Below are 144,179 nucleotides of genomic sequence, written 5' to 3'. Positions count from 1 at the left end.
TGTTTGGACAAATGGGGCTTTTATGCTCTAATCGTGCTGTGAAAAATATCTTAAGCGAGAATCTGAATGCACAGGGAGCCCTGAAATGCAGTTAATCGTGTAATCCCTCTAGAAAATGAGGATAAGAAATGATAGAAACTTTCTACAACTGCGTATGTGTTTAAAAAAAAAAACCAAACAGGGTCTCTCAAGACAGAAAAAATGTGTATGAATGAAATATACTAAATTCATCTCTTTTTGCTTGTTTTTCCCCCTTACAAAAATGACTTTTGATGCTGAGTGGCATACAACTACACTGATAGGAGCTCCCCAAGCTTGCAATACTTCCTGCAACAGCTGCCATCTTTGTAAATTTTGCTTATCTGAGAAATTGTAGAGGTAAAAGTGAGAAAGATCAAGACAGGCAGCATGTAAAAACCCTGATTACAAAGGCATAAGCTTCCCTTGGTTTATTTTGATGGAGGGTGGTGGTTTTATTTTACAGGTGATCTTTAAAATGGAATCAGCTAGTAACACAATTTTGGTTTCTGCTTTTCTGCACCTCCTGTTCCCAACTAGCTGCCACTTCTGTCTGGAAACTGAACAGTCTGAGCTTGACCTTTCTATCATGAAGCATATAGCTTTGTCTGCATGGAGTGCTGGGGAAAAAACAGCAGCTATGAAGTTGAATAATCCCACTTAAACATGAGTTAGAGCGGCAACAAAACATCATTTATGCATATTCTTCCAAACTTCATGCTTGCTAATATAAGTAAATAACTAATTGGCAGTTTGCCCATCTCTCTGAAATTTTAGAGTAGATGCTTTAGAAGGAGATCTTATTACCAGGACTTCAGGTTTGCTAAGTATGATACACTGCGCTTATGCCTGTGGTAAGAGGTAGTATTTGTACTTGTATTGTAGCAATGCACTGGGAGGGCAGCTGAACTGAGACGCGGTTGGGCTTTCCACTAACCATATACACAGAGAGAGAATACCTGTCTTGGAGATATACGGTCCAGACTAAGCAGATAAGATGGGCAAGAGATGGCAGGGGAAACAGAAGCACAGAAAGGTGAAATAATTTGCCCTGGACCATGCAGAAGGTCTGTAACAGCGCTGGATGCAGAGCTGGTGTCTCTGACTCAGCAGCCTGTACAACAGTTCCAGCGATGCCAAGCGTTGCCTTAAATCATGAACTGAGCACAGTCCTGAAAATCAAATGTACAAACTGTGTTTTTTGTAGAAGTGTTTGTTGTTATGGTGCATTAATTTATTGAGGTTTGTTCTTCTCAACAGCACTAAGCACTAGCAGCAAAAGGTGTCAATACAATTTCATGCTGGAGTCCTGAAGCCAGGCTATTTCAATGGAGTTTTGCTCTTTCTTGCTAAATGTGACCATTTCTTGCCAAACTGCAAAATTAATGACTTTAGATTGGGTTTCCCAAGCATTAGTGCAAATTATTGCCCCTCCACTGAAGACACTTGTGAAAGGAATAATTTTTGAATTACGTTTGACTTTACATGCCAGAAATAAAAGTAAGAACTTTTATGCCCTATATGCCCTTACGTAAAATACAATACCTGCAATAACAGTAGCTTAGTTCATGACCATAATGTTAACTACATTTCTCCAGCTTTGAATTTTTCGCTTAAAGTAATCCTAAGAACTTGTTTATTATCATTACTTGTAATGCCTCTTGGGCCATAAGTTCCTACAGTAGAGTGTGCTTTTACACAGCTAACAAGATGGTGATTACTCTGAACTGGGTTAACCTTAAAGGAAACTTCTGTAATGGATACAATCATAATGTTAACAGTATCATTACAATAAACTGGGGAAAAAAATATGCCTTTGCATTTAGCAATGTTTCAGATGGTTTCATTCAAAAACAGCTGACATGATCTACCTCAGCATTTTCAAAGGAAGCTATTCAGTCCAGCTGAGACTAAATCTGTATCACTTTTTTCCAGAAAGGGAAGAAGGAAGCTGTGAGGGACTGAAAGGAAGATGCTGCCCTGCAAGCACCCATCTATACACTGCCATGTGCTTCATGAAGGCGTCCTGCTGTGCAGATACTGCTTTGCAGCACCCACAGAGGTCTTGGCTGATTTCTGCTCTCACCGACACCAGCAGAGTCAAGGTCTCCTGCTGTCTCACAGGACACTCCCCGAGCCTTGCTGAACAGGGGGACTGAAGGTCCCAGTCCTACACAGTGATCTGTACAGGGAAAATTACTTCATCTTATAGGAAAATCCCAGTGATGTCCATCAGGTTTAGTACAGGACCAAGACCCCCTGTCTGTTTGACTAACAAGCAGGTTATAGCCCAAAGCCTTGTAAACATGTACTTGCAACAACTTATTTACCCTGGTGGAAACTGCACTGAAGAAATCCTTGTCTGGGGTTAATTCAAACCCATTATTAATCAATTTAAGATGACCTTAAGAAAGTACATGCCCGGTCTTCACTAAATTCTTGTGAATTAATACCTTACATTAAAATACTGCATTTCCATCTGCAGATAAGTACTAATTTTTCATGCACTCCTATTGAAGTAAACAATTTTTCCAACAGGCAGAATAAGGGTCTTAAAGATGTTAAAAGTACCATCTTCCCCATTCAGGGGGATTTTGCAAAAGGAATCCCTTTTCAACATTGTTTTCATGTAAATTTAATTATTTAATGTTAGCTGTTATATACAGCTTCTGTAACAGTTACAAACAGCAAAGTACAGATATGCAGCTATTCACAAGTGCAAAGCAGTAAGCAAAATGTTGAGTCACCTGGAGATATTCTGTTCTAAGATGAAGATTTACTTTTTTAAAAATATTTGGTATTGTGATAGGGTTCTTGCGAGGATGTGTTGTGCTTCACTAAGTATCCCATTTACAAGAAAGTTCTCATTCCAAATCGCACCATGACAAATGAAGGGAATTTTTGTAGATGTGATATCCATAAAACTTCCGCATTCACTGATTTTATTTCTCTATTGTCTTTCTGACACAAACATGAGGTTGCCTTAAGTTACCATTACATCTAAAACTGTTCAGCCTAAATACAACATGCCTAAATAATCCCTTTTGTTTTCCAAGAGTCAAGTAGAGAAATAAAAAACTTCCCCAAAGTTTTATCACCTAACAAAGGGAAGAAAAGTCTAATACAATATTTTCATTCTTTCTTTCATCTGCTCCCCACCTTCTGTTCTTCTACAAAGGGATATCTAACTTTTGTGAACGGGGACCAAGTCCACATTTGCTTGATCTCTGGGTCTGTGCAGTGATGTTCACGCTGGGCAATGAAGTATTTCAAGACACCTGAATTGATTAAATATAGTATTGCGCTGCTGCAGAATTACTTAGGGAAGGCGCAGTTCCCAGAAAGAGCCGTTCACAGCAACACAGAGCAACTGCAACAGAACCAAACCCCCAGGGAGGCTGCAAACTTGCACTTCAGCTTCTGAGCCAAATTCATCCCCCTTGCAGCACAACCTGGCATCCACATCTATGAGGAATTAATTTAGTCTTTTACATTTTCCGTGGCTATAGTATGCATTTATTTTAATTTCTTTGTTGTGGAATGATCTTTAGACTTTATATTTTCCTGGATTTAATTCAGATCTCCAAGCAGGGAGCTCTGCAGAAAAAATGTCCTTCAGAACTTTCTGCACTTAAAAAGAAGGGAATATTGCATGACACAGTCTCATCCCGGCAACATTTTCCCCCTCTTGGAGCATACAATCCTCCATGAAACTACAAGCAGCAGGGGGAAAAGAGTTTTTTAGAAAAATTGAGAAAATACACACAAAACATTTATGTTTATCAAAGAGTATCATAGAGTTTTGTAATAGTATGTAGCAGAGCACTCAGCCAATTTCAACAATGTTTTAAAGCAAGAGAGACGTCTCAAAAATAATTAAATTCCTATGAAAATCAACTGCTTGAGTGTCCACACCCAGGACACAACAGGCGGGATCCAGCAGATTCGTCTCCAGTGCAGCAGCTTTTCCCATGATGGCTTTTCCCTGAGCTACGAGGTATTCTGGAGCACCGGCACTTTCCAGGGCAGCTCTGTGAACTGCTGGAAAACGCAAGGTCACGTCTGTGGCAAGTGCCCAGATCTGGGTTTGTGAATGAAGAGTCCTACATGTCAGCTGAGTTGACACAGGCAGAGTCCAGGCTGGGGAGTCAGGGGAGCATCTCCAGCTCTAGCGCCATTGTCATCAATATCTCTGATGTGGGTGTTTGCAACAGAGTCCTGGTTCTCCCCCGTGAACCTAATCCCAAATCTGCATTTTTCTCTGCTTCTACTGGAAAAAAAACACGATTAAATGTTTTCTTTCAATACTAAATGGCTTTTTTGGATCCCTCAAAGAACTGAAAGCTTCTTTTTGCCTTGTCCCACCCCAAGTATTCACTTGTTCTTGTTTGAGCCAAAAGAGAACTGATTGACAACTCTGTCCATTTTGGCACTGAAGTGGGGCAAGGCCATTTTCTGCCCTCCCTAGCAATTCAGTTTCACTCACTTTACGGTTTAATTTACTTACATGTTTTCTATGCATTGCTGAAGAAGACTAGGTTTCTGATGCTACAAGAACATGATGACCTTGGAATCATCCAGTTTTGAATAAAATATGTTGAAGAATATATTAGAAAATAAAAGCTCACGTAAAAAAGAGGTTTTAGGTTTGAACTCTGTACTGGACAGTGTCCACTGAAATTACATTAAAATGCTGAAAGTCATAACGTTTCAATAAAATGGAAATGAACAATGACACATCAGCATTAACAGGAAGGCAACCCAAATATTCTCAATTATCTTTCCAGCTAAGTCAAGCGTTCTGCTTCGGTAGAAGTTCATAATGTGTAACTAAGAGGAGAAAAGTAATAAGAGGAATATGTTGAACAATCAACCAAACTTTTTTGGTAGGGTGTTGAAAGCTCCTAGTTGTCAGTCTTCCTGGGGAAGGTCAGAGGATGGGGACAAATGCTGTATCCTTGTCTTCACTAGCAACTGTTGGCACGTAGGCTTGTTAGATGCTGCTGAAGCATTGCCAGCCATGGTTTTGCAGCAGCAATGGACTAGCAACTGTTCTGCAGCGTAGGCAAGATGCCAGGAAGAAAGGAAAGTGTGTGTGTACATGTTTGGTTTACACGTTTGTCATTTATATACCTGTTGCCAAGGAAGGAAGGACAGCTAAACACTCAATATTAAACAAGGTTATGAAGAGCAATGCAAAAAAGGAAGTTCACCCTCTCCTCACCTCTACAATAGGGATTAAGAAATGTTCCAGAACTACTTAACATGTGAATGCATATTTACACTGTCAAATTTCCCCCTGGAAAAAGATCCATGTCTTTTAGCCATGGGGCTTTAACTATGGGTGACTTTTGGTGGGAAGCTAAAATCACTTTTAACTATTTTATTTTTAATGGTTTGATTTTAGAGGTGCTGAGTAAAGCTGTAGATAGTTCTTAATGCAGTTTGAAGCCTATTAGAGCCTGAGCTGTAATAATGACCCTACAGGGGTCCCACAGGGATCTCACAGGGAATTATGCCTCTGGTAGAAAAACTTCTGACTGGGGATAGAACAATTTCCTTGCAAAGAGAAACTAAGATGACCAGAAGTCCCCAGTTTGGAAAAGAGATAACTGGGAGGATATAACCAAGGTATTAAAATAATGAACAATATGCAGATGGAAAATAGGAACTCATTATTTCCTCTCCCTCATAATTCAAGATCTATAATTCACCAGTTGAAATTATCCAACTTCAAGTTTAAAACAAAGAAATGGAAGCACTCAATAAGACAATATCTGACTCAGCCTGAAATACACGTTTGCGAAAATCAATTAGACAGTTGAGGCAATGTTTGGCACAGAAGTCCCTAAACTGACAGAAATTGCTTGCATTTTTGCTTATGCTTACTTTCTTTGTAGTAATCTGCCACTGGTAACTGTTAGAGACAGTATATTGAGTGAGGTGGGCCTTTGCTCTCATCCAGTATGGTTGCTCTTACCTTATGATTAAGCAGTACCCAATAAAATAGAAGAACCTGTGATAAAATGCTAAGACTGGTGTTGACTCTGACTTATGGAAACCTATGACAGACACATCAGGCATTAAATGATGGGCTTATGCATTTATTTCTAAATTTATAGAGTATTCTGTCTTATATTTCAAGTAACTGAGCTAATGCTCTGTGCAGCAAACATCTGAAGATGGAGAGCCACCATGAAAACATGAAATCAACACTTGGAGCTTCCAAAAAATAAACTCCTGGGAAATTGTCTAATGGCACAAGCTTCATTCCATACATCCAATGAAGAACTAGTGATCAATATTTCAGGATAGTTTATGAATACTGACAATACCTGCTTGGTATATAGGGATCGTTATTTCCAAAAGGCTAAAGAGAACATGAAGTACGTCAAGACTGCATATGTGATTACTACAGGAAATGAAGTACTAAAACTATGTTTCTACATAATTCATGCACAAAGCCAAGACGACATGCTGTCTTTTGAATGGTGACAGTGATGATATGATTCAAAGCTAAAAAAATGTAGATTAGACATCCATAACAAATAGTAACACATTGAAGTAGCTCAGAAAGTTCTGAGCAGAAAACGTCTCTTAAATTGTATTCATGCCTGGAGCTAAAGGGGAAACACTACATAGGCAGGGCTCAGACTCTAATAACTATACTGCATTTTGTATTGGTCTGCAGGTTATATTGGTTCTTAGATTTTTGATCCATAGAAATCAGTAAATGCAGCATTTAGTCATGCCTGGAGAACTGCACAGGCACGTTTGGTTACCATCCTGCCCAACAACGTACCATTTGAAATTGGAAAGCCGCCAACAAACCAGTCGTGAACTTGCAAAAAATACCATGTGTTCCACCCTTTCAGGGCATAGAATATCCACTCTAAAACTTATTGCATGATAAAAATTTTATTGGGACCCGGATAAAACACTTTCTCTAGCTGAAAGCTGCAGCAGCACACTGTGGCAGAGGGGACAGAAAGAAACCTTTCCTACTACCAGAAGCTCCAGCAGTTTCATGTGTCCAGCCACCTTGCCATGGCTTTCACGTCACCCGGCAAACCAAACCATTTTGCCAAGACAGGAAAAGCTTCTGTCATCTGGGATAGCCCCCTGTGCACACACGGTTTCGTGGAAATGCTGTGTACGTGCCATGCTCTTTTTAAACTGTAGAGGTTACCAGGTTTCTCAAGGCAAACTGCTGACACACAAGCTGCTTTTTTCTGTCTTTTAAGCCTCACCTTATTTGTTTTGCCATACAACAATTGCTATGGATAAATAAATAATGCTGTGACCTAGATAGGTATCCTTTAAGCACCAATGATCTCAATCCCAATGAAATCATGATGATGTACCTGAGTGTTGGTACTATTGAAATGTTGTGCAGGCTTCCCAGAGGCAAATTTATTTATTTATTTTTGCAGGAGAGCAGGCTAAAATGGAAAATCTAAGAGGAAGATAAAGCCATTTGAAAAAAGTAAACAGTGTTTTTAGTAAACAGGAAAGTGCTGTAACTCAGTGGTTTTAAGATGACTGACTTGCAATTTCAATATTCCATTAGCAAGAAATTTTTAGAAGCGTGTTTTTCCTCTTACGTCTGTAGCATTATTTGAATATACCAGAATTGTATGAAAGAATGGTGCACACAAGGAAATAAGAACAGCTAATGCAAAATATTGAGTTAATATTTGATTGCAGGCAAATGAGACTTTTTTTTAAATTATGCCATCCAGTCAAGCACCCTTCTCAGTCTGAGAACCTGGTGTTGTCTTTCATATACCTGTTGCAGGAGCTGACTTTAGCTGTATAGTCTTTGTTTTTAGTTGCCAACATGTTGGCTGCCTAAAGAAAACAAACTAATCTGAGGCCAAATAAAAAAATCAGGGAGGGAAGAATATGTGAAAATGTTTTCTAAGTTGTCTCCTTCACTTCAAGATTACAGACAGCCTGCACTATTTTGATTATGCTCAAGGACTTGAAAAGCATGAAGCAAAGAGTATGGTGTGCTGAGTAAGATGAAGAGCAAAGGCACAGCAATTGCTCGTGTCCTCCGGGTGCAGGATGAAATTCAGTGTTACGTGCATTAATCATCCTTTGCTGCAGGGCCTTCCAAGGGGTACTACGGAGCTTAATACAAAGGAGAGAGACATAACTATTTGTCTACTTGTTTATGTTCTGTTGGCTTATGGAGTGTCTTGCAAAGGATAAAATTCACTGCACTGTCTCACTGTTTTGACTGCAAGCTCACCTTGCTGTTGTCTATGGTAGCACACTGCTATTTAAAATCCTCTCCAGACAGAGGCTGATATGCATTGCTATACCATGCATTGCAAATTCAGTAAAACATTCTTATGGGACTACTAAAAATCGTGCAAATATTGTATTTCTTCAAAGTTTTGGAACCTGCTAAATTACTTGGATGCTATCACAGTAGCTTTTCCCCTATTTGTCCTACTATTGAAAGGAAGAAAAAACATAACACAACAGGAGGTCATGTTCTTACAGAAAGCCCAAAAAACCCCAATCTGTCCACATCCCATTGCTTATCCACTACCTAGTCTGAGGAGAACTGCCGGTAAGACAAACATTTGTTCCAAGCACAGAGTCCCCCCAGACTCAGGTCCATAGGTCATTATTCATGTCATGATTAAGCAGGACTTTCTCAGCAGGAACTTTTATAAATACAGACAGCTTTTGTTAAAGGTATGAGGCAGGTAAGAAACAGGAAAACAATGGCTACTTATAGGTGATAACTGCTGTTAAAATGATCTGTGCCTAATAGATATCACTGCTGTAAAAGCTTCAATACTGAAGCTGTAATTGCTACAGGCGATAGGATACCTTCAGTTTTCCATTCCCATCATCACAGATTTTGGTGGAAACTAAAGCCCTGGCTAATCCTTGTGTCATTGGGGAGCAGTGGGTCCAGGAAGGTTATTTCTTACTCTATGGAACATGCAACAAAGTGAAATCCAGCCTGAACTTTCTCCATCCCTGTGTATGGGACAGAAACAGCACAAGCAAGGGGGAAAACGATCCTGTAGCTTATGAGCGCTCAAATGGAGGAAAAGTCCTGACGTCTGAGTCTTCCCTGCTGAGCAGTCTGCTTCAGCCAGGCTTACCTGGGGTCTGGTGTGCGATTACCTCGCAGCTGCAAGGATGCCGAATGGCCTGCGGGAAGACCTATAACTGAATATTCCATATTCAAAGGATTTTGCTTCCCTTCTCTGTACAATAGGAACAAAACAACAATAAGAAATTGAGAAGTTGTACATCTCTACCACCCTTACCTCTGAAAATTAATCCCCATTTTTAAGTCACTTTTGTCCCAACATTAAACACAGAAAATGACAAATTCTTTACACTTGTAGAATATTTTGGGAAATTATACACGTGAAAACTTTGCTTTCATTTTAACTTGAAGACACAAGTTGTTATATTTTGCCAATTTCTGTACCTTTTACTCACTCTGTCCTTACTTGGTAACTTGTCTCTGTTTAACTTTTATTAATATAGCATGGGCTTGGCTTTTTTTCTGTTCTGTGGCTTAATATACCAGAACAACCAGGAAAAATAAATATGGCTTTACTGTAAACTTCATGTCTTTTCAGCTTTCCTTATTAAGCCTCCATCTAGTTTCTCCATTTTGTTATACCAATAGATTCATACATATTTTAAAATATGGAATTTAAAGCTCTTATAGAAATTGTTTAGCCAAAGTTCGTTTTAGGAGAATATTCAGCAATATTTGGAGATGTTGGAAACAGAACTTAAGTCTATGACGTTAAAAATAAGCAATATTTATTCCAACCTAGAGTTCATTAAAGATGCACAAGTTTTTGCTGAAATATAATTTTATTTTTAGTATAAATCAACAAAACATGCAGTTATTGCTGCCTATACAGGTGTCCAAATGTTGGTTGTCCAGTTAGGGTAGTGAGGCCAATCAAAATTTGAAACCAGATCTTCTAGGCTCCTGTAAGTACCTGAAACCCCATTTGTTATTTGACTGCCTCTGGTTTAAATCCTGAAAATTTTTCTATGATACCAGCCAACAGTATGCGTGTTGGTATCTTTCCTATGGTGGGAGATGTCCCTAACATGACAGATGAGCAGTTTATTCTACAGGTTTTGCAAAGCAACTTTCAGGCAGTAAAGCCTCACTGACCCTACTGATTTGGAATGTATTTGAGCCAATTATGTAAAAGCTGAATGTCTTTGCCAACTCCGTTAGCCATCCAGCTCTTTCTGTAATCAGATTATCCAATTTTATGCAGTTTCTGCACTGGCCATTTTTGGATTTGAGTTCACAGAGTGAAATTCAGGGATTTTCTTCTCTTTCCAGCCATATAAAAATGTTAATATCTTGAGAACATATAACACAAAGAGTAAAAAGATTTATACAAGGATAGTACTAAAATGAATACCACCCCTGAGATGTGCCGCTGTTTATTAATAATAGACTAGTTTCAAGCACTGAATACATTATTGGGTGACATAAAGTGCTTTAGCAGAAGGCTGCTGCTGTGCAAAGCAGTCTACACCTGGCAGCCTGTCGTCAGAGAAGGCACAGAAATGGATTGGGCTGGTTAGATAAGACATCTCTCCACGACTGTCAGGAGACAAACTAATTCAGTGTTTCCAATTTATTTGCAGATTCTGTTAACTTAGTCCATTATTTCTAATGTGGATTATCAATTTGACTGAATTTGTAGATAATGAAGCCTCATTTTTTGAAGTGCCAGGCACCCAAAGCATTATTTGAAATCAATGGGTTATGGGAGTATGCTTAGTACCTCTGATAATTAAGTCCAAAATGAATTGCAGATGTAAAACCAGTAGCAAATAATTTGTTTGAGCATACTTCCAATGAAGCCAATGACTATAGTTTTACTGATGTTATTGGGCATGAATCAAGCTCCCTATCAGAGGTATATCCAGCAATTTTAAAAAACGAACAATTTCCATCTCACTTAAAGATGCCCTGTAATTCATTCTTATACCTTACTATGTAGTGCCTCTATCAAGGAGACTTTTTGAAATTTTCTACCTTAAGACTTGTGCATACCAAGCTGTTCGTGCTTACTTTTGCAAATAGATAACAAAGCTACACATTTTTTAATAAGCAACTGCTGAATATTATTAGCATGCAGCGTTGTTGATGTGAGATCCACTCTGCTTATACTAAAAAATAGGAGGGATACCTTAACAAGGTAAATTGCAAAGTCTTCAAGAACTATTGAAAATTTTGGCCAGGGATAAATGTAAGACATTGGCAGCATCTCATATGAAATCTACCACAAGACATTAGCGTATTTCAGTTGCAGCCTTAGCCCTTATTCACCTCCCTGCACCAGCCCCAGCGGGAAAAGATGATACATGTTTCAAAGGGGTCTAAAGGGGTTTTCTTACGTTCCTCCTAAGCCACACTCTTTAGGAGCAAAGCGTGGAATTTAATCCTTGGGTTTGGAAAGGACATATTTCTAGTAGTGTCCCAAAAGTTCATATTTATGTGAAAAAATATTTTAAGGTCCAGTTGAGTTGTGATAATGAAAATGTCTGAAATTTCTGTTTCATATATTCAGAAATTCAAAATACATCAAGGAATACAAGTTCTTAGCAATTAGTTTTGAGCTGTAAAATAATCACATCAAATCTTTAACTCCTTGTTACAGAGAAGTAGGCTGCCCCTTACGTCCGGGCAGAGTTGGACAGACACTGTGATTGTTCAAGAGGAACTTGGGGACTCGGGTGCAGTAGCAAACAGCCCTGTTTGCAGAGCACCTCTGAAGCTCCTGTTAGACTTGGTTATCCAGCCCTCCTAAAGAAAAACGAGCAGAGGGAAACTACTAGTGAGGGATTGTGCTCCTGCATTTTGTCATGTCCTGAGCAAAAGCTGATTTGTCCTGGTCCTTGAAGCAGTTATTGCAGCACATCGCAGCAGTGTAAGGTGCTTATTTATGGCTTGGGACTGGTCTGAACAAGGAGAAAAACAGTAGCAGTCCTCCTTTGCGGTATTAGCTCCGAGGTGATGATGTGTTAAGTGCTGAGAAAGTGTTACACATTCACAACTTGTCTGCTGGGTAGTTTCCACAGGAAGATCACACACGGCTATTTAGGCACGGTGAGAAGTTGCACTGGTTATCATCTATTTGTATGACCCAGTACATCATTTTTGCAGCCCACCGTGCTGACACATGCCGTGCTGCCCAGGGTAGGCATGCCCAAGGTCTCCTCCTCCCCCCACAGCACCACAGAAACTGCCAACAGCAAGTACTGGGCCCAAAGCCACGATGTGTCCTTTGATCCCTTCTCAGGGCCCTGTGAGCTGCCTCTCCTGCTTTTTGCCATGCACTCCCCCCCCAGAAAAAAACAAACAACCAGATACATGCTGCAGCAGCAAATGCACCCTCTCACCCTCACCTACAGACATCGGTTTCAGGGAAACTCCTCTGGTTAATGCTGAGACCTCATCACACAGCCCAGTGCTCTTATCGGGAAGGTCTCTCTTACTTAGAGGAAACAGAACAGTTGATTGAATAAGCCATCCTCGTTCTCTTTTGCAGGGTTTTTTTTTTTTTCTTTCATTTGCCTTTTTTTTGTTTTACTGTTTTAGGTTATCTTTAGTTTAATTAAAGTTAATTTAAGAACCTAAATGACTTCAGATCTTACAGTCCAATTCTATTTTTACCTCATTTCAGAGAATAACTTTAATTTTAGGAGAGAGAAAAATCTGAAAATGAGGCATGTGTGACTGCTCCTTTTCACAGAGAAAGTAAACACATCATCTTATTATGGATCTATGCATTAAGACAGGCTCATTTTAAAACGTCTCCTTAGACTGTAAGAATATTTTATACAAGGCAATTCAGACATCTTTATGTAATGCAAGAATCTGGCTAATGTTAACATTCATGCAGTGATGACAGAACGTATACTCCTCTGTATTTTGATTTTTTTAGATACCTAGTCTGTAAATATTCAGACTCTTCGGGTTGGAAGAATGTTATTACCTGTATTTAAAGGATTTGATCTTTCACTTGTCTTCAATTTGGGGAAGAGGGAAAAGGAAAGTCATTGCTAACTTCACAGTTTCAAGAGAGATGAATCGGACATTGTCCTAGCACTTTCTCAGGTGGCCACCAAAAAGAAGCACAGGCATAGAGGAGAAGCATGTATCACCTTTCTTCTGTTGGCAGCTGAAAGCTTCATTTCTGAATAGCATGGGGGGAAAAAATCCATGTCTTAAGTAATATTCAGCTGTATCTTTGTTGTATTGATTAGTCATACAAAACACATAGAGCACAAAAGCATTGGTGCACTGGGAAAACTGAATTTCTGTTAAAAGAAAACTCAGGTTATAGTTCACGATGTACAAGAGTTTCATGGGAGAATGAACAGTCCAGGAATCTGAGAAACAACTGGAGTGTAAGGTACATTTTAAAAATATCTATCCTGACATTGCTGGAGTAAGATGATCAGCAGCCCTGTTTCTGGCAAATTCTTTGCAGGGTTTCAATGAGAATAACCATGCAAGTCCATGTCTTTTTATTCTGAAGACAGTTTATCTATTTACTGTAGCTGAAAACTCTGACTTAGAAGCTTCTTGCTCTGTCTCCTGGGTTTTGTTACTGATATCTCAGTGCTTGTTCTCACATAGGGTTGCTTCACCATTTGCTGGCTTAATACCCAGCACTTCAGTAAAAACAAACCTCTGCCCCAGAATTATACCATAGAATAGGCCTCACGATTAAAGAGCTCTAGCTCTAACAATTGTATTTCCCAGCTTTTCTAGTTCGTGATATAAAATCAGATCCTTAAAAGAGCTCGCTGTCTACAGCATCTTTCTTCTCTATTCAAATCCCCTCTCCCCAGACACTTAGGCGTTTCACGTAAAACAGGCCATGAAATAATTAACAATAGTTACAATTTGCTGGATGACTTCATACTACTTCATGTAAAACTGACTAACTCCCTTCTATGGGACTGATTTACCTGAAATTGATACAGGAAGAATATTAAATGTTAAAAAACGCAACACTCTCCAAACAAGATCAAATAACGCAGCTCTACTTTCACTGGCCATCCTTTGTAGACTGTTTACAGAAAAACTTGTTGGTTATATAATCTGTCAATGAGATGTTTGCTTTTTTCCATGAATTTAATTAGGTTTTGATAGATTCATCAGTTTTCATCTAAATTATTTTTGGTGAATTCTAATTGGTTCCTGCTGTGGCTTGGCAGCCACATAACTGATCATACGCCTATTTAATCCACTCATGGGATATTTAACAAATTGTTAGCTATTTCACTGTGCACTGAAGTGTAGCTCTACCAATTCTTTTTTCCTGTCATGTTACTGGGGCTATTATGACAGTCCATTATGTGATTTATTTTGTGAAATAAATGTGAAGTATTGCAAAAATAACAATACATCATAATCTTCACCCAAAATATAATAAGGTCAAGAGACATCTCTAAGCTTGTACATACAAACACTAATACCTTTCTCTCCAACCTGTGGACAGTAGTTTGCCTTTTCTGACGTTAATGTACTAAGTAAGACGTACTGCGGTGAAATAGTTATGTGATAATTCATTCTATCCTTCTAAAATAAGTACTTAATTGGTTAAGAGAAAAAGTAATAGGCCTATTTATCAGATGTTTAGGCTTGTCTACCTGGGGAAATAGCCTGGAATAGTTATTGCATACTAACTCTTCAGGCAGACATTCTTAATCCATAGTGAAAGTGACTCTGTGTGTAGCTTAATCCACGCTGGGAATGAGTACAGACTGGATGTTGCGCTTTAAATTCACCCCCTACATTTATTCTGCAATAACTCCCCCACATAGACAAATTCTTAATGAAAGCAATTTAAGGAGTTCAGCAAAATAGCTGTAAAGCTTAGTTCTTCCTTCATGCAGTAAAATGTTCGTTTTCCTTCCCATGATGCAGCTTGTTGGGTAGGACTAGAGGACATACCTTGGGAACATGGAAAGATATTTCAAATAGGACTACCTGAAGTACAGGTACATGTGCTCCTTTTCTCCCCCCAGCTGCCCATATCATTTAGCTTAGGTGGTGTTGATCCTTCCCTTTTCCAGGTTGTTTGGTTTGGTTTGGTTTCGGTTTTTTACAGGATGTAGAGCAGAGTACAGATGATGCTCTGGAACTTATGGTACTTGCTCCTGTTTTTCCTAGTGGCAGGTGAGCTGCTTGGGTGCTTGGTCTGCAGAACAGTCCTGCAGTACTTCAGCTCTCTACTGGAGATATAGCACTCATGTTCCTTCTCCTGGCACAGAGAGGCTGAACCGGTGAAGGCAATGTTTCTGGTCAGACGTGCCAGTGTGAAATGCTGTTTCTCTCCCTCTCTCTAAATTAAGTATCAGGGTAATGATGCCTATAAAACGCTGTGAAATTTTGAAAGACAGACATGATAGATGTGCAAAATATAATAAAGCACCCTCTCAGTAGAAATACTAAGTTTTCTCAAAACCTGGTAATTTCAGTGTGCCACAGTTCACACGATATCAGGCTTTAAAAATCCGTAACTCAGATATCAGAAAACAAGGCAAAGCAGAGCTAGTCCAGCAAACTACCTAAAGCATTATTAAACTTTGTTATAATTCACATGTTATAGGAGACCTACAGCAGCTTCTGCATATCCACATTTCTTTAACAGGTGGTAGTAGGTGAATACACAACAAGCGCAGTAAAGCACTGTCAAACCAAACCATTAGGGATGACAGACCCTGGTGGATTAAGTCATGATGGCACGGTCAGTGGGATATGAAACTTGGCTAATGACGTCATGCCCTTGTCAGCTTGCATTGGCTAAACATGTTAAGGTTTACCAGCAAGGCCTATGGCTTAGCGAGCACTACTAAAGGGAATTTCAACCTGAAATATGTTGACGAGCAGAATACAAATGCTTGTGCCGCAAAGGCTCTTGGTGAAAGCCTGGCACTGCTGAAGCCAACAGGAGCTTGGCCAGTGACCTCCATGAGGCCAGGATTTTGCCCTTTGGCTTTTGCAGATGTGACATTCAATTAAATCCCTTTGCTTATATTCTGTAGATTGGTTTTCATCGTATGTCATAAGACATTTGTAGATTGTAAACTGTGTAGTGGGGAACTATGTCTCATTAAAGATCTGTACAGATCCCAGGTTAATGGGACCCTGGTCCTTCCAGGGACACACCACACACACTGAAGAACAAAGCAATAAAAGAAAGCTCATCCGCAGTGCAAGAATGATCATGCTGTAGGTCATTAGCTAACATTAATCATCCGAATATGACTGTACGTGGTGCTCTATGCAGATGAGCAGAGCGGCACAGGTAAGTCTGGAGGGAGCCACAACCAGCTTCCCCTTGTCAGAAAACATTACGGTGAGTGGGGGCTCGGCAGAAGGAGATGTCTCCCAGCAAGACAGAGCCGCTCTGACAGTTGGTGCTCCAGGAGCCAGCCAAAGATTTCCAAAGGGGAGGGGTGCTACGAGAGGGGCTGGACAACAAGCCAGGATGAAGGCGGGCTGCATCTCTTTGATAGACAGAGATCAGTGGTGTGTCCGAGGCTTCAGACAAGCAAGTGGCCTTGAAACTCTGTCTGCCTCGCAGAGGTGGTGACTATGTTTTATACCAGTTTGGTTTGCTTTTGAATCAACACTCAATGAATAAGCACTAAAGCTAGTTCCTTCAAACAGGTTTTGTTTGTTGTGGGTTTGTCCTGGTTTTGGCTGGGATAGAGGTAACTTTCTTCCTAGCAGCTGGTACAGTGCTGTGTTTTGGATTTAGTACCAGAATAATGTTGATTGATAACACACTGATGTTTTAGTTGTTGCTAAGCAGTGCTTACACTAGTCAAGGACTTCTCAGCTTCTCATGCCCTGCCAGCAAGAAGCTGGGAGGGGGCACAACCAGGACAGCTGACCCAAACTGGCCAAAGGGGTATTCCATACCATGTGACGTCATGGCTCAGTATATAAACTCGGGGGGCAGCGATCACTGCTCGGGAACTGGCTGGGCATTGGTCGGCAGGTGGTGAGCAATTGCATTGTGCATCATTTGTTTTGTATATTCTTTTATCTTTATTATTATCATTTTCCCTTCTTTTTCTGTCCTATTAAACTGTCTTTATCTCAACCCATGAATTTTAGCTTTTTTTTTTTTTTTTTTCTCTCCCCGATTCTCTCCCCCATCCCACCAGGAGCGGGGGGGGGGGGGGGAGTGAGCAAACGGCAGTGTGGTGTTTAGCTGCCTGCCAGGTTAAACCACAACAGGGGTTTTTTTACTGCTAGACATAGGCATTGCCAGGCTTACCAGTTGAGCAAAGCAGAAATACTCCTCCATAGCCAGAGTTACAAAGGCAAAGGAGCAAACATGCTCACCCCTAAGAGGCAATCAGCAGAAATTCTCAGACCATACAAAAAGATGTTTGAAACGTTGCATGGGCAGTATCTCCCCCCATCATTTCATAGAAGCACAGGTCTCCCGAGCTCTGCTTAGCACATCTAAGGGCAGTAGAAGGGAAAGCGTAAAGGCTGTATATTTAGTCCTTCTTCAGTGCGTTCCATTGTCACACATTTCAAAGCACACTCCTAAACTTCTCTAAATTTATTTTTAGAAATATCTTGACTCAAGAACCTTGAGAAAAAGTTAGAAATCTCATTCTGACACTCAGATCCATGCTTAGTTTCTGACAGTTTTACGTTTTTTTTAATTACAAGCACACATTTGTTTAATTGCAAACGTGGATAAGTATTTAAATCGTACTTCATTATTTACATTAGATGTATTTGCTTTTTTTAAAAAAAAAATGGTTTATTGTTTTCTCCTTCTAATGAAGTAAATAAAACCAGATGGGAGGAGATGGAATTTACTAATTCTAAAAATGTAGAGATCAAAGTCTTAGGTATATCTAGGCAACTAAAACTAAAGAATTATAGTGAAATTTTTAAAAGTGCCCAACAGGCTAGATGCCCTACTTCTGCTAATGTCAAAGATGGTTTTACTGTCAAACTGCCAAAAGAATGGCAGTCTGAAAGATAAGAAATAGAGTATCATTATTAGTGTCAGTGCCAGAAAATGTTAATGCAGGTGATATTATGGCGAATGAAATCAGACACAGGCGAGTAGCTAAGAACAAGCAGGTTCCAGAGAAGGAAAATTATATATTGAACAAAAATTTGTGTCATTAAGAATCCTAGAAGTGCACAAGATCTCTAATAATAGTCATTCAAGAGACACTTCATGGAATATAGTGACCTCAAAAGATAGTTATAATTAGATAGGAGTAATAATCCTCTAGTGAGGAGGCAGATGCTGTCAGCCAGAAAGAAAATCAGGTAAAAAAAAGGAGTGTAACAGGAGTGAAAAGTAACAAGTTTGTGTGTTATTGCCATAGCCTTTTGGGCTAGCCATGGACAGGCCCATGAGACAGCCCTGGGCAAAGGACACTGAAGTTCCTGGGACTGAAATGTGAAGTTCCTTCACTGAAACATGAAGGCTTGTATTTTGCTACTGACTTAACCCTCCTCCCAGTTTCTATGCACATACATATAAACCTCCAAAGCCAGGAGTAACAGGGAAGACAACGCGTTTCAACAAGACCACCAACTTTGGCAAAATTTGAATGATTATGAATAACCAAAAGCAAATAGGAAATTCTGGGAAATTTACTTACATTGTGAACAACAAGAAAGAAGCAGAAATAAAGGTATGAACAAGGAAGGTCTCTGGGAATATGAACATTCCAGGTAAGGTAGAAAGCAACACAGAAGCCTTCTGCCAACATGTACAAAGACGAAGCTATACAACAGTGGAGGATTATTGCCATCAGTGGGCAGAATAGAAGCTTGCCCAACCACAACATGGTCCTAAGACAGGACAAGAACCAAGAAATTATTTTAATTCAGCAACAACCTCTATATCAAAAGTTGAGTAGAGTGGCAAAGTTCCAAACATTGAAATACATGCACAAACAAAGGAGATACTAATGACCACACATAGTCATACTGAACAGGGACCGGGCAAGTACCAAGCCAGAAGTACATAAGGTTCAACAGCAAGTATCAGCCAGAAGCCAATATAGGGGTGAAAAAGGGTCTGTGGAAGAACAACGGAGCAACAAACTGGAGTAAGCATAAAGTGAGCTGCAAATCAGCCAGGCATAAGCAGATGAATGGAAAGGCATCCAAATAGTTTTATTTAGCTAAGGAAAGAGAACACTAAAATACTACTTTTGTGCATTTTAAATTGAAATCCACTTTCCATCCAGAAGCAATTTGGCACAATCACAAGGAAAAAGGTATCTAGTTATTCAGCATATACTAATGTGGCAGAGAAAATGTAAAAATATTGTTACAGAAAAAACCAGGTTATGGTATGTAACTGCTGTAATAGATATGTATGTAGGGCCAAGAGAGTAACAAATCTGGCGTAAAAGTATATTCAGTTGCAAATCTGTATATGTGCATGATTATGAAAATCAATAAGAATTTTCCTTTCTTTGCTGAAGTACAAATACAAAAAAAGATCAAAATGAATGCCTTCAGCAAAATTCCCTTGTTCCTGGGTTTCAGGCCAGTAAAAAAAAGAGTTTGAAGAACAGTTTTCAGAAGGCGTAAAAACCTCATAATTAATCATTTCTTCAAACACATCAGGAGCAGGAAGCTATAGAGTTTGTAGGCCCTTTAATTGATCAAAGTACAAAAGGAGCTCTCAGAGAAGATAAAGCAGAGGAGGAAAATTAAATTATTTTTTGCAGCCTTGAAGGAGTTTAGGGAAATTTCTGGGCTGGAACCCTTCTTCATACATCAGAGGGGATATGTTAGAGGAACTATCTCAGAGTGAGTTCATTAGAAGAATCTATAGAAGAAATTGTCAAAATTAAGGTAACAAATTGTCAGGCCCAGATGATTTAAAAGCTGACCTACTAAAGGAAGCTGCAAGGCATTTAGAGCTGCCATTGCACTGCAGGAATGGAGGATGGCAAATGGGACGACAAATTTTTAACAGTTGCGAGGTGTATCTGGAGAGCTGCAATCTAGGAGCTGTAGCACCTATTAGTTTGACAACTGTATCAGGAGAACTGGTAGGAACTAAATCAGCAGATATTGGGAAAGGGTAGTACCCTGGAGAAGCACCTTTCAAAAAGGAGTCAACGCCTTGCAAACCAGGCAGAGTTCTTTGAAGGCATCCAAGAAGAGACTCAGTTAAGAACATGGGCACAAAAAAGCAAAAGAATGGCTGTCCTGGGTTTGCTAAGCACCCAGAATCCTGTCTCCAAAAATGAATGCCTGGGAAAGAGAAGATGACCAGGACAGATGTACACGATGCTCCGGATGAGTACTCTTAGGGTTTCCAATTGTTTTGACTTCCACGAACTCCTTAGGCAGCCTTTATTTCTATGCATTTAGTAACCTTCAATGGATTTGTCATCTGTGACTTAGCCCAGTCTGTCCCTTGAACCCACAAATACTATCCACATTTTGTGTGGCAATCAATTTTGAAACTTAACTATATATTGCGTAAAGAATCACCTTTCTGTTTTGTTCTAAGTATGCCTCCTCGTAGCGTCCTGCAACGTCCCCTAGTTCATGTACAAGAAGAGACAGTGAACGAGCAATTCCCACCCCATCTTGCACATAATAATTGGGATTTAATCTCCTGGGATTCCCGAAAAGTATTTGACAGCATCCTTCACCAAAAGCTCTTCAAAAACCTGTGCTGCCACAAGATAGGAAAGGAACTCCTTTCAGAGATAAATAAAGAGTTAACATTTAGGAAATGAGGCATAGGATAAACAACCAATTCTCTCAATGCAGGGAAGGCACCGGTAGATTCTTACTGGGGTATGTGATAGGTCTGCCCTGTTCAACACACTTCTAAATTACCTGGAAAAGGAGGTGAATAGTAAGATGGCAATGTTTTCTGTTGAAAAGAATTTATTCAGTGTAACCATAAAAAAAAAAAAACAAAAACCACACACCACACAACTGCAGGATGCAGACTGACTGGATGATTAAGTGGCAGATGAAATTCAAAGTAGATAAATGTAAAGTAGTGTGCATGAGAAAAACAATCCTAACTTACATACACAGCGACAGTCTTTGAATTAACATTGTCATTCAGGAATAATACCTTGGAAATATAATAGGCAGTCTATGAAAGTGTCAGCTCAATGCTCAGGAGTAATAAAAAAAGCAAATTGAATGTTAGGAGTTATTAAGAAAAGAGAAGAAGGGAGAGAACATCATTCCACACTGCATAGAAGTGGGGCACCCACACCTTGAATACTGTCGGCAGTTCTGGTCCACCCATCTCCAAAGCGTACAGCAGGTCTGAAAAAAGGGTTCAGAGGTGGAGTGTCAGTGCAACAAAGGTATCAAATGGCTTTTGCATCAGAAATTATTAATTAGAATAGTTTTTTTCAGTCTGAAAAGGGATGACTAAACAAGGCTATAAGAAAGGTCTATGAAACCATAAGTGTATAGGGAACATAAATACGGACCTTGTGTTCATTGTGTTTTCTAATGCAAGAACCAGGAAATATCAAAGGAAGCTGGAAGATGGCAAACTCAAAACAAACAGAAGAAATAAAACACACAGTCAGCTGTGAAATGTCTTTCCATAGTCTTTCACAGAGTTTCCCTGGTTTCTGAAAGTGACTAGTCAAATCAGGGTTAGAAAAAAATCCATCCAGCTCTATTATATATGAGGACAAAACGTATAGCCCAGCAACCACAGGTCACCAGAAGCTGAGACATTATGTCAGGGAAGAGTTTTATAGCTGCCCTGGCTTTTTACTCCTCCCACTGCATCAACAGTTGGTTGCTATCAGAGAGAAGATAATGGATTGAATGAATATTTTGGCTGTGCAGGCTTAGACTTCTCATGTGCTTAACCAATACACTCCAGCTTCTAAGTTTGACAGCTGATGAAATACTTTTATTTTTTGTTCTAGTAAAGTAAACCTATTTGGTATGGGACACACTGACAGACAATGAGCACAGAGCCCCACCAGACTATGAAAATGATTATATTTTTTCAGTGGCACTTCAAAGTTTTGCATTTGAAAGCTACAATATCAGCCATGAAAGAAATAAGTGAATGCAAGTTACCAACAAATTGACACAGGAGCAGTGTTTCAACAGGAGGTCTAACCATAGCTTGTCATCAAGTCTTCGTGGCAACTGAAGATGGCCAATTGTGTTGATCCTGGCATACCATTTTAGGTGCAAATGAAGTTCATCTCAGTCACAACAGTCCTCAGTTTTAACTACAACAAATACCAAGATGGTATTTTAAGTCTTGGTTTGTCACTTTGCAGTAGCCACAGACTGCCAGTTATAGAGCTCAGAGTTTGAACCTCACCTTACTTCCACTGACTTTAGTAATACTGGGTGGCACTATGTGGTGGCATTGATGCCGGTGAGTCCTGGTCCTTTTCTGGAGCCCTAGCTGGGAGAAACAATCAAGGTGTTTGTGAACGGGCACATAATGGCAGAGGTACAGCAAGCCTGAGGACAAGCCTGAGATTTTGTAGGGGTCTCATAGTAACAGGCATCACTGAGACACATTTGGCCACCAGTCATCGTCACGCTCAGCTGCAGAAAAGAGTTCTCAGCTCTTTGAAAAATGGAGTTTCAAAATTTTGCTGTTAAATAGATCAGGCTACACTAGAACTTGGCAAAAAACTCCATACATGTTGTCCTGGGGGTTGATAAAGACAGGGTAGTATAGAAGGGTTTAAAGAAAAAAAAAAAAAAAAAGAGACCTCAGGAATACCACTACCACTTACTTCCCAATGTCTTCCCACAGAAGAAATTAAAAGTTACAAAATGTCCCTGGCTTTGCTTCCGTTTCTTCCGGCATGGTGTGTGATGGAGCAGGCGCTGCTCTCCATACAAGTGGGCAAGTGGGGACTTGTCCAGTGTCACAAGATCAGGAGCCCTGCACACACAGGAGCCTGGCACACACACGTGTGTACACGCACCCCCATCCCCAGGCAAGGAGGGAACCAGCAGCCAGGCTGCTACCCTATCTGCTCCTACAGGGGCAGAGGGCACCTCCCCACCGCCTGACCTCCCCGCTGGGAAACTCCTCAGGGTGGGCAGAACCTCTGTATCTGTTTACTGGATATCTAGAGCACCTTCTTAACCCTAACTGCACAGGAGAGGTGCACAGCACTTTAAATCACGATCAGCCAGATTCCAGACAGAATTTAAAGCATAGACCTACTCTAAACACTATGTGCCAAGTCATCCTACCTCACTTCTCTGGGGAGGTTCGACAATCCAAGCACCATCCTCATCATAAAGACAGCATTTTTTCCAAGTTTTCAGGGATACAGTGCCCCAGCAGCTTCAATCACCTCTGGCTACCATTATCAGTGTTAAGCACTCTGAAAATCAGAGCCTTAAGGACTTGATTTTGGTTAGTTTTATCTGAGATGCAGCTGAACATGCTCAGCCCATTTATCCCATCAGTGGGGAAAGACAGCCCACCTGGAGTGGTTTGGAAACAAAGAGAAACTTTGCTAGAGCTTATTGCTAGCATTTTAGCAAACTTCCTAAACAGGAACTTACAAATTCAAACAACTAGTGGTTCAGAACTGGCAGCACATAAAGTCTCACAGAAAAGTAAAATAATACAAGAAATCTCCATGTGTCCTTTGCCAGATAATCGAAAAACATCCTGCAAATTGTTCTGACATGTTTTTGAACTTGCATTTTACTCTATGAATTTATGCAAAACTGTGACCCTTTGCTGGGGTCCTATTTGCAAATAGGAAGATTGTCACATTAAACCATTGTAAGGTATAGCCACATTTACATTCCAATTTTAGTCTGCATTTCTCTAGTGAGGCAGACAAAATAAGAGTTTTTTAATTGAAGTGACTCCCCAGAATGCTAATGAACACTTGATTAAGTTTGTACATCTTCATAATTCTGATGTTCTTATTTTGCTGACAAAAAGTCAAGGAGACAGCTGACCTCCTCTAATATCCTCCTGTTCAGTGAAAGGAAGCATATAGGGAATTGTATTCTGTTTTAAAATTACAAAGATTGTTTCACTTGTCTGGAGATTGACAGAAGGTGATAGGACAAAATAGGAGTGAGAAAAGTCATCACGTTTTTGTGTTCACATTTTGCTTACTGGTAGAATATTCTTCTGAGAGCACAGGCTGTGTTGGACTTAGAAAGCAAAAACATGTAGTTTGCTCATTTCTGCAGTGACATAAAGTTGGCCTTCCTTTCTTTACAAGACAGACTTCACAACAAACATGCAGAAAATGTGAAGGTTTTTCAGCACAGCATTTTGTCTTTACCACTTGACAGATTTTGTTTTCAGCAGAAACACAGTCATTAGGCCAAATGCTCCTTCTTGCATTTTATGCAGTAATGTACACTCATGCGGAGCAGGATACAGTACAGCAGGAGAACGGGGGCTTGTGCCCTGGCGTTGCACAGGTGCAAGGGATTACCCACCCTGAACAGCAGATGAGAACTCATCCGACGCGCTTTGCCTTCCACATGGCACAGCCGGTTCGACCCAAGCTGCTCCTCCTGCCAGAGCCCTCATTCCTCTGCCGTGACACTGCGGGATTAACTCCTCGCTCCTCTCTCCAGAACCCAAGGTGTATAACCAAAGATGCAATATTACAAATCAACACAAACATGTATTAAAGACTCCCTAAGAGCGATGAAATGCAAATAACAGGCAAGTAAGTTATTCTCTGTAGGTTGTCAAGACACCAGCTATGTCCACCGTAGATGGCCTCCAGAGCCAAAATGAAGAAAAGTCAGGCACCCAGCAGAGGGAAGCAAGTTGGTGACACCACAGCTGTCTTGAGTGATGGGGGCTTGCAAGCATCATGACAGGAGACCTTCCATACGCTGGCAACCTCCTGCAGCCCCAGTGAGCAGATAGTCTGATCCCCCTTCCAATCTTTAAACAAAACACTACGTTATCAGCCTCTTTAGGGAGAGAATGATCCTTAAACTATGTTTTGGAAATTTCAAAATAGAGCAATGTTATGAAAATGATTTTTCTTTGTTTTAGCATTTCCAAATCAAAGTTTGGGAGTTAAGCAATTTATAAAATGAAATGGCAAACAAAAGCGAAGTGTTTTCTGCCAGTGTTTCTATTATTTCAAACGCTGATTAGAAAGGCCCATGGAAATGGGCATGGAGTAGGAATACCAGTTGTGAGGGCAGCATAAGCACATCTGAATAAACAAGAGCTGACACAGAATCTTCACTCAATTTCCTAACCAAAGCATTACAGATTCAGAAAGCTGAGATCTTTCATGTCCTTCTTGTTGTGGTTTAACCCGGCAGGCAGCTAAACACCACACAGCTGTTTGCTCACTCCCCCCTGCCCCCAGTGGGATGGGGGAGAGCACTGGGGGGGGGGGGGAAAGCTAAAATTCATGGGTTGAGATAAAGACAGTTTAATACGACACAAAAGGAAGGGAAAATAATAATAATAATAATAATATAATAATAATAATAATAATAATAATAATAATAATAATAATAATAATAATAATAATATACAAAAGAAGTGATAGTGATGCACAATGCAATTGCTCACCACCCACCCACCAATGCCCAGCCAGTTTCTGAGCAGCCATCGCTGCCCCCTGGCCAAGTCCCCCGGTTTATATACTGAGCATGACATCACATGGTATGGAATGTCCCTGTGGCCAGTTTGGGTCAGCTGTCCTGGCTGTGCCCCCTCCCAGCTTCTCGCTGGCACGGCATGAGAAGCTGAGAAGTCCTTGACTAGTGTAAGCACTGCTTAGCAACAACTAAAACATCAGTGTGTTATCAATCAACATTATTCTGGTACTAAATCCAAAACACAGCACTGTACCAGCTGCTAGGAAGAAAATTAACTCTATCCCAGCCAAAACCAGGACACTTGTATTTCCCCGTTTCGTCTGGAAGTAGAAGTCATAAAAACACCCAGACAGGTGCTATTTCACTTCCCCACAATTAAAGGACAAGTGAATCTTTGAGGAAAAGCCTGCCTCTCAAACTGCCAGCTACTGATGTGACAGGCAGAGAAGCTCCTCTGAGATTTAAATACATATCCAACAAAATTTTGCTATCTGTCCAAACACAGCATTTAAGTGTCTGCTAATACTGTACATAGGTTTTCTGCTATCAGAGTAGTCTCAGTTACAAAAGGAAAAAAAAATCTTTTCCAGGATTAGCCTTTTCTTCAGGCTTTAGGATATGGCAATGCAGAAAATGTAAAACACTTTGCTTCCTTAATTAACAAGTCACCATTTGCATTAAAACAAGCAGAGTACTTAACAATTTACCAACAGAGAAGTGTGCTGGGAAAAGGTATCACAATAGCAAAGCATTCTCAGCAGAGGACTTGCTGTCGTTGGCAGGCTCAGCTGTCAGCTATGCACAGACCTTAACAGACATTTGCAGCGTACTATAGTTAATTAAATGTTGAGGGGCTCGTTTTGGAGAGCGAAGCCTGTTAATTCTGTGCCTTGAAAATATGCTCATAACAATGACAGGGCTTTTTTTAGTTCTAGCTTCACGTTACCGTGAAGTGCAAGGTTATATCACACTTCAATTGATTAAGTGCGGGTTGCCCCGGTAGACAGATTTGATTATGCTGCAAGTATGAGCTTGGGGAGAGTAATTAGTAGTTTCATCCTCATTCTGCATCTCCAGTTCCACATTTAGATTATGAGCAGAGCCTTTCAGGTGTCTTAATTTATTTTCACAAGATATCACAAATCTACAGCTGTTTGGCAGCAGACACGGAAGAAGATGCATTTGTGAAACATCTTGAGCCCTTAATTATTAAGGCATTTCTTGTTTTGGTGACCTCCATCTTTGTTCAACTTATCTGTAGTCCCAGTCAGCAACAGCTGTGGAAGAAATAGGGCAAAGACAGCTAAACTGTTTAGGCAGCAGCATTAATGCTGACTTTGATTGCTTTCTTCACCTGTTCACTACTTTCTATTTAAAATTGTCAGGTGGCTAGCAAAGCACTCAGGAAAGTTTACATTTGTCCAGTCATGATTTTCAGAATACAGTTTTTTTGTCTTTGACTTCTATTCTTCTTTCTTGCAGGGGTATAGGCACAAAACCAGGTTCAGAATTGTATGCTAACCTGATGTTAATGAGAGATAAGAAAAGACACTAATATCCAGGCTAGCTCTATAAAAAATATTTCTGTGGCTAGTACCCAGTAATATATCACACAGTATATATACGCACAGTATATATATGATTTAAAATGGTGAAAGAAAAAACAGCATTTAAATACTTTTACAAGAGTAACACAATCATAAGTAGCCCCCAAACAAGACCAAAGATTTGGCAGGGAGAATTGCTGACCAAAATGCAATATGCGTAATTAGTAAGTAATTCACTAACTACAGTAAATTTACTTAAATGCTACAGGTGGAGTGGCAAATTGCAATACATTTATTAGGGTACTACAGGAGTGTGTTATTTTCTGTCAGTATTTTCTTCCAACCTATTTGGGGGCTTGAGTGCAGAACTTCGGGTCGTTTCCATATTTCCGGCCAACAACTCCTACCTGACCTACAACAGTGATCTATCTTGACTGAGCTGTAGCCTCAAGAGAAATGTCTTCTGGATTTTGAACATCTACATTCATAGCAAAAACTCTCTCTAATGATTGCTTAAAATCTAGAAGTACATATTTATTTCAGAAATATCTTTTCTGAAGCTGATTTGTCTTTATGGAAAACATCAGTTGGAAATCACAAAACAGGTCTGAATATTACTAAAAGCATTCTTGTTTAAAAAAGTCATGTCAGCAATGTGCCACAGTCCTAATTACTGCAGAGAAATTAGCAAATAACTACATGCAAATAAAAGAAGCTAATCAAAGTTATTAGCACATTTTGCTAGTCAATCATTTCAGTTGCTTTAGTCTATGTTACAGCATTGGTATCGGAGAATCAGCTATAAAAAAATAACAACAGAAGTTTATTATTTGGGTATCCAGCATTTGTATAAACATTGAAAATGTGGTATTGAACCAGCTAACCCACTCAATATCAAACTTGAATGGCTCTGGTAATCCATATTAACCAACGTTATGAGAATGGTTTTATATGGAAGGTGGGGTTGGCAGTGCGATATATCCTATTTTTCAGTTTCTTCTAGAAGTGTGCCCATTCAGTTAAAAGACATTTCTGTGCTGGGTTTTCGCTTCAGGCTGTATTTGTTACTGGGGCTGTCTGTTTTGAGTGTTGCTGCCAAAATGTTTCTATCATTTCAGGGAGCAAGACTTGGAGAAATCTGTTGTTTAACCAGTGTTAAAAATTCTGATTGCAGAAGAGACAAATCTGGCGCTACTGTGTTTTGACACAATGGCTGATTCCTGCTTCTGAGTTGCGCTTTTCCTGCCCTGTGAAAATCTGCTCAGATTTTGCCAGTTTTTAAACTTCTGGGGGGAAAAAATGCAGTTTGTTCTTGTTGGGTGGAGACTTCCATTTTCTCAATGCAGTTTCCAAGAATTTCCTTTTCTCTGGTCTTGCTCAAGCCACTCCGGCATCTGGGAGGGCACTGTCCCCTCGGCATGACGCACAGCCTCCGGGACACCCAGCCAAGGCAGATTTGTCTTTCACGGGTGTTCTGGGTTCGGCTGCTTCTCAGTGCTGGAGCGGAGATGACTCAAAGGCCAGAGGAAGGAGAAAGAGAAGAACGAGGATCCTGGGAAGGCTGAGGCTCGATGCTGGAGGCGAAAAGCATATTGGCTGCCCAAATGGATTGGGGCTGAGCCAGAGGGAAAATAGAGCCTGGGTTTGTGGTGGAAAGCACTGTGGAGGAAGGATGTGACTAATTGGTGAGGGAGGCGTAACTGGGAGCTCAGGAGAGCAGAAGCCAGCTGGAGAGGCAGAGCTTGGGTGATGGGAGATGCAACTCTCTGCTCGGAGAGGCCCCGGGAGCGCAAGGAAGGTGGCAGCAGCAGCAGCAGCGGGGTAAGCTGAGGGCAGACAGGCAGGAGCAGGGCTGGGTAGGCAGGCTGCAGGCAGCGCTGGGACGCCGGTCAGCTTCGGCAGGAGAGACACAGGGCAGCTCTGAGCTGTCTACGTTTCGCAGGTTCACTATTGGAGTCTCGTCCCCAGGGACAATAGGTACTAGTACAATTAAGAGTGGACTTTAATCAATGCCACTGTGCTGGCATGGTGAGCAGAGGTGCCTGGCTATTAATCCTGCTGGCACTGGCTTCTTCGCTCACTGCAAATACCTGCTCGCTTAGTTGCTCGTGAGAGTTTCACTCTTCCCATCTGTAGGACGAGGTTCTTGGTGACTGTGGTTCAAGGGAATGACTGCAGGATTTAAACATACATACTTAGATGATAAAAATGTTAGACTTCAAGACTTTGTTACAATTCTCATATACACACATACTCAGCTATTATTTTAGGACTGTCTCTCTCGTTACATCAATACTAGTAAATTAAACAGTTCAAGGGAGCATTCTCAGGCACTGGAGCTGTCAGAGTTGCCTCCAGCTCAAGGCTGGCCTGTGCCAGCTCCTGCTCTCTCAAACCATCCCTAGACACATTTTGGGAGTTAGCACAGCCTGGGTTCCTTCCAATCAGACAGGTCAGATGTGACACCTTACCCCAAGGCCTGGGGTAATTTAGCGGAGACATGAGTTATTTCATGGCAGCTGCCCTCTGAGCCCAGGAACCATCCTGGGCACATTTGGTTGATGAGTTCAGACACAGCTTTTATATGACACTGCAGTCAACTTCCTATTCCCCATTCCTCATGCTCAGTGGGGATTTTATTATTATGGTTTATTTTTAATGTATGGTAAGTTTTAGAAGAGAAACAATTCCACCGGTTAGTATTTCTCAGATTTGCCCAGCTCTACTTAAGCTCCTAGAAGCTAGTTCAGATTGAGCATCCTCAGAAACTTCTTACAGGTATTAGCATGCAGGAACATACTATGTTAGTGGTGTATCATATAGCTCCAGAATGGTGTCGTCCTCAGAGTAGTAAATGGATTATTTGTTATAATGTCTTCTATTATTTCTAATATTGGCTCAAAGCATTGTAATAATTGTAAATAATTGTGATGTTCTCTTTTGTCTTTGTAGGCTGGACCTCCTACCCATGACTCAGGTCCACACTCAGAAGATCCTCATTCATTCATTTGTTGAGAACTCTGAATTCATTCATTCATTCAGGTACCTCCTCATAAGCTCAGCCCTTGTAATGTTCCTCCACTTTTTTTCAATGGGTCACAACTTCAGGTATTGAAATACTGAAATATTGAATATTACTTCTCACCTGGGAAATGAGAAAGACTTCATTTTATAGTTTACGGATTATAAATGACAGAGGAGTCACTGTTTTCATAGTCTGCAGAATCACCACATATATACACAGCGGGGTGTTTCTAATATTGCAGGTATGGAATGGCAAGATTCTTCCTGATATTAAAGCATTTCCTTCCTGTGACATTTTTTATTTATTTTACCTCATTATTCTATTCATGAAATTTTCAGTTGTTGCTCGATTAAAAAGATTGATTATGTGTGTCAACATTTTTTTTTCACCATTCAGTGATATTTTCTCTTCTCATTCATCAGACTTCTAAGAAAAATCTTTTTCTCTATTTATCTTTGCTTGTTAATTTAAAGAAGTCTGAACATTTGATTTTATGTATATTTCCATCAGAAATCACAAGTTAAAAACATATTGCCAAACAGGAGAAGAAAAATCAGGATATCTTGTGCTTCTTTTAACGTGGGAAAATGATGTAAAATTTGGAAAATCAGAAAAATATGTGCTTAGAAATTACATAACACATGACCATAATTGTATGTTGGGTCCCTATTTTCTCTATTTCTCCTCTTTCCAGACACAGTTAATAATCTATATACAATTAAATACACTTATATAGCAGATTCATTAGGTACAAGAGAAGGCTTCAGGGACACCTTATTGCAGCCTATCAGTACTTAAAGGAGGCTTATAAAAAAGATGGTGGCAAACTTTTTAGCAGGGCCTGTTGTGACAGGACAAGGGGGAATGACTTTAAACTAAAGGGGGGTAGATTCAGACTAGATATAAGGAAGAAATTGTTTACGCTGAGGGTGGTGAAGCACTGGAACAGGTTTCCCAGAGAGGTGGTGGATGCCCCATCCCTGGAAACATTCAAGGTCAGGTTGGATGGGGCTCTGAGCAACCTGATCTAGTTGAAGATGTCCCTGCCCACAGCAGGGGGGTTGGACTAGATGACCTTTAGAGGTCCCTTCCAACCCAAACTATTCTATGATTCTATGATTCTATGATTCTGTGATTTAAATTCTAAATAATTGCCTTGTACAACTAGAAAAATACTACAGTAGGAACAAGTTACAGTAGCTACTCAGCGCATCTTCAAATCCTTGAGAAGGAGAATTATTTATGGCAGTTGCTAGATTAAGGTAATTACTGTAACAAAGGAATGTGTATTTTTATATCAAGCCAAATGGCTGTATAGGCTATTAGGATCATTTTATGATGCTGCTATAGCTGAGACAACATCTCACAACAACTTAGATTTATATGTCTAATAATGGTCTGCTTTGTTTAATAAATATTTTCAGTAATTTTGTGTGGCCTTCCTATTTTCTAATGTAGATTAGTGGCAATGTGTTTGTTTTAGCGGAGAGGCTCTGCTCCATAGCATTGTATGTGCAGACTGTGCAACGTTACCCACTAAGTGTTTACTATATGGGGCACTAAAACTTAGATTTATGCCTCATCTTTAGAGGTGGTAATCAGCTGCAGTTGCTATTACAACATTTCAATTTTTGTATAATACACAGTAAACCTCCGTTGAGAATGGTTTTATACTTTTTTAATGCACTCCATATGCTGAAAGAAATAGTTTGAGATTAAGGGACGTTTATGGTAGACGCTTGCTAAACTTCTTGTTTTCATTCGGAAACCCCAGAGACCCGTAACAGCCCAGTGTTAGCGTCACACCCCAGCTTCTGGGGCTGGCTGCCATCTCTCTTCTCCATCGCATGCAGATCTCAAGGGTTGTGCAGGCCAAAAGGGATGAAGAGTCACCGTCCAGCCTCATCTGGACCACTGCTTGTCACGTCTTTGCCTCTCCCGCCTGCTTTCACATCCACCTGATATGTTTCTTCTCATGCTATTTTCTCTCCTGGCCTCGGTTTTGGACTATTTAATATGAAAAAAAACCTGCAGTGGAGAAACTTCTGCTCTGATACTTCTGCTCTTTCTTTTATACTGGCATCTTTTTTTATATATTACACACAAAAATGTATCTATGCCATCTTTCTTACCCATAGACCTCCAATTTCTGTCTCGATTTTCTGTAACTTAATGTGTTTGGCAGTAAAGGAATATAAAGATTATCTGTGAAATATTGAAAGGTGAGAAGCCAAATGAAGTTGTAGTTATAGATGGAGTCAGTATCTCAGTGATTGACTTCAGAAAATCAAAAGGCAATCAATATGTCTTTACACAGAGGAGGAAAAATGCATTCCTATGCTGGGCAGATACGTAAAGAACTGTGTATCAAACTTTTAAAGCTATGCAGTTTCTCATGCAGGTGACCACAGGCAATTTACAGGGAGGGAAGTAGCAAAGAGGTTTGTGAGGCAGGTTTTGTTCCCAGAAGAAGGGACTTGCCTGTGCTGATGGAGCAGCTTGGCTAAGAGCAACTTCAGCTAGGACAGATCACAAGAAGCAGAGCAATTTAAAGTCCTCCAAACCAGGAGGGAACAGTATCACCTCTAACAGTACAGCATAAATCTAGCTTTTAGTTCCCGATACAATAAACACTTGGTGGCTAACATCGCACAGGCTGCACCACAGTGCTGTGGAGCAGGACCTGTCTGCGACAGCAGACATAGACACTGATCTACAGTAGAAAATATGAAGGCCACACAAAATTACCTAATATTATATATTAAGCAAAATAATGCACTGACGGCCACTGACAATGCTGGAAGTAACATTGTTCAAAGACCAAGAGGAGCCTTGCTGCAGCATCCCAGAAACCTTAGAGCTTGGACACCAAAGATTTAGGAGAATCAGAAACAGAAATTGCAATAGTCAAGTCACATGACAATTTGGACATGATTAAAGATTTCAGCAGAGTAGCAGCTGGCACAGGTCTGGGTAGAGCAACTTGCAGCCCATCAGACAGAGCTGAGAGAAAGCCAGGCAGTGTCAAAGCTGACTCAAGATATCTGCCTGGATAATGAAGTAGAAGGTGGGAAATAAGCATATCGTTGAGAAGGAAACAGCCAAAAAAACCTGTTTAAGGTAGGAGGAAGATCCGTCAGAAAGTTAGTAAGGTTTTGGTGTAGGCTGGAAAGTGGAAGAGCGGAGGGAAGGCTTGGTTGAAGAGAGATACAACTGTGCTGTTCAAGATGACGTTGGAACAGTACGTTTGGAGACCACTTTGAGCAACACTAAATTTGAATTTATAATTTTATATTTATATATATAACTTATTTATATTATATTTATAATTTTTCCCCAGAGACAATGAACCTCAGTGAAAAAGCCTGGATGTAACTCACTTAGGAAAATAGTGTGCAAATAAATAAATGTTCCAGGAAGAAACTACATTACCACTGGATTAACTTATGTGAAATTTGTCAAGTTAAAGGCTTCAGTATTACTGGTTTCACCATATGTTTGTAATTTTTTTCTTTCAGAGCAGCTGGTATTTTCCTAGGCTGTTCAGGTCATGCCCCTATTGTCTAACCATGACTAGCAACATTAAAACATTTCCCAACCAAATAAAGTCTGAAAGCTATTTCTTAACTAGCTGCACATTATTTTGTTTCTTTCTCTTTGTTCTTCAGACGCAGTTCAGAAAAGCGTGGACTCCCTTTATGAAATCAATCCCTCTTCAAACAATTTGGCTTCCTTTTTTTTTTTTTTAAGTTTAATCACTTTGCTAGGAATGCGACTGTGAATTGAAGCATCATTATCAATGTTCTGCAGGGAAAATAAAGTGTGTGAGAAGAAAAGGGATACAGTGGGTGTTGCTGCTGAAACAGTGCTGGGAAGGCCAGGCAGCCTCTCTACAGCTGTGTGGGCTTTTGGCTGCTGCAGTTAATAAACAGGGATCTGACAGGCTGGCATGACTGCTCCTTCCCTCTGGTCAAGAAGCTGCTGTACACTATCATCAGTGACTAGGAAGAAAATGTAAATTTTATCCTGCAGCTGAGAGAAATCGGTGAGCAGTAAAGAATAGGGACAGGTCAGTAATGCAAAGTGAGCGAAGTGGATCAATTTATAAAGCAGGTGGTATCAGGCAACACACATTCTGAATATGACCAAAGCAAAATTATACATCTAGAAATAAAAAAGGTGGCTTGTATTATGCATTAATGTTCTCTGGAAAATGATTGCCCAGCAGGGGACATTGTATATAACCGATTGAACATGAGCTCCTAGTGATATACTGTCATCTGAAGTGTCACTGTGATTTTTGGATTGATAAATACATACATGCATACCTATGAGTCTGTGTAAGCCTTTGATGGGAATATAAACTTTATTCCCTGTCTAGAGACATTTGGAGGGTCTGTGCAGCTCCCCCCATGACCAAATAGAAGTTACTTGGTGGCTACAGTCCAGCAGTTGTGCTGCATCTAAAAGGCTTGAGCATACGTCCTGCATGACAAATTTCATGAGCCCCCAAGTTGGAAATGGCCTTTCTGTGCCCTGTAAATGTGTAGGGGGCTGAAGGTCACCTGAAATTGCAAAGCTGACAAAGCCAGGGGTAATGCCCTACACAGCTACCAGCACAAGTCCAGGAATTGTTCACCTGCACCGGGCTGGCAGAGCAATAACAACTCTGCCTCAAGTCAGGCTTGGTTGTGGAGTAACACAGCTAAACTACATCCAGAACAGTGTGGACCAGCAGATATTGTAGTTCAATGGCTTTGTCTCAAACAGTCCATCCTTTGCTACACAGTTTCTATCAACACACAGTTTTCTCGAGCAGGCGGACCCTGTCTGGCACTTTCTACTCTGATATTCCAGCTATTGTTCCTTTCTAGCTTTGCCTGTTAATTGTGGTGCCACTCAGCTGCCTAATGTGAGCCAAAGACATGCCCTGTGGTAAGCTGCCACACAAACCTGTGGATGCGGCTCTCCCTGTGGCTGTGGAGAGGCAGGGAAAGCAGCCTAGACAGTTTTCTCCGGACCTGGTGGCAGTAGCAGTGTGAGTCCCACATGGATCTCCTGGCCCCAGGGCTCACCCAGCACCCATGTCAGTCTGCACCCCAGCCCATGCCACTGCCTCCTGCATAGAGCAGCAGGGGTCACCGGGACACCACGGAGGAGGTGACTAAAGGAGGGGTGTAAAGCCCCAGTGGCTTCAGTACACCTCCAGTGGGCAGGGCTTACCACAAAAACACTGCCAGTCCTTCTCTGGTGAAACGTCCTAAAAGAGAAATCAGGAGGTCCCCAGCAAACGTCCTCGCTCAGGGTCTCTTCTGTGCACCTCCCTAGTGTGTAAAGGGGCCAGGTGGCAAACTCCCAAATCCTTCTTCCCGCTCTGCATCGATAACTGCCTGCCCAAGTTCACTGCATGCATTTCTACACAGACGCTCCCACGTTCTCTGGTCAGAAAAAGGCAGAGTATACCCCAAAGTTGTGCCAGGTGGAACCACCACTGCCATTGATCTGCCAGGAGACCTGGGATGGCTGCAACTCCAGAACCTCCCTTCCCTGGGGCCTGTTGAGGAATTTCCCATCTCCTCTGAGCAAACCAACCCTGGCAAGAGATAATATCAGGTTTTAAAGAACTGCCACTTTGTCTTACAAGCACAGAAAATTGATGGAGCTTGTCCTCCTCAGTCACTTAGATAGCTTGCTTATTCTTGGGATTTTTGTCTGAACAACACTCCTAAATCCCTCTCTGGATCTAACTGCCGGTGATTTGGGGGTTGCTGTTTCACATTCAGCACTTCCATGTGGACTGGAAGAGGGGCTGGTCTCCACCACCCCTTCAGGGGAGCAGTCAGGGTGTTGATTCCCATGCCCACCCCTCTTCCTCATCCTCCCTGCAAAGCTAGAAAGCTCCTGAGAGCGGCAGAGGTCAGGAGAAACACTCCCGCTTAGAGGAGTATGCTGCGGACCTGCAGCCCCCAGGTACAGGACTGATCAGCTGGGGGCCATGGCGACTGCCTGGCTTCTCTCCCTCCAGTGTTCGGAGCAGTGTCCAAGGAGGGCACAACACGCCAGAGCGGGTGGCAGCCCCAGACCCACCCTGGTGCTGGTCTCCAGCACTCCCTCCATCACTCTCTGCTGGCTGTGAGGGCAGCTGGAGCCCAGCTGTCCTGCTCCAACCTCGAAAACAGGCAGCACAGTAAGCGCCAAGCTTCGTTGCAGACCACACAGGCAGCAATCTGGAAATGACGCATCTTTTTCTGGATCCAGCCCTTCAGCAGAAGAGAGAAAATCCCTCTCCTCGGCCAGGCTCATCCCCAACCTGGAGTTTGGCTTCATTGCACTCAACATGGTAACAAACATCTGGCTGAATTTGTTTTCCCATCTGGGCCATTCCTGTGGTTTCCCTGTCCCAACTGACATTTCCTTCCTCTCCTACTTTACAAGGAATTCTTATAATCCTTTCTACATGATTTTCAGAATCAACAAGAATTAATGAGCACCTGTCTCCATACTCTGCCTGTAACTATCTTTCAGCTTAATAGGCCCGGTGCTTCTGGTACCCAATTTAGGAGAAAATGAAATAGAAACATGACATACCAGAAGCTTGAGGTATCACACAGAAATTACAAATGCTAAATGGGTAAGGAAGTCTGTTACAGAAGGCAAGGCATATTCTCTTTGCTAACACTCTGGGGATTATCTGAACATCTTAACCTTCAGGAAGCACTAAAGACATAATATTCAAAGTTTATTCTCCTCTCTAAAGAAGAGTCCTGCTTTTCTAGACTGTATGTTAAAAAGAGAGGATGAACTATTTTATTTATTTTTTAAGATTGCTCCGAAAACATATTTTGGTAATCCAGCTGAGAATATAGGATGTAATATTTAGGGGTTTTTTTGAATGCTACATAGTCTTAGTATCTGGAAGTTTTATTTAGGGAACTGAAACATCTGTGAACATAAGAGAAAATGTATGCAACATGGCATCAGGGAATGGCCAATGAGTAGAAAGGCTTCAAGAATTCAGCACAGAAAAGAAAGGTGACTGTGGTTTCTAACCTGCAAGATTAGCAATAAGGATTTAGTGATCTGGATGCTCTTGAGACCATTATATGAGAACACGGACAAAATGAAAGATACTTTGATCTACAGTTCCCATTTAGAAAACCCTAAAATTAGCTACAGTATATCTGAGGTGCTGAGTGTATCTCATAGACCACTGAGCAGGTCTGTAATTAACTTTGGTTCTTTGGGTGCAAAAGGACATATGATTGATTACCGTCCAGACAACAGGCCCGGAAAATGCAGCTCTGTCATGGATATATGGGTATGTAATGCTCCCTGCTAATTCTAGCTCAGTTATAGGGAGTAATATTTGGATAAATTGCTCAATTTTGGAAAATACTATTTTTAAGATCAGATTGTGATATTAGAATACACTGGATAAAAATGCTCTGGGGAATGAAAGCTAGCACCAAGCGCTGAGGACACACATGGCAAAGCCCAGGATCACATCCAGGGGTTTCCATTCACACTAGTTCCTTCCTGACCCTACGCAAGGATATTTTGGGGAATCTTCTCAAACCATCTCTGCCTAAGGGCCACAAAGTGATAGATATGGCCCAAAGCCTGACTCTCTGCACAGACTTGTGTCACCAGTGGAAAAGGGGCAGTGGGCCGAGGTGAGGGAGGCATTAGGTGCACCCTGCTGCCACGTCTGCCAAGCACCATTCAAACACCTGGTGCCAGACAGTCCCCAGAGAGGCTCCCAAAGGGAAAAGTGGCTTGGAACAGCCTCAGCAGAGACCTGGAGCAGCCCATTGACAGAATCAATCTGAGGGAACGATTTAACTCCTTGTTATTAGGTTACATTGATATTTTTACTGTATTCATAACAAAAGAACCAGTTCTTTAGCAAAAGAGACAAAACGTTGGAGTCAATTATTTTACACACACAAATAATAAAACTTCACCACAAAAAGTTAAATATTGGCACAGGATCCTTATACAATGCAGAGGTTTTATTCACTTTGCTGATCTTAGTCCCATTAAATTGTACATAGTTGCTGAGAAAGGTTCACAACTCTCAAGCATAGAAATCTTATCTCATTTATATTACCACTAGGTGGCTCAAAATCAAACAGCAAAATACACCACTGCTCAATCTATGATCAGAATAAACACACACGATTTAAAGACCATTACGTGCTGCCTCATAATTGTCGTACTTAAAAATTTTCTACAAATCATCAAGCTCCCCAGGTTGGTGGTAAATACTCCCTCGAGACAGCAGAGCTGTCATAGCCTCAGACATATTATAGTACTTAAAGACAGATGTTGCTTGTGAATGTGTGGGAGAGAAACATCCAAATGAATAATACGTATTTTTCTCCTTCTTAAAATCAATTGCTACTGAGTGAAGTCACCAGGTGACAGAGACCAATAGAAGATGCTCAAAAGCATCTAAAGAGCAGCCTTAGCACCACATTCTATTTTAATTTATTTTAACAAATCATCTGAACAAGTAACTTGTTTTGTTTCATAGTGATTACCTTTATTTATAACTGTTAGCAGCTTATGACGTGAGGTCTAACTTTCTATTACACATTGCTTTAGATTAAGGACAAAGCTTGCAAATCAAACCCATCCTTACTTGAAAGTAACTTACTGATAGGCGAGACTCCTGGGTATAGATATATATCTGCAATCAATCAAACCTGCTGGCTTAACAGCACTTTGCTCTTTCCAGGTCAAGTAAAATAAATAGAAAGGACAGTTTCTGTAGAACTTCAAGAGGCAGATTATGTTATCTGCTACCTTACAGCCAGCCATTATCCTACCACTGACATATGAATTGCCTCCTATTGAGGATGATGGGACTTGTTAAACAGGAGGGTGTCAGAGAGAGTGAGAGAGACATAGAAAGGATTTCTATTTTCTCGTAATTCAAATGCCATAATCTCCCACTTCTTACACAAAGCAAGACGGTGTATGAGCCACAACGAGTATCTCCTCACAGCGGTCCTCGCATTTCCCATGCAAATAAAACACTTTCACAGAAGCTGTAATCTGGCAGTTAACATACACCTGGACAATAAGCATGTTTTCATGTGGTGGCTCACTGATGAAGATTTTGGTATCAACATGTGCTCATCACGGCTATAACTGAGAATTACTGACAGAGAGAAGTCTCCCAGGCTGATACCAGATTCCCACCTACACAGTCTTCCTTGGCGTCTTTAGAAAAATACACCATATGCTTGTTCTGCTTGTCTTTCCTGTTTGACAAGGCATGCTCAGACCTAGGGTGCTGTGGTATCAGAAGCAGAGATGAAGCTGAGGGCCCTAAAATCTGTGTCAGGCTGCAGGACCTCAGCTGGACACTTCCTGGGACGAGGGGAGCTCCCTGGAGCAGACACCATCACACCTTGGGCCTTGGAAGGAGAAAGCTCCTGGTTCTCCTACCAAAATAATGGAAGGAGCTTGCCTTTCCCTCCTACAGAGAAAGACCTTCAGCGATGCTGACATGAAGCAAACACCCAGAATAACACCCCTCCCTCACAACAGACCCCTCCGTTGGAGGCATCAGTCTGTTAAATCAGTTACACCTTCAAAATCTTCACAAGTGCCTTGCAAGTTGCCCTTTGGGGACAACACCCCACTCTTTCTACCTGAGCACGATGCACACCAGCTTCACCCGCCAGGGTCAGAGGCATGGCACGCTCACATACTCTGGGTCCTGGAACCCCAACAAAGTCTTTTTTTGGCATTTTTCCTTAAGAGTGAAATTTAGCACTGGCAAAATGCAACGGAGCTTAACCTCCATGGTACAAACCTTGTAGCAACCTCATAGGAGGCAACTGCAGACCTTGTGCAAACCTGTTACAACAGGTAATAAGCTACACAATGTAGCAACTTGCTACAACAAGTAACAAGTTTCCCTAGATATTTGTTTTTACTAGAGCTTAGATGCCTTTCACAGCTTTCATGCATTTGTGAAACCTTTGCAACAGTCCGTGGTGGGGATGTCACTGGCTGTCCCCAGGTTCACAAAGACAGGCATGGGGCATACTGGGCTGAACACAAAGGGGGCATGCAGGAAAATCATACATCCTCCACACAATGGCTATATTTTTTGGTTTCCAGCATATACATCTAAAACTCTCATCTCTTCAGTAGTATCTTGATAATGAATAACATACACTGTTCTTGATTTGTATGATACTGTTTTCTTGAACTGCCATTGTGTTATATGCATGTGTGCACACACACAGGTTTGCTACACTTCTTGGTTCCCCACCAGCTAACCGGTGTTGGAGCTGCCGTTGCTTGAAGGTCTGTCTCGTTCTGATGCACTGTGCACTGGTGCGCTGCTCTGCACCCTGCTCCTGGTGCAGAGTCCAGCTCAAGGTCCCTTTCCTGATGTTCAAAGCTTTCATGTCTGCTTCTGCCTACAGTGACAAATGATTTGTCCTCTTGAAAAAAAACCCCACATTATATCGTTGATCAATAGGAGCAGATCTGTGACCCGAAAAGGCTGAACCTTCAGAGAAGCCAAAACAAGTCCAAAACAAAGTAAAAATACCCACTAACTGCACCAAATCCAAATGAAATGTAAAACTCACCTTTGCGCCCTGGCTGCCCAAGCTGACTTCCAGACCAGGTCACACTGCTGCTTCCTAACACAGGAGTCTGGTTCTTGTGGCTGAGCAGGAAGGCAGATCTCTGTCTTAAAAAACTTTCTAGCACTATGAAACAGCACTATGGTAGATGTAGACGCTGGCTGTAATCTACAAGTTTTCTTCTGACGTGTGTGCATCTACCCTGTAATATTTCCAAAACTAGGCATTTACTCTGTGGTCAAATTGTGCAGCAGTTAAGGATTTTGTCCTTGCCGTGTGTCCCCAGAGTGGGTGCTGGACGCTTCTGGAGCTCTAGGCCGTAGTTTCTGAAACCATAAACCTCTCTGCCACACAGCTGTGATTCCTCGCAGGACAAAGGGGTTGCTCTTGGAAAGCCCTCCTGCCTGCAGCCCAGCACGGCCACCACCTACAGTGGAGTGGGAACAAAGTGGCAAAGAAAAAGGTGGGGGATTAGTTTAGGCAAAGATAGTTTGAAGGCTTGACTGGAATTAGGAGTTGCAGGGGTGAGTCATAACCCTCAGCATTTTGTGTAAAGACTGGTTGGTTTAGATGTGCTTGTGATAAGCCTCTCTTTGTGCCCTTCTAGTGAGCATTAGGGGTAGATCTGTGGAAAGTAAATATCCTGCCGTAAGCCTGACTCATCTGGGAAAGAAAAGTGCCGTAGTTGGTGGCTCCTCAGCCTGGCATCAAACCGGTTGCAGTTTCCCACGTTCGGCTGACCACCCTGCCTGCGGTGCCGCCAGCCTGCACGCTGCGGGGTGTACAGCCGTGCGTCTGTTCTGCGGGAAAGGGCACCGAGTGCCCTGATGCTCTCCTTGAAGCCCTCCCACTCTGGGGAAGGGGGTTGAATATATATTCATCAGCAAAAAGTGAGAAAAAACTATGGGAAAATATGGTTCATGTCTGACAATCGTATCTTTTTTTCTCTTGTTTCAAAGAGAAAGAGCAAGCAGGCATTTACCATCTTTATTTTCTGAAAAGGGGAATGACTGTTCCTACAGTGCCACCTTCAGTTCTTTCTTGCTTATAGTCTCAATTTTACCTAATCTGTTTCATTTTCTGAACAACTTCTACTATTTCTGTTAGTGAAGGCCCAAATAAAAACATTCTTGTGCATTTCTCTCTGGTAGTAGTTTGTATCGCTAAAACACAACATTCTTCAGATCCAGGAGATAATACTTGAACATTTCTCAACAGTGTTAATTGTCTCTCTTGCATCCAAGCACATTCTGGACTGACGAGGCAATCAGTTGCTTGCTGAGAAGGTAATGGGTAAGTAGGAGTAGGGAGGGATACACTGAGCTGGTGTATTGCTAAGAAGGCGGTTTTTTTCCCAAACCAACCTGGCAGGATCAGTGTATGCAGTATATAAGACATGGATCTGAATGGCTATTGTGATAAGAATGAACATAAGCAATAACAAATACAGGTTCTTCTGTCAGAGGATCAAACAATGGAGTTATCAAACAATTATGACAAACATAGAATTACGTTGGTTACACTGGCAAGGTTATATGCAGTTTGACAGTTCACTCACTGAGCTTATCCTCTGTACTAATAAATGTTACACCTAGATAATTCAGTGCAACTCTAGTAATTGTTTTGTTAACAAATGCATAAATAGAATCTACAAGGAATGCGAAATACATTCTTATTCATTTCTGTAATCAGAGCTATTTTTAATAATGGGATATCTAACCGATAGCTATTTTAAAGTCAAAGAAGTATCACGCAACTTTTCCAGGATAAAAATCTGGTGTCACACTCTTCTCCGCATCACATGCTGCCAAGAGTATCTGCAGTAACTTCTCAGAGGACAGGATTTTTTGAAGTTTGTTAAGTAAAGTACTACAGGCATGTTCACATCACTGCTTGTGCCGCACTCACAGGGTCTTGTCCCCCGGCGTTTAAGGTGACAGTGCATGGTCACTGGTACAACCACTGACTGCATCAAAGGCCATGGCTGACAGTGACCATGTGGCCTTCAAAAGGCCACAGCACAAGAGGAGCAGAAGATCCTGCATTGTAGGCAAACCTCATGGCAGATCCTCACTGGGAGGTTTTGTGCCCAGTGTTGATCATTGCCAGAGTCTGTGTCTTCCCCACAGTGATGAGAGGAGACGCCTCTTCAACACCATGAGCTCTCAGAGGCAGCGTGAATGTCCTCTTGCAGCCCTGTGCTGGCACAGGGGGCTGAGGCCAGGGCTGTGAGATGCCCCCAGCTGAACACCAAGGGTGAAGGTGGAAAGAACCAGTTGCTCACCCACCTGTGGGGAGCGGAGGTGGCAGTGGTTACTTGCTCCACATGAGTTAACTGGGCAAGGGCTGCCCCCAGCCAGGCTCTCACCTGCATTGCTTTGAAGGAAGGACAGTGCGGGGTGCCCTTTCTTGATGATGTGGTGCTGTTCAGGCCCAAATGCTGCTCTGTGGGAGCACAGCTAATTCCAAAAGCTTTGTGAAGGACCACAGCTAGAGAGATTTCTCTTCAGGCTGACCGTCTTTCATATAGTCTTTGCTTCAGCCTGGGGTTGCAGAGGTTTCCAAGGAGGCTGGGAAGGAAGAGGGCTGCATCCCCATGCCTTGGGCAGTCCTAGGGCTAGAAGGGAGAGAGGCCAAGGGGATGCTGGTTTGGGCATGGTCTGTGAGGAACTCTCTTTGGTCTATGTTCTGTGTCTGTTATGGATGTAAATTTATTCAGAGTGCAAAAATGGCTTTTGGCTGTTGCCAGAAAACAAAGGTGGGATTCAGTTTGAGATTGAGGTATCTAAATTTAAGCACCTAATTGCAAACCTTTATTTGTGAGCTGGGCATCTCAGTTCCCACTGCAGTCAGATTCAGCTGCCAAAGCATTGGTGTCTGGTGCCATTAAGATGCCCTGGAGTTTTCTGGCTGGCCTCCAGCTGCTGTACCAGAAGAGCTAAGGTCTCCTGTAGGTCCCGTGTCAAATCTGCAAGCCCCATCCAGATGCCTAAAGTAGCCTTGGGCATCTCAAAGGTACCAATTATCAGTATTAGTAAGACGGTGACTGAATGGAGCCTCTCAGTGTCTTCCTCACCATGAGCGGACTCAGTCTCCAGACCCCACCATCTCTGATGAATATGCCTCCCCTGAGATTTGTGGACTGGATCTTCACCGTCTATAATGGGAGCTTAGAAATCTCATCTACACATACATTAGATGACTAATTTCAGTGTCCCAGGCTGAGTCCTGCCCAAAATGTTTATCACCTGGCAACACACATTCTCTCATGACTCAGTTCCATGAGGAAGCTGTAAAAATCCAGTTGCAGCATGCACACGGGAAGGGTCTCACCTTCCCCATCTCCCAGGGGCTCTGTGCTGCCACATGTGGGTGCTGGGGACCTCTGCTGTGACTAAGGTCCAGGGAGAGACTGAGCCTGAGATCATAGAATCATAGAATCATTAAGGTTGGAAAAGACCTCTGAGATCATTGATTCCAACCATCAACCCAACACCACCATGCCCACTAAACCATGTACCTAAGCGCCTCATCTACGCGTCTTTTAAATACCTCCAGGGATGGTGACTCAACCACTTCCCTGGGCAGCCTGGTCCAATGTTTAACCACTCTTTCAGTAAAGAAATTTTTCCTCACATCCAATCTAAACCTCCCCTGGCGCAACTTGAGGCCATTTCCTCTCGTCCTATCGCTTGTTACTTGGGAGAAGAGACCGACACCCACCTCGCTACAACCTCCTTTCAGGGAGTTGTAGAGAGCGATGAGGTCTCCCCTCAGCCTCCTTTTCTCCAGGCTAAACAACCCCAGTTCCCTCAGCCGCTCCTCATCAGACTTGTTCTCCAGACCCCTCACCAGCCTCGTTGCCCTTCTTGGCAATGAGGACAGCAAGAGGGAAGGCACGGGTTGCTGACTGTCCTGGCCCCAGGGATCCCGGTGAGGGCTCAGGCTCAGCCAGTGGGGCTCTGCTTTCAGCAGCTTCAAACAGGTAACCTTTGGGGAAGCAGTGGGACCAGCTGAGAATCCAGAGGTCCAGGCAAGGCCCAGGTAAGCTAAAGAAAGGTTCTTTCCCTACTTCTGCTACTGGCAATCATGAACAGACGCAAGCAGTGCCACTTAGGTAGAGCTACATGGTAGGTCACATAGAAAGCATTTCTCTTGCTGGTAGTGCTGAAAGCACTGTAGGATAGGAGATCCCAAGGGCACTCAGTGCTACTTTGTGTGGACACATCTGGGGCATTTGGGAAGTATGGTAAGGGCCTGAAATGTGCATGTGAACTCCAGCTTGGGATGCTTTCCTGGGTCAGTCCCCGGGAACAATCTGATAAAGCAGTACACATATGGCCAGTGAGATCACAATTTCAAACCTCGTGCAGGTGGTTTTTTCTAGCTAAGAAATTGTCTTAGCTGTCTCCTGCCTTGAAGCTAGTGTAGCTACGTGCACATACAAAATGAATGTGACACACTACAATTTCTAGTTACTAGCATTTTATGCCTACACTACCAAAGTGGCTGAAAAAGGTTTCTGGCACTGTTAGTTCAGACCTTAATGCAACTGCATCAAAGCCAGCTTCTTCTAATGGACTTAAACACTGAAGTATTTATTTTAATTTAAAACATTTAGAAACTGAACCTAGAAATGGAAGTACTTCCCCCAGATGTGGCATATATTACCAGAAGAGCTGCCAAGGCTCAGTTGTTTCCTCCCAGCAGTGAGAGCCAAGGCACCAGGTGAGACAGCCCCGACACGCACATCCGTAATCCCTGGATTTCAATCCCCGTCAGTTTCTCAAGTGCACTGTTTTATCCCATTGTGCTGAAGGAAATGACTTCACACAGATTCTACTGATGATTGCATGCAGAAGTTATGATTTTTTGCCTGCCAATAAAACAGGACTCTCCCACAGTGTATTGCTACCAATATGTTCCACACTCAGGGTGGGGCTCCTGAAAAGTGCGTCTAACTATCATCAGCTTCCAGAGGAGTGACCTTTCTCTTCGTTTGCCTCTCTATATCATAAAGTAGAACAGATTTTTTGTTTGTTTGTCTCCAAAGTATATCATCAAAATATCTACATATTTGCTACGAAAGCATTCTGTTCCAATACTTTTATCTAAAACATGAGATTAGCAAAGTGTCATTCATAGATGGCATCTGGTGCAAACTATTTTAAGACCATATTTAGAAAAGGGGCTGAAGTGTCTATATCTACTGTTTTAAGGCTCTCTCACTGATAAAAGGTTTCTTTGCATTTCTTCTGTCAAGTACATTCTGAACTCCACAGCACAAAACCCCTGCCTGCTCATTGACATGGTATTTGAGCTTCAGATTAATAACCTCTCAATTATTTTTCTGACAAGAGGCTAGTATACCAACCAGAGCAGATTTGCCCGGGAGGAAACTCATAAAACATGAATTGGAGAGCCAGTCCATAAATAGAAATTGCTCAGATTGTATATCTAGTCCATCACAGTATGAAGATTTCATCCAGGACAAATGAGTGCACCCATTTCCTGCTGGAGACATTTATCCACCTTCAACTCAGCCCACTTGCATCTTGGAACTGTGACTCTTTCTCTCAGTAATACCTTATAGGTTTGCATATTTTCTGTGATTTTAACATCTTCTGAGATTATATATTTCAATACGATCTCATGTTGACAAGGCTAGAAAGGAAAATCTATCTATCTAAACTACTTTGGGAAACCTAGAAATGCCATATTCATGGGTTGAAAAACATATCAGGCGCGTGCAGCGGATCTGACCCTCTGGCTGCAGCATGCATGTGCTGCACAGATGGCTTGAACACGAGCTGTGAACCCCACACATGCCCATTCCCCGGGTCCACACACACACTAACAGCAGGCAGCCCCTGCCCATGCATATGTAGGTGTAGATACAGGTAGGGCTATTGCACCTCGCACGCGCCAGCTGCCTGCTAGGGGATCCTCCACCACTCAAAGCCTTTACAAAAATGTTAGAAGATTTTGGGACAGGCTGTATGTCAGTGAGGAGGTACGGGCTTGCTGCTACCGGGTCAAGTTCTGTGGCCACTGGCACAACCCTACAGCAGTTCAGACCTGCTGTTCAAAAAGGTCCTTTCTGACCTCAAACTCTTCTCAACAGAGTAATTGAGAGAGTTATTATTCTATAGTGCCTGACTGACAACTTAAGTGCTCACAGTTCATTTTCGGATGTACAGTTTCAGTCCCCGTTACAATATTTGCTATCAAAAAGATATCTCTGGCATTAGTTCCAAACAACCAAGCTGATGATCTGAAGCAGAGTGACTGCTTGGGATTTTTTGGGGGGTAGGGGGAGAGTTAGGACATGGTGGGAGAAGAGAAGCCAAATGTTATTTTCTTAATTCCTCAGCAAAAAGCAAAATGAGTAAAGTGAACAACAAGCAAATCCATTCAAGCACAAAACAGCAAGGCATCCTAGGAGAGCAAGAACCAGAGCTTGTTAATAATAAGAGACATTACACACCTCATCATGGAATTCAAAATATTTGACAAGGCAAAGCCTGTTGAGTTCTGTAAATAAAGTATGAATGTTGGTGCTCCAGGGCAAAAAACGAGAACAAGCAGATACCAAAAAATACAAAGGTGAGTTTAAGCTCCTCCATCTAAAGTCTTTTCAAACACTCTAAAGGATCCCAGGTTTCTCAGTGACATCCTGTTCGTTCAGTGTAGCAAAATGCTGAGCAAATGACAAGTACAGGGCAAACCTGATTGCTCAGACTGTGGAAAACTCATCGCAATTACCTTGGTATGTTAAGTGTCACTGTGGAACATAAAGCTATCTGGCTGGTGCTTAAAAAAGTGCAAGAGGAATTCATTAGCATTTTTATGGAGAATAAATACTTTCTTGCTTATAATTTAGTAGCAAGGTGATATTGATAAATAAAGATCTAATGGATGGAAGTGTCTCATCACTGAATCTCGTTTGCACAAGGCTGCTAAGTCAGGCTATGTGGTCCTTATTCCTGTGAGCAAGTCTGCTCACTTTGGTGGGATAGCAAAGGTCTGCGTCCCTTCAGCTTTTATACAAATTCAAAGCCCACAAAACACAGCTACCTTGGTGAGGAGAGACAGCAGAAAACTCAAGAATAGCACACTTATACCCTTGCTACAGCCTGGTGTTGTCATTCCCAAAGACATCACAAACAACTCCTAATCTCTTAAAATGTAACCAAAGCTGGGTTTCAACAGAGATTAGCTGAAAGCTCAGCTCAAGGGCACTTTTTGAAGATGAAGGGCTCAACAAAAGTCCCTTGCTTGCAAAATTCAAACCTGCTGCAACACAATATGAGCAACAATTTTGAAGTACTGAGAAAGGACAAACTAACTGATGAAACTGCCTGTTTCATTATTGGTAGAGAAAATAGGCTATATCTTTACTTGTAATAGAGTTCTTGGTTTTCATTTTTAAAATGTACATGTTTGTCCTGCAGAACATAGCTTAGCATTCTATTTCTATAAACCTCACAGCATCAGACAACAGACCACTAATGGTAAAGCAGCACAGTGTAAGATACTGCACAGATTTACCTTATTACAGCAATTTTACACTACATTCACTTAGCTAAACCATTTGGACTATTAGCAAGCTAATATTTCTCTATTTATCATTCCTTTGCAAGAGGTTACCACTAATATGAAAATTAAGCACGCACACTCAACCCTCCAGATTAAGGAAAATATTCTAGCCAAAATAAAAAAACTCTGGCATTATATTGGGTATACAGCACAGACTTACTGTATTCTGTGCAATAGCAACCAGAGAAATGTTCCCTGCAAAGCCCATTATATTTATATAAAGAGAGATATAGAAAGATGTACACACTGAGCAGCAGAATAAAATGAACATACATTTTTGTGTATGTGTTTTCTCTCACAGGAAGTCTGTGAGAGAAAAGCTTGAACGTTACTGCTAACTTGGATTTGGTAGCCCAGCTCATCCATCTTGACAGAGGTCAAACGGCTCAGGACTGTAACTCTGATGGGAGGAGGAAATGAGTACACGCCGGACAGATTGCTTTGTCCTCCCTCTCTCCCTCTCTAAGGCAAGAGAAACATCAAAAAAGGTTCATCCCATGATGAAGTCAGAAGACCACATACTGAGGAGAGGTTTCCCAAAAAAACCACACTTTCTCAAGTCTCAGCATCAATTGCATGTAAAAGGTTTGACCATGGTTTGAGTGCGTAACTGAGCTGTCAGTTTAGAGGGGGCACTACCTCTGTGTTCCCTCCTATAATAGCACCTACAATCAAACTGGACACAGGATTCTGCATACAGTATTTCTCCAGGGACAGAGCCTCAGACATATCAGCTCCACAAATTTTAACAATGTTAGAAATCAGCCACATATGCAGTATTTGATACAAGAACCCAAAGACATAAATGTAAAAGTCATTCCCTACAGGCAGCCAGGCAACCTCCTCCCGGTTCGGCATTATCCCCCCTCAGGTTTTGCAGACCAGGACTCCCAGTCCTGGGGCCTCATCCACAGCACTCAAGTGCAGATACATTTTTGCACTGGAGCATAATCATATGCTCTCACTCGTTGTGAGTTCCTTTCCTAAAAGTTTGTCTTATTCAGTCTGCCTTTGACTCTTGACAACCATTGAACTGATGCCTTCAGAAATCTATCCACATTAATTCTTATGCCTCTTTTCTGAGTGGTACTAGGGAATTAAATCCCTTACTGACTATGTTTATACTTAGAGGTATGGTTCTTTTCTTGTATGCATTACCTTATAATTATTGACATTGAATTTCATGTGCCATTTCATTAATCAGTCAGCTCTGCAAATCTGCTCAGCTAACTTAAGATCAGACTATTCTGAAAATATTCTGGTTTATCATCTGCATTGCTGTCACCCATTTCTTTATTCACCTCTTCTTATCATATCCTTTATGCCTTAAATGGCATAGTCATAAGCCCAAATCCAGGTGATAACCCACAACTAACCATCTATTTTCTCCAACATACAGTCATGAAACACCTGAACATGAAACAGGCTCTGTCAGAGTCCTCCTCTAAAAGCTGTATGCCCTACATGCTCCTCCACATTGTGCACCGTACCTGCCATTCGCGACGTGCCTTCTTGCAGGCTGTGAAACCACCTTCTCTCCTGGGTGTGGTGTGGTGCAAAACGGGGGGACACAGCGGGGTGAGCTGAGGCCCAGAGCCCTCATCAACATACATCAAAACTACACCCATGAAATTTCCTACCAGCAGCGTGAGGAGACAGTGGCAAAGCTGGCCCAGGCTAGCTGCAATAATGTCTGTGAAGGAGAGGGGAGCACTTCACTCTGGCTGTCCCTGTGTCTCTGTGCTTAGGGATATCTTTGGTATCAGGTCCTTGTCTTGTTGTCTTTGGCCACTGATGAAGACAAGGATCCATGGAAAGCTTCCTTATGAGTGGGAAAGTTGCTCCTTCGATCTCCCACTATCTTTTCAATAGGTTCTATCCATGCCCTTGATATGGATGTCAGACTTCTCAGTTCATAGTTTTTCAGATTATTCCTCAATCTCTTTTTTAAAGACTGGTGTCCCATTTGCAGCCTTCCATTTTTTTGTCATTAAGTGCTTTGAGCAGTAACTCAAACAGGACAGTTGCGGTTCCATACTTTCACACCAGAATACACCTGAAGCTCCTGCATGAATTTGTTCTGGTCCTGGGAACTGGTAAGGTTCGGTTTACTGGTTTATTCCAGTCAGAGTTTCTCATACTCATCTCCTGCAAAGAATGACTCCTGTGAGAGCCTCACTGACCTCTCCTGTAACCAGCACTAGTAGAAACACATCATTTAGCTCTGCTGCAAGGCCCTGTCTTCACAGAGTGCCTTTTCTACACCTTCATCATGTATTGGCCCGGTTGACTTTCTGGTCAGCTTCCTCTTTTGATGTTTTTGAAAAAGGTTTTATAGCAGCTTTCACACCTTTACTAGGTTGCCTCTCTAAATCCTCACTGGCCTACTTTATTGCAATGTGACACTCAACTTGCTACAGTTTATGATCTTTTCTATTTTCCTTATTCAGATAAGACTTCCACTTTTTAAAAGATGCCTTTGATGTCATTTAGTAGTTTCCACTGCCTTGATGTTTGACCATGCCAACATTTTGTTTTCCTTTCAGTCTTTTAAAAAAATCTTCTCTGGTAGGTGGTATACATTTACTCCATGCTTCTAAAATAGTGTTCTGGAGCAGTCTCCACACTGCCAACACACATTTTCCTGGTTTATTTAATCTTCTGGTTTCCTAGGTACTATCTCACTGATTTATTGCAGTTCTACTTTCCAAAAATCCTGTCAGCTGCACATATCATCTCAGATTTCTGTTGTTTAAGAATAGAAAAGTTACACTAGTTTGAAACACCATCTACTCATGGGAATGACCCCAGCAACATGGGCTCTTACGAGAGGATCCTAGTGAAGTCAATGGACTACCATGAGAAAGGGCTTTGAGGAGCAGAACCCTGTAAACTTTTACCCTAATCAAAAAGTAAGATTTTTTTCATATTGCTCTTTTGTGCCCTCATTGTCTGCCTACCTTCCGCTTGATTTTGGGTATTTACACACCAGAAACATCATTTGCATCTAAATGGCATAAATTAGGCATAGCCTTGTTATCCAACTTTATGGAATATTCATTCTTCAAGGAATTGTAATTAAAAAATTGTTATATAAAAGAAAGATATTTGTAATTAAGAATTAAATTTAACCTCCTTCTAAAGAGTAAATCTGCTTTCCACATACTTATGAAAGTTGTGTCTACTACACACAACCTGAATTGCTTCTCTCAAATAGCTATTTAAAGAGCTGCATTAATTATCATCTCCTCAGGATTCAAAAACTTGCTGTGGACTGGAAGAGAAGAAAGGTTTAATCAAGCTACTCTTTCACTCCCATGACTCTTTTCCTAACCTGCATGAGGCACCTGCCACCTGAGCTGTTGCACAAATAGCGGGTAGCAACATCCTACAGAAGAATATGAATGACAGAGGTGTGCAGTTTTGCTTGTTGGGATTCTGACTGTAAGAACCATGCCTGTGAAAGGTAAAATACAATTTTTATCTCCTGAGTCTGGAGGGAGTGAGGGGCTGAGGCTATACCTGAACTCCCATGCCCTGGTTAGGTGTCCCAGGTGACTGTAGTGGGAAGGGGGTGAGGTATAGCTCAGGTCCCCTTTGGCCCATGGGCTCCATTGCCTTCCCATGGAAATCTAGACCTTGCAGAGGGATGGTGCACACTTGGATCTCTGTTCAGTCGGATGCTGGGACATACTGGGGCATATAGGTAGTCCCAGGTGCTGCAAGACACTCTCAGGTACTGTGCTTTTGACCTAACCTGAGCCTAGGATCAAAGGTAGGTGGGGGCTGCTCTACTTCATGTCGCGCTGCTACAGCGCAGCCTGGGAACATCACCCAGCAGCACAGAGCAAAAGGAGCCTAACTCTCTGATCCTCCCCCAGGCATGGGGTACATGTCCCTGCAGGGAGCGCAGAGGCCACACCAGCAGCTCGAGGACACCCAGGGAGCCTTTGTGTTGAAAGTGGTCCTGAGTGAGGAGACACACTGGCTTCGTGGCTCCTCCAGGTCAATAAATCCTGCATATGTGAACCCCTGTACAAACTCTTGGTTTTCTTCTTACTTTGGCATAACTATGAAGTAATTTGTCTGAAATCAGTGAAAGCAGAAACAGATAAGCCAAAAGAACTGAAAAGTGACTTTGCCTTTATAAGCCTTAATTGACCTTTCCTCCATGCAGCTAATGGCTCCCATGGGCTTTGTGGTGTGTTGTTGGTTGTGGGGTTTTTGTGAGCTGTCCTTCATGGTCGTCTCCATCTTCTCCTATGGTTTCAACAGAAGCAGAGTCAAATCCCGTATGCCGGCTCCTGCATTTCTTTGGAAAACAAAATCTGAAATAGCAGCTAACGCCCCACTGACCATGTGCAGTAACCAGCAAATTCCACTTCTTATTTCAAAATTAACTTACCCAAACCAGAGCAACCACCATGAAAGCAAGGATGTAGGTCCAACTGTATACAAGAGGTCTGTTTCTTTTTTCCCAGATGTGTAAAGGTGGCTCACGTTAACCAGGTGCGTGACTCCCATCAGCTGTGACATGATCGATTTTCAGGTGTCCGAGTCAGGTTCCCAAGCCTCCCCATGATCCTGGGCTTCAGTTTGCAATGACACCTGCAATTCAAAAAGGAGGTGGTTTTAGTTGCTCACATAAGGCAGTATCAAAAGCATGCCAAAGCAGATTACACAAAATGTCGCTGCAATCCTGCACCTCTCTCAGGCCCCTCTCAGGTAGGTTTTGTTTGTTTCTTTTGAAATTTATCTCAGACTTCTGCAGAGATAAGAATGGGAGACAACATTACCAGGAGCTGGCAATTTTGTTCAGTTTAAAATCTAAGTAGAGAGGAAAATAAAAGTTTATGATCTAAGTGTCAGCTCAACCTTTACCGCTAAGTCCCTAATGCAGCGCTAAAATGACTCTAACGGGGAAGAAAAAAACACTATTACAGAATTGAAGAGGTTTGATCTCTCCCGATGTACAAGTGACAGAATTTTAATCCTGGGTGTATTTCAAACAAGAATGAAGAGAACAAATTGCCCAACAAAGCTCTTAAAACAAGGCAGTGTAAGAAGTCTAGCAACCACAACTGATGTGTTGTTTTAACACATTTATCCTGAAATTTTCCCCAGCAATTTTATTCCCCCACTAATAGAGGCTCCATTAGGGATGCCCTGAGAAGGTACTTCTTAGTTTTAATCACATTTTCATGGTCATGCTGCGGGTAGACTGTCAGGTGGTTTTAAGATTAAGCTGCTTTTGAACTTCAAATCTGTGACTACAGGAATGACAAACACTACAGATTACAAAACTGTGGCCCTACCTTTTCCAGAAGCAAATCAATTGCACGAAAGGTCACATGTTCAAAGATCTGTAAATATTAAGTCTCAGTAAGCCAAACACACAATTCAAGATTCAATGGAAAAGAATCACCTTGTGCTTAAAACTTAAAGGCATATCCCAATGAGTTATAATATCTCTGTTTAGAAATTACAGCCAAGTTTTGCTTTCTATGGACATCCTGTGCTTCACTAGCTCTGGCAGGAGTTTTGAATACAAAATATTAGTAACAAGTTATATCAGAAAAGCCAACAGAGAAAAAGAAAATTATAAAAGTCAATCTCTATACAATATATTTCTTCACGATCTACAATAGCAAAAGCAGTCCTGTAACACCTTATCCGATTATTTGACCATGATGTTGTATAGAGCTGGTCTATGAAAGTAAATATTTAGTATTCATGTTTCTTTACAGTTTGGTATTTTCTGGAATATTTGCAGCACTTCTGGAGAATGAGGAAATTTATTCTAAATACATATTTGTGATTATATTATTTTGAAACTTTATTCAGTTATCCTACACTCATCTTTCCTTCCTCATCCAGCTTACTCCCCAGTAAATGAATGAGGGAAGAGAAAAATATCCACAGAGTTTTATTCTAAAGACATCTTCACAAAGGAGATCTTACATATGTTTCCTCAACTAGCTGAGTACAGCTTTTCCTGCTGATGAAATATCCCTTAATTGACTTCATTCAAATCACCCCAGGTGGGTGATTAAAAGATTGATTAGGGATTTGTCCCCTGCCTGTCAAGTCTGACTGCAGCTCACTTAGATTAATAGTGTATCTCTCCCTGAGCTTGAAATGATAATGCACTGCTTGATTGACTGAAGTGTCCCTGGGTCAAATCAAATAGGACAAACTGATGCCACAGAACATCTCCCTGGCTGGCATACAATATTAGCTACTTTTCAATGCACAATATATTTATCTTCCTCTGCCCTACAGCTTTCCATGACCACTGAATCAGAGAAAGAAAATCTCTTTAGAGGTAGGGAAATGAGAAGGGAGAAAAGAAAATAATCCACAAAAAGATGAGTTTATTCACACTTGCTTACCCTCCAAGAACCAATTTTCCCCTGGGAAGATTTTTCTCTAAACACCCACTGGGTTTCTGCTCTCCCCATGCAAGTTTGGCATCTTTAACTAGCAGTTTCTGTCAGGACCACATGCAAGGTCATAACCTTTCATGCCCTTGTGTTCATCTAAACCTTTCTGGGAATAAAACATTTGAAGCTAATGTTGTTCCTTTATTGCCTAGAATCCAAAACAGGATATTGCAACAGCAGGGAAGGTGGGAGGTTGGCGGGATTAATCTGAACAGAATATATCGAAGACCTTCTCCCAGGAGGTGATTCCCACCTATCTGATACCTACCTTCTGGGGTGAGGCAACATGATGCCTGTTCCCCAGATGAAAAACTACTAAATGCTGGGAAAAGACCTCTATTAAGTGGAGGCAATCAAAAAGTGGAATAAAAATGCTGCTCAACAGGAGACATCTCTCAAGTGAGATTCTGATTTCAGCTGGTGAAAAAGGTCAGTGTCAGCAAGGATTGCTGCAAAGAGCTGCAGCGGTCTTTATGACTGGTACCACGAGCTTCAGTGTCAAAGATGACTGCATAGAGATTTCCAGATTCCAATGAAACAAAGTCCCCAAAAGTTGAAAGATGGATTGAGCTGAGGGTGTTTGTTTGGAAGAGAAAAGTTATAAACAGCATCACAGCAAATTCGGAGTGAATTGTAACCAAATCAAAGCTGAGGGCACTCAGTTTGCTGGTGGCCAATGGGTGAAGCAGACCTGGACTGAAGCAGAGCATGCACCAAGATAGAGGTGTGGATGAAGTGCCAGTGCAATGGCTGGTGCTCAAGAATAGCTGAAGAATAATGAGCATTAGAGAAACTCCAGTGCTGAATCTCAGACTCCAAATAATGCTCTTTTTTCTCCACAGGCAGCAGGCCTGGCTGACTGATCTGTAGAAAGCCACAGCTCATTTTTTCAGAAATCCCTGTCACAATCTGAGCCATCTTGATCCCCTGGGCAGCTGAACTGACCTCTCTTGTGCTTGGATCATTGCTCATCTGCAGCTCTGTCGAGAGACAAGCTGAGTCCTTTCACATAGGAATTTCTGAAATACAGCCAGCCATCACTGACCTTTCTATTAAAAATAACATTAAACTTGATTCTCAGGCTCACTACTGCTTGAGAAAGAAATGCAAACTGCATATTTCTCAGGGAAGTGGCCACAAATAAAAACATGTATTTTAACATTTGTCATTTGAGGATCCATCTCCTGGAGCGGAAAGGTGTTCAAACCACAGTCCTGATGCCTAAATAGTCAGGCGGTGATTATTGTACAAGTTTTCTAGTATTGTCTCATTACTGAAATATGAAACAAGGCAAAATAAATGACTGTTTTAACAAGTAATGTGACAGCCTACCACAGGACATCTAGCTGGACATCACAAGTTGCTCTCTCACAGCAGTAGGCAATAGAAAGCAGCTGCCATCAGAGGGAGCAGGACAAACAGCATCCAGCACTCCCGGATGAGAAAGACCACTCCAACATTCACCCCATCATATCCCATCCCACCCCATCCCATCCTGCCCTATCCCATCCCACAGAGTAAAGCACACCGGGGGGGCATTCTCAGGGAATACCAATGAGTAGGCAGGCTGCCAAATCAAGGCACTCTAAAGAACGAATAGTCATTAAGAAGAAGAGATTTATTTTCCATCATTCATTTCCTACCGAACACTTTGCTCTGCTTTCTACACCAGCCATTCTCTGCACATAGGTTGGCAGAGCACAGCTCCCCTGCTGGGAGAGGCAATAAAAGACAGGACATTGACTGGGGGTGGGATTTTTATCACTGTAACCAGATCCTGATAATACTTTGGTGTGCATACAACACTATACACAGCAGTGCTTGCAGTATCAGGGGTCACGCTGCAAAAATCTCACCTTCCTGAACCTGCCTGTGTTACAACCTCCATTTTTAATACCATCTGCAATGAGCTAAAGCCACTACAGGAGCCTGGGAAGCCTCAAATATTTCAACAGTTGAGGAAACACAGTGAAGCTGCCTTTTTTGCAAGGAGGGTAACTGAGTAAGTTTGATAAACATTGTATCAAATTGTAGTATTTTTGCTTTTAATGCTAACTTCTTTATTTCAAGCAAGCTGGCATTAAACGTGGTGCAAGTAGTTCATACATGACAACTGCTGATCAGCTGAAAGCCTTAAGAATATTAGTTTTAGAATGGTCCTCCTAAAGCAAATTTTCTTAATGCCCTGTTACTCTTAGGTTCACAAAAGTCCAGGTAAAATGCCTCTCTTTCAATGTGATGCTATGGCATTATCTCTCTGTTCTAACTAAAACATAGTGTCCAGTACGTTCTGCTAGTGCTTTTGTAAAGGCAGATATGAAAAGTAAAATGATTAATGACTAATGATTGACATTTCCCCCTTTCCTCCCAATTAACAAAGTTTCCAATCATTTGTTCAATTTAGCCTAATGGTAGCAAGACCTAAGACCATTAAGCAATACAGATGAAACAGGGAGTCACAATGTGCTGCAGCCTATTAAAGAGCATTTTACATTGTCTTAAAAGCTCATAACTTTAATAGGCCTTGAATGTTCCATTAACAAATTAACTCAAATACTATATTTTTTATTCTGTGGATTTTATATAAAATGCTTAGTGATTTATGCAGCTTAAGAATGCCCAGAAATAAAGTCTCTATGGTATCTGAATGATTCTAGGAGCAGGATTCTTAAGCATGATGATAATGCGATGATAAACAGCTAATAAGGCTGGCAATGTAATAATTTACCTTCTTTTGCAGATGGAATTGTTTCTTTGTGGAAAAAAAAATGTTTCCTTTTATATCTTCCTAACTTTGAGTTCTTTATTTATCGATTTATTTTGATTCTCGTTGTTCTTGTTGCGTGTTTTTGTTTTAAGGGGGAAGCGACTGGCTGAATCTGAGAGACTGACCTCAGTTTTCTTAATACTAATTCATTATGCAGCACTTCTGTGTGTCTGTGGTGGCCTTTTGTTTAAACAGCTAAGTTAGAGAGACCTTTAGTGTTAATATGAATTTGTATGGTCTTGGTAGTGTCTTAAATTATAATATTATTACATTAAAAATGACATTTTATAAAGAATTTCTATTCTATTTCAATTTTATTTCTCTTTTATCCAACATTCCCTCCAGGCTGAGAGAGACCTTCAAGCTAAAGGTTAATGCCGACATTTATGGTTCAAAATTTTTGTTTATATTTGCCCATAACCACATAAAACCAAACAAACCTCATTTCCATATGCATTTGGTAGCAACAACAATTTTCACCAGCACTTTGTACGCAGAAGACAAATGTTTTATTGTTATTACTCAAAGAATGGTGATGATAATGAGTTGAGCAACCTTTTGATCAGAGGCAGACTGCAGAGCTCTCACTGCGTTATGCAAACTTTGAAATTGTAATTGGGTTACCAAAAATGACATTAAGTTGTCATACATATTATTTTCCTCTTACAATATTGCTGATTATTAAAATATTTTCCATGGATGTGATTTTTTATGATGAACTTTTTAAATTCCCTCATATACTCATTGACTTTAAACTCCAAATCATAACTTTGGTAATTAGTGATGCCGCAAATATTGAAATACACTTGGCCATGTTGAAGAGAACAGCCCCAAATTATTCTCCATCAAATTAAGATTCATACAAAATATGCTTTGTGTATTTTCTGTTTCCTCTTCAAAATCCAGTAAACACAACTATTTCTGTATTTTAAATCATATGTTACCTTAACACTTTTACTTTCTGTAATCAGACCTTTATTATGACTCTTGTGTACGCATTAGAATAAGAGGTTTTATTACCAGATTAGTATTTCCTCCTCATTCAATCTGCAAATATGCACAGGCTTCAATTCAGATTCCTCTAAATTGAACAGACATGCCAAAAACTCACTTATCCCATCAGGATTAGCCTCCCTTGATATGTAAGCACAATAAAGAAAATAAAGAAATTATTTTTTTATGGTTAGCTTAGGTCCAACATTTTTTTTGGTGGTAAACATGATTCACTAGATCACTTCTGACAAAATTAAGAAAAAACTTGCTAAGAAGCAAGTTTAATTCACAAAGCAGTCACTATTAAATTTCCATTGCACGGTGTCCAGTTGCTGAACATTGTTGATCTGCTCAGTCCAACACATGGTTTCAGTCAGTTATGGGTTTCCCAGCGGCGAAATCAATCACAGAGTCGGAAGAGACAGCAAAAGGAGAGAAGAGGCTGTATCATTTCCCCTGGTTTTGCTGCTACTCTTCTTTCTTTTCTCGCTCACCTCAGCTATAGTGCTTGGATTTACTGTCCATCTGCTGTGACAAGGGCCAGCTAAGCAGGGGAATATCATCCCCAGCTACTCCTCCCAACTGCTCCGCACTGTCCACCGTCACCCAGGTTGATGTACAATAGGATTCAGATGACTACACTGGACACCGGGCCTGGAGAATCCCATTTCTCTTTCCCGCTGCCCCACCTGGACCCACCGCGGTTGTGCGTCTGCAGCTGCTCCAGGCACTGCACTTGCAGTGCTTGCAGCCCCCCCCTTTTTGCCAGCCCCAGTACAAGGTCCCTCCCCAGAGCCAGGCACCTGGATGGTCACAGGGCAGGTCCCAAAGGGCTCTGACAGCTCATCCATCCCCAGCCTTTGCTTCCAGGTCACCGTTTGCCCCGTGGAGCTCAGGAGCACCACCACCTCGAGCAGCCAGCAGCTACGGTACAGGCAGGAGCTCCCAAGCAGTGAGCACCATCTCCAGCACAGTGGGCAGAGCCGCTCTCCAAGCGGCCTCACCACAGGCACGGGTAGCAATGGAATGGACTACGCTCGGCTGGGACACATCAGAAAAGGCAAGCCTGAACACGGAAAAGAAAATAACAAAGAAGTAACAGGAGAAAAAGCCTTCACAGAAATGAGCACTGCTTGTAACACAAGAGTGTTGTACACAGAAGATTTGTCTGTACACAGGTTTGTCTATACCTTTTCCTACTGTCTGGGTTTCAGCTGACCTTCACCTTCTGTTCAATCTATTATACCACGGCCACCACAGTACTGCTGCCTCTGCAGTACCACTTTGCTTTCAGGAATGTTTCCCTCCCTTCTCTCTCTTCTCTGCCAACTCTTGTATGAGACTTCCTTTACACTGAACATTTTCTCCATCATTAATTCTCCACATAATTCCACGTTAAGCTTTGGTTGCATGAGAGAGACACCTTTACACAGGTTATTTGTATAACAGTATAGAAAGCACGCTCAGTCTGCCCCTCACAAAGTTGGATCTCATCCCACTGCTGTAGTCTACGCTGGCAATCTTGAGCTATTCTCTTTTGATAGGGATACATTGGCATTTTCCATTGGAAACCACATTAAGACTATTAGGCCACTACTACACTAGTAAATATAAGAGGTCAAGGCTCATCCTCTCGCCTTGAGACTGAGGGATGGCTTGCATCTCTGCAGGTAAACTTTCTCACACTTCCAGAAAAGGAAAGTGGTTGTCCTGGTTTCAGTTGGGATAGAGTTAATTTTCTTCCTAGTAGCTGTGCTTTGGATTTAGAATGAGAATAATGTTGATAACACACTGATGTTTTAGTTATTGCTAAGTGGTGCTTACACTAGTCAAGGACTTCACAGCTTCCCATGCTCTACGGACTGAGAAGGCTGGAGGTGCACAAGAAGCTGGGAGGGGGCACAGCCAGGACAGCTGACCCAAACTGGCCACAGGGACATTCCATACCATGTGACGTCATGCTCAGTACATAACCTGGGGAAAGCTGGCTGGGGGGGCCGCTGCTCGGGGACTGGCTGGGCATCGGTTGGCGGGTGGTGAGCAATTGCATTGTGCATCACTTGCTTTGTATATTATTATTATTATTATTATTATTATTATTATTATTATTATATTATATTTCAATTATTAAACTGTTTTTATCTCAACCCACGAGTTTTTCTCACTTTTACTCTTCCGATTCTCTCCCCCATCCCACCAGGAGGGGGGAGGGGAGTGAGTGAGCGGCTGTGTGGTGCTCAGTTGCCAACTGAGGTTAAACCACAACAGTCGTCCTACCTTTTGGGAGTAGTCCCCAGCAGAAGCTGAGCTCTGGACTGGATCCAAGATTTTGGGGGGAAAGTGCAGGTGGGCACAGGTCAAAACTGTGCCAGAAACTGAACTAACAATCTGGTTATTAGCCTGGGCTTAGATCCTGGCATTAATTAGATTACTAGTGTAGCTGTAGCCTTAAAGACCTACAGAATCTACAATGCATTAAGGGCAGCAAGAGTGCACAGGGCAGTGTGCATGGGGCTGAGAGGAACCCGTGAGGAAAGTGGAACAGTTAAATAGGTTATACAGGCACAACAGTGGGCTGCTATCTAGAAGCAATAAATAGATGGACAGAAAATTAGACAGTTAGATGACAATGCTGCTCTGCCGTTAGGCTGGGTTAGCAGAAGATAGGCATGGCTGTGCTGTGCCAGTTCAGTTCTGCTGAATGCAAAATGCCATGATCTTTGTCTTAGAAAGATCTCCAATATCCAAAGAAAAAAAACCACAACAAACCTGGAATCAAATTTGTCATCTGCGTGGATTCCCACATGTGCTTGATGCCAGTGTCTTGCTTCTGTTCCACAAATGGTCCCAACTGTACACTTGCAAACTGCATGCAGCTGGAGTCAGCTCCTTCTCCCGCAGATGCATATGCACCCCGCTCCCCGGCCACCCTTTAACTGCCTCTGCTCGGTCACTTGCTCTGGATTTCTCTAAGTGACGAACGGTTTCCTGCTTTATATAACAGCCATGTTACTCTCTATCCCTAAGGAATTTTTATTTTCATTGCTTCTTGCTATTTAATTTTCTAATAACTATCCATCCAGTTCTGAAATATCTCTTCCTTCGGTGAAATACGGGAACTTCGTCTGCATATGCAGGAAGAATCAGCCAAGGAAGGGCAGCTTAAAATATCTACAGCCGTTGTCTGAACTTTTCGAAGCCACACAATAATGACTTTGAAAGCCAAAACTGTGCAGTGGGTACATGGTACAAAGTATTGATTGCACTGGGAGAGTCGGCAGGGTCAGGCTCAAGTTTAAAAGAAGACAGCTTGGAAAATATGAAGCTGACATTACATTAAGGAATAATTACAGCTGCTGAGTGTCATTTCTCCATTCAGAGAGTTGAAGATTTTAAAAATGCCTTTCACAAGGCAAAAATATGACAAACTAAATGAGTCTGCCTTCTATCACTGGCTGATTTGCCCTGTGTGCTTCTCCCATGTTTGAGAGTGAAACATCCCACTACTTAGAGACTACAAGTCACTGGGACAAGAGTCATCCAAAGAGTAAACAAGACTCCCACTATAATGGATTATTTCCATAGTGATATGCAGAGCCACCTAGTAAGAAGCATATCACGAGTACTTAGGTTTATTAATTACCTTACCTCCCTAGCAGTCTCAAATCATTTTGGAAACCTCATCTAGCCTGTTCAGGATGACCACCATGCTTCTTATTTTTTACATAAAGGAGTGGCAGCATTTAACACGTAATTTCATTAAGTATTCTTTACCTTTTTTCTTCTAAAGAAAGAAAAATATTCCTTTAAAAAAATGCAAGTTTTTTCTCAAAATATTTCCTTAAAAAATATTTTTTTCTTAAAAAGTTCTAAATGGGAGCATAAGAGAAGCTTTCAACAGAGAAGCTAAAGGCCCCAACCCCAACTTTTTAAGCAAGGACAGCACAAAGGAGACTGAAGCCCCAAGACACCTTATGGATGCACAATTCGAGTTCACGTTGCAAACTTACAAGCTTTGTGGGAAACCCACCAGCCCCTTGCTGAACCTCGGAGGCAATGGCTAGCTGGGTAAAATATGTTTCACTGATGAATCCTTTATACTCCACAGGGTATGAAAAGTTCAGGTGAATCACTTCTTACTAGTCATGCAGGATACATTTTGATTCATGACAAAGCAGCAGACATGAAGAATTTTTAAGATGAAACTTTAGAAAAATGTCAGATCTGGCAAAAGGAAAGATCATATAAAGCTTGTATTTCATTTTGTTTATGTGTTGCTGGTTAAACCTTTCTTGTCTTTCCATTTGCATTAACTTCAGGTTTGGATTTTCAGTGCTCTGTAATGTCCATCTACTGTATCACTCAATGTAAAATATTCCACTTTACTAGCACCAGTTACATTACCCTTTTTACATCCAACAACACAGTTATTCCTCCCCATCACTGTCACTTAATTTTACCTTCTACGACTGCAACAGTGTTTAACAAGTTATTGCTGCTTCTGGTAACTAGTCCTAAGAAAATGATTGCTGACAAAATGTAGAACAGAAAACTCAAGTAGGATAACTTTAGCCATTTATTGCCGCTACTAATTATCCTAGCCTTCTTATCGTAATTACTTATTGGCCTACTTACCCAGTTATCCTAACCTCATAGCCTTGACTTCCACTACGCTCAGGATTCAGTGCTAGTAAAGCTTAAGTCTTTGTTACTGACACTAAATACAACCTAAAAATGAAACAAGGAGCGAGCAGTAATTCGAACAATACCATTCCTTTGATAGCCGTTTCCTTGGCAGTAGTTGTTACCACCATGAAAGTCCAAGGGCATGAGAAAGGGAGAGTTTATGGGAAGAGGAAAATCTTCTATAGACCAGCTGATACAGAGGGGAAAAAAGCTTGCAGGCATGTGAGCCTTTCTTCCAACAGGGCAGTGATATTCAAAGCTAAATACAAGCTGAAGAAATTCCTCTGAGTTTAGTTAGGTATGCTAATCAACTGAGAGAAAAGGTAACTGGAGTCTCCAGGACAGTGTTAGCAAGGCAAGGTGGTGAGATGTTGATCTCCTACAGGGAAGTGGGAGCGACAGGTCATTTATTGCCTGTGGAATTTGAAGGAAAGCCTTTTTCTGTATTTACATTGACAGCTGTAGTTCATCTTCTGAAGGTTCAGCTTCACCTTTTCAACAGGTTTTCTTGCTCAGGCCTGAGAGGTCAGAGGCAGCGGTGGCAGACGGTGTGAAATGCTGGTAACAGGCAGCTGGGAGCTTCTGCCCCTGCCAGCGCTGCCTGTTCTGAGCATGGGAGTTGCTCAGCTTCACCCATGCAGTTTCCCCGAGGACATGTGGTGCATGGGGTGAGATACAAGACATTTGAAGGGTGCTGTGCATGGCCAAAGGAAGCTGTAGGTTCAAGGGAAATCAAGGGAGACTGTCTGTTACCTGGGGCATGCTTGCAAGAGAAGGGGTTACCAAGTAGACCAGCCCAACAGATAATCCCCTTTAGCTGTGAATAGTCAGGTGTGGGCAAAATTTGAGGGGAAAATATCACATATTCTTAGCCCGGTCTTAGTCTTCCCTTCCGCTGCCTGCTCACTCTGAATCAGTACAGCTTCCCCTATATTCTTATTCTGCAAAATGCAGACATAGGATCTGGACTGTCACAGCCATGGAGGTGTAGTACTCTTCTTTTTGCTGAGGCACAGTCTGGATTCATTCACTGCAGATATTTCTTTTTTTCCAATGGCAAGTTAAGTGAAACAGGAATGTGAGAAGCTGAAGGGGCAATTCTTGGAAAGACTGGAAAAATTCCTGGAAAGGAATTTTTTCTGATATAGTCTGACATATATTATAACCCTTAAATTATTTTCTGAACTGGTTCCAAGCTACCAAAAGTGTACAGTTGTTAGGGCTATAGTTTTGTATTGAAACTATAGCTCTGAAAAATGCAATAATTTCAGAGGAGCATTGTTCTGAGATTAAAACTTTTTTACATTGTAGAACTGAATATTGAAAATGTTGAGCTCAGATACCACTCACTTGGGTCCAAGGGCCCAGCTGTATATTGCAAACCAGTTGGGTTTCTTCAAAGCGATTGCTGTTGCAATAACCATTTTGCATGCACTGCCACAATGACTCCCATTATCCATACACATTTATCCATCATGAGAGGAATGGAGTTGCTTGGTCTTAACTATATAAATAAGAAGCTTAAAAACATTACAAGTTTTACATTACAATGTAATTTTTACATTACAAACATTACAAGAAGCTCACTTTCATATAGTTTTAACAAATTCATGACCTTTAAGAACAACATCATACAAATGGCATTAACAGCACACTGTTCAGTAAAAGTCTATTGCATTCTTTAATTAAAGTACAATTGAAAATAACTTCAAAAAATGTTTTCCATGTAGATTCCAATTTTTGTTGAAATAAACATTATACTTGAAAACAGTTCACCACACCAGCAGGTTTTTTTCGGTGTGTTGTAAAGCTAAACTTTGATTCTTCCCCCTCTCTAGCAGCAACAGTAGGTGCTCTCAGTATGTTTATAATAGGTGTTCTGGGCGTGTTTAGGAATTCTGGCACCACATCAGCCAAAACCACATCTACTCATAAGGTTAGAAAGTGCACACCCACATACCTATATCTTTGCAAATCAAGCAATGTAACACCTTAGATTTTTAGTGCTTTTAATCTTAGTCATTAAGAGAGGTTTCTAATCCTCTAATAATGCTCCCTTCAAACTGTAATGAAATCTGTTAATCTCTTTAAGAAGCTACTGAATTCCTCCATCATAAGCATCTGTTTGTAGTGACATATGTAACAAATTAAGATGGTGTCTCTTTTCAAGATTGGTGAACTTTTCTGGCATACTAACTGAAAGCAATGAAAAAGGAAGGTAATGAAGTTCAGCCAAAAGCACACTTAGCTCACACTGGCTTTTACAATTGAGCTAGACTTCTGCTTGACTAAAACCTGTGAGGAACTGCAAAGAGTAATGAGACATGAGACACATCACGAACAACATAACTATTATTCTCATTCCCATTATTTAGGTGTCTGATTCATTTATTTACAGGTTCAGCACTGTAAGGAACAAGAGTTCTGAACATTCGAGAAGTAAGCACGAATTATTATTACAGCGATACACAGCCATATGCGTGACACTTATTTACAGGGGACCAATTTTTTTGCAGGGTTGAAATAGCACAGCTTCGCAGTATTTCAATATATATCTGTACTGGTAGAACTGAAAGCCAAAGGTACGCAGTACAACTCACTTTTCCCTTTCTGTTTTTAAAGTCATTTCTGTTGAAGATTATTTATGCACCTACTGCTTGAGAGAAGAACATATGATGGCAATGCTATTTTCCTACAAAATTGTTTATCCAGTTATGTAAGATTAAAAAGACTCAATCTCATCTGTCATTGGAATATAACATACTGAAGTTTTTAATAACCTCATGTTTTTTAAAGGCATTGGAGGGATGCTACAATAAACAACACATGAGTTTAGGGACAAAAAGCTTTGTGAACGTGTTTCTATCCCTAATCATGGTTGGGATAGAGATAAAATCTTTCATATAGCAAATTAAAACAAATTAGTGATATGAAATAGCCTGAGAGGAGGGAACTTACTTTGCAAATTATTCTTAATCAAAGAGCTGGCACGGTGTTCTGCCTTGGCCAAAGTACAAACAGCATTACTGGTCCTACCAGGGCTGTACATACGAAGAAACGGATGGCGAGTCTCTGTCTTTTTGAAAGCTGTGAACTTCACTGAAACCAATGTGTTTTTAATGATAACTATATGAAATTTATATTTTTTTAATGGAAATTGTGTCAGAGACATCATTCTGTTCAAATGCAAGACTAGTATTACAATGTTATGCTCATTAAGGGATTTTGTTACATATTTGAACGTAAAATACTTCTTTTGGCTTTTATAAAGACTTTTTAGCAGAACAGTTAATAACTGGATCCATTGTGTGAGTTTTCTGTTTAGTCTGCAAATACTTACAGATGCATGAGTAAATGCTGTATTTCTCTCCTACTAAAACGTTGAGAATACATGTTATATTTTAGTATATAAATAGGCATATGCACATGTACCTACTCAAAAACAAATGCAAAGCAAGTTTGCCAGAAAAGGGTTACAGCCTAAAGGAAAAGAGCAAAAGAAGCTTAACAGAATGGAAAACTAGAAATGTCAATGTTTCAATCGTATCTATCATGAATTAGCAATTTACAAGCACAGAAGAATAAGGAAAAATAAAGTGCATGTATCAAATCTACCATGACTCATAGCAGCTCTATTGTACTTTCTGCTGTTTATAAAGCCTGTTGGTTGTAGCTCATGGCACGCTAATGCTGTGAGAAAGTTGTTCCTTGCATCTCTGATATGGAGAAAGTGAGCAAGAGCAGCTTCACGACTTGTCACAGCCACGGGCCACCGATGAAGCTGTGGGTAAAGATGTGCTATTGCAGGGATTTTAACTTACAGTTCCCAGTCAGGGTGACAGTTTTATAGGGCACCATGTAGAATACAAAATGACCCAAACGCAGAAGAATTTGCAGTCTAACACAGCTTCTAAAAACCATAAAATAATATGGACCTCACCAAACACCATGTTTTCAAAGGGTGGAGAGGTAGCAGGTATCATAGCCTGTCAGACCTCCGTGTTTCCAGGGAGCAATAGCTAAGACACTAGCAAGCTAACCAACCGCTCTGCTTATTTGGGTGCCTCATTTGCCTACTTTCAGACCAAGCTGCGGGCTCTGGTCCATCGGGATAGCTGGTGGCCCTCTCGGTGGGCTGGTTTGTCTGCAGTGTCTACAGCACTGATCCCTCTGGCAATGCAAGCGAAGCAGAGTGCCCTGGTAAAACAGCCTGTGTTACAGCTCTTGGCAGTTACCAGCGACTATACAATGAACTGAAGTTATTTAGAACTGAAGCGTTTTAGAAAAAGCAGGTCTTAAATACACAGTCTTCAGGCCTTCCTGTTGCTGCCTAAGCCTCCTCATCCCTGGACCAGGAGAGAGCTGACCTTTGCCAGGGCCTGTGCAGAACTGGCCCTGGCACCAGCAGCTCCTCCATTCTGCGCGGCTCCCCACCCTCCACAACAGTGTTCCTGCCAACAGCTCCGGGATTTGCAGTGCTGTGAAGGCTCGTGGTTGCATTCAAACTTGTAATTTGTTTAACTCACTCATTGAAACAAGCTGAAGACTGCCTTGTTCCAAATGGCCACCTGATCTCATCATTAATGAGGGATCTAGTTCTTACCAGGGTATTACCAGTAAAAACAAGGCTTGCTGTTAATACGAGCAGTGTTGCTATGCCCTCTTCAAAAATAGCTGCCACTCTGTGGGTCAGAGAGGTTAGACCCAACATTACTAGGACAGATGCTGTGAAAAGTGGTCATCACCACTGTGAGTGATGCATGCTGCAAGGGAGAGGGAAGAGGCACTGGGACCAGAGCACGGCGATAGGTTGGCAGAAGGAAAGGGGGAAGGGGCTGAGAGGGTAAGAGCAAAGTTGAAGGTAATGCAGGAGACAGTGATGGGGATACAAGCTGGTGGGACAGTGACAGCCCTGCCTGGGATGACAGAGGATGAAAGCCATATTTTCAAGTAGCCAGAGCAAAGAAACTTTTTTTTGCATGTGCATCAGGGGCTGTGTTTTGACCTTTAAAAATTGCACAATTTAGAAACAGGCAACTTCCTCCTAAACCTTCAGAAAAAACAGAACAAAGTTTAAATGTTTCACAGAAATATGACTGTAGAACATCTTGTTATTCTAAGCCACCCTTCTGAGCTCTGCAGCTCTAGCACGGCACTTTGTAAGTGGGGTTCAAGGAGGGGTGGGAGGCAACAATTCAGACCTCTGAGTCCCAAGGATTGGCAAAGCAGCTAAGTCATATTAGCTAGGGGTTGGAAATGAGCTGTGGTCATGTAATTCCCTCTCCTCTCCACAAGAATTGCTGAAAAGTGGTTTCTGTTATTTATAACTGTTATACCATTTTCTTGCTTGTAGTCACCACGGCTTCCTATTAAATGGCAATTTCGTTATATATGGAAGTTTTATACGTCTAACATAGTATCTTCAACTCTCTCCTCGGTCTACATACTCCTCATACAATTGTTACAGCTTGGTATTGTAAGATTGTTGCACACAGCTCTGCACAAAATAAGAATACCTTGAAATCTAGTCCATAGAGTTAAACCCCTGAAGACTGACCTGTGCTCCTGAGTGTTGACACCGAACCTCGCCAGAGTGCCCAGGACCCTGCGCGTGCACCGGGAGAGACAGCAAAACAATCCTGTGGCTCAGGATCCTACTAACCTCCTTCAGAGACCTGCTTTTTCCTTCTACCTAATGAGCACCGTGGTGCCATTGCGACGTTGCTGCCCCTGCTGAGCTCGACAGGGTGTCTCTGCACAGCACTGTGTTTTGCAGCGCAGACATACCCCAAAAGACTAGCAGAGTAATTTTCTTTCTTCATCTCACTGGGCAGCATAGAAGGAAGAAAAGCCAGGAAATGGCATTTTAAATACTGTACAGGTGATGATGCTGACCTTCTGTACAGCCATGGCTATTACATTCTCCCCTTCAAAGATTTTCTTTCAAGAATCTGTGTAAACAGACTCTGCATTTAATTCCCCATCTGCAATAACTAGAGGCAAAGGTTGTTCTTTCAGGAAGGTGACAAGGTTCAGGGTTTTGCTGGGACCAGCTGGCCCATCAGCACAACAGCAAAGAGCCCGAATAAGCTCCATTCTCAATTCTTCTTTTCCCCCTAAGAAATTAAATCTGGAAATTTACAATAAAGTACATAAGAACAAGAAATGTCAGATTTTATAACATCCTATTCACGTAATATTTCCCGTTCAGAATTCCCTTACTTAACACAGCTGTAAGCACTTACTTAAAAAGGCTATAAAGGCAGAATTAATACTTCTTTACAAACTTACTTTTCACAGCTGTGTGCTTGAATTACACCATAAAGTTTGTGAAATTCAAAACAACACATAAATCAAATCTTATCAGATGTAAAATTTCTAAAATATATTTTGGACTTCACTCCCAAGAGCCAAGAACTCTATTCATATTTAATCTCTGGGTGAGAAAAGGTAATGTTTTGTTAAAAATGTGAAAAGCATTTTTTATGCCAAGGAAATGAAGGCAAAGTCATAACGGAGATGCAAAACTCACAGGTGAGGCCATTGAAAAGCAAGGCTTCCTCCCATGCTACACTTTAATTTCAGAGACAGACACATCGCTTTCATTTTTGTTGGCACTGTCCTGGTCCTCTCTTCAGAGCATTTAGCAAATGCATAAGCATGCACTCAATATAAGGAATATTTAGCAAGAATAAGGCGCTCTAAAGCAGGCTTTCAGTCTGAAATGATTCTTTCTAAGTGATAGTCTTTTTAGTAGTGAGAGAATAGAAATCCATTCCTAATCTTTTAGGTGTGGTGTGTATACAAACATTTTTGTTTATTTATTTTATTGCATTTTTCCTTCCTCATCCACAACACTACAGATATCTGCATGGAAAAGGGATCTATACATAAGATCTGGCTTTGTATCACAGCTTCACTTAAAAAAAAGAAGACTGGAAGTTAAAATGTCCATGTCAAGAACTAATTGGGGGTGGGGGTGTTCATGGTTTTATGCAGTTATTTAGCATTCCCTACCATAAGATGCTACTCTCCTCTCATTTCTAGCTTTGATAGTATTCACTATGACTGGAAACAATACCCAACATTTCCTCCCTATCCTATGGGAATAAACACTTGAAGTTTATGAGGGGATTAAATGCATAATGGTGGTAGTAAATAGACTGAAACAAATATCCGAGCAGCAGATAAATCTGGATCCAGGGTTGAATTTGCTAGAAAACCTGATTTCATCCCACTGAAGATCTCCACGTGACCAAATGTCTGCAGCATTTTCAGAGCTGTAAAATGCCTCCATGGCTAGCTATAAACTCCTAGTGATATATTTATAGTTCATAGGAAAAAAAAAAAAAGTAAGCATAACTGGCTTGGCACAGATTTGAAGATTTTTATCTGAGAGATTTTAAGTGACTAGTGAGAGAGAACTGATTCTGTGTTCCAGTGGCGTATAATTTCTTTTTCCTCAAACTTCATACTAGACAGGAGTGACATAAGACACCGTTAGGAGAACCAATGAGATATGCTGGAGCACAAGTTTCCCTACACAGCAACAGTACCTGTTTCTTGTCTACCTCCTCTATCAATATCAAGTGACCAAAAGAGATTTGATATAGCTGCTGGCTGGCTAGACCTCAATCCAGAGAGCACTGGATAAAGCTCAAAGGCTTGAGGAAGCACCAAAAGTCTTAGCAGAGATTAACTCAATCCCTTGACTGAAGTAGAGCAGCTACTATTACCTACTTGGTCTCACAGGCTAGAAGCCTAGTTGGCAGAATGATTCCCTGTAGATGTTAAGGCTGAGGCCACTGCCAAGGTTCACATTGTATAACCTGTCTCTGGGATGATGGATGCCATGGTTCCTTTCAAATACAGCCTACCCGGAGCAGTTTCTCTTTTGTCACCTGAAGATGGGTCTAGTGCAACACACCATGTATGCTTCCAGGTAACAACAAAAAAAGTCAGATTTCCTCTGGTATTTACTCTATTGCTATTTACTTACCAAGTAATATCACAGAAATTAGTAGTTTCAAAGGGGAAGTCAAGGAGTGCTGCTGACCCACCGAGCTCGCTGACCCCGCTCCTTCTCCGAGCTGTCCCGTCCCAGCCGCTGAGCCAGCAGATGCCGGGCTGGGACACTGGCTCTTGGGGGGGACGTGCCTGACTGCTCCCAGGGATGGACAGCTTGGCCAGAGAAAACCTGGGTCAAACCAGCCTAAAGAAATCTGAGGTCAGCTGCACAGATAAATGCTGTAATCGCCTGGTGATTCTTACATGCAATCAAAGTGTATTTCAGGTACCTATTGCAACTTCAGGTGTGAGAATACAACTAATACCCAATGTGGTATACAACCTGCATCAGTTAAGTGGTGTTCTAGTCTAGTCATGCATCTCTGCCAAGTTTCTCAATTGAAATTACGGAGGCTTTTGTGATAGGTATATAAACCTAAGCGTTACTAAGCTTTTGGACTCCGGTTAATGCAGAACGTGTTGGCGGTGTTAGCCAGAGAAAGCTGATGTATGGGCAAACAAGCGCTAGTCAGTTCAGGAATCATATTGCCCCCTCACTTCCACACACCAAGCCCACCAAGGTTAAAGAAAAATGTTATCCTGTGTGTTAATTATCACTTAACTGATAATTTGAAGGACTCCTGGAAGCAAATACAGCAGGAAATTTGTTGTGACAATGCCATACAGGATAGAATGGTTAGAGAATTATTGCAGTCCTATCCAGTCATTTTAAGCAACATTTTGTTGTAAAAGATGACGTTCTTTTGGGGTTTTGTTGAAACAATTTCAGTGTGACAATAAAGTGTTTTGAAGAACATATGTACTAGGGTACCCCTTTGCAATAACATATTTGGTGAAGCTTTCCACGATAACTATTTCTGATTAAAAGATTCTTTAATTTACCTAACAGAGCCCAGATTTGTCCTATTTGTCCATTTTGCAACATGTTTGTCTCTGGCCAGAGCTATATAAAACTCTTCTACAAGGAGAGGAAACTGACCACACAAATGCTATCAAATTTATAATCAAATAACTGAATTTTTTACTGTTTGCTATCATTTCCAACAATTTCAGATGTTACAGGGCATCTTCAGGGCAACTGCTGTAAAATACTAGCTGAAAAATGGAAATCTACTAGGAATCACATTCACACAAATGTTTTACATGAATTATTGTGAGTATATACAAAAGGACAGCTACCTAACTGAGAAAACATCCATAAATATTTACTTTCTGATAAGTCAGATAAGCTGCATGCCAAAAAAAAATGAAATGGACATGAAGTTTTCAGATATCAGCAAAGCACGTGCTGTTAGTAACACTGCTTCTCATCTAAGTCCCAGTGGGATTACAGCTTTGCTGTGCTAAATGCTCTACAGTATAAAAGATAGTCATTTAGCCAAGGAAACTTCTTAATCACCACTTTTATGGGTATAAATCTAAAGTAAAAGATCTTATTCTACATGTATTCAACTTACCAGTTCAAGAAGGATGCAGGCCACATGCACAAACATTCCTTACCTAAAGCTAAAGATTTTTTTTCACCAGATACTAGACATGGTGGGAAATAAATGAAAAAGGCAATTACTTCCTAGCTCCTAATAGCAGACAGTTATTTTCTTTTTTAATCTACCAGTATTAGTCTCTTGTGTCTCCATTCTCAGATTAGCAAAAACGTAACATGTTGTGAGATAACACTGATTATTTATTTATTATTAAGAAATAATAAACACAAGGGCACTAAAGTTTCTAGAATCAGCAGTCACAATGCTGATCTATAAGCTGACATAACCATCTTTCAGAGCAGAACAAGTCCTTTCACAACTGCTTCATTTTGGGCACCACCCTTCCCTACAATTATACATAAGCAGCAAAACAGCTGTCAACTCCTGAACTCATGCAAATGTCTTATTTAATTACATTTTGGTTTACAGCATAATCAGTTTCCAAGGTTAAACTTGAACGAGCAAATAATTGACAATCAACAAAAACTAAAATGAAAAGGAATTTAAAGATTGCAGGTAGGGTTTGCAGGAGTAATAGGAATTGTGTCAGTAATTAACGAGACAATAATTTTGTCATCGCTCCTACCTTAAGCCACAAAACGCAAGGTCAGGCCCTGTGAGTAACCTAATCCAGTGGACCTAAAGTTTGGTAGGAAATCAAACAAGTCATATAAACACATTAGTTAATTGCTTAATTGCTTAGTCAAAGCTTGATCTTTAAGTCATATGGAAGACAGGCAATTTAGATATAAAATGTACTGTATTATTTATTTACAAAAGGAGTACATTTTGACCACAAGCTCTCTCTAAAAAAATATCAAAAGAAGCTCAGTTGGAGTTCCAAAGATCATGTTATTTCTAAAAGCAGCCATCTAAACTTGAGTACAGCATCAGCGATGGGAAGAAGTATTGCTCTTAGCCATATTAGGTTAAATGGACAGAGCTTACTAAGTTCCAAATCCCACCCAGAGATCTGAAACCATGGGGGTTTTTTGCCAGAAATGTTGATTAGTTGAATAGCTGAAAAATGAAGTTTTACGCTCAGCAAAAAATAGAAGTTATATGCAGGAAAAACACTGGATCCTTGTACCTGTGAAAATAATATGGTCTGGATAATGGAATTATGGATTAATTAAAAAAAAAAGGTATTTCAAGCGTTATTGGAGTCTCAAAAAGCTGCTAACGTGCTTTATGTGATTTTTAAAATTATGTTGGTCCTTGCAAACCATTTTGGTATTCAACCACACTTTAATTCATTGATATTTAGCAACAAAAGTTCACAGGCAAGAAAAATGCCACATCTTTGCCTGTGAAATTCTGTTTGGTTTTTTCTGAGATAGAGTGTTGCATCCCTTCTTTCATTTGCAGCCCCTCAGAAGCTTGGCAGGATAAGAACTTTGTAGCTAAACACCAATGAGCAGCAACAGTGAGCCTGATGCACACTGTTACTAGACCAGCAGCACAGGCCCACTGCCCATCACAGTGAGCCGGGATCTCCCTGTGCTTGGGATGTGGGTGAACATGGGAGACGATAGGATGGAAGACAACCTGGGCTCCTTCACAACCACCTCCGGGCTCCAGCTTTCCCCCCAGCTACCCTCCCCTCCTACAGTAGTCTTCTTCGCTGCAGACGCCACTCTTTACACAGCTTAACTGTGCTACGGTGCTGAAGGTTCAAACACTAGTAACCATGCCTTATAAGAATGACACACCAGTTTATTTTCTACAACTTCCATTAAAAACTGTAGGAAATAAAATAAGCATTAAAAGCATAATGGTTTAAAAATACACACTAAAAATGCTAAGATCACGCAGGAAAGATTTGTTCTATCTACTACAATTGCACACTCCCATTTTCTCCAGAGAAGCCTGATCTTATTCAGTAATTAGGACAAATGTATGAAGAGACAGAATAATAACCACTCGTGCAACAGAAACCTGGAACTTGTCAGGGTTTTAATTCTATAAATTTGCAGTCTGAATACCATAAATGGGTTTCCTTGTATAAAAACAATTTTAAATACTAAGTCCAGAAAAAAATGACTGATGTCCAATATATTACTGCATTGCTATGGCTTTCTACTCATTAATACTATAAACTTGCTTTTAAAAAAGACAGATTATAAATTAAAACTGAACAAGAAATATGAAAGCCACTTTTTTCCAATTAAAATGCACGTGTACGTGTTATAAATCAGCCTGTATATTACTAAAAATTTCAAAGTTTAAATTCATCTGTTTCTTTAAAATAAAGTCCTGATGGCTACAGAATTGCATTTGGCAGAACTGATGTTCTTTCAAATGGCTACTCACAACCTTTCTGCGTGCTGCATACTTTCATATAACCATGCCATTCTGAAATGGGACAATCTTTCCAACACCAAAACTGAGGTTTTTTTCATTTTGCACCATTTTGCACCAACATCCTAGGAGCACTTATCAATGCATATCAATAAACTGTTAAATATGTTTGAAAGAGTATAAGCAAAAAATAAGCAAAAAACAGTTAATGCCAGGTACTTGTCCCTGTTGTGAGACACTTGTCATTTTCTGCTTGGATTCAGAAGCCTTGTATGTGCACACTTACACACCACGAAACCAAAATTAGAATTTTAGCCTCAAAAATCTTGTCAACTAATTCCGACATAATAAAAGCAAAAGCAGACAAAAGAAACATTTGGATGCACGTGGTTTTGTACATGTACAAGGAGTACTGAAATACACTTTTATCTACAAGTGACATTAATGTAACAGATTTATCTTGCACACATGTAAAGTACCAGCCAAGTACAACAGGACAGATAGCTGACATTAGGCAAGTTTTATGCATCCTATGTAAGTTACTAAGCACAAAGAATCATCCACTGAACTTTCTGAAAAGAAAACCATTGACTGAGATGAAGGATACCACCACTTACACAAATATTCCCTTTCCCACTTGCCCACCACCCTTATTTTGGGATGCATCCATTGTACATACAAACCAATTCAGTTTGTGCTAGTTTTGGCTGTGATAGAGTTAATTTTCTTCACAGTAGCTCGTATGGGGCTGTGTTTTGGATTTGTGCTGGAAACAGGGTTGATAACACAGGGATGTTTTCGTTACTGCTGAGCAGTGCTTGCACAGAGTCAAGGCCTTTCCTGCTTCTCACCCCACCCCACCAGTGAGTAGGCTGGGGGTGCACAAGAAGTTGGGAGGGGACACAGCTGGGACAGCTGACCCCAACTGGCCAAAGGGATATTCCACACCATATGACGTCATGCTCAGCATATAAAGCTGGGGGAAGAAGAAGGAAGGGGGGGACGTTTGGAGTGATGGCGTTTGATTTCCCAAGTAACTGTTACGCGTGATGGAGCCCTGCTTTCCTGGAGATGGCTGAACACCTGCCTGCCCATGGGAAGCAGTGAATGAATTTCTTGTTTTGCTTTGCTTGCGTGTGTGGCTTTTGCTTTACTTATTAAACTGTCTTCATCTCAACCCACGAGTTTTCTCACTTTTACTCTTCTGATTCTCTCCCCATCCCACCAGGGGGGAGTGAGCGAGCGGCTGGGTGGTGCTTAGTTGTCAGCTGGGGTTAAACCACAACACAGCTCTTGCAAACCTTGCTTTATGTAAGAGGCTGTTCAATACACATGAAAATTCTAACATATCCATTGCACGTTTAGTGACAGAATGACATAGTCTTGGCAACCTAAGAAACTCCTGAAATGAAGTATCTGACACATCAGCTAATTCACAATTCTATCATAAAATACAAGCGAAGATGGCATCGCAAAGTTTTATGTCAATGAGGAGTCTGCAGGAGCAGACTCTAGTTCCCATTTGCTCAGTTTAGAATTAAAACATTTTCTACCTGACTTAAAGGACCACAAAACCGAATACTGAAAATCAAGCTCTCCTTCTCTTGTTGTCAATAATAAAGAGCTGTTGTCCAACGTCCCCAGACAGGTCTAAGGATTAGCTGGGTTATGCAAGTGATTAGCCAAGGTTAAAATAATCAGGTACTGAAATTATGAGCAAGGACAACATTTGTCCTTCCCTCGTCACTGGAATTGTTGAACAGGGGACAGTAAGGGAAAACTTGCATCTACTTGTGCTTTTGCTGGGGGCAAGCGACAATGTTACAAGCACTTTTGTAAAGCTTTGTCCTTATTAGGATCACTGCCTCAATAAAACTACTCCATAAAACTGCCTCTACTACTACCCAGGCAAGGCACCACTAGTTTGCATCTAAACTCAGTGTCTCAGCTGAACTTTAAACACCAGAGCTATAAAAAAAAAGTTTTCACTTTCCATGTGCCTGAAATGTCTGACATGCCATTTTTGTAATTTCCTTTTAGAACAGACACAGTATGTAATGCAAGCTGCAAAAAGTGCCTTGTTACATGCTTCAGCAATACAGCCTCAATGTCTTTGCAAACTAGTTCAACAAGTAACCTAGTTTTTTCAAATCCCTTAAAGTTATCTGCATGCCCCTGTGACTCATGCAGTAGCATCAAAATTGCCAAGGAACCCTGTGGGAACTTATCCCAGGGTTCTGCGCTCTTCATTTTTAACACTACTTTTTTGTTGATATTTTGATATAAATTAAATAGTGAACACAGAGTGAACACTATGCAATATCGATCCTTCTTTGCTTAGCTTACTCTGAGTGTTTCTAAGGTTTGTGCCACAAACACAGAATTTGTAATCACAATTCATGAGATAGCTGAAAATGGTAAAAGACCTAAAAGAAATGTTTTTTAAAAAAGTTTGAGATATTGACAACTTTGAATGAATTTATTATATCCAACCCAAAACCTAAGCAGTCTCGATACAAAGTTTTTAATCAGTCAAGCACATCACTGATACTTAGTGATGCTGTATTAGTATTTTTGTGCTTACAGCCACCTGAGTAGCCATTTTCCTCATTAACTATCTCTGCTCCTCATGAACACATCCATGGCTGCATCTTTGCCTTGCTCCCACCTCAGAACTCAGCTTTCCAGAGATTCAGTGAAGTTAAGCAATAGTGGACTAGCAAGACTGGTTTTTTCCACCATTATTTGACCTTTAAAGAAAAAGCATGATTGTATGTGAAGAAAATGGGGAAAAATATAGTCTGCATTTACCAGTATTTTGGAAATAACTTAATAATTTATTTAAATCTACTCTTTGAGTGACATAAAACAGTACCAAATATACAGTCAATCCTGCAGCTCTTTAACACAAGTGTGCTCAATTAAGACTTCTGCATTTCAGCTATTTAGTTCATTCTTAATCCTAATTTTAACCCAGTACCCTTCTGTCATTTAAGAATGGCCTTCTAGTATTTTTAGAGATCGGGGGTAGATTTGTAAATGCATGCACACACACAGAGAGTACTATTTAACAACTTGCAAGGCATTTCCATCTTGTAAGGGGAGCAAAATGCTGTATTTCCTTATGACATTATCTCTATTCAAGTAACAAGAAGGTTGCCGAGGTATCACTGGTGACAGGGCAAATCTGAAACAACTTCGGGACTGGCTGCAGACTGGATATTCCCAATCACTGAAGTCCAAGCCCAAGTGTGCACGGCCCAGCAGGGAGCTGGTTCATCACAACTGCTGGTACTACTAGCCCAGGTACTATGCTTGGGAACCCCTCTTCTAAGGCGTATTTATATACAAAAATGTTTCTCATTGGCAAAGATATATGCTAAGATCTCTTACAGTTACAAAAGAATTATAGATATCGAATCATCTTTAAATGCTTGCATTTCTTTCACATATTCACAGACACCAGAATTATCAGTGGTTCACATTTATAAAGTACCATGCCCCTTCTTCCCACCTCTTAATTGGGGAAACTAAGGCAGAGATGCTAAATAAAGTGTCTTGGGAACCCCCCACTTGCAGTTCTTCACCACACCAGGAATGCAAAGGGTGGAAAAAAAAGAGCACAAGTAAAATTATATTCTTTATTCATTCCATTTTAGCTGTGAATATTCCTATTATACAAATACAGTATAAATTCCAAAATCACAATATATTACAAAATAAAAAAGTACAAACTGCATTACTTAATAAATATATCTAACAAGTTAATCAGAAAGTAGAAGAGACAGAATTCAAATTGGAAACACTTAAATGTTTGACCCAGCAAACCATACAAACCTCAAATTTAAATACTTTTTTTCTTTTAAACCATAAAGTAGAATACCATTCCTGATTTCTTGATTAGAAAGTAACATCCAGTGAATAAAATGTTGTGATCAGATAATGATTTGTTGGTGCAACACCAGTGCCAAAAAAGAAGCAAGGCTTATACAAAAGACACCATAACCCCAGAAACAAGAACACAAACACCGAGGTGCAGCCAAGGCAATTATTGCCAAAGCAGGAGACTATTACCTAGTCACAACATTCTATTGCAAGTTAATGTTCTGTTATTACAGATAAATAATATAAATGGAGCAGAGGGCAAGCCAACCAGGCAACAAGAGGCCAGTTCACTCAAAACAGTAATTAAATACAGAAGAGTCAATTGCTCCCTGTACTGTTCACGTGTAGCTGCATTCCAACTGGCTCAAAGGACCTGTTCCGTGCTCCAGGCAGAGAAAGCAACTGTTCCGAAAAGCAGTCTGTTCATACTTTGCTGCACTTTTACAAAAAACATTGTTTTAGTTTTGCAAGAAAATACCCACAATGCTTTCATCAATTACGGGGGGTCAGTTTGACATCAACTTCATTTGGTAAAAATATAAGGTTTATGGGTAAAAAACACAGCAAAAAAATAGCTGTTACATCATAAGCCTTATTTACAAAAACTGTTTACAAACATTTTTGGCTGTACAGCTGAAAGCCAGATACTAATGTAAGATGTAGAAGATGGAGGTAACAGTTTAAAAATATTGTGCAAAAAATACATTCTTATAGAAAATAGACAGACAGTGGGGAGGGGAGACACAAACATACACGGAGAATCTGCTTGCAAATAATCCGAGGCTAAGTTTTTACAACAGAATATTACAAACACGTTTGTATTTATCCCCCACAATCTACAGTCCTTCTCAGTCTGGGGTGCTGCTGCTTCATTAAGGATTAAGGCATCACCATCACAGCCAGCACACCTTCTGTCTGTCTCAGTCCCTGCAGCAAAGCTCCCAGCCTGGGGCCCAGGTGGTCTCAAGAGCAGGCATTCTGCTCAATGTACATCTTGGACAAGGACACTGCCATGGACTTGGCCAGCTCCTCATCCCGTCTGCGCTGTACCTGAGTCTGTCTGCACCACGCCTCGTACTCTGGGTTGGGGCACACGCGGTCCAGCACAGCATCGTAGTGCCCATTGCTAAGCCAGCTCAGCCAGATACTGGGCCGTGTCGGGTCCTCGGGCCCCAGGTAGTGAACCATGGTGGAAACGGTGGGGCTCTCGGGCCGGCCGCCCGTGGTGAGGTGGATGTTCACGTTCAGCATCTGCCCCATGGCCAGCAGCTCCGGGTAGCCGGCCCAGGCCCCGTCCTGGGCGGCGCCGATGAGGAACTCTCCCACGTCGCCCTCGATGATAGGGTTGAAGTGGTCCAGGTGGTCGGCGATGTAGTGCACGGTCTGCTCGCGCAGCTCGCTGTGCAGCCGCTGGTCCCCGTACACCGCCTTGCAGACGGCGCGGTAGAGGCAGTTCCCGTCGGGGATGATGTGGAAGCGGAACCGGCCCTTCTGCCGCAGGTACTTGTCCTGCTTCTCCACCTCGGCCAGGTACAGCGCCAGCTTCTCGCTGCGCTCCGGCCTGCCGCCTGGCCCCCTGCGCACATCGGGACCCCCTCCGTCCTCCTCCTCCTCTGCGAGCGAGGGGCCGGCGGCGGGCTGCGCCTGGCTGCCGCTCCGCTCCGCGGGGCGACAGCCGGGGACCAGCCCGGGCTGGGCGCCGGCGGCCGCCGCCTGCAGCGCCTGGCAGTGCTCGCTGAGGCGCAGGCTGCGGTTGCTGGGCTCCTCGGCGGGCGGCGGCAGGGCGGCGGCCTCGCCGTCCCCGCCGCCCTGCCGCATGCTCTCCAGGATGCCCTCCAGCCAGGCGCGGCTGCGCGGCGAGGCCGGTACCAGCTCGCCGGGGGCCTCGGCTCGCTGCACGATGCGGATGGGCACGATCCGCTCCAGCGGCCTGCGGCGGCTGACGGTGACCTGCGCGCAGGAGCTGTACGGCGGGCCGCCCGCCGGCCGGCTGCCGGGGCCCGCCGCGGGGCCGCTCGGCATCACCTCCAGGCAGGAGGAGAAGGCGGGCATGGCGGCGGCGGCGATGCTGCTGCTGCTGCTCCCCCCCCCGGGAACGAAGCCGTCCTTGGCGGGGCTCTCGGCGGACGGGCTCGGGCCCGCGGCGTCGGCGGCGCTGGCTGCCTCCGCGGAGGGGGATCCCGGCGACAAGGAGACCTTGAAGACACCGGCGGCGCTCGGCGGTGCCGCGGCGGCCGTCCCGCCCGCCGGGTAGTGGGTGATCACGGAGCTGTAGAGCTGCATCCTCGGCTCCCCGCGGGCGGCGCTTTATAGGCGGAGCCGGGGCGGGGAGCGGCGGCGGGGGCCGCGCTGGGGCTGCCGGAGAGGATGAGCCGCCCGGGTAAAAATAAACAAGGGCATCACCGCCGCGCCGCGCCGCGCCGCCCCGCCCCTGCGCGCCCCGCTGCCGGCTGGGCCCCGCGGCGGCGGCAATCCCGACTGCGCCACCAGCGCCGCGCGGCCCCGCGCTCAGGCCCTTCTGGAAGCTGCTGGAGGCCGGGCCCGGGGGCGGGGCCGCGCCCGTGTTTACCTCAGGGCCAAGGCACGTTGGAATGCGCGGGGGGGCGGGGCCGAGGTGCGTGACCTCACCCAGCGCCGGCCCGCCCCCTGGCGGAAGGGGACGCGGCGCGGGGCGGGGACGCAGCAGGGGCGGGACAGGGCCGTTCGCCCGCAGCGGCGCCGGGCCTGAGGGGAGGTCCCCTCCCCTGTCCGCCGGGGAGGGGCGAGCGGTGTGTGGTGGACCTGGCCTTGTCTGGCCTGGCCTGGCCTGGCCTGCCTGGCCGGGGCTGGGCTGGGCGCTCGCGTGTGGGGCCGGCTTCCCTGGTCTGCTTCAGCCCCGCCGCCTGGGAGCCGGTGCCGGGGAAGCCGCGCTCCGAAACCCGGCCTCTGGCGGGGTCGTGCGCGCCGGCCGCTGCCGGAGGGAGGCGCGGGAAGGCTGATGGAAGCAGGTGCCTCGGTGTGAGGAGTGTTTGGGGAGAAACGCCTGCTCTCCCGCCTGCCACGCCGGGCGGCGTGCGAACTGTGAAATCGTTCGGTAACGGGAAGCGTTGAGGAAACTTCAACGAGGGGAACACTGCATTGGGTGTTCTCGGGGGCCGACCTGGAAAATGCCGCAGAAGGTAGCGAAAGCAATTTCTCATGAAACAATTTGTCAGCCAAGCAGCTTGATTTTTAGGCTTGATCATCAAGTATAAATTATTGGAGATGTTCTACCTACAGTTGACTGATAACAGTTGTTGTATCCGTGTTATTGTTGAAAAGGAACGATGCTTCTGCCTACGTATAATCAGTGTCATGATTCATAATTTGCAGCCGGGGTAGGAATAATATTCATTCATTAGTTTTCTGACAGCCACTGGCACAAGCTGCTGTTTGTCCACCTGTATTCCTACTTCGGAAAATGTAGTGCATGCATACATGAAAAGTGTGATATAAATCATCACTTAATAACAGGAGAGACCAGATTTAAAATACAGGTCTCGAAGATCATTGATGATTGGTTTATTAGTGCCTGTAGTTCTTAAAGTTAAGCCATGTCTTTTAGCCTTAGCTGTGATATAAATAAAGTCATATCTAACCCTTTGTCCATGAACGATGACGTTACCTGTACACACTGGATTTGATTATGTTCTGACAGGCATGCTGACCAAGAAACACCAGTTTACACTATGATCGAATTTAACACATTTATTTATTCCTACCGAAATGGAAAAAAAAGGTACTGATATATGTAATTTCAAAGTTACCTTTAAAAAAATTCCTGGATTCCATCCCATAGTCTCAAATATCTTCGGAAAAGTCTTAGTAATCCAAGCAGACTGCAGAACTTTAAAAAAACAACCAAACAAAAAAACCCTCTATTTGGATATTCTGAAAAATTTCTTTTCCGTGTTCCATTTACGCTAATTAAAAACACATAACTAAGAGATCGTGTGCAACAGACTGCAACATCAAAAATAATTGTTTCTTTGGAGCCTTGGTTGTCTTTTGGATCCATGTCCAGGGAGCTACTTCCTGTCTTCAATCTCTGAAGCTGATTACAGAGCCACCAGCAACACAATATGGAATTTCATTCTCTTTATACAGAAAATGTGTTCTGATCTCCTTGGCTAACTTGCATGTTGAAGCAAAAATGCTGAAATCCTTGATGCTAAAAACTGTGGATATTTAAGGGAACAGTTTTCACATCCACCTTATTTTTTTGTTTTGGATAAAATACGGCAGCTAATTCCATGCATTATTGAGAACCTCTTAATAAAATTTACAGAGTCTATATTTCCAAAATTATTGCCTCCAAAGTTGAAATGCAAGAGGTGTATCAGATATGAATCGAAGCCCAAATGTCCTGACTTACCTGCTAGAGCCAGAAAGTTGGTATCTTTAGAACAAATGGTGATGGGCATTAGCCAGGAGCATTTCTGGCAGCCTGTTACAGGGAGTAATTACAGCTGCTCTGAAATTACAGAGTGACTCTTGTATTTCAGAATGTTCAGAACTTTTTTTTAAATATAGCTTGTGAGATCAGTCAGCCGGTCTTTATTTCTGAACTAATCATTGCTTAGAGAGGAATATATATTGATCAAATGGTGGTAAATTGAAGTCTTTCCTCCTTGAAATGAAGGCTTGGAGCAAAGGAAAGATTCCTGTTTAGTTTTACTTCTTAATCAAAACTTCACAAGGTGTATTTCCAAGTTAAAATGTGTTCTAGTATATTCATAGGTGATTTAATGTAAAATCACTGGAAGGTGCCCCCTCCTAGGGCATTTTAAATGTGCCAGTTGTTCATTGTTATTGTAATAAAGATGTACATTACTTCATGCTCACCAGCCCTTCTGCCTACTTTTTTTAGTTTAAAAAAGGTATCTGTGGTTTTGCTTAGTGAATTGCTCAGTCCACCAGTAAATGCCAGAGCTGACTACAGGATGGTGGATTTAAAGTCTTAAATAGTCTGGTAACGGAGAGAGGGAGAGGCAGCTCTTTCTGTTACAGGATAGTAAATGGATCCAGCAGAATAAAAGCACTTCTGTCATAAGTGAGTGCTGCATTTTGTATACTCAGTACTGCCATTTTCTTTCTTCTAGGATATTACAGAAACTCCCGCTAATGACTGCTCTGCCTCTCCAAAACCATAGGTTATTTGGAACAGTGGTACATTAACAGATGGGCAGCTGTTTAATTCTGATTGTTAGTTACAATGAGGTACGACGCTTGTGGTGCTTCATTTGAGGAAAGAAACAGATTTATTATGTATGCCCAAATTACCATCGTGTCTGTATTCTGATGCTCTACCATAGCATATTCTGGACAAAACACTTGTTTATCTCTGAACAAAAATCCAAGGAGTATGCTGAAATACATGCTAAATATGCCAGCAGTTTTTGGTAATGGTAACAGATAGATTGTTCTTTTATTCTCTTTTCATTTATAAACAGATACAATGTCTTTCCTATATTTTCAGTTAAAATGCACATAGGAAGCTTGCTAATAAGGTTAAAATACAACCAAAACCTGTTACTAGGTAACTGAGAGACACAACAAACATTTATACCACTGTCTTAGTGTTAATAGTATACTACTTTTAACATATTTATTACCTCCCATGTGAAATAAATGGAAAGAGAAGCTCACCTTGGTGTGTTTTACCCGTGGTGCTATTAAATACTGACAATGTAATGTAACCAACATTTTCCGTAACTAAGCACACAGAGTTAGTCACACGTACTTGGCCCGGGGGGAATCCACTCTTTCTGGATGATGAATGACAAAAATCCCATTGAACCGCTGCAGCACAAGCATTTCATGGCTAGTTTTCAGCTTTCATACTAGCAGTTACCAGAAGTCAGCATTATCTAAAAGGTCATTTTCCTAGATGCCTGACATCTGGTTTTAACAATAACGTCCTAAACCGTGATTTGCTCCAGAGAGGAATGACAAAGTGCTGTGAATATAGTTCTTGTGAAAAAGAAATTTCAAGGAAGAATTTGAATGTCTTAAATGCAAGGGTGTCTATAAAAGCCAGGGGCACGTGGTTGTGCCTTTAGTGCCTTTCGCTACCAGAAGATGGATTTTTGCTGTTTTTCTGAGCTGCATATAGAGCTGCTGTTGATTCCAGGCAAAAACTAAATTTTGCTTTAGTGTGGCCTGGATAAAACACAACCCGCAGATTGATTGCTTCCAGAATATTCCTGCATTTGCCACTTCTGTCACTTTTGCCTGCCTGTTGTGGCCTCACAGGCACTAGAGGGGTTTGGAAGGCAAGGAGAACACAGTATGGAGGTGCCTTTCACCATCTTCCACAGATAAACGATCCTGGGCTTCTGGTTCACTCATTATAGGGTAATGTACAGTCCTTTGCTAATACAGAATAGATCTTGAAACAATCTCTGGAGTAATAAAGCGTAAACATCTCCTGTGGTTAAAGTTTCTCCTGACGTGACTGTTATCACTGGTTACGCTGCACATTCCAGGAATTGTTTAGATTGTTTAGAAGGCAAACCACGATCACAAAAACAGCTGTGGAACAACAGTGGTATTCACTGACGTAAAACTAGATGCCTGAGAGTGGAGCTACTTTTAACTTTAATGTGTAGTAGATACATGATTGACACAGAAGGAGCAAATTAATTACATCACCAGGAACATTTGTTAGTGAAGAAGGGAAGAGAAGTTAGCTTAAATGATATATTGAATGACACCGAACAAGCATTTCCACTGCCTTTTTTTTTAATGCTAACATAACAGCCCTTCAGCCAAAGATATTTCTGGCTGAAGTACTTCATGAATTAATAGCTCTTTGTACATAATTGGAAAATGAAATGTTTAATTTTCATTAATAATTTGAAGTGGTATATCAAGGACAATATTTAAAAATTAATAGAAAATAGAAATATCTATCAAGGATCTTCCAATACAGAGAAGAAATACATATAAGCTGGAACTAGAAGGAACTTCCTGAATCATCTGTTTATCCTCTGTTGCTTGCAGGTGATCAGATCATATCATATCATTCCATTCCTTTCATAAAATTACCAAGTTACAGGTAACTTATTCAGGGCATAGTTAATGAACCTGTAAAGATGTCACGAGCTAACAGCACTGTCAAAAGAACCAGTTCTGCTCTTTCCCTCTCCCAGTCTCTTTTTTCTTCTGATGCCAGCTGCTTTGTGATGGCTTAAGTGTTGGTATTAACTAGACTACCTACTTCGTTCAACCCTAAATGTACCACTAACATAAAAAGGAGAGAAAGCGTATCCACACTTATTTCTGAGGTGTGAATACGCTGCATAAAACAAGGGCTGTGTCTCGGAGAGCTTTGCCTCATGATTTGTTGTTCAGCTTCCGCTATACTGTCATGTTAAAATCTTATTAAAATCTTATTCACTGTATGGGTGCACTAGTCATTAGAGATGTAACCCATGCTATGACACCATGTGGCAAGAGTTTGTGGGAAAGAGGCTGTTGGTGATAAATATAGACATTTGCTCATATCTCAAGGTCTCGGGTGGTATCCCACTTGATAAGTGAGCCTCTGAATGTGAGCAATGACGCAGGTCAAGTCTCTCATTTCTGCTCAGAAGGGTAGATGGCATTTGTGGTGGTCATTGTGCATAGAGCCTTAAGATGCTACCAGAAAAAAAGGGATCTACAATGCTGTTTCCTCTGAGAAAAACTAGTGGTAGTAACGTGATGTAAACAAGCTTTATAACGTGTATGACATTTAGAAAGGGTTATCTTCTCTATTTTAATAAACCTTACAGGATATAAAAGTGTTTGCAATGTCTGTATTTTGTTATCAGTTATAGAAAATGAAATAGTTACCTTCTCTCCCTTTCATGTTGGTTAATGGCAAATTTAGGGTTGAGGAAAGCAGATACTTTGGCAAATACCAAGAGCAGAACAGAGTTCTGACAAGGACAGACTGTGAAGGAGGTAGGGGAAGTGGGCAGTACAGAAATACCAGAAGCAGGAAATCGCCACTCACAATTACAGGAAATATTATTAATAGATTAATCTTGATAAAAACTGTAAGAACTATGGTAGAAAAGAAGGTGCAAACTGCCTACTCCTGAAGTGAAAAAATACCCCGGTGAGGTAGCAAGTAGCCAGCACTTCCATGTGTGGCCTCGCAACGGAAAGGCTTTGGAAACTGAGACTGATTCAATGGGAAGCGTCATCCCCTCTATCCTCCACAACTTTGCAATGCACACCTTTCCCCACCTTTCTCCCATCAGTAAGCAGCAAAAGGAGGAATCATCACTTCACACAGAGAGGTGAGTGTAGCAGAAAACCACATTTCATCATTCATGTTTTGAGAGTCACGGAATAGCACGTAATTACATTAACCAGCTTTGTTGTTCCACTGCCGAGTCCTTCCTGTGGGAAAGGGCTGTGGTTACGTGCTACATAACCAGCTCAGCAACTCATGTCCTAGCCCTGATGAAATGTGGGGAGAGAACTTACCTCATCACAATTAAAAACCTGCTTTGTTTCCATCTGTGTTGCACAGAGCTAACTGTTACAGCAAGGTCAGATCACAGCTATTTAACTCCACTGCCTAACAAGAAAAAATAGTGCAGGTAGAGCCATTAGAAAGGAGGGATGACATCAATTCATCCTGACTGATGTCCTACTCATATGTGTAAATAATTAAACCTTTCCTAACCTAGTTTTTCCATACCTAAGTGTACAATATGGAATTATTTTTCTGATTTGACATTTTCAAAGTTCTAATTTGAGAGTTTCTGTTCAAGCGTAATTGAAACATTAAAATTTTTATAAAGAAGCACTAGTTATAAGCTAGATTATCCATACATGAAAACGTAAGCATTCTTCAAATTGTGATTCATATACAAGGACAATTTTATGAAAATTAAACGTTAATCAATTAGTAATTCAGGGTGAGAATGTACCCAAAATAAATAAGTATTTCCTGTAGAAAGACCTTGTGAGACTTCATCTGGAATACCATATGCATTTCTGGTCAATGTTGCTTAAGGATGTTGAATTTTGACTGGAATGTGAGCAAAGGGGAATTAAAACGATCAGGGCACTGGTGACTGTCTAACAAGAGGAGACTAACTGTTCTTGGCTTGCTTTATCTAATGAAGGTTGAGAAGGGATCTCTATAAATACATCACAGATGAAATACTAGGGAGTGAGAAGAGCTCGTTAAGTTAAAGCACAACGTTGGCCAAAGAGAAATGGATACAAACTGGCAATGAATAAATTTAGTCTTGACTCACAGCCTTGGCGTTCAGATATGACATAATTGCAAATAATTTTATGAAAGGATCCTGGTAACAAATACTAGTAGCAGCATGGTGAAATCAGGATGGCCTATGAATGTGAGGACCATTATGGTTTAATGATAACAGTAGGGCAATAGCTTGGTAAAGACTTTGATCTTAATGTGCATCCCACTACTTTGTTCCATTTATCTCTGTTTCCTGGGGGTTTATGATCTGTCATTCTCTCCCCCTGCAAACACAGCTCTTTTCTGAAAATGCTGCTACACTTGTTTCTTCCAAATTGTCCAAGGAATTGGTGTAATTAGTTTAAACAACGAGCAACTCTCTCTTATGAATTTTGCTGCTGCTTTGTCAGACTTGCAGAAGGATCTATATGCCTGAAGATCCGTTCACTTTTTCCAACAAAGCCAGTGAGAATAAAATAGATATATTGTATTTCTCTCAGGTCAATACACACGCCTCAGATAATGAGGAAAAATAGGAAATGTGTATGTTTTTAATTGTCGTACTTGTATTGTGACCCACTCTAACTTAGAAAATTATTTGTTTCTCTGAAATACAGAACTAAGAGACTTCGGGTTGTAAGAAAAAATATCAAGAACTGTTAGCACATGAGCCTGGTTACCTTGGAGACTCGGTCAGAAATTAATGAGCCGACATTAACTCTTGATGACTTCAGTCAAAAGAGACTGAACGTGTAAAACGCTCACAGTTAGAATCTGAAGCAAACACCTGAGGCAGCTGGAAGGGGAGAGGAGCTTTGTTGTGCATTGCCAGTTCCATCCTGTCACTGAATCTGAACATTTCCAGGCCAAAGAGACAAACAGACACATCACAAACAGCCACAGAAGCTTTGTTGTTCAATTCTAACATAAGGGACCCTAAACAGTGTGGTTTAGCTAAGCAATAAAAGGGTATCTTGTTTTAAAAAGATGTTATGTGCAACTGTAAACAATCAGTTCCGCAGAGGTCAAGTTCATCTAAACCGAGTGGGAAGCCATGGTGAGACAGAGCGGTGCTGACGCAGAAGCCCAGCCTCCCGCTTGGGCTGCCACAGTGTTCCTCTCCACAGAAAGCAGAAGCCCCGGCCAGCGAAACAGCAACGCTCCCGGAGAGACGGGACACAAATCAGAGGCAAGTAGGACCTACTTTTCAAAGATTACAACTGCACTCATTTTGCAAAGTTAAAACCAGTATTTTATTATGCCATAAATACTATTCTTTAAGATTTGGCACCAGTACCATTCCAAATCCATTTTCAGCAGCTCCTAACTGGGTTAAAATACTGTAAAATCCATTTCAGGGAATTTGGTGAACGAAGACTATAAACAAGTATCTTTTGATTAGTATCTTAAAAGAATCAATAGCTGGCCTTGCCCAGGCTAGACAACAAAGACATTTCTAAATAAACAAGATTATTATGACTGCAGGAGGTAATTAGGGTGAGCTACTTAACATAAAGATAGTCCTTAGAATCACAGGACCAGACTGTAGTCAAAAATAAGAAAACAACCAACACAGGATGAAACGTATCATAAGCAAAGTGTTGAATTTTCACTGTTTTTCAGTGTTCATAAATAAGTGTGAATCTTCTGGTCAGTGCCCTGAATCCTCTAATAGACACAACTTGCTCCTCTCGTACGTATCCACGCAATATATGGGATCAAGAAGACCAGTTTTCTTAACCGTTAATCTGATTCCTACATGTTATAAAAACTTTGATGTATTTTTCTGGCAGTTTTTGCCACATCATGCTGCAGCCTATGTTAATAAACTTTTTCTCTGTTTACAATGGCAAATTACACTTTTTCCCAAACCAAAATGCACTCTTCTATATGTTACTGTTGTTGGAGGGTGACCTAAAAGTAAGACAGGTTTTACAAATGCTCTTTGTAAACAAAGTAACAATTTCTGCTTTTCACTCAATAACCCTTACCATTTTTCTGAACTGAAAGAAAACGTCTGAGAAGAATACCTGAGTTACAAGGATCAGTTTAAACTATTACTCAGCACATGTGACTTAATAATGAAATCTCCCTTTTTATATTCATTTAAGTAACATTTGTGAATGTATTGATGACTTATCTCCTGTAGTATTCTCTAACTTCTTAAATTTCTTACCAATTATGTTTCACTAATATAAAGAGATCGCTGTTTTATCGCTTCTTCAGCTTGGGCTCACGGAAGAGAACAAATCTAGCATTTAGTTTTACCTTGGCAGTTTGTATCGCTTTCCGTATTTCTTCTGTGGATGAAATGAAATAGGGCCCAGAGCCTGCAGAAAAGGTGCAATTAATAAAATTATTTTCATTCTTGAAAATAAAGGCACATTTTTTCTATAAGCCATATGAATCCCTGACACTTCTGTGGATTCACAGAAGTTGGAATGGTTTTATCCATGCTAATCACTCCAAATATTGCTAATGGTAATTCATTCTTTAGGATAAAGGAAACCAACTCTGTAACCACTTCTGGCCCATAAAAATTACATCTCTCATTGAACAGACATAGGTGCTAATCCTAGCAAAATTCAACTCCATTAGAAGAAATCATCCTGTTTAAAAATCCTTACCGTTTCTATTAGATAAGTCATTATTTTGCTTCTGTGTTTATAAAGGTGTGTGGTATTGCTGTGATGTTTGATCTTAAATGCTTGCCATCTCACTAGGTGTAACTTGAGTTCAAGCAAAGTTGAAGTGATTTTTCGTGTAAATGCTAGTAATTATTGACGTCAAAGAGCACTAGAGATCAAATAGCGTATTCAAACACAGCTTAATAATCTTATAGTTTTTCCAGCTAGCCCATACTCGCTGATGGACTTCTATCAAGGGAGACTCGTGAGAAAATTATGCATAGCTTTTGGTCATCACACTACTGTCTCCTAACCATTTAAATGTCAAAGCCTAAGTTCGGTATTACAACGAAAGCAAACAGGCCACTCATAATGGCCTGACATCACCTTCTTCTAGCCTGCAGTCATAAGCTGCCTGAGATTTCTTTCACCTACCTCCATCACCTAAGCCGCTATTCCGTAATTCCTCCACAGTTTCTTCTCATTCCTATGTAGCTTAAGAAGCCCATCTGAACTTCTCACCTCTATTTTCAAACGGACTGGACGAGGGAGGGTGAAGTTCAGGATGGTCAATGTGTGGTGGGAATCGTCTTATTTGGGTGCCACATTACATGCAATATTCCCTGAAACATGCCATGATGTGGGGAAAATGTTTCTTGACCCGACAGTAATTTACCTGGAGTGCATGAACTCTCCTCGGATACTTACTCTCCAGTGAGGTTCTAACCATTTGTATTTTCAACCTAACAGCGCTTTTAGAATCATAGAATCACTGAGGTTGGAAAAGACCTCTGTTCAGCTTCAACACAAAGTCCCGAGTTAGCCAGATGCTCGCAGCAGCGAGTAGGTCGGCTGAAGGCGGGGAAAGGAGGTTACTGAAGTAGATTAATGCCTGTTGAACGAGAAGCACATGCGAAGGGAGGGAGGTTATCTGTGGCGCAACAGTTGACCGGTAGCGAATAGGAGAAAGGCATGAAAAGCGTTCTGCCTCTCGGGAGATGGGACGCTGGAGTTGGACGCATCTGCTCCCCTAGGGGAGGTTTGCGAGGGTGAACCAGCCATCGGGGTTTGCTCCCGAGGCGGGCGGGTAGCCCGCTCAGAAACTGCCGACGGCAGCAGCGCCGACGGGCGCCGCGGAGGGGCGGAGGCTGGTGGCGGGGCTGGCCGTGCGGCCGTCCCGCGGGGGCGCGCTGGCAGGCAGGGGCCGGTGGGACGGGACGGCTGCCTCTGCGGGAGAAGCCGAGGGAAGGCGCGGCCGGGGAACCGGCGGAGCCCCCGCCGCACCGGACCCCAGCTCCGCCGCCCGCCACCGCACCCGGCGTCGCGCGTCACTTCCTGCCGCCCGCGGGCGGAAGCGTCGCCGTCCTCGCTGCTCCAACCGGCGCCGCCTGCAGGCCTTGCGGGCGGGGCCCGGTTGCCGTGGTTCCGCGGACGGCGTCCCGCAGCGGCCGCGGCGGAGGGCGGGCCCGGCCGGCCGCGAGCGCCCCGCCGGCGGCGGCTGCTGGCCCCGGCCCTGGGCCCTCCGCCTGGCCCCGCAGACGCTGGAGCTGCTGGCGCTGCCGTGCTGCCCGGAGGAGCCGGAGCCCGAGCGCCGGTGAGGGGCGGTGGCGGGGCGCTGAGGCGCGGCGGGCGGTGGGGCCCGGGGCCTGGCCTGGCGTCCCGCTGCGCCGCATGCAGCCCTCGGCGACGGCGGGTTGCTGTCTGAGCCCTGGCTTGTATGGGTACCGTTGCTTTCTGTGGAGATCCCGCCTGTTTTTACAACTGCAGGGGCCGAGGGCGGTTCCCGATCGGCCTCGAGTGACACCAGACGTTGTTAACGGGACTCCGTTTCACGGTGCTTTCGACCATGAAACCGGACGCATCCTAAATCTTGCTCTTGGTAATGCTCCTGGAACGATTATATGCTGAGCTTTCACCTAAATACCTGTCTTACCTATTTAACAACGTTCCCTGTATTTTGCTGCTGTTCCAGGCACTGACAAGGATAAGACTGTATCTTGTACAGACTTCTCTCTTCTGTTTTGGAAGAATCTACTTGCACTTTTGATTGAAAGTAATCTATTTGTGCACTAAATTAAAGTTAACATAGCCCATAGTAATTTACACTTTTTGGCTGTGCAGGGCAGTATCTTACAGGGCAGCCTTACAGCTGGGATCACAACTGCTTCAGTGAGGAGTTTCACATAGAATCATAGAATCACAGAATAGTTTGGGTTGGAAGGGACCTCTAAAGGTCATCTAGTCCAACCCCCCTGCCGTGGGCAGGGACATCTTCCACTAGATCAGGTTGCTCAGAGCCCCGTCCAGCCTGACCTGGAATGTTTCCAGGGATGGGGCATCCACCACCTCTCTGGGCAACCTGTGCCAGTGCTTCACCACCCTCAGTGTAAAAAATGTCTTCCTTAGATCTAGTCTAAATCTACCCCCCTTTAGTTTAAAGCCATTCCCCCTTGTCCTCTCGCAACAGGCCCTGCTAAAAAGTCTGCCGCCATCTTTTTTATACGCCCCCTTTAAGTACTGATAGGCTGCAAGAAGGTCTCCCCGAAGCCTTCTCTTCTCTAGGGTGAACAACCCCAACTCTTTCAGCCTGTCCTCATAGGGGAGGTGTTCCACCCCCCTGATAATTTTTGTGGCCCTCCTCTGGACGTGCTCCAACAGGTCCGTGTCTCTCCTGTGCTGAGGGCTCCAGAGCTGGACGCAGTACTCCAGGTGGGGTCTCACCAGAGCAAAGTAGAGGGGCAGAATCACCTCCCTCGACCTGCTGGCCACGCTTCTTTGGATGCAGCCCAGGATATGGTTGGCCTTCTGGGCTGCGAGTACTTGGAATATATCTGAATGTTCACAAAATAAAGAGGTCTTTGGAACACCTCCAGTTGAATGCTATTAAAATTTTAAACCTATTTGCCCAGTTGGGATGACCTGTTAGTTAGGTAGACCTGGGCAAGAATTTTATGACACCATCCATTTCTAACAGAAAGGAATTTTGACAGAGTCAAAATACTATGTTTTTAACAATCCAATGTTCTATTTTTTTATTAAAAATGTAACAATGTTAAGTGTCTTTTAGACTATGTTAATAGTATCAAAATAATACATTTTATCAGTGAGACAGAAAATCCAGCTCCTAACCAAATCTACAGTGTGGGATTTCTGGACTGATATATTTCTCTACAGGACACTGAAAATAATCTATTTACTGACAGAATACATTCTTTTCTTTAGCATTTTCTTTTGTGTTCTTTAGCATAATGTTTAGTGTTGTTTAACTCTTTTGTTATTTATTTGAATAAAAAAAACTTGTGTTCATGAAGCAAACATAGAAACAAACTGTTAATGTTTTTATTACACTCTTTTAAATTCCCCTCTATCTTAAAAAAGTCAGACAAGTGAAATGATAAAAAATATAGGCACTTTGACTCTGAATTTCCATTATTAACAGAAGATCGATTAACTTGATTAATGCAAATACTGTAATATTGCAAGTGTTCTTTTCAATTCTGTCTGGTTTTGCAGGCCTTGCATTTCAGACGACTTAAAAATAGCATATTACAGCACAGATCATGCTATGCAAACAGATATCAAAGAAATACCAGAATTAAAGGAGCTAGCTATTGCTACACAGGCTTTAATCAAGGTAAATTAGGAAAGTATCATAACAGAGTCTTCCTCATGCTATAGAACGTGTACTTTTGTCACTGTCATCTCTGTTTTGTGTAATTCTTAAGGAATCTGTTTTGGCTTTTCTTCTGTCTTCATATACCTATTTCAGCTAAATTATATAAATCTGTTTTCAAAATAGAATAATATACAAGTATTGATAGTTGACTTAGAGACTGGATTACTTGGCTATCTGAATCAGAGAAAATTGCATAGGGATTAACATTGTTTGATGTACAAAAAAAGATAAGTGAAAATTCTGAAGGTTTAAATCTATCTAATAGTGGCTAAGAGCCTGGAAATAAATGTGGGCCTGTCAGTTCCATTGATACTCGCCTGGTATCAGTTATGAGTATGGCTAAGGAGACCTCACACATCTGATAAAGGAGATTAAATAAAATAGTTCAGTGCTTCTGCAAATCACATACAAAAGCAAATTAGAAAGAAGATCCAAATCGTATTATCTACTCTTGCACAATTATATGTATATCTTAAGCAGTGTCTCACTGAAATTTAATGCTTAGACTTGGGCGGGAGGGTGCAGTCCATAAGGAGGCATGGTGCAGCCTGCTTAACATAAATGCCTTAGCAATTTGTGATGGAAGACGGGTGCCTCCAGAGACCTGTAGAGGGAGATCTGTTCCATCAAAATGAGGTGTTTCTATCTGTCCCTTTACTGTGTAAGAAATTACAAAGGAAGATGCTTCAGGATATAAAACAATTATGTGCACAAAAAGGTTAATTTCCTAGAAAAAAAAACAACAAACTTTTCTTTTTAGTTCTCAGATGGTATATATAGAGATAAGAACTAAAATTATATGCTTTTGGTACTCTTTTTAGAAGCAGTATCTCATTCTACCTCACAACCCTGAAAGATTTCAGAGTATTTTGCTCATCTGAGCCAGTGGCAAGCAGAATGCATTTCCTTTAACACTTCCTCTGTCACTTCTTGCTAAAATGCAGATATTTTTATTCTTTTCACCATAAAATACTTTGCAGACCATTGAATTAGGATTTATAAACAAGTTTTGACCACTTTCTGGGCTTACATTTTGAGATCTATATTGATACATATGTGTGTGTCTCCTTTGCAGAATCTGACTAGTTACCATCTGGCAGATACTTGTGTGTTCCTAAATTAGTTATTTTTTGAGAAAGCTAAATATCTTTCCCGCATAAATATTCTCTGCCTGTCAAATATTGAATCCAAATATCTTTAAAATATGCAGTCCTGAAGGTGTGGGGGTGAGTTTTTAGTTTAACAGAGAACACTTTGTACATCTGGATACAAACTATATTTATATTGAGGGTCAGTTCTCATTATGCTTTCCTTGCCCGGGACTACTGAAATATATGCTTAATATTGTATATTCAGATCTTCCAATTTATGAGTTATAGTTTTCTTAATGTCAGTTTTAAATTTTTATCATTCACAGGAGTGATACAGTGGAGTGGTGCTTACAACAAAAATTACAAAGATGTCATTGATACTTCTGACATGGCAATATATGTTCATTTTGGCACATTTTTATAATTTATGTTTTGTTCTGCAGAAAACAGTTTTCTTCATATAATTACTTTTTAATTTCATTAGAGAACATTATGGTGCAATATTTCTTATTTTCATTAGAGAAAGCCCCCCAAGACTTTATTTAACAGTCAAATTTGTTATTTGGGGTGAGAATCAGCTCACAGATTAAGAAGCCTACATTTAGGTGTCTCATGGGGGTATCTTTGTCTGAGCAGGGCATCTAAACATCCCATATAGTCAGTGCAGATCTGTCTTTGTAGCCAGTGGAGATGCCTACTTGGTAGTAGATATGCTACTTGGCCTCCGTCTCTGGTTTCAGAAAGGGACAGGTTTCCTTTAGCCCTGTGTCATGTCTGCCAGCCCTGCATAAGATGTCTTTCATACCTCATTTCTTCTGACACTAAACCATGTGTACACGAGCAAGTCAAGGTCCATTGACTTCATTGCCTGTAACAGAAACTTACTCACCTAGTTCTTATGTAGACACCTAAATTTAGGTGTTTTACTCTGCAGATGGAAACTCCTGCTGACAGCCTAAGATGTCCAAAGCATGGATGTGAAGCTGTGAGCTCTGACAGGTGTAGAGACCCATGCCTAAGTGACCGTTGTAGACCAAAGAGGATACCATAGGGCATAGAAATGCATTAGATGCTTGTGTTTAGGTGGATGAATCTAGCCATCATCATCTTGAACAGAGTAATGGAATAATCGTACTTTTCTTTTGATTAGCTCACTTAGGATATAAAAATAAATACTACTAAGAATTTGATTTTTACCTTGTTCACTCCCTCCAGCAAGATTTGTTCATCTACAAAAGCATCATTCAAGCACAATATGACGAAAAAATTGAAGAACAGGCTTCAAATCTTTGTCAATACATAAATGATTGACTGACAGACATTGAGTTTTTACACGAGGCTGGTGAGGGGTCTGGAGAACAAGTCTGATGAGGAGCGGCTGAGGGAACTGGGGTTGTTTAGCCTGGAGAAAAGGAGGCTGAGGGGAGACCTCATCGCTCTCTACAACTACCTGAAAGGAGGTTGTAGTGAGGTGGGTGTTGGTCTCTTCTCCCAAGTAACTAGTGATAGGACGAGAGGAAATGGCCTCAAGTTGCACCAGGGGAGGTTTAGATTGGACGTGAGGAAAAATTTCTTTACTGAAGAGTGGTTAAACATTGGAACAGGCTGCCCAGGGAAGTGGTTGAGTCCCCATCCCTGGAGGTATTTAAAAGACGAGTAGATGAGGCACTTAGGGACATGGTTTAGTGGGCATGGTGGTGTTGGGTCGACGGTTGGACTCGATGATCTTAGAGGTCTTTTCCAACCTCAATGATTCTATGATTCTATGATTCTATGATTCTATAAATGGGTAAAGAGAAAAATTCTTGTTCACTGACATGTTAATCTTCACGAGATGCCCGTTCTTATTCCTATACCCTCTTTGTGCAGATTGGTACAATATTTTACTTAATGAAAAGTAATCCACAGAAGTATTGAAAATAAGGAAATAAAGAAAAGTGCTAATATAGATTTAAAAGTGACTGTCTAAGGTGTCTTTTGCAAATTTGCAATTAACAGAACGTGAATTACATTGTACTTGGCATATTAACAATCATATCTAGGAAAACTTCTTAAATTGTAGTGTGGTTATTTCTAGTAAAATACTTTATAGCAATATTTTAATAGGCAAGAAATATAACACACTTCCTGTGTGTATAAATTATTTACAGTTCTTTGCCCATGTGTTTCTTTGAAAATACATAGTCAATGATCTTTAGGTAGTAAATCACAGCCCACGCCAGCATTAACACTCCTAGGCAATCATGTTGCAACTAGTGAGCACTCACTACAAAGGAGAAATATGCATAAAGCCTCAGTTTCAAGCTTCTGATATGAAAGTTAAAAAAACAAATATTAAAAGAATTGATACAGCAAAAGAAAGTGATAGAAAAGGAACATGAGCTACTATTCTTTTTATATTCAAAAGCTTGGATAGCATTTAATTTTCTTAAATGAAAAAGAAGAATATATAAAAGTGGTTTGGTTTGGTTTTGTAATTGCTTGTGTCCTTTTATTGCACATCAAAGTTCTCAGTAATTTGTTACAAATTGAATTGCAGAAAGAGGTCCAAATTCAACAAAGCGACCAACAAGTTATGTGATGCACTGGCTGTTCTCAGAGCAAATATTGAGGTGGGTTTTAATCATTAATGTGGTAGTAGACTGCTGGCCTGAGTATTAATATGTCATAAACTAATTACAGATAATAGCTTTGCACTTCAAAACCTGGAGAAGGGTGTATTTGAATGTTTCATGAAGACTAAGCATTTAAACTATATTGAATAGAAACAAAATAATTAATGCAAAAATATAATTGTTTTCACAAGTATTGTTTTTCCCCCCTTATGCAAGTTAGCACACTCGAGTATAGTTTTAGATGAGTAACATCATAGTTACTGCAACATGAATGAGGTATGTTAGTAGATACCAGTGGAAGAAAGCAAAAATTGCAGAGTTTTTAATTTCTTGACTAGTGAAAAATGATTGATCACAAAATACTCAAGCAGTGTAGGATTAGACCCAAATATGCAGTGCTTACTTTTCCATGTTATTGAGGGTAGTCAAATCAAATGAAGGGATGAGCGTGCTTTAATTCACAGCAAATGAAGGGAACTTGCTTTAATTGACAGTCTGTGATTGGGTCTGTGAGGAGGCAGAAACATAGTAATCATATAAAATGTTGTTTGGTTCAATAAAAAATGAAAATGTCTTGATGAATTTGGTAAATGAACTCTTAGGTGACCGAACCGAGAATGGTGACCAACTGTGGGCACCCCAGGTGGCTTTCTACTGCCCTCTAGGGACTGTGCCACAAACTTTCTTATTAACAGATTTCAGGATGTAATTGGAACAGTAAAAATAATCCAAATTAGGAAGTATGGAACTTAAATTTCATCTTTATTCCCCCACATGCAAATGGAGCATGCAGGTTTGTACTTCTTGGCAAAACAAAGTCCGTATTTAGAAAACAAGAAAGAAAGAAAGAAAGAAGAAAAATAAACCACTTAACGTGGATAGTTGTGAAAGGTAGTGGGTAAAAATATTTAGCTATAATTATTCTACTGTTGCTTATACATAGCGCAGTCAAGTGGAGATATATAGTGGGAAGTGTGTACAGTATGTTAGCATCTACTGTATAATACAGTATATAGAAGATCATAAAGAATCCTGGAAGGAGAAAAGAATGTGTTTTTACAGAATGAATGATCTCCTAAACATGTGAAGGGGCAGGAGAACAGGTGCACTTGTGAATGCATTCAAACCAGCATTAATCATGTGGATGTTTCAGAGAATAGGATAGAGAAATGTGAAGCAAAGGAGAAAAGTTCACAGAAAACATATGAGGAACTGTGAGACTGAGGAATTTTAAAAAGATGTGAGAGGAAATCAGAATGCTGAAAACACTGAGCAAGTGACAGAAGATGATATGCATTTCAAGAATGTTGCATAGCTTAAAGTGAGTGATTAGAAGGCAAAAGCTAGGCTTTAGCAGTGAAGGAAAGGGGAGCTTCTGTAAAGAAAGAAACTACAAGATTTATTAAGACCTCACAGAAAAGAAAGATGTTAATTTTTTTACTTTTGTTCTTCTTCATTCCTGAATAATGATATGTAGCACCATCACTTGAAGAAAGAAATTCTGCTCCAAAACCAAGTGTAAAATAGGGGTTTTTTTGTAAGAATTGTGGAATCTTCCTAGCAGTGACTTTAATGTTTTAAGCAGGGTTGGTTTAAAAGAGCGCTGTAGGCTATATAGACTATTTGAAGAAAAACTATATTCCCTTTTAAAATTAGGTAGTGAAACACTCCTTTTGGGAGATAGTCACTTCTGAGAAAAAATAAGAGTGGCATTTGTCTCCTGTAACACTTCATCAATAATGTAGACATATTTATGATGCAGCTGTGCTGACCTTGCTTTCTTGATAGTCAAGGCAGAGAAATAGGTATTTTTAGGACACAGTTCATTGATCAGTTTTAGATACCTACTGAAGGGTGAATTGAGTTGTCCTCTGGACTCGTCTGAACTAAATCTCCACAGACTATTAAAAAAGCAAAGTATGACTAGCTAAAATGTGAGTGTCTACATACGATCAAGTAACTGCAGCATAGACCATGTAGAATAATGCAAACTTCATTTTGTGTGTGAAAAGTTTTCTTTCCCAAATCCAGCTCGTGTAATCACTCCATGGTAAAAAATGCATATGAATTCCATGGAGTGTGTAGTAGCAGTGTTCTCACCAGGGGATTGCAGGGTCAGGTTCCCTTTGCTTTGCTTTCTCTTTGGAAGATCTTGCATTACTCTTGGATTCTGCTGGTCCAGCTTCAGCAGCCAGGTAGAGATTCGCCCCATCCCAGGCACGTGTATAGCTTTGTAGGTAGGGTGCTCTGAGAAAGGAGACCTGAGTTTGACTCCACTGTGGCTGAGGAAATAATTGAACCCTACTTCTTTCACTTCCTCAGTGAGTGCTGCAAATGTTAATGTATTACACAAGAGAGTAATTTCTGCTAATATTAATATTTTAAAGAAGCTGACCAACATTTAATCACCTAACCTTGGAAAATAACTTAAACTAGGTATCTAGGTATTCCTGAAGGAAGATTTCAAACACACTTTTGAGCTTAGTGTTTCCTAATGGCCAGCTGTTGGCAGTACACCACCTTGGGGAGACATTTCTGTATAATGGGAGGCTGCACATGTTGTTTTTCTTTGAAAGTCTTTTTTTTATTTTTTGACTACATAAGAAGTAAATCATCCATTATAGGTGCTCTTTTTTTATCCTTTAATGCAATTTAAACACTTTGCTTTTGCAATCAAGAAGATTCAAAAATAAATGCCAGTAATGCAAAGTTAACATTTTAATAGTTTATTTTGTTATTCTGTACTTATGCTGCATTTTCTCCTTGTTTTATTTCTTACATGTTTTAAATACATTCTTTGAAAGTTTTAAAATATAGAGGATATGCAAATTTTTTCTAAATTTCTTTATTCTTTGCTGTGCGTTTGAATTCTCTAGTATTATAGATTATGTATTAGATATAACACTTTTTGTTCAAGTATTTGAAATGTCAGATACAGTAAAATTTTATTTTCGATACTAGAACAGAACTCGAATGTAAAATATGCATTATGATGTGTTCAAATTGCAAAAAATATTCTATAGCTTTCAAAAAGGGTTATGTAGTTCATGCAAGTCTCACTGAAGAATCTTTTCTTGTAATAGAAGTATCACAACATAAATGGAGAAGACACGGAATGTTCACCAGGAAAACTTTTGAAGCTTTCATGTAACAAGCTACATGAGAAAGAGTCCATAACTGAAGATCTGGAGAGAAAATTGCAGGAATACCAAGAAAAAGGAAGGGCTAAAATGGTATGTTTTTGTAAAAGATCGTAAACTCAACCAAATGTGGAAATCTTTAAACATACTCAACAAAGTGTATTTCTAGTGCCATTATTTTTATAGGAAACATAAGGTTGGGAAGGTACTAGAACGCTATTTGGGATTACCCTGTGCTATTGTAAGTATTTTGACTAAAATAATTTATAGTACTCTATTAATGTCACACAAATTTATATCAGTGATAGTCTGACCAAGAGTTGGTAGTTGTACTACCTTTTTTGATCTATTTTTAAAATAAAATTAAATTAAAATATTTTATGAAATATTTTTGTAAAAACAACAAAAAAATCCAAAAAAATCAACTCAAAAAGTTTTATAAAACTTCTATAAAATATTGCTCTCAGTGCTATTCTTACCCCATGCATGAACATCTCAGTTACAGAAAAGTCCGCCTCTGTTCTACTGCTACTTACAGAAGCACTTACATTACATCTTCTCATGTTTCTCTTTGTTCCTACTGTCTCTAAATAACTTCTAAAATAAGTATTTTCTTTTTTTTCTTAGGAATTGTGTTGTTAATCATTTAAATCAGCATTTCGAGTATGCAGTGAAGATATATCTTCATTTAAAATATAAAAATAAAATACAAAATCCCTCATGTTTGATTTTTCTTAACTCCTGCAATAAAAGTTCATGGAGTATGACAGCTACATGAGTATAACCATTAATAGACATGAGAAGCCCTTTTCAATTATGAATCTTTTTCCTCACCCAAATGCAGACATAAATAGCTAGTTATAATGGCTAAGAACTGTCCTACTTAGTCTGTAGTCTTCAAATGGGAAACATAATTCAGTCTCATATGTCCATACATCATCTTTGTATCCCTTCTGTAACATAAACATGTCCTTCTACTCAAATTAACTATACCCATCTGCAGTTCACTGAAACGTGAGAGATCTATACCACTTTTTCAAAACTTCACATATGCGTTAGGCTGATAAAAAGCAGTCTCAGGCTCTAAAGGTTCTAGCTAAGCCTACCACTGGATTGCTTTTTCATCTCTGCTCTCTATGCATCATTGAGATGCATAATACTAATGACATCTGAAAATGCCATCTAACTGTGCTGGCAGCCACCTAAGGTAGACAGTATGGCCTGTAAAGGAGAAATACGGGGTCCACAATGTACCCTCTGATGAAACCAGGTACCTCTCCCCAGTTGGAATTCATAGCTATGCAACCTGTTCTAGAACTGGATCATTAAGCCAGGTCAGTCATTCCTGTGTACAGAAGGCAGTGATAGTAATTCCTTCTTGCAACAAACTGTTAGCTACAACAGTCAACAGTGGTATGGCTTATTTCTCTTTTGCTTCATTTGGGTAAGTCCCGGAGAGGCTGTTTTACGTTATGAAAATATGTTTATTTAAATGTTCTCTGTAACGAGGGCTGCAATCCAGGCTCCCATGTGAATATACTAAGAGGCTGTCATTGCATTCTTTATTGCACAAATTTCTTCTCCAAAAGAGGAGGAGGCTGGATGTGAACAGGGGTTGTCTTTATCACAGTAGGCTGTGGAATTCTAGGGGTACAGGATCACCTCCTCACTATCTTTTAAAAGTTCTAATTTGGTGGGAGTACTTTTAGAACACCTAGCTGGATCAGAAAGCAGCTTGTAAAGAAATGTTTGTAACTTCCACTGGAAATTAGATGTTAAACTTTTCATTGCTATTAGGGTTCAAAATAGCTTGGCGGCAGTACTTAAACTGTCTTGCAGCTTTTAGTGGTACAAGTTCAGGTAGTTGTAGATTTTAGTGCCTGTAATGCAGAATTCTTTAGCGCATCATCAGGGATTTTGATGCAGTTTTTGGATTCTGCCTCTTAACCAAATGGCATGTGTATCCCCACTGTAATGGCTGTGAAACCCACTGTAAAGACACCCAAGCTGTCGGCTGGTGGTGATTCTGGAGCCAGATAGAGTATACTGATATATATGCATGCATTGTATCTAAAACATTGAGTTCTGCTTTAAAAAAAAAATCATACTCGTAGCTTCTTACTAATAATGTACACTGAGAAGGTAAATAGTATTCCAACTTTTTATGTTACAAACAAATGATGTTAGTTTGAAATGGCAGAGGATGTGGAGAGAAGCAAAATGTTAATTGACTATATACTAATTATAGGATTTAAGCAAGGGGGAGGGGAAATGGGCATAGTCATACTCCCATCAAGAAATGTGTTGTAAGGGACATTATTGAAATCTGGTAGAACCATATCAGTAACGTTGAAATCTTTGACTAAAACAGCTTTATAGAAAAGATGAAGTAGTTAGAAAAATTTGAAAAATGAGAGGAGTGGTATTCAACATCAAAGAACAATTTGTTTTTTAAATTGTTGGTAACTGTACATTAAGACTCTTTTAATCCTGAACTTGTGCTAGCATAACTTTCTGGTGAGGTTCTATTACAAACAGCAAACTGGAGAAAAGGATAAGTAACTCTTGAAGCACTCCTCCATATCATGTGAAAATGCAGGTGGTATGTCAGAAACATTTTCTTCCTGAAATATATTCACAAAATGAGAATTTTCTATCAAAACTTTTGAAATTAGCATAACCAAACACTGCTTTTGACCTCCTAATTTATTGATGATAGTAGTTTTCTAAGGAAGGAAAGGGAAGGGAAGGGAAGGGAAGGGAAGGGAAGGGAAGGGAAGGGAAGGGAAGGGAAGGGAAGGGAAGGGAAGGGAAGGGAAGGGAAGGGAAAGGGAAGGGAAAGGGAAGGGAAGGGAAGGGAAGGGAAGGGAAGGGAAGGGAAGGGAAGGGAAGGGAAGGGAAGGGAAGGGAAGGGAAGGGAAGGGAAGGGAAGGGAAGGGAAGGGAAGGGAAGGGAAGGGAAGGGAAGGGAAGGGAAGGGAAGGGAAGGGAAGGGAAGGGGAAGGGGAAGGGAAGGGAAGGGAAGGGAAGGGAAGGAATATTTTCAGCTGGAGGGGACCTACAATGATCATCTAGTCCAACTGCCTGACCACTTCAGAGCTGACCAGAAGTTAAAGCATGTTATTAAGGGCATTGTCCAAGTGCCTCTTAAACACTGGCAGGCATGGGGCATCGACCACCTCTCTAGGAAGCCTGTTCCAGTGTTTGACCACCCTCTCGGTAAAGAAATGCTTCCCAATGTCCAGTCTAAACCTCCCCAGGTGCAGCTTTGAACCATTCCCAAGTGTCCTATCACTGGATCCCAGGGAGAAGAGATCAGCACCTCCCTCTCCACATCCCCTCCTCAGGAAGCTGTAGAGAGCAATGAGGTCGCCCCTCAGCCTCCTTTTCTCCAAACTAGACAAGCCCAAGGTCCGTAGCCGCTCCTCATAGGACATTCCTTCCAGCCCTTTCACCAGCTTTGTTGCCCTCCTCTGGTCGCATTCCAGTACCTTCGCATCCTTCTTCAATTGTGGGGCCCAGAACTGCGCACAGTACTCAAGGTGAGGCCAAGGTGAATGATAAGTTAATAACTTATGCCGTAAGTATATGAATGAACACATTTGTGTTCAGTGGTTTTGTATGCACATACGTGCAATATTTCAAAAGCTTGATTTACATTGGTGAGGGAAACTGACTGAGGCTGAAAATCTGAACACAATAATATGAACAAAAAAGCTGAAATCTCTAAGAAAAGTAGTATTATGTGACCAAAAAGCCATAGTCTCATAATCAAGGAAGAGGACAGCATTTATTAAAGTGCTATTTTAGTGCCATGGCAAGATGACATTAGCAAATGATAGAAATTAAAGCAACATATAACAAATGTGGGAAAAGGGAAAAAAATACGACAATTAATATAATTGGAAGCTTTTGAAGGGTATAAAATGGACAATGTATCAAGGAAAGAACTATAAATGGCACCATTAAAGACAAAATAATCTTAACCTATTGGGAGCAAAGGAAGTGGCTGCAATTGTATGAGCTTACTGTTAGGTAAAAATTGTAGAATCATTAATAATGTGAAAATCCTGGGGGCAATTTAAAAAAGGATGTCCTGTATATAGGATGAGGCAGAACAAGGTGCTTGTATCCCAGGTTAACAATTACTTTCTGATTTATTAACCTCCAGAAAGGATTTTAAATGTTTACAAAGAGTACATATTTCTAGATGAGGAAACACAGATAGCTTAGATCCAGGGGTCCCCCAGAGACTGCTGCCCTGTTTATGTTAGATATGTTAACATAATGGCAAACTTAATATGAGTTTTCCTAATCAGCACTAAAGGCTTTCTACAAAATAGGTATTTTCCAACAAAGCTGATTTCATTATTTCAGTAGAATACAAGTCTGGTTGAGTGGTACCTGTGAAGACAAGACTTTTGCAAGGTGTTTGATTTAGTAGCACTGTTTAAAATATAGTATTCAGTATGCTACAGTAAGATATGTCATGCCTTGAAATCCCACCGCTAAGGGGTGGGAAGCTCCTAAAAGTCTGTAGTTTCAGACCTCGGGTAGAGGTACGCAAACATGGATGAGGCCCTTTGCCTGCAGGGCAAAACCAGGAGGCGCAGCAGTGAAGTTTCCTCTTCAGTTCAAGGACTTCAGTCAAAGTTACATTAATTACATAAAGTGTTGAGCTTGTAGGGTAAATATCTACTGTTGCCATTTGTCCTTTTAACTCCAGAAAGATGGGATGCTGTCCAGGTCCTGCACTTTGCATAATTTATGAACCAGATAAAGACATTTTCTTTGGGCAAAGCTCCTGTTCAACAATGAAAGATTTCAAAAAATACCTGTAAATGAGGAATCAGCATTGTATAGGTCTTGTTTGTTTGTTTTTTATTATTACAGAACTTTTTTATTATTACAGAGCTTGCTAAAGTTCTGTAAGTTTGCTAAAGTTCTGTAATAATTAATAAAGGTTTCACATAATTCATCGGTGACCTGGAAATAAATTAAAACACTGCTGATTAAACTTGTAGGCAACACAAAGTGATAGATAAGTAATGACGGCACATGGCAGTTGTAGCAACCTGTGGTGCACTGGGTCCATTGAAACAAATTGTTATACCTCTAGAAGCAAGGAACACAGCTGATACCTACAAAATGGGGAGCTACCTTCAGGAATTCAGTATCTTAAAAAAAAAAAAAACAAAAAATGCAGGGGGGGATTGGAGTACACTGGCAACTGAACACAGACTCAGTTTATAGCAGTTTTTAAAAGGGTTGATATGATACTTCAATGATCAGCTAAGTGTAAGGAGATACTTGATTTCTGGAATCTTGTGAGTACTAGTCCTAGTCTGCACAGTTAGGGAGGTGAACAAGAAAAAGTCAAAACATTTTTCAGAGCTGGAGAAAACGCCCTAAGTTGAAAAACTCAGCTTAAATCTGTTTATCAAATAGCTTGAGATTACTTGATTACAGAATCTGAATAGGTTGCCAAGGAGAGGACTTAGGGATATTTGCCTAGGGTTTGGGATCTATACAGCATTCTCTTGAGAGGTACTGTACACGGAAACTTCAGTCCCTCTCCAGGTCACAAGAAGTATTCTAACAACAGTTCACAAAAATTCTCTAATTGATCTTTGTCCCAGACATGTTTCTGAATGGACGAAAAAAGGGAAAGTAGAGAAGGCTAGTTGGAATAAACAATTAGTGTCAAATTGGTTGGCTAACCCTTAGCCAGGTATAAGCTGGCTATATTAAATACCTAATAAAATAAATAAAATAAGCTGGCCATATTAAATACCTAAGTGCCTTCTTAGACTGCACTTCAAGGACTACTTTGGTATCTATGCAATCTTTAGCTGATCCATACAGCAGAAGTTTGTCATCACCAGCTTCTTCTCCGAGGGTTCTGCATTTATACAAAACAGAAACAGGAAACATACACTGTTTTCCTCTGTCAAAGAGTTTGCAATGAAATGCCCATTTTCCCTCCAAAGCTGTGCTGTCTTTAATCTTCTTGCCAGCGCTGACATGCCTTGAAAAGGTAAATGGAGCTATTTGGGCCAGTAGCAACTTGTTAGTCCCTTCCTGGCTGGTGTCTACATTTTGTTACATTTAAAAGACCTCCATAGATGACAAAACCAAATACAGTGGCTAAAAGATTAAACCACTATGAGAATGATTGCCGATTAGAGCATATTGTCAAGGGAATGACGGCATCCTGATCTCCTGAAATCTTCAAGACTGGAAGCCCTGACAGAATAGAGGCATTGGCTGAATTGAAGATACGGGTGTAATAACAGGGAGACCGACTGAAAAGTAGGGGCTTGTATTCAACCAGTGGCCATACTAGAGGTTCTCATGTTCAACCTTAAACTGCATTTCTTTGAAATGTAGAGATATAAACTGTGAAAGAATTAAAATTCTAAACATGTGAATGTAACATGTTATGGATAATAACAATAAATAAATATTGTAATGATCATTTCCCTTGCAACTCAAAACTGGTATATTTGTAAATGAATGTTTTTCATGACAGCTTGTACAATTGCCCCCTCTTGTGGTGTACATAATGCGGAATTTAGATACCTAAAGTAGAGCTTGGAAATGGAAAGGTACATAATAATTTGGATGACAGATTTTTCAAGAATGGATTTATTTTCAAGGCAAATTCCCGGTAAATCAACAACAGTAACAACTTCAGTTTATAATTTTAACTAGAATATGCTCAAATACTTTCTTCTTTCGTGTCGTAGGAGAGCATCGGTAATTTGCATCAGATTTCTTTGCAATGAGTGCAAAAACCATAGCTGTTATTCAAAAGGCCAACTGATTATTTTGAGTGTATATTAAATACTTCAGGGTACCAAACAGAAATCCATATTTCTCAACTGCATAATAGTTATATTCTCTCATCTTTACCTATTTGGCCTGAATACTATGAGTATAGGTGGATGAATCTAGTTGAAGTTTGTTATATTCCAAAATTATGTACACATATCTGTCTAGTATTATGAGAAAAGCAATCATAAGAGTCTACAGTACGTAACCTTAGCAAATAAATAGTAGAATTTATTAAGGCTAAAATATGCATATTTTTTACTTAAAGTAATAAAACTGTTAGAGTGAAGGCAATAAAACAGAAAAAGTGAGAAATATTGAAGCCTCCTATACAAGGCGTGTTATAATCGCCTCCAACCTCCAGCCCTTTTTTCTTACAACTTAGAAGTTCCCTAGTTTAAGCAAGCCAAACGCTACCGCTGTGGGCAGATGGTAGAGAGAACATTGCTACAAAACCTGCCACTCAAAGTGTAACAGATGACTGTAGCTACAGAAAATTGTCCCTTTGTTCATTTTGCTAATGAGTGTCCTCATTGCAGCAGGAGACTGAATAGTTAATTACTTGCAGTTCTCGGGTTTAGCAGATGGTGGAGCTAGAGCTAAAGGTTATCTGAGTAATGGGCAAAGTACAGGTTTGTGAAGAAAATGTCTTGGGTGGTTTTTATAGCCTTTCCTTAAAACAGTAAAAGATTGTGATTACACTTGTAGTTGAGATACCATTTAAAACTTAGTCACAGGATTAATGAAAATCTTTTTGTTTATTTTATGTAAAGGTTCTTCTTTGAGCATCAGCTGTTGGTGTTCAAATACAGCCAGAGCAAAGGAACAAATACTTAAGCCTATTAAGAGCTGCAGCAGTTACTTAAAAGGTCTTTTGAAATTCTAAGTTTGTTTTGCTGTGGTTTAGAGTTGACCACTGCCAGAGCAGAGTGTTAGCTAATTACTTAAATATTGCATGTGCTGTTTTCCTAATGCTACTGTTTTCCCTAGAGTGTGCTCATCTGCCTACAGGATTTGGTAAAAGTTTTCAATAAAAACATGAAATCTAATAATTATCTCAGAGGATTAATTTTAAATCTGTTACTGCATGAAGACTGTTTAAAGTGAAATACTGTTGAAGCATTTCATTAGGATTTACAAAAAATGTACATTATTAAAAGTAACATTTTTGTTAATCATACTTGGTCTTTATGTAAACTGCTACTGTTTCTTCAGTAAAGGAAGGGGCACCACAAACTAAAATGAATTGCTTTCCAAAGCACTTGGCATTTTATTTACACGATTTCTTATAAAATCAGGGAAAACTTTGTGGCCAAAACTTTATGTACATTGATAATTTGTTCTGGTAAATCAGAGATCAAAAATGTCTTTTTTGAGAAAAAACAAATAGTTACAGAGTAAATTTTACGTATAAACATATTATAGTGTAAGTTTATATGCCATTTGAAAAGCTTGGAATTTTATTTTCAAAGTCCTTTAACATGTTTGTTTTGAAGTAATTTTTTAAAAGGGTTCATATTTTTTACCAAGCAAAGCAAATAATATCCTAAATTTTCTTTAGTAAGCGAAGCAACTGCTGTCTGAGTCTTCTCTTTTGTGTTAATATTTTAAATGGTTTCAGGAGTTAGTTAATATTCTGGTATTACTATAAAGATCTGTGCCAGCTCTGAAAGCTTTTCTATAATTTTAAAAGAAATATGTGGCAGTAAAATCTAGACAGCCATAAGACAATATATTCAAATGTTTTCAATAGCTTTGAAACCAACAAGAAAAAAAGAGTAGCTGTCCCAATAAGCTTCAGTTGCATAAGAAGTCTTTTCCATAATGGACGTGGCAAGATTTAAACAAAGGACACGCATAATAAAAATGTAAATGAGTTTGCTTTACTAAAACTATAACTTTAAAGTCCTTTGTTGCATGTTATCCTGGAACCTTCTTACAAGGTAATCACTGTTTGCATAGAGATTTAAACCGTAGTCTTCAATAGCATTAAACCCCTGCACGGTCTATGTGTGACAGGCATGCAAAGCCATGTTAATGTTCAGAATATGAATTGCCTCTGGGTGGCTCCGACACCAAGTAGAAAACCAACTGTGTTGATATCAGAAGGCCTGATGGACTCCATGCGGCTCCCAGCCTGAAAACTTCACCGCTTTGACATGTGATGTGCTCCTCATGACACTGGCAGCACTGTCACTGAGAAATGGCACAAAGGCAACAAGCCCCCCTCCTTAGCCATGCACTTTGCAACCCCCTGGTGTTGCCTGTCCGCGGTCTCTCCTGCCTGCCTAGTTACGGACAGCGCTTCATAAACACGGGGGGAAGTGTGGGTGGATAGGCCCCAGCTGCCTTCCTGGACACAGCCTCCATAATAAATTGACCTGAATGATGAGGGCACACAAACAGTATGATATGCATTATTCCTGTCAATAAAATGTCCCCATGTGTTATGGTCTTTGTGTATAATGTACTGCAGCCTTTCTTCTAGCGGGGACCTATTTAGAGTCTCGACTTTTTTCTATTCATATTATGACTCTGTAATAGAATTCAGAAATTGTATGATACTGTGTTGTATAATATTACACCAGTGCAGCATATTTAAATCCCTGATTCCTTACTTATAAATTCAAGGCATCACAATCTTTCAGGTTGTCTTTGAAGATGATGACCATGAAAAAAAATGCTTGAAAAAGAGAATGAGGATTTCAAAGAAGAGGTTTTTAAACTGCACAGTGAGATTTCTCCTCTCGAAAACGCTCTGAAGCGCTCTGAAAAAGAAAAATATTTATTAGGTAAAACTTTAAACTGATGTTAGTTCAAGATGATTAGTTTAAATGCAGCGTGTGAGAGATGTTACTAAAGTTGGAATTAATTGTTAACGTGCTTCAGAAGGATGGTGACTTATTTCTGGGCTGTTGTCTTTTTCTGGTATTGAATGCTAATTTTGTATGTATTTGTCGAGCAATTCATACATATTTATTCTAATTTTAATGCATATATTTACATATTTTTAATTTATGACAAAGGAATATTTGCTGTGGCTTTTGAGACTTCTAATATTGCCTAGCAATGTGGCTAGAGTTCATGTTTTGTGACAGATACATGCTGTAAAGTTACTGAAATAGAAAAGCATCGTATGTAGATAGTTATATTTTTAAATGATGGTCTACTATTTTATCTTACGGGAACTGCATTAAAACCTACTCTCTCTCTAGAGTAGTTTTTGAGCTTCTGCAAAATATTTGAATGTGCATTTCTTCATATAATTGGTTTTGTGTTTCTGTGGAGGTTTCTAAGAGAATGAGTTTCTATCAAATAAGCCATCGCTGCTTTTGATACCTGTGCTTTATTACAGTTCTTGAAAGGAGGGGTTTTTCCTGATAAGTACAGTGTACTTATGTACAGGCTTTACCTGCAGGTTACTTCTCGTGTATTGCCAGAGTGAAATATTTAATGGGGGACTAGAAACTACGGCAATAGAGTAGAATTTGGCTGTTTAGCTTTGTTATATCTGTATAGATTAGACCCAGTATCACCTTTAATAGTGGCAAGATGAATTTGACACAGACAATATTCCCGATTCCTGTTTATCATCTGATTCAGTGGTGCTTCTTATCTTTTGGTAGTTTTGTGTCAGCAATAAAGAACCACCTGCTAAAACACTTTGTATTGGCTGTGACTAACAGCAAGGATGTCCAGAATTAGTATTAATGAAAAGCTGTGGGCACTCAGTCACCCTTGGCTCTTGAACTTACTTCTTCATCTCTATCTGACCAGCCGGCTGAACAGCAGGAAGAAGGCTGTGAATGTCAAGGGCGGTGGTGAAGGTCAGAGTTCTGCCAGGACTCTCATCTCCGGTGCATTCCGCTAGGTTTAGAGACTGACCTGAAGCAAGCGTTTTGAATACATTAATGTAGGCATGTAATTTCACGGGTTTTCTTTTTCCCCTCTTGTTTTCAGATAAGCAAGTTCAAAGAATGCGATCAAAAATGGAAGCTGATGAGCAAACTGTTCAAAAGGTACTGTAATTTTTACTTTTGTAAGCTACGCTCTTGGCAGAACAGTAACGAGCTTGGACTGTTGGCAGTGTATAGTCCAAATAATATTAGAAAGCTGACTTTAACTTGAATTATGTTACATTTTGGTTTATGGTAGTATAACTCACTGTAGAGTAATAATGAATTGGTGTTCCTTTAATGAATATCATGATTTTGATTTTCTCATCCTGTCATACTTCATAATGTTGTTAAAACACAGTGAAAATTCTGAACCTTAATAAACTACAGTAAAATGATTGAATAATTTAATAAAAAAAGTAACACATTCAGTAAGCTTTCGAAGGCAGGGAAAGAAGATTTCTGTAGGTGAATAGCTAGTAACTTCAAAAAAGAAAATGGTTATTTTTTGTAACCTGTGACTTGTTGAACATTCCACTATTCCTGGATAGAGCTGTTAGTATATCTGAATTATTTTTTATATGCTATCTGAGCAAAACAATAGCTGAACAATGTATAAAAGTCAACTTTTTAAAAAAACTTTCCAATGCCAATGTTTATTAATTAATATGTGATCTCAATAAAACATTGACAGCTCACAATGTTTTCCCAGTATAAAATTTAGATATCTTTCCAGTGGGCTTCCTATCTTGTGATGGCTCTCAAATGACTTTTTTCTACAGTGTATAGTTCTCATTCTGACAATTAAGAAATAGACACAGAACTTCTTCTTATAACAAACATTCCTTCTGTGAAACATTTCCAATATGTTTTGTAGATAACTCACTTCTTTGTGGTGAAACCTAAGGGAAATAGTGATACTTCTATGTGCTAATTCCATGATTACTAAATTTTCATGCAAATTTGTATTAAAAAAAATATTTTTGTGGGGACTGAGGCACTGGATTTCTAAAATCATCCCTTTCATTGCCTTTCTTGGTCACCTTTGATGAATCTCTCTTCTATGATCAAGTTTACCACTCTGAAAATAGTGATACCTACTTATCTTTACAGGAGCATTGAAAGGGTAAGTTCATTAGGATTCTGTACATGAAATCCAAAATCGAAGTGGAAAATTAATTGGTCTGTCTAATGCACTAGTCTATCAAAGAAGGGATGTGTCTTCTGTTAGTTTTTTTCTAGGTATGACAGTGCTCAGGAATCCCGCTTAGGCTTGAAGTCTCATTATGCTGGAAAGAAAGGGCCAGTCATCTGTTCCTATACTGAACATTTCTTCTTAGTTCATTTGCAAAGTCCAAAGAATGTTTTTAATAGTACATTTTTTTCATCCTTTCAGTCAGAGGAAATTTTTCCTGAAACTTACTCTATATTTTCCTTTCCTTCCCTTCATCTCTATACAATGGAGGACATTGTCTTACGTCTAGTATCTTCCCATAGGTACGACCTCAGCCTGTGGATTTGAGCAGCAGCATAGGAACTCTTTTCTGTGTGCCTCTCACATGATATGGAAGCGCTACATTTGTGTAAAAATGGATCACACGCCTTCCTACCCAGAAAGGTAGCCCTTCACAGCCACTGCACAGCCTGTCAAGTGAGGTAAATTGTAAAACTGAAGTGCTGTGAGAAATCTTTGAAGCTGTCCTTCTCTTTCCATTATAATTCTGATAATGAATCTAATTATATTTCCATTCCAGAAAGAAGAACTACAATTCTAAAAGATTAACTACACTGATTGAAGTTTCTGACTTTTTTCCCCTCCTCCTTTGCATATCCCATTGAAAGATGTTCTCTCGATAGCCAGAATGTGCATAAATTTTTCTTTGGATAAAAACCTTAAATCTTTAAAAAGAGGAGCTGGCCGTGAAGGCACACACTGCTGTAGTGCCCAGCAGTTGGACATTTCACTCCAGAAATGGACTTCACAAAGTTGATACAGACACCAGTGTCCAATATAGACTGTATAAGGAAAAGTGAACACTTAAAAACGGGATTCAAAGCAGTCACAGTCAGTACTAAGTGATGATGAAACACTTTGGAAGCACTGTCTTTTACCTGGACTAACTAGAAATTACTGATTGATTTCTTGTAGATGGAACTTGGAGTCTGGATCTTCCTCCTGTGGCCAGGCAGCCAAGCTGTGCACTAGCTGTGGGCAATTGCCTCTCTGATTGCTCTCAGAGCATCATAAGAGATGGCAAGGACTGAGTTTTTCATAAGGACTAGAGCACTTGCCCAGGGTTCTGATCATTGATGAACTTGAAGACCGTTGAACCCATAGCTCCATATACCAAAGACTTAACTGCTGGTTTACACTGCGTTCTGGTGGGAAAATATTCTCTTTAAAGCAGGATAGAGGGAGAGCAAGCACAGAAGAGCCATAATCTCTAGGCTACATTTTAGGATACTCAGCATAGAGGAAGGGACTTTTCTATAGATTTGTTCTTTTTTTCTTCAGATTTTTGCTGAGTATTTTTGCTTGGGTTTTAGGGGGGGTGTTTTGTTCATTGTTTTCTTGTAATTCATAATCTAATGTAAAATGCATAAATGATCTAGCGAGTCAAAACACAAGGTTGTCCCTTTCTCATGCAGTCACAGCTTTGGTATGTCGTCAGGCTCGTGCATGAGTATTCTGTATCTAGTCTCATGAATTTCATACTCTTTGTGTCCAATGGCACAGCTTGAACAGAACTGGTGGCTTATTCTCATCATAGAGGGGTAGTTAGGCTACTTTTCCATGACTTGGGATATTGTAATCAAGCCCCATAAAACTCCCAGCAGCATACAATGTCGGTTGCCCTGATTTGTGGCTGAGCATTCTAGCTTCTAGGTTATTATGCTGAAGGGGAGCGTTCCTCCATTTTTATGAAAGGAAATGAATGTCAGTGTTGTACTCAACATTGTCTGGTTTTAAGTATGTTCTAAATGCAAATACGGTAAGTAACAAACTCTGCTCCTGGTGACACTGGGAAATATAGATGTTTAACTTGCAAGTCCTAAGTGACAGTAGCTCTGACGGAAGTCCCAGGCAGCTCAAACCCAAGGAAGGGTTTGTCATGCAGTGTAACTGTTTAAGGGAGTTTGATTCTGGAACTTCTGAAGAATTGTTGAAGAATTCTGCTTAAATTGCTCTTTAGGCACAATCCTTTTTCCTCGGTGAGCCTAGATGTGTCATTTGCCTGACAAAGTTTGTCTCGCGAGGATACATTAGAACTTGCTGCAGATGATATAAACGTCTGCTGATCTTTCTACAAATTTGCAGCAGAACAGTGGAATTGCCCCTGCTGTTCCAAACTGCCACTGCTGTTTGACTGTAACAGGTTTCCACAAATACCCACTTTTCTGAGAGTTTAAGTCAATGAAGTCTCCATTTCTAATGTTTTCATCATCTTGCTACCTCCTGTGACATCACACTCTACTTTGCTTATATGTGTGACTCTTGTGACATTATTAAACCCCACATAAAAGTATCTAACTACAAGTGAAAATGTCTATCTGTTACCAGTTATAATACAAAAATATGTGTATGTCCACATGTAGTCTCTTGATCAGGGAGACTGTATTTAGAAAGGATTTTTTGCCTGTTTGTAGTATGAAATCCAACATTGATTCTCACATGTTTATATTTTAGTTGATTGAAATTCAAGAACAAATGAAGGCAGAACTTGAAAATGAAAGATCATTAGTTAAAAATCTGGTAAGATACTTATGCATACATTATTTTTTGTAAGCCATCATCTATTGCAAATCTAATAAAATATGCAAAACCCTTTTAATATCCCATAGATTGAATAAACTTATTTTTTAAGTAGGGAAGTTATTTTATGTATGAAAAAAGATACCAAAAATACTTTACAGTTTTATTTTGTCCTTACCATATTTTGAGAGGAACAGATGTAAACAACGCTACTAGAAATATTTTTTTAAAAAACGCTACTATTTTGTTTTAGGAGGACTTGGAAAATATTTAATAAATGCAACATTATTTGAAAGGATTTGCTGCTGCTGTTTACAAATGTCATAGGCAATGATGCAGAGTTTTGTCTCAAAATATTTTTGTATTCTGCATTAGTCTCATAAGAACACTGCCTTTTATTTTCTTTTTACATGATCCAGGAACTTTCCAGACGGCTGGTCCTTTATTTTACCATTTGACTTTTTTTTTTTTCCTAGCCTGATTTCGTACTGGCTTTCACACTGATCACCACTAGTATGTCTTTGTTACAGTAAACTGACTGGGTTTATTATAATAAAAAATAAAACACAGCTTGACTTGCAATCTAAATGTGCTGGAAAAGAATATGATACTGTTTAGAAGAGAAAAGGTTGTGAATAGAAAATCAGTACCACTTCAGTTATTTAAACATTTGCTTTTCTGCAGCTTGTCAAACTTTGTGCCAAGTCATAGCTGCTTTACTTTGTTTTGTTAATCTCAGCACCATGTGTCTTGGGCTTTTTTAATAGGGGGCCAATCCTGCAGTACTTACTCAGTTTTCAGTTTCAGTGAGCCTGGGTAAGTACTGTAGGATTGCATTTTTTGAAAATTAGAGAAAAAAACAAAATATAATGTTATAGAGTAGGTCTTTCAAATCAGTTTGTGAAGGATTAAAAAACCCTACAAAATAAGTTGCCTATTAAATAAATTTTAATAAGCACCTTCATAATGAAAATGGTTTATAATTCTCATCACATTTTAAGAAAATTTCTTTAACCTGAAGATGTAAGCAGGACTGTATTGGAATTAGGAAATTATAAATAAAAGTTTTAAAAATTGGATTGTCTAAATTGAGGCCAGGGTATAGACTTTGCTCTTTCAAGGAAAATCTTTTGGGATAAGAATGTGCCAGCGGAGAATGCTAGCTAATGTTAAAAATTACAGTCTGATTTGTATATTTACCAAAAGCATTTGAAGGCATTATTGTAAGTGATATAACTGAGGGTTGATCTGGCTTCATAGTCTGTTTCTGAACTGATATGTAGCATGAAAGCAGCTTAGACAGACTTCTGGATCGTAGCTGAGGCACCTAGAAACATCATTTTAAGTCACAAATTGAGTTGTGATAGTTCTAGAAATCCCAGTGGGACCTCTAACATCAAAGCTTAAGTAGTCAGGTTTGATATATCCTTAATGTATATAAAAAAATCTAGACACTAGAAAGCTTTTATTAATTCAGGAGAAAGATAAGTTTTCAAAATAAAATTATTTTTAAAAATAAAGATTGATTATTAGACATGTTTACTTTATTATTATTATTATTATTATTCCATAGTTAGTTCCAATTTTTACCTAGAAATGCTTCATCTAAGGGGATCTTCTTGGATGAATTGGAAAAACCTTTCTTTGCCCAGATGTAGTAATAGTCTGAGTTCAAAACAAATGAATACCTAGGAGTCCAACCTTTGCAAAGGCCATTGAGTGAGATTTGGCCTCACTCTTCCCTCTCCTCCTAATTCTAAAATCGAGCACACAGTTGCCAAAAATCCAGAACATATTTATGAGGCAGGTTCTAAGGTCTTTTAGTGCCCCAAAATACAGACTATGCATTGCAATTAATTGTGAAATGTGATGAAGATACCTTGACTAATCTGCAATACCTAACTATTTAACATGCAACTTTTTGTGGCCTTATCTTTTGATTGCATATTATCAAACAAATCAGTATTAAACACGAAATAAATATAGCAGTAATGCAGTTAAGCCAGATAAGTCAGAGCAGTAATGTGCACAGTGAATGGGAAATAGCATTGCAAGGGGAATGCTTATCCTCCGGGAAACAGCAAGGAAGGAGTAGACTCAGTGACAACTTAAATGCTTTGCTCGTTGAGACTTCTTGTTGATACTCTGAGTGCATACAAATGTGGAAATGAAAGATGGACAAGCAAGAGAATAAAAACACGCTCAGAGTACATAGTGTTCAAAAGAAAGAGGAATGAACACTGAATGTAAAAAGTAATTTGTAAGTAAGGTTGAATCTGAAAGTATAAATCCTGTGACATATGATTGGAATAAAGCATTTATGCTCTCAAAAGATCTCTAAGTTTTAACAAGTTTTTAAAGCAATTTCACTAAGGTTATTACATAAATATAGTATTTTCTGTGTTACCATACAATTCTGCATATTTTGATTTTATTACAATAAATAAAAATGTTAGTGATATAAAATGACATTTCCTAATAGTTTAAATCCTGGAAAATGTAACAATGTTAGATGAAAATAAACAATTACAAAACAGAATCGTTAGTAAAGTACTCAAAATTGAATCAATAGTAAAATCCTGGAATAAATCTTAGGGGGGAAAATGTCAATTGATTAAATGTTCCCCTTTTGTCATCTTTAATGATTCTGTCAATATTCAGTTGTGTTTCATTGTCTATAGACAATATTTTTGCTTTCCCATCATTTGAGTAGTACAAATTTGTGAGCAATGCTGAGCAGTAACACAGAAACGACTGGCTTTGTTACAACTCGGTGCAAGCCAAGGAGCTGCTGTCACTTTCCAATGTCGTTGACAGTCCCAGCTTATATCCAACAGAGTTTTCGAAGAAAAAGTGTAAGTATTTTTCTCTCTAGTTATTATGTCCCCAGATGGTGAACTGAAAGACAGTTTTTCACTGTCATAGATCAAAGTGCTAATACAATTAGCTTTAAATCTGCAAAAAGTTATATGCCTTTTGAATATGCTATTTACAGATGAGTTCTTATTTTCTCATTTTAATACAATTTTTCAATAAACTATAGTTCTGGGTTAATATTAGACTTCTTCCAAAAGTTTATACCTATAGTTTTGTTCATATTTCTTGGTGGTTCCTTTTAGCAACAGAAGGAGAAGGAAGAAGACACTGAGACAAAAGTGCAAAGTGTCCTGGGTGTGGCACAGGAAAAAGTATGAGGTTACCTTTATTTCCTGAGTAAAATATAGATAGATTTTAAAGTGCTCTGCTTGTGTCATACCTCTGTTTTATTTGTCTTAGTCTAGTTTTTCTTTTTCCATGGGTTTCTCTTAAACCTGTTTGTGTTTTAGCTGAGTAATTAAATACTTCCCTTACACTGCACTAGTAGCTACTATAATTGCAAATATACTCTTTTAAACAGTCTTTTTTTCCATTTAATGCAAATGGAGTTAAGAAACATCACTACTAGACTTGGTCCTTCCCTTCTACTCACTACCCCTTCAAACTGAAACATGTACTCGCTGTTCCTTGTCCTTTAATCTAGAGAGAATGAACATGGCAGATCAGAGGGCATGATGTCTGACAGCTATAATTAGTGGGTAAGCATAGATCAGGGTTTGTCCGGCTGAAATCGGTTCAGCTGACAAGGTAGGAGTCTGGCGGAAGAAATCCCCTTATTAGCGTTGTACCTCATAGATAGCTAAAAATACTGAAAAATATTTAAACACTAGACCCCAAATCCTAGTTTTGTCCACAGGCAGCAATGCTGTACCAAAAAATACAATGCCATGAAGCACAGGGACAGAAAACTGGGATTCTTGCTCTTTTATATAATACCTACATATTTCAAGACCAAAAGCAGCACAAATTCGACTTTAAGCGCATGCCATAGTATTGCAGAAAACCAACAGCTTACTGTGCTACAACAGTGTCTTCACACAGCAAGTTTAAAAACAGGTAGTCCAGGTATTGAAAAAACTTTATTTCTGAAGCTTAAGCTGAGAATCATGTTTATCCACGTGTGAAAAATATTTTCTACTTCATCAAGATTAACTAAGTAGGATGTGATCCTGAAGGACTGTGGAAATAGAAGCAGAATTTAAAATGCTGCTAGGGCATTTGGGTAAAGCTGGCAGCTGAGTTAGTAACTAGCAGGAAAATCCTAAGTATCTAGATCCTACGTGGTGCTAGGAGGCTCTTGAGAAATGACCACAATGCCTGCCATGGAGGTCCTCCAGTTCCTCTACATTTTTATACCTGATATGAGGTATGATTGCTTATTCTTGCAAACGTATGCACTTAATTTGTCTCAGCCTTCACAGAATAATAATATATGCATCATAAATACGTACAGCTGAAGGAAATCTGACAAACAGATAAATATATATAAGGTGATCTTACTGCACTGTAGTTGTCAGTACTCAAAGGCTGATTCAGGTTATTAAGAAACCATTGAATCCTCTTGAGATGACAGTAAAGATTATTGCAAAACAAGAAATGTTATTGGGGTATAGAAGAGTCTGCAAATATATTCATAACTAGATTTTTAAATGGTTTTAATGCTTAGTGTATTTTTCAAAAGCCTATAGTCATCTATCTCCCAAACACTTTAAAATATGCCCATGGTCAAGTAAATGTACTAACTCCACAAAGCAGTTCATTCAAGCAATTCATTTGTCCTTCATGAAATTCTAGTTTCACTTGAAATGTCATGGGAGGGGATTCCAGTGGCAGTGGCCTAACTCATGTTGTAAGAAAATTATATGTCTTTGTGTTATTCTTGATGTTTAGGGAGTAACTCTCCATTTATGCTTTCCTTTTTTCATGCTGAATGATCAAAAACACTTTGATTTATGGAGAGAAATAGAGAACGTGTGATCTGCTTTACAATAAGTCATCCTCCCTTTCCAAAGACTTACTCTTGTAAGTCATTCTGCACACTTGCCAACTTTTGAATCCTTTAAGTAGAAAAGCATGTAAGAGTAATAAGGAAAAATCTTTTAACATTTTAATATGATTAGAGGGTTTTCTTTTAAAAAATGCTCTTTCTTCCTTTGTAAGAATGATTAGCACTTACAAATCTATAACCAATTTCCGTTAGTTGTTTGAACTATTTAAAAACTCATTCTACGATGAGGTTTCTGAATGTGACCATAATCAAATAAAAATGTAATTTGTCATCTGTACCTGCTACGACATCCTGTCATTTACCAAAGGTGTGAGGAAAGTTAAACTGTTTGGATTTCTCTTTTGCTATGGATTATATTTTAAACATTTGAGAAAAATAGTTGCCGGGAAAATGTATATATATATTTGTGGACACTCTTTAACTTTTGCAGAATATTTTTATAATACAGAATAAATGTAGTGAACCATTATAAGAACAAAGGATTTTTTTAATTGTCTTATTATTCTTAAAGCTAGATTGAATTTAGGTTTCACAATGCCTTTATTTGAGTAAAGGTTGTTGATATCCCTGGTCTTCCTAAAACTTCAAATAATAGAAAAAATAAAGTCAATGCTTAGAAGTTAATATCTAAATCAATGTATTAATCAGCCTCACTTTCTGAAGCTGGATTTCCTTCAACAGTTATTTGACATATCCTATTAATCATAGTTAGATTTGGAAATCTATGGCATGTGGTGAGAACAAGCCATATGCTGAGATAAACTGACCAGGAGCACATCTAGGTTAGTTGAAATATGTGTGATGTTTGAAAGTGGTATTTGATTGTATTAAAACAAAAAACTGGTATACTGTTGGTAATTATCTATTTGTTACTTAGGCTCAAAGTGTTATAGGCATGGAGGTATATCCTTTATTGAAGAATTTAATTTATATTCATGTTTAATGGATTCAGTATCATTTAAGTACTACTTTGACCCTTACCCAGATGCGTACTTGCCCTGATGCTTTTATCTCAGCAGCAATAACACAAAATTTCAATCTCAGTAGCAACAATGTAAAATTTCGACAGACAGCCTCTGCACTACCTCCAAAACCTTTTTCTGTCCTTTTAAGGACAATGTCTTCCTCAAGCTGGAGGAGATTTTTGTTCAAAGCCAAAAAAGATGCTTAGATACTATGAGAACTGTCTTCCTACAGAATTTTCCCTGGTCTTGCACAGATGCGCATCCCACCCCCTAAAGATTATGTAGGGGTTGAAAACTAGGTCTTCACCAGAAACTTGGCTCATAGAGCTCTGATGTTGAGGGGTATAGGGGATAAAGAGCTGTAGGCAATAGTTACATCATTTCTGTACTTGAAAAGCCTACATTCAAGTGTTTCTGCATGCCTAGACTCTTACTGAAGGGTTGTTAGTTTTTCCAGCAAACCTTTCCCAGTGTTGGGCTGGTCTGTTTGAAAAGAGTAGAGCTTTAGGCTAAAGGTAATATGGCCAGTTGCAGGGAAGGAAAGATATGAAACTGAAAAGTTAAAAGAAAATTCCAGCTTATATAAAAAAAAAAGCACTTAACGTTTGTGCATGAATCATTCTTTAGATCTCATCTTTTATTCTAGTACAATTTGATAAAATAAGAAATTCAGTTTTTCCAATATGCTATCAGGTATAATTTTTGTAGTTGCAAATGTTTCTTTCCTCTTGCATCTTTTAGCATTTTGTGAGTTTTCCTGTTATAAATGTGTCAAAAATCCACTATCCATGGACCAAGTCTGTACCTGTCTGAATATACCTGAGGAACCGAAGGAGCACTTGATTATACTTTCATCTTTAAAATGACCTGGCCTAGTTCTTCTCTTGTTAGAAATGTTTTGAGGAGTTTGAAATACTGCTAACATTTTTCTGTGTTCTTTTAATACCTGATTCTCTTGTTCTGTCTGTCATCATCCTTGGCTGTATAATATTTTTTGACCAACTTACTGCTGCTATTTCACACCCTTTTTTTCCTGTTAGCTGAATTTCTAAGAGTATCCCACCCATAATAACCATAACCCGTTATGTTTTTACTAGTAGTCATACTGTTGTTCTTCCTAGTGCCTACAACCTTCATAATTGCTATTGGGCTTTAAAACACACCAGAGATAATAGGATTTTAACCTGGTGAATTAAAAATTCATTTATCAGAGCTGTATGGTTTTGTATTGCTATTGATCAACACTGTATTGATCCCACAAGAGAGTACATGAATCATCCTCCTCCACGCACCCTTCTAAAAAGAGCAAAGCACATTTATTCCCTTCAGTCTCTTAAGCAGGCGGATAAAAGCCCAGGCCTGACCACTCCCCACCGGCCATCACAAGGGGATGTGGGGATGTCCGGGCCTAACCTGACATCCTGCCCATAGCTCTACAGTCCTGGGAGGACGGTGCCTCTCAGAAACCATGTAGACTTTGGCATGGCCTGAAGTGCTTTCAAGATACAATCTGCTGTTAATGAGTAAAACACTAAGTGATATTAGCAAGGTTGTGCTGTATAGTTTTTTAATTTTTGAATGTGAGTTTGAAGGAACACACAATAGGACATTCAATAAAGTTCAATTACTTTTCAATTACTATTCAATTACTATTAAGTACACATACGGTGTTAGCTGATATTTTGCTCGGTGTTTGTACTGTAGCAGATTTGATTGTGTAATTTTGTTTTGTAGATAGAGCAGGGGACACCTGCATTCACCTCTAGAAATTTTTATGTATCTAGATAGGGATTATATTTACACTGGAAAATCCATTTTGAAGATTTTGAAAATAATAGGATATCTGTTTATACTCTGTTTCAGCTGATGACTGCATACTGCACTGTTGATAAAACAGGATATATATGCAAGAAGAAATAGTGTTTATTACAGATAAAAACTAATTCCAGGGATGGAAAAGTATATTAGAATCATAAAATCATAGAATCATTTAGGTTGGAAAAGACCTTTAAGATCATCGAGTCCAACCATAGGTCATTCAAGCTAGTCCCATCAATGGGAAGGTTTTTCTTATTTAAAGTTTTTCATTATTTTCTTAATTTAGAGCAAATAATTCATATCCAAGTAATATCATGATGGGAAGGGTATAATAGTAGAGCAGAAAGAGTGTCACAGATAATAGGATTGCCATAGTTCCCCTGAAATCTGTTTCATAGCCTCGTGTCTCTTATTTGTAGTTCCATTTTTCGGTTTCATTCTGTTTTCTAACATCCCTAAATTCATCCCTTAATTCCTAATATTTAGTACAGACTGAATGGTTTTATTGCTTACTATTTATATTCTTCAAGATTTAATCCTTGGTATTGTAAAACCTTATGATAATACCATAACTAATGGAAAAAAAATATTTATTAGGGTTTAAATCTGTCCTATTAATACTGTTGAATCATAGAATCATAGAATCATTAAGGTTGGAAAAGACCTCTAAGATCATCAAGTCCAACCGTCGACCCAACACCACCATGCCCACTAAACCATGTCCCTAAGCGCCTCATCTGCACATCTTTTAAATACTTCCAGGGATGGGGACTCAACCACTTCCCTGGGCAGCCTGTTCCAATGTTTAACCACTCTTTCAGTAAAGACATTTTTCCTCACATCCAATCTAAACCTCCCCTGGCGCAACTTGAGGCCATTTCCTCTCGTCCTATCGCTTGTTACTTGGGAGAAGAGACCGACACCCACCTCACCACAACCTCCTTTCAGGTAGTTGTAGAGAGCGATGAGGTCTCCCCTGAGCCTCCTTTTCTCCAGGCTAAACAACCCCAGTTCCCTCAGCCGCTCCTCATCAGACTTGTTCTCCAGACCCCTCACCAGCCTCGTTGCCCTTCTCTGGACACGCTCCAGCACCTCAACGTCCTTCTTGTAGTGAGGGGCCCAAAACTGAACACAGTATTTGAGGGGCGGCCTCACCAGTGCCGAGCACAGGGACACAATCACTTCCCTACTCCTGCTGGCCACACTATTTCTGATACAGGCCAGGATGCCATTGGCCTTCTTGGCCGCCTGGGCACACTGCCGGCTCATGTTCAGCCGGCTGTCGACCAACACCCCCAGGTCCTTTTCTGCCAGGCAGCTTCCCAGCCACTCTTCCCCAAGCCTGTAGCGCTGCATGGGGTTGTTGTGGCCAAAGTGCAGGACCCGGCACTTGGCCTTGTTGAACCTCATACAGTTGGCCTTGGCCCGTCGATCCAGCCTGTCCAGGTCCCTCTGCAGAGCCTTCCTACCCTCGAGCAGATCAACGCTCCCACCCAACTTGGTGTCGTTCGCAAACTTACTGAGGGTGCACTCAATCCCCTCATCCAGATCATTGATAAAGATATTGAACAAGACCGGCCCCAAAACTGAGCCCTGGGGAACACCGCTCGTGACCGGCCGCCAACTGGATTGAACTCCATTCACCACAACTCTCTGGGCCCGGCCGTCCAGCCAGTTTTTGACCCAGTGCAGAGTCCACCTGTCTAAGCCGTGAGCCGCCAGCTTCTCTAGGAGAATGCTGTGGGAGACAGTGTCAAAGGCCTTGCTGAAGTCCAGGTAGACCACATCCACAGCCTTTCCCTCATCCACTAGGCGGGTCACCTGGTCATAGAAGGAGATGAGGTTGGTCAAGCAGGACCTGCCTCTCATGAACCCGTGCTGGCTGGGCCTGATCCCGTGGTTGTCCCGCTCATGCCTTGTGAGCGCCCTCAAGATGAACCGCTCCATAATCTTCCCTGGCACCGAGGTCAGGCTGACAGGCCTGTAGTTCCCCGGATCCTCCTTCCGGCCCTTCTTGTGGATGGGCGTCACATTGGCAAGCCTCCAGTCGTCCGGGACCTCCCCCGTTAACCAGGACTGCTGATAAATGATGGAGAGTGGCTTGGCGAGCTCCTCCACCAGCTCCCTCAGCACCCTCGGGTGGATCCCATCCGGCCCCATAGACTTGTGAGCATCCAGGTGGCATAGCAGGTCGTTAACTGCTTCCTCTTGGATTATAGGGGGTTCATCCTGCTCGCCGTCCCTGTCTTCCAGCTCGGGGGGCCGAGTACCCTGAGGATAACTGGTCTGCCCGTTAAAGACTGAGGCAAAGAAGGCATTGAGTACCTCAGCCTTTTCCTCATCCTTGGTGACAATGTTCCCCCCCACATCCAATAAAGGATGGAGATTCTCCCTGGCTCTCTTTTTGTCATTAATATAGTTGTAAAAACATTTTTTGTTGTCTTTAATGACAGTGGCCAGATTGCGTTCTAGCTGGGCTTTTGCCTTTCTCATTTCTTCTCTGCACGACCTAACGAGATCCCTGTACTCTTCTTGAGTTGCCTGCCCCTTCTTCCACAAGTGGTAAACTCTCCTTTTTTTCCTGAGTCCCAGCAAGAGCTCCCCGTTCAGCCAGGCCGGTCGTCTTCCCCGCCCATTCTTCTTACGGCGTATGGGGACAGCCTGCTCCTGCGCCTTTAAGACTTCCTTCTTGAAGATCGTCCAGCCTTCCAGGACCCCTTTGCCCTTCAGGACTGTCTCCCAAGGGACTCTCTCAACCAGTGTCCTGAACAGGCCAAAGTCCGCCCTCCGGAAGTCCATGGTTGCGGCTTGAAGCTCATTCAAGTTTGCCAAATCTTTCCGAACTTAAGTAGACTAAAAGGAGTAAATTTTTTATATGATCTTAACAGACATTTATAAAACCATTTTGATGCCACTTGTATTGCAAGTAGTGGAAGCTATAAATATATCCAAAAAAGAGGATGGTAACCTTTGGCTTGCACATAAATCTTAAGGTTCTAGATTTTTTTTAAAAATGGCTCAAGTAATTGTAATATCAGGACTTATGTGAGAGGAAAGAGTACTCCTGAAATTCCCAAAAACGGAAGATTCTCAGTCAGGTCACTGTGTCTGATATTTACAACACTCTTCTAAATTAGGCATAAAGTGAAAATCCATAAAGCCCTCTGAGCATGTCTATAAACGCATAGTATCTTCATCCATCTCCAGGCCTCCATGGCTGTTCAGCCAACAGTGTTTAGTTTTAGAACCTTTTAGACAATTAGGAGTCTTGTCCAGGGTGCAATCTAGTATTTTGAAATGCGGTAGTTAATAATTTTTAGCAATATAGCTATAAGTAGCCTTTTGTACTGAGATAAGTAGGATATGTTGTATTTCAAACTTCCACCTTTTAAGGTGAAAATGAGATTGGGAGGAGGGGGAGGTGTTACCAAAAGACTAGTTGCAGAATGCTCTTTCCTACTCAGTAAGTTACAGTTCCAGTGTCTGAAAGCTGTGTGTTTGAACAGTGGATGAAAAGCTTAGTGAACACGAAAAACTTTAGTTATTAGATTCTGGCCATGCTTAATTTGCTAAAAATTAATTATGTATTTGATTACAAATCTGAAATATATGAAAGGTCTTCCCTGAAATATAGTTCTTATAATAACCATGCTAATATGCAACATCCTAGCTTACACTACAGAGGAGCTCAACTTCCTTACCAAAGTTAAATTTTGGGATCCTGTTCAACAGGATTCATATTTTGATTTCCAGGAGGCAATAGACTTTATTTGCAAGATTTAGATCGAGGTTCAGTTCTTTTACATTGCCTGAGGTACTGAGGTGTTACAACCATGCTGAAACACTAACTAAGCAATAACTTCCTCTGCCAAATATGTGGTTAGTTTTCATCTGTACTAAGAGGTGTATCGAACAAACTTATGTAATGAAATTTGGTATTTTTGCAAACTATTCATTTGCAAACAACATGCCCTCATAATTCCTATTACATAAAAGCTTATATAAGGAGACAAATATATAGTTATGTGCTGGGAACACTTCATTAATGACACAGAGAAAGGATTTCCTGTAGAACAGATGGCCCTTGTAGTGTTAACCAAACTGTTCGTCTAAACCAGCATTGTCTGGAACCTAATGCCCTCAGGCAAGGATCCGACCCAGTTGTGGAGGGGCACCATGCAATCATGACAGATGGTCATGTGTTGAGGCAGTCCAAAGACCATACATGTGTACCAAGGGTGGTTGTTGAGAGCTGAAGCTCACAGTGGAGAATATTCAGTAGGCTTATGGTTATGGGGTGTCCTGGTGTCCTACTCTGAACAACATTAATGTAAAAAAACCGAAGGCGCATGAGACCTTAAATTGAATGGAAGGAAGAAAGCAATAGTTTCTTAGCCCTTCACCTGGGTTTCACTGGATAGATCAATAGGGGGCAGAAATTTGTTTCATTAGCTTCACTCAGCTTAAAGAGGATATAAAATTTAGTCCATCATTCTGCAGTGAGTTGAATGAGTGACAGTAATTAATACTTAGAATTATAGATTTCCAACTTTTGAAAAGCAAAAATTTCAATGCACTAATGCACTAATGGTTGTTACATTAGTGTTTAGTGTTTCTTATCAATTTTATGTATAAATCTGAATAAAATTTTAATTAGGCCTGCCTGAGGTTTTAAAGCTGAAGGATATGAAACACAGTTTAAATAGCAAGGACTTTTCTGATCAAAAGATAGATCAAGACTCCTTCTGTATTAAGAATATGCTTCAATCAGCTGGAGATGCTCTTGAAAAGGGGCAGGAGTCCCACTTCTTCAGAAGTCTTCAAAAGTTGAATTTTAATCCAGTTTATGGTTGCTTTCCACATTTAAAAAGAGGTTTGCTTTGCTTTTCAGCCAGGAAGAGCATAGTTTTGAGAGGTACACATGATGACAGAGATTTCAGAGCAGTAAATAAAAACAAAGTAGAAAGAATATCAAAGCACAGAAGGGATTAAAGTGATCTAATGGGAAACATGGTAATGGTTTGCAATGAGGAAAAGGAGTGAGCTGGAAAAATATAATGCAGGGGATTTATATGTTTAAAATTGAACTGGTTGAAGCCTAGAAAGTAGCTGCTGTTAGCATTAGTTTTAAAGTGGGGGGGGGTTTACCACCTTTTCACAGAAAATGTTACAGGAAGCACAAGCACAACTGTCATTCATTTCTTTTTGACTGCCATACTGAACTGGAGTTCGGAAGTGCCACTGCTTCGTCAGGGGACCATCCCAAGAGCTGGGGATCTTCAGACTGTGGAAAGTCTTTAGATGTGGTCTTTTCTACTCTGCCGTGTCCCAGCAGTCAGTGAGGGTATCAGCAAGGTTTACAGAAGCCCTATTATGCTTATATTTCAAGCAGCTGGGAATCAAATCTTGTGGCTTTGGAGCTGCTTTGCACCATTACCCCATGGCTTGAGATCTAGCCCATTTTGCGTATACCTGCAATGGGCCTGAATCTGCTTTTACAAACTCTCCATTTACCCAGCTGTACTGCCACTGAAATCTCGGGTGTTACACCAGTATAAAATCCATGTGTGGAAGGAGAATTTGACCATGTAACTGGTTTTGCAGTAATTTAGTAATAATTAATATTTACAGTTAATTTCATTTGCAGCTTTCATAGTATGTAGATAAAATGACTTTTCTTTATTTAAAAAGGCCTGATACTGCAATGTATCTGCAATACTATCTATTCTTTAACTCTGGTGTTTACACCTGTGGACTAGCCACATAGCTACCAACGTGTGTATTTGAGAGAAAGTGGAATGTATCTGCAGCTGAAAAAACAAAATGATGACTTGATCTGGATAGGGCTAGGGTTTAATACAAAAAGCTTGGAAGTTCTGTTCAAACAGATGGGTGGATAATGTATTTGAATTACCAGGTTCATGTCCAGTGTGTTTGTGGATACCTGTGGAAATGTAACAGGGATGAAATGTCTCTTGGGGGAGGAAATATGTATGTGTGTGAGGTGTGAAGAAGCAGGAGGAGATGGCTGGGGAAAGGACTGAACAAGCATCTCGTCTTTGTTTCTTTCAGATTTGCTCTGTGCTGTGTAGAATATCATTTACAGTTGGAAAAGTAATATATATGACACCCTGCTGAGAGAGAATGGAAGATTTGATGTTGCTTAGTTTCTTTCAGATTTCTGATATGGCATGCCCAGTCAATGGTGCTCTCTTTTCCTGAATGATAAAAGTATTACAGGAAACTAAAACAGGTTTGTGTGCTCATTAGACTTTATTTGTCAGTTTTCAGCACTGCAAGTGGAAGAAAAATAAGTTATAATGACCAATCTGCCAATGCAAAGTGAAACTGAAATGATAATGCCTAAGGAGAAAAGAGAATTGGAAAAGGAACATCTTACAAAACAGAAATATCTTACAAAACAGAAGAAAGGACTTACTGACAAGGTGATCTTTTAATTATTACAAGCTAATATGATTAGGTATATATTTTATATATATTTATATACAGGCCTTTTTAAAGTCTATGGATCTCGCAGAACTACTGCGTCTTTAACATTTATTTGCTAAAGTAATGGTAGTAGTAGACATTTATGTGGCAGCTTTATCCCAGGACCTTACAGAATGTCTCATTACATTTCTCTGAGAGAAATAGGAATCAGCTTCCCAGAAAGGCAAGTGAAGATCCAAAGTCACACAGGCTGTGTCTAAGTTGTATGGCATGGATGCTCCGTGGGCACCTGCACAGGTACTTCCATCCAATCCCCCAGACTGGAAATGTGCCACAGCTCCCTTCTAGTCTGTGTACCTGGATTTTCCTAGCTCTTACACTTGACATGGGACTGATTTGAGTCAGGGCATCCACACAAAAGCAAAGATCAGGAAGCATTCCTGGACCCCAAGTGTAGACATAATCGTGAAAATCAGAGTTAAGTCTGTCAGGAGTTCAATTCTTCGTTCTAATCGCTTGACCATATACTTTCCACAAACTACTGTTTTTGCCATGGGGAATTTATGATGATAGGTCTTGAGTCCACATCCATTTAAGGCAATGGCAATTATACCATTGATAGCCGTAAGTTGAGGTTCAAACACATATACATAGGACAAGATTGCATTTAATTATCCACAGTGCTGTTTTTATTATAGTTGCCAAAATGTTGCTTAACTGTCGCAATCCTTAGAAGCAAGGAAAAAAAATGAGCCGACTTTGAACTGCTGGCTTAGGTTACAAAGCCTTTCAATTTTTAACAGGATACTGGAAATATCTAACAGCCCCAAAACAGGAAAACTTGTCCCAAGAATAGCACTGTGTATGAGCAAAACTTTGTATTTGTTTTTGCATAGTTGGCAAAGAAAATAAACACTGTTTTACTTACTTTCAGATAACATATGTAGTACCTGAGCAGCAAGCTGCTGAAAGAACCCTGACTGCTGAAACTGAGAAACTGAAGAAACATAAAGGTCAAGAAAGGCAAACCACAGAAAGGTAGTGGCCAAAGTTTTTAAGATGTGCTTTGAAGACATTTAAGAAGCTTCTGTGTTGATTTAACTTCTCTTTGCACTTTTTTTTTCTATCTTAGAAAGGACGCTGAGCAAAGTAATAAAATATGGAAAAAGAAATTCCAGATTCTACAGAACAGGTTTAGTATTATTGCATTGATTGCATTGATAAAATACTTCAGGCCTATAGATTTTGCAAATTATATTTGTGAAAATTAAGGTAGTTATACACATTATTCTGTTACCTAGTCATTAGCATTTGAGGATGTAATAGCTAGGTTTGAAAGATTGGAATTAAATATTAATGGACTGAATAATATACTGTTAACCTGCTTGTAACAACGATAAACACTTCAGACAGGTAATTTTGTATAATTGTGTTAATAGTACTCAGTTCTTAAAAACAAAACTTGTTTTGTGTGCTGTTAGACTACATTTTTCTTTAATGTCTTTCTTACGGCAGTCTTGAATGAGATTTTAAGCTGTTAATACTCTTTTTTTAACCTATTTGTTTCTCTTTGTCTTCTTTCCTAATGCCCCTCTTCCCCAGAATTCTTTTTCATCTCCCTTGTTTCATACTTCACCATTTTCTGTCACTACACTTTCTCTGTCCCAGAATCATGGTGCTTTCTTCTGGTTTTCATGTGATCACAGTTCTCCTTTATCCATACTTTTTTCCTCAGCCAGTTTTCTCCTTTGCTCTATCCATCCTCTCTAGAATCTTCATCTTCCTTCTCTATATTCTGAAACACTTTGGCTGAAAAATGCTGATTGACAAAACCCACAAATTCCCTCTAATTGTCAAATGTAATGAACTTCTAGCAAAAGAACACAGAGGCTCCCATCGAGCTCTGCTCAGAGTCATAGAGACCGGCTGAGAACTGTAGTGCTTCTAGGTCACACAGCTCCTGCACAACTACTCGGGACATAGCTTCCTGATTTGCCATGAAGCTGTGACTGAGATTGAAAACCTTGGAAAAGTTGTGAATTCCCTTGGTCTAAAGCTGGTCCTAGTATAAATCTTGCCAGTGGAAAAAGCCTTACGCTGTTTCTTGGGGAAGTAGCACTTGGACAGCCAGATGTGCTAGGACTACATGTATATTGACAAATAATTTTTAACGGTGTAGATACTCACATTTGTGCTCGGGTCTTGGTTCTCTGTCAGCCTCAGTGTGTCTCTATTGCTTCACCCATATTCTTTTTTGGAATAGAGCAACCAGTTCCTCAAGACAAAACCCCAGAGCAGTTCTGGTGCTGGTTTGTTCCCTGTAGGCAGTACAGATGAGATGGTATGCCCACATAACATCAGGCCACATCTCAGAACATGCAACACGTGTTTAGCACCATGCTATAAAAACACTTCTCTCATAGGCCATGACATAGCCCAGTGCTATTTTAGAAAACTGCAGACTAAGAATACCTAAAATCCACACATGTGCCCCATGGGACCCAACCTCGCCCAGTATGAATGCAACCAGCCCACTCTGGAGGTCACTAGTACTGATCAGTGTGGACAAGTTGTGTCTTAGGTCTATGATTTTCTCCCTGCAGCAAAATATTTTAGTAGTGCATACCTTATGCAGTGCACTCAGCATCTTTATTGTCTGAAGAAGTGCGCAGGATTTACTAAGACTGAACTCAACAGCAGACAAATAGGGTGGAAAACCTCGGTATCCTCCATTCTAACGAGGGTTGTCAGAGCTTCCAGAGCCCTTACTATGAACCTAGGAACTGGAGTACTGAAAGCTCTGGGACAAGATGTGGAAACCGTAGGGTTTACCGCCAAAGGTAGTTTGTATGTGAGTGTTGCCTGGAATGGTGGGATAGGAGAGCCCTAAAAGATGCCAAATGACTTTAGTATGTTCTTGGTGGTATCTTTGCTACTATTGTAGGGATGAATCAGACAAACTTTAATGTCAAATTTATGGAGTCCTGATGGAATCTATTTAATCTTGTAAACATCATATTTCATTTTTTCCAAGATTTTTTTTTCCAGAATTTCAAGTTTATTGCAAATCCATCTGGACTGATACCAAATTTTAAAGAACAAAATTTCCCACCAACTGCACGTTCTACTGTATTTCAGACAGTTCTTTTCCTGTATTTTTTTATCTCCACAACACCAATCAAAGGCGTGGAAATGCAGTAATTCCTGTCCTACAAACGGTGAGCTGTAGTGAAGGTACCTCCATTGCACAGCAAACTCTCTGTATTGTACTTCATGCTTGTTTAGTTTGATACAATATCTCTAAGGTCAATGGATAGTTTCTCATTAAGTTCAGTATTCATTGAAATAAGCCCTGAGTTATCTTCTCATCTGAAAATGGTGAGAATAGACTACGTTGATAATATAATGGCAGCGTTATCAGTGTTTTTAGTAATAATGCAAGTCTCTGTAGAAAAATAAAGTTCTATTATTCTTACCAGGTCTACTTTAATGAGTATACACTCTGTTACCTGAATAGGTAGGTACTGGAAGATGTTTTTAACAGAAACCATTAGAATTACTTGCTTAAATGAGAGATGAATTTCTCAATTTATACATAGCTAATCATTGTAACACCATAGAAACAGATTCATTTTGATGAAAAGCCAATTAATGGTGAGATCTAAATAGACTATGGGACCCTCCTTATTTTTGCTTCTTTTTTTTCTGACGGTTTATTACAGAACCATGCAAATTATTTTTTCATGACAGTGTGACTATCTGGGCAACAGCTATTTGCCTTGAATTTAGCCTGTATATTGTTATGATTTTATTATACTCATATTTTTTAAAAAATAACTATAAAATATGTGAGCCCTCTTGTGGCCAAAATATCTTCTATGTGTCTTATGAAATCACCAAAGACTGTGTGGCCTGGTGAATGAAGTGCCTGAAAAATATCTAGAGAACATTGAATGTAAATTTGTTTAGTTAGTACTTCTAATGTCAGTTCTCCTTCATTCTTCATAACAATTAAATCCATTTAAGTTTTCCTTTACATCTTTCTTAATTTACTGTTTGTAGCTAAAATGCCCATGAAGTTCTGAGTTTGTAACCAGACACAAACAGGGCATGGAACTCCAAAATTTCTAATAACTTTGTCCATTCTGCTATAATTGCCGTGAAAGATGTTAGTTAATGTAAAATGTTTTTTGTGAAGATCTTTTTTATGATACGGGGTTTTCTTACTTTAAAATCTTCATACATATCAATGGTTTGAATCATAGGACCAAACATGACTATCAGTCAGAGCTGTCTTTTAGTTATTACTGAACTGGAGCTGAACTCTGTAGTGATTTTGAGGCCGAAGAGACTATATTTCATTGCCACTTACCACTCTTTCCTCACAAATTCAAGGGAAAATAATCCAAACCATCCAAACAGCATATTTTTATTTAAGAAAAAATCTTATCACCTGATACAATAATTTTCATCTTTTTCAAGTTTTTTTGCTTCCCTTCATTAAAAAGGTCTGTTTCTGCAGTGTAATACCTTTATTTGTAAAGAAAGAGGAAAAATTTTACAGCTGTTCAAGTTACCTCATGAACTGGACCTTGAGAAATTAGGTAGCAATTTTCATTGATTAGATAAAGTATCAGCACTCTGTGGTTAAAGTTATAGTAAATTTACAGACAGGAAAAGGATGGTATTTTAAATGCAAAGTGTGTATTCTACTCCTCACAGACTTTTCCACTGCGTAAGGCCTGCTACTTTACTCATACATTTAATGTAATATATTAATCGCATTTTAATGTATGTGTCCCATGGATTGCTGAACACTTACTGGTTATTTGTTCTAATTTTGCTGGTCGATAACATTTGCTTAATTATTTCCCCTGAGGCCTGAAAAAGATACAAAAAAGTACATTTTTTGTAACTGGCTATTTTAAAGTTGTGCTGGAGAGCAATGATTGCAATATCTTAACCTTCTTCTGTATCACGGTGTTTGTGGTACTTGTGTAAAACTATTTATTTATGACACAGCTATATATATATATATGTTAAAGAAATACAAACTATCAACACATCTATTTTTATTTTTCTGGTTTAATCTGGTCTTTTGGTTTTGTTTTCTGCTATTTTTGTTTGTGTTTACTACAATCTTTTCCGTGGTATGGAATCACTGGAGTGTATTTGTTAATTCTTGCTCTGTTACGCTGTGTGTATTTTTTTTCCTAAAAAATGTAACATACATTCATACATCAAAAGAGATGCCATCTTCACAAACATACTTGATGTTCATTGCCAAAATGCATTGTATCATTGCATCCTTTATAAACTCTCAAGGGACTCTTTGCAAAGAGTCACTGTAGAATGAACAGAATTGAAGTTTTCTAGTACCTGATACCCTATAGAAATTATATGCACAGGAAATACACAGGATTTTGTAGAAAATATGTCAGAGAAGAGACAAAGATTAGTGAATTTAGCGAGGAGAGAAAAAAGCCAAACCTCATATTCGTTACTGGTGAAATCAGGTAAGTTTCTCATTTTCAAAATTTGAACGAGTGCAAATATTAATTGGGCAGAGCAGTGGGTAGTAATTCATAGACTGATTGATTTCTTTCAGTAAGAGGAATTCAGCTGCAGTGTTTTTTGACCAGCCTTCAATGTTATTTTAAATGGAAGCATCTCCTAAGATTAGCCACCGATGGTGAAAGTGCTCTGAACTTGAATTCAACTGATTAATGATCATACGAGATAGATTGAGGCTACCCAGAACTAATATTCTCCATCTATATCTAAGAGTCTCTTATATTTACAACTCTCAAGTGAATATCAATCAAATGTCTGCTTCATGATAGTTAATTTGATATTTTGGAAATTCAATTTCAGTATGTTTTTAATTATGTATTGTAATTCTCAAGAATGACAACAGGCTAATGTAGGTTAATTTAATGTGAAAATCTTTGCAGTCCGCACGCGATTAAGGATGAGATGTTTCTTAGACAAACCCTGCAATGCCAGTTACTAGCACTTAAATGTACATCTCTCAGTGAGACAGTAAGTAAAGACAAGGCAACTGGTTTATTTTGTTTAATGCTTCGTTTCTATTGAAAGAAATCTTTCTAATACAGCAAGACATAGAAGACAGCTCATACCATAAAGTCAAACAGATTTGATAGTGAAAATTATGAAACAGTAAGTCCAACAGAGGCAGATTGTCAAAGCTGGACATGCTCAGCCGCATGCAGTACAATCTTGTGTACATAATTTGTGTGTACAAATAACACATAAATTTTGCCTTCACTGGCATACATCACTAGGTAAACATAACATCCATCTGCAGTATATGAATGAACCATAATGATAACTTTTTCAGTCAGTTTGTGAATTCAGACCCGTACTGTAGGTTGCCCCTTGTATCCACCTGATAGAAGGTAGAGAGATCAGGAACTGTAAGGTTTGGCATATTACTCGCTCTGTGGGCTACTCACATTGTACGTCTTAACACAGCAAGGGGAGCCGCCGCTAAAAAGCCACCTATCCTCCTCTTATGCAAGTGGGTACAGCAGACGAGAGAGAAATGTTGGTCCTTCTTTTTTCCAGGGAAGTTAAATAGGGGAAGATATATTCTAGTCTAGGTGCAGGACTCGCACAGACTGCTTACTCCCCGGATTAGGGGAGGAGGCTCCATAGTAACGCAGAGGCCTTTGGGATTTAATTTAAATCTTCTAGATTTCAGAAAGGGCTTCAGTCAACCCCCCTCTGGATGCACCTGGGTTAGCGCAACTTCATATTGTCTCTAAGTCACATCAGGTTGTGTTCTTGCAAATTAGACATACAATACACGGTGCTTGGAGGAATCTAAGAAAATTATTTTGGCAGAACAGAACTGGGAGGTGTAAATGTTAAAAATTCATTTATTGCATGGCACTTGGTCTTAGAAGAGTTACTTTTATTTCCTTCGTACAGAGCTGTGTGTTTTGTCCCCTTTCATGCTGTTCTGACAGCATGGTAAGAATTTCAGGGAGAATGAACGAGGGTGGAGCTTGTCAAACTGAAAACATCTTGAGTTTACCATCACTAGCATAATGGATGTTCAAACACAGAGTTGCATTAAAATAGTACCTTCCAATGATTTTTTTTCCTGATTAAAGTCACATATCAAATTTAGTTGCAAATATATTCAACTCTCAGTGTAAAAGATGTACAATTCAGGTACGGTCAAGTTAAAACATAATCCTCTGATTTAAGAAGGATTATGCAGTGATGGCAATTCCGTATTCAATTAGAGTCAACAAAATGTTACATCCTTTTTAAAATCTTTTATAAATGTTGATTTCTCACTTATCAGCTTATACATCTTAAGCTACACTTTCTTGAAATGTGTTTAGTATGCGATTAGCATGTTACTTACAGGTGGCTTGTCCTGTTTGTGTTGAAAATTATACAAGAGATATGAAGGGATTCAGAGCTGGGTTGTATTCGCCTTCAACTTTGGTATGTAACTTCTTTTTTTTTTTCTAAACATAAATGTTTAAATATGTTCTGTACTTGCTAATGATAACATTTTTGACAATTTTGTGAAGCATAAGATAAGACTTTTATATATCCAAGAGTCAACATTTATCGTTTGCATAATGGAAGATTGTTTCAATGGGAGAGTTTCTTAATGTCAGACAATGACTTGCTGCAGACACATATGGAATTTCCCATTTCTCTACAATATGAATTATGATTATTTAGATGCATTTTATATTATTGTTTATTTTTTGAAATATTTAACATATTCAAATTTTCTGAGTTCATTGTTTTCAAATGCATGCAATAACAAGTATTTGTGAAAAGCACGCAGCTTCAGTGTTAAAGCAAGCTGCAATATAAAAAAAAAAAAAAAATATTGATTTACAATCAGCAATTGTAACCATTACATACTACCAGAAGTAGTACTATCTCAGTGGTTAGCAAGGCCAATGTAAGCCTGATTCATCCAGTACTAAAATAAATGGGAAGACCAAAATGACTTACATGAGAAATGAATGGGTTTCTAAAGTTATGAACACCACCAGTTGCCTAACTGATAAGAGTTTAATTTGTCTTGCTACCTTTTGAGCATAATACCTCAACCTCAGTGGGTAGGTTATCAGATTACTTCAGGGGATGGAGAATTCTATAGCCAGTTTGTGAGCACGGGTAGAATCTTTATGAGAACTATATGTCACTCAACGGGGATTATTGTTTGAAACTCTGATATCTAATGTAATGTGAACATAAAGGCCTATATGATACAATTATTTGTGACAGAAAATGACAGGGATCCAGGGGCCAACGTAACACCAGAAGATATTCAGGTGGAAAAAAAATTACATTTAAATAAAGGCTTGTGAAGAATAAGATATAGTTCAGGTTGCTATAGGTGATTACAGAAAAGGTGCCAAGGTTACAAAAATAATGAGCTTTCCATTTTAACCATCAATCCACATAAAGTTAATAAAGAACAATTTTCAGTGAAAAGCATTCTGAAGTATCTCTTTTCAATTCTCTAAACAAGTCTCTGCAAATAGCAAAGGATGAATTGACTTTCAGATGCTTCTCTCAGAAGAGAACATGAAAATATCTTAGCAATTCTTTAAAAAAGGTTAAATGGTTTAAAAGGAATATTAGATGCTTAAGTGCTTAAAATTATGGGTATTAATAGTATACTAGTGTGTCTGTTTCTAACAGCAGTCAAGTTCACTGTATCCATAATTACATGACCTTCTTTAAATTATTGAACTGAATAAAACTAGTTTCTTAAGCAAGATGATAGAAATGTGCCTTATTCATGTCATAACAAATTGCCGGTCAGAAATACATGGAGATAGAGATAGAGATAGAGATGATAGAGATAGAGATATGAACAGAAATACAGGGTTGCCTGTATATATTTGTCTGAAATATATAAATATATATATGTAAATATGCATGCAAATATTAAATTCCTCATGTTCTACCCTGCAAAAAGGGCATGTATGAAACAATTCCAGTTCTCAAAACTCAGTGGAAATATTTATGCTTATTTTAATTAAAATTGAGTCAGGCCCTAAAGTAGTCTCTCAGGAATTAAGGCCATATTAGGTTTGGCTTAAATGCTGGTACCTGAAATATCTCTCAGGGGGGGGTTCTTAAAGTACTCATTATTAAGCTAAGCATGAGAATTGTTTATATAAAGTCTCATTTCTGTACTTTATAGTGGTTTAGTGTTTCTTTGTTTTAAGAACAGTTTTAATTTTATTTCTTTTTCCTGGATTTCAGATGAACTTAACTGTAACTTGGCTTTCTAGTTATTTAGTCAACCAATAGCTTCTAATCAACCTTGATAAGAAAATACTTCTCCTCTAGCCCCCAATATATTCCCAGTCTACAGAAGAGTAGAAAGAAGACAAAGATTAATTTCTTAGACTTCCAAATGCAACAAAAATGGACAGTGTTTGGAGATGGTTAGTCTGAAATTTGTGATGCATAGTAACCTGTTCTGCAATTTAAGTATTTCTTTCCAACTGCTTAGCATATAGTTGAACACGATCGTATTTCTCCAGATCTCTCTTTCTTGTAAGATTTTATAAAGGTTTGATGAAATGAGAAATCACAGGTGAACTTAATTCCATTTCAATACTGAATTCTAATAATATCACCATGAAACTGTGTATTTGAAGAACGTTATCAGAACTTTTTTAACCTCTACTTTTGTTTGCTATGGGGTAGGTATCAAAACCATACTTCAACAATAATGCATTAAAGTGTAATACTAATCTCTCTTCTTTGCAATATCTCTGCTATTAAAAAATAAAATGCATAATAACCGTTAAGCACCAGACTGTTCACTGTCTCTTAGAATGCTAGTTAGCAGGGTTTTGTTTTGACGTACAATGTTACAGTTTCTTTACTCAAGCCTTATAATTCCTTCTCCAGCAAGATGTTTAAAAACATCTGCTTAATATCAAGTGTGTGGTTAGCACTCTTTTAGTCCAGTGTCTATTCTTATGGCTAAAGCCAAGTACGCACTCTTAAATGTTTTGCTGTAAGTAATGCTTCGCATGTGTATTTCTCACTGACTTTATAAATTTAGAGAATTGCTACCTTTTCTACATTTGTATCTCAAAATGCACAAATATCATTTAAACATTTATCTTTGGTTTTGTTATGTACTTTAACCAATGTCAGCTTTTACCTTGGCCATTGCTCTACTCCTTGTGTTCTGTTTCTGTAGCTTTTCTCCAGTCCTTTTTCTGATTCTGTAGGTAAAAGCTACTTTTATTTTGGAATGAGTTAGAGATAGCGTGGGTATGGTGTTTGTTCTGACAGGCTCGGTCCCTGTGTCAGTCTTGGTCCTGGAAACATTTAGTCGTCTTTGCTGTTTTTTCAGCTAGCATCTGCTGTGATTGATAAATAATAGTGATAAGGGCAGCCACAAAGAAAGAAGTAGTACGTTGTACGTCAGAGTACTTTCCCTTTCTGATTAACCGTCTTCTTTTTCCTTCTTCTAGTCAGCTGTGTGCTGAGGTTATGAACAAAGAGCTAAGTTAGCTCTGTATGGTTTTGGAGCATGATTTCAGCGTCAGTCTCTGTAAGATTTTTCCCCATGCAGAAGGCCAACAAAGAAATGAAATTAAAGAAAACAGAGATGGTTACATTCAAAAGGACTTGGATCTATTACATTTGGTGGCATTCATGCTGTCGGTGACTATTTTATCTGACCCAGAATTCAAGCGAAGGAGTCTTTGGGGAGCAGGGAAGAGAGTTCTTTGTTTCCAAATTTTAAGTTAAAGCATGGTTGTCTCAGAGACACAATTCTGTTATTCAAGACACGGGATCAGAAGGCTTTGAGGCAGCCTCTAAGAGAACATTTTATTTTGGCTAGGTAAGTAGGGATATTTGGGATGTTTGAGTGTTTGTGACTCATTGCAAATGAGGTGGTTTCTGTTCTTGATGTGCAGATAAAAGTCTGACTGCTTCAGTGATTGGAGGTTTCACACTAGTTTCCTTTACTCTACAAAGACTGTCTAACAAATGCATAAGCCTTGCAGATACCTACCAAGCAGGAATTTGTCCAGCTACGCACTGTTACTAACATTTCTTGGTAATTGCCCATGTTTCTGGGAATTTGAACCAAATGTTGTATCACTTTTTCTCTTAAAAAAAAAAACCCAAACAGTTCATCTATGTGAAAGGACTTCTGAACTGTCTTCCTTCCTTTTCTCCTTTCTTCAGCCTCTAATATGTACAGCAAACTGCTAGTCTTTTGAGACTGATCTGGAGAGTTTCTTGATTGGCCGTTACCTTCTTTCTACCACCATTCCTACAGTAATTTCCACCTGAGTTTTTCACAGACGATGAACAGAGGAAAACCAGGCATAACAGAGCCTGTGATTCTTTGGTTTTCCAAGTGCAATCTATGACTCCATCCCATATATAGATGCCAAATGTTATTTAGCAGTCTTCACAGTTTTTTGCTTACCAAAATCTCAGGGGAAGAAGGAAGCTATGGGGCTTCAAACAAAGCATAACAAAACATAAATGCAATTGCATTTCAATGTGATCAAGAACTCATGGAAAATCTTCTCCATTCTCTTTTAACAAGCCAGAAGCACGTTTCAGCTTACAGAATAGTAATATGGATTTGTTTTAATTCTTCAAACCTATCACTCCTACTGAATATTGGCTGAATGAAGAAAAAAATGTAGAATTTTTTTGAGATACTGAAAGTTGATCAGCTGAATTGTGACTGTTGAAGTAGAAAGAAACCACACTTTCAGCAACAAGGTGATCGTTTTTTGCTGGGGGAGAGAATCAGAAGAGTAAAAGTGAGAAAACATGGATTGAGATAAAGACAGTTTAACACTTGAAAATAATAATAATAATAATAATAATAATAATAATAATAATAATAATAATAATAGAATATAGAAAGCAAGTGATGCACAATGCAGTTGTTCACCACCTGCCAACTGATGCCCAGCCAGTCCCCGAGCAGCGGCCCCCCCAGCCAGCTTTCCCCAGTTTATGTACTGAGCATGACGTCACATGGTATGGAATGTCCCTTTGGCCAGTTTGGCTGTGCCCCCTCCCAGCTTCTTGTGCACCTCCAGCCTTCTCCGTCAGTAGAGCATGGGAAGCTGGAAAGTCCTTGACTAGAGTAAGCACTACTTAGCAACAACTAAAACATCGGTGTGTTATCAACATTATTCTCATCCTAAATCCAAAACACAGCACTGTACCAGCTACTAGGAAGAAAAATAACTATCCCAGCCAAAACCAGTATACCTGAACAAGACCAGCTTGTCTGCTCATCCTGTTATGATGATGCTCAATGTTTATATTATATGAAGCTATTTACAGCATTCATAGATAATTTGTAAATGCCTGCTCTAAGCTATTTTAGACCTCATAGGTACCAAGGTTCAAAGTTAAGAGTTCAGGTTACTTTTGGAACTTGTTGGAGTAGACAAGGTGACCAACTTGGGTAGAGGATGAATTGATCCCACTGTTCATAGGACCAACCTCTGGCATCATAGCAGTCTAGAACATAAGATGATAGTGTGCCTTGCTCTGTTTTTTTAGTTTAAAGCAGCAAACCATTTTTCACTAAGTAGTAGTGGGAAATGTTCCTGTAACCTGAATTCTTTCACTGGAAAATGCTTCTAAGGTCTGAGAAACTTTGAGTTTCTACATGCCACCCCAGGGACTGGTTTTCTTTGATGTTGTACTGTGTTTTGTTTTCAGCACTTTTGAAAGGGAAAAAAAAAAAAGCATTAGTTAGCCAAACAAGAATGTTCACTGCAGCATCAATTTTACTGAAAGGAAAATATTCCCTGAACTAGAGAAAATTATTAGAAACAAAGTTCTTGATTAATTTCCTTTAAAGAAATCCTAACTCTTACTTAAAAATGATTGAAAAATAGATAGAATAAATTCATCAGTTCAGTTATGCAGAATGTATTGAAAACTGTGACTCAACGGAAGACTCCTCCAACATATAGTGATGTTTTGTCTTCTCCACAGAGCTTGATATCTTTCTCATGAATAGTTGATTAGATTGTAGAGTGTAACATCTGCATGCATAATTGAAGCTATACAGAAATAATTGTTCTAAATACCAGTGCTATATAATGTCATTCCAGTTATAGACCCATGCTGCTGGGTGATGTCTGCCCTACAGGTTCCCCTCAAAGAGGATATGGGATATTCTGAAGGAATCCTTGATATTTTCGATTACTCTTCTGCCCTGCAAAGTCTCTTCTTAACAACTGATAAACTCTGTGTTGAATATTCTGTAGTAACCCACCTCATCCGTGCTTCCATATCTGAGTGAATTATTAGAAGGCGTCCAGTCTGTTTGGCCATATGGATTTTCTGTTTTGTACCCCTACACCCTCTCTTGTCGTGGATGCTGCTGCTGGTGGAATGAACAGGACACAAAAGGTACTAAGAAAATGAACAATTTTTAAAGAAAAAAAAAACCCTCTCTCTCACCTCTTCCTGATTTTGAGTATTGACCTACCTAGCTTTAATTGCAAGATACACTTGCAAAATGCTTTACCTTTCCTCTCTCATGGGATTATTGCCACAGGCTTTCTGTAAAGATTTTGAACAGTCAGCTGTCATAGTATGTACAGATAGAATTCAAGTGGTGTAAATGGCTTCTTTGCAGAACGTCTCATTTCCACCTATGTTATTGCTTAAGTATTGATACATGATGCTGCATATGGGAGGACAGTCCCAGAGTCCTTATTCAATGTTGACTGCATGAGCTTTCTCTGGGTACATGGAGTTTTAGGAGGTGCACTGCTTGGAGTCACAAACCATATGAATGTATATATAAGCACACACCAAAAGAAGTAAGTTAACAGTACCTGCCTTCAGATTAATTTCTTATGTGTGCGTACGCACAGGTCCAACCTGCCCTCCTACCTCACCTCTCAGTCCTTTGAAGACTTTTCAAAAAAAACCCAAAAAAACCCAAAAAAAACCCAAGCAGAATGTTCTTTCCCAGAGCTTATGATAAGTATGAGCCGAGGATGCGGAAAGGGCTTCCCTACATTCCCAGTCTTGAGTTCTTGGGTTTGTATAGCTACAGTAACGGAGAGACAGCCTATCTTAACGAACAACAGCAATAAATAAGTTCCAGTCAGAAAAGAGAGGTTAAGA

General features: G+C 40.2%; 2 protein-coding genes across 2 annotated transcripts; one reads left to right on the top strand and one right to left on the bottom strand.

Moving 5' to 3' along the window:
• Positions 1-78,770: 78,770 nt before the first annotated feature.
• On the bottom strand, positions 78,771-81,396 carry OTUD1 (OTU deubiquitinase 1). The gene has a single exon (XM_076331691.1). It carries the CDS (start codon positions 81,309-81,311, stop codon positions 79,992-79,994), a length of 1,320 nt encoding a protein of 439 aa, XP_076187806.1. The 5' UTR covers positions 81,312-81,396; the 3' UTR covers positions 78,771-79,991.
• A 9,732-nt stretch (positions 81,397-91,128) lies between these two features.
• C2H10orf67 (chromosome 2 C10orf67 homolog) lies at positions 91,129-139,424 on the top strand. Its single transcript, XM_076332120.1, is given in 16 exon segments — positions 91,129-91,152; positions 92,333-92,481; positions 94,401-94,534; positions 96,838-97,016; positions 98,194-98,225; positions 98,227-98,266; positions 101,353-101,502; positions 110,891-110,912; positions 110,915-111,034; positions 112,203-112,261; positions 115,827-115,892; positions 130,945-131,048; positions 131,143-131,202; positions 135,965-136,052; positions 137,412-137,492; positions 139,374-139,424. Coding segments are annotated over 16 exon segments (1,359 nt in total).
• Positions 139,425-144,179: the final 4,755 nt, after the last annotated feature.

This window comes from Aptenodytes patagonicus, chromosome 2 (assembly GCF_965638725.1).
Source record: "Aptenodytes patagonicus chromosome 2, bAptPat1.pri.cur, whole genome shotgun sequence".
Lineage (NCBI taxonomy): Eukaryota > Metazoa > Chordata > Aves > Sphenisciformes > Spheniscidae > Aptenodytes > Aptenodytes patagonicus.
The sequence above is the reverse complement of the archived record's forward strand: the minus strand, read 5'-3'. Positions and strand labels throughout refer to the sequence as shown.

Excerpts from the sequence above, each read along its gene's own strand:
- OTUD1 (XM_076331691.1), bottom strand. The coding sequence starts at position 81,311 with ATGCAGCTCTACAGCTCCGTGATCACCCACTACCCGGCGGGCGGGACG.